This window comes from Serinus canaria, chromosome Z (assembly GCF_022539315.1).
Source record: "Serinus canaria isolate serCan28SL12 chromosome Z, serCan2020, whole genome shotgun sequence".
Classification (NCBI taxonomy): Eukaryota; Metazoa; Chordata; class Aves; order Passeriformes; family Fringillidae; genus Serinus; species Serinus canaria.
In genome coordinates this window covers 58,027,130-58,171,308 of record NC_066343.1, presented here as the reverse complement: position 1 = coordinate 58,171,308, position 144,179 = coordinate 58,027,130, and the positions used below count along the sequence as shown (strand labels likewise).

Here is a 144,179-nt window from a genome sequence, read left to right as displayed (position 1 = left end):
AGGGGGAGTACTTGATCTTGGATGGTCTCCTATTAACTTAAATTTTGGTTATATGGTAGGAAGTATAACATGAGGACAATATATATAATACAATATTGGAGACATTAAAATATCATTTAAATTAACATGTAATTCATCAGAAATATTGGTTAGCAAAAAGGAACACTATTGAAATGAAAAGAAATCTTCAAAGAGAAGTGGGAGTTTAAGTCATGTGAGACATGTCTGAAAGACTACAGAGAGTTAATTTAAAGGGAAGAATCTGTAAATATATATAAATAGCTGCCAGTTGACACTTTTTACAAGGGAAGTCAAACCTAAGAAATGGAAGGGCAACCAATTTTAAACATAGGAAATTGTCCTTTTCCTTAGTGTTATCCTGTGAAACACACAATATTATTGCACTCCAGAGCTAGCAGGAATTTAGTATTTCTTACTTATCTGGGAACAAATACCTGAAGAAGAGAGGCAAACTACTGAGCTTGGCACAAATCATCAGCTAAGAATACCAGTATAAGGGGTGGTGAATGCTCTTTATATTTGCAAGGTTTTTACATTTGCAAGGTTTCTTGCTTCCTGCTTTGCAGTACTTACCCCTAGCCTCTCTGAGAGGCAGGATGCTTGACATGAAAGGACATCCGACTGACTTCATGTCGGTTCCTATTGCCCTCCCCCTGGAAAGAACCAGTGGATACAGAGCACTTCTGAGCGTGAAAAAGAGCCAAGAAAGAAAATGTTGGTGTGCTGCTCATGTGAGATATAAATATTTCCTTGTCATGGTTGGAGGTTTGGGAGACTTCAGACTGACTGGAGACACCGTGCCGTCGCATGCCAGCCCCTTGTTCTTCACCACAGAATAAATTACTATTCATAAGGCAAAACCCTAAAACAAAGCCTGCCCTTCAGTTCTGGTGCCCAGCATGGTTTAGGATGCCGGGGTACCATCAGCACAGCCAGAGGACCTTGGAGGCGTATCACCAAGGGCCTGATGGCCATGTCCCGTTTGCATGAGCAGAGCTGAATTATCAGCAGAATTCAGTGGACACAGCTTGAGGACTGCCAGTAAACACACCACTTTTTCAACCCATAGAGAGAAAGGGTATGGATGTAGGTTTGAGAAACAGGGGGACAAGATGTACCAAACACACATCAGGCACAACACTATTTCTGACACAATGCATGGGAGCTTCAAACTCTTAGGTGGTTGTATTCCCTGAACTTGTTCAGACCTGTGATAGGAGACATCTGTTCACAAATATAGAATTATTTCCAAAGAGCATGGTACAAACAGCAGTCCATGCACACAGTGATTGCCAACCATGTAGCTGTATGAATTGATGATGGTATAAAGTCTGGGCTACAGAACTATTACGTAATCAATTTTTCTTCAGCTTTCACTTTAGCTTCTTCCAGAGTCTTTCCAAGATGTGGATCCCTGTTTTTTTCCCAGTGTAGGAATACTCTAATGGAGACATGCTCTGAGCTGTCCCATCCACAGCAGGGATCGGGCATGCTCAGACAGACACATCTGCTAAGCCAAGAAACCCTATGGCTCCAAATTGTTGATTTGGAGCCATGTGGGCTTTCCTTCTGCACCAGCTTCGCTGCTTTAGCATCACTTAGTCTGTATGGGCTACCCCAGCACTCCAAAAAGAGATGCACGTGTTCCAAACAAGTTCTGAGGCAGCCTGCCTAGTGATAGCAGAAGGCAGTGTGGCACCTCTTCCTGTGACAGTTTCAAGCCCTTGCAAGTGGCTGGAGACAGGGTCTTCCTCTCCACATGGCACAATGGTTACCATGTGCTGGGTGGGGACAGGGAGGCCTCACTCCCCAGGGAGGAGGCATTTTGCTGTAGCCCCAGGCCTTTAGCCTTTACTCAAGCAGTCACGTGTCCTCTTGTGTTGTACCTGATTATCTACCACATGTTTTAGCTCTTTTTTCCTAGTGTTTGCTTTCCTGTCCACAAGCCTAATTTGTGTTTGAGCCCAGAGCATAATCTTAGAGTTGGCATTTCTGCACCGCGCATTGCTTCTCCACTGCCAATGTCACAGAGACCTCCAGAGCACCGTGTTCTACAGCCCATCCCTCTTGCCCTTCTAAAATGTAAATTGCAAATTGTGTTTACAATAGTATTACATTTCTTTCAAGACACTGATTGAATCATAAAATGGCACAGGCTGAAGTGTGAGTATATTCAGCTGGTACACACTCAAGTGGAATTATATTTTTAGCATATTAAGTAGAGTATTTTAACTATTTAATGCATTAATGAGCTATCTAGCTCATAATATAGAACCAAATTAAGTGTCTTTTTATATCATATAATATAATCTAGAATGAAATTAAGTGTCTTTTTAAGTGCACATTTCTACTAAGAGCACTCATAGACTGGTAAAATAATTTGTGTTGGCAGAGATCTTAGATTCAGGCAGTCCAAACCATCTGTGATGAACAGGGACACCTTCCACTGGACTAGATGGCTCAGAATCGTGTCCAGCCTGACCCTGACACTGCCAGGGATGGAGCATCCACAATCTCTCTGGGCAACCTGCTCCAGGGTCTCAGCACCCACTTGGCCAGCAGCAATTCCTTCCCCAGCCCCACACCATCCCAGAGGCTCGGGGCCTGAACACCCCACACCAGTTTCATTCCTGCCCTGTGAAGACCGGGAGGGGACAGAGGAGTTCAGATACCATTGTCAAAGTACCCAATAAGAGAGAGGGAAAGTATGTGTACTGTTTTTTTTTTTTTTTTTGAGGTTTCTTTGAGCCAACCCTCTGATTTTTCGCTAATTGAGACCTATATCAACATTATTTTTCTGACATCAAGATCAGGATGAGTCCTAGACTTTTTAAATTGGTTTCTCCTTAGAAGTATTAGTTCTAATTAGTTCATTAGAAGTAGATGTCTCCCAGTTTTCTAGGGCTCTAGAGAATATTTCATACAAGCTGTGTAACCCACAAGCTTTTTTGAAATGTTCAGATACAAGTTATCTTGATTTACTGGTTTATTAATGACTTTGTAATAGCTTCAGCTTTCTATAATCCTTTAATATTTTTGCAATTAATAGTTTAATTGTTATGAATAATTTAAAAAGTTATGTGCACTGACCAGCTGAAATATTCCATCATTGCTCTCTGCTTCAGTTCACAATCTTATGAGTTAATTTGTCTCTCAAGGATCTGCTGTTATGTGCATTAGGTTATCTGTTGTATTCCTTTCTTTAATTCATTAATCTTTCACTTCATCTGACTTCCTCTTATATAAATGTTTATCAAGTTTCCATGTTTCTTTTAATTTTGCTTTATTTTTTTTAAATGTCTTGCACTTTACTTTGGTAAAGCTGGTTTTTAATCAGTGTAAACATTGGTTCTGATTATAGATTGCCATTTTTAAGCTACACTTATTTATAATGAATATCTGGTTTTAATCTCAGTTCCCCATTTATATTTTTTCTGTGACTGATTGACTTGCAATTATTTTCATGTCTGATAAATAGTTCCTTGAAAAGGTCCCATATCTATTTATATTTATTTTATACGCAAAACATACAAAATACATACATAGTTCTTTACACATAAAATGATAGAAGTGTTCTGATCACTTTTTTTCCTAAACAAACCTTAGATTATAATTTTACAGACTCTTTTTCTTTATCTGAAAATAGGAGAGCAGAACTCCATAGGCTGGATATAACTGTTTTGAGGCCTTCTTAAAATTCCAGGGACAATGAAACGCAGACAGCATCAGACCACTAAAAAGTCAATGGGAGTTCACCAGTCTCTGTGACATGGGGTGGCATTTTGCTTGTTTACAGAAACTTGTCAATTTTGGAAAATGTCCTCCCTGGAAAAACTGTTTGGCATGTATTTAGCCCATGCTGAAGAGCTCTACAAAATGAGGCTGAATTTAAGCACATTTTAAAATGATCTCCTGGTACCTCTAGTAGCTATAAAAAAATAAATCACAAAAACAAAGAAAGAGCAATTGCTCTTAGCAAATGTAACCCAACTGTTGTAAATTAGGCATATGCTTAACATGACCTGTTAGCAAATGTTATCCAAATGTTTAAAATTGAACAAATGCTTAATATCACTGCTGAATTGCTGTAGGTATATTCAGATTATAGCTTGTTATACAATGCAGTATAACATCCATGGATGATTAGGAGGACAGATATCTCTGTATCTTACAATATTCGCATTTGAGGGCCTGCAGATAAACTCTTCACTGCTTGTTCCCCACAGCCTTGATCTACTAAAGTGTTTGAAGATATTCCCAAATTAGCACCAGTAAATAATCCTACCCAATCATAGGCCATTGCTGTGTTTAAAGGCCTTTCTGGTTTAGGGCTACAAATAGCAGTAACAATGCAAGAACAAGCCATCCAGATTTCCACCTTTAAAACCTGCCATCACTCTTTTTGAAACAGTGCCTGTCAGAGCTCATCAGTGTCCTGGCTAGCACATCTCTAACTGCTTAGCAGCCTTCTCCTGGAAGAGTTACTTGCTGAAAACGTGCCTCTGCTGAAATCAAAAATAGCAGCAGATCTGATGCAGCATGAGCTGCTTCAATCAAGGCTCCCTGGCTCCTGGGATGAGTTTCTAGAGAAAAAGGGCAGAGAGAGCACAGATACAAGCCCTGCCACAGAACCATGGATAGACTGATGCTGAGATCTTCACTTCACCTGGAGCGGAAAAACCTCCTGCTTTGAGGGGTTTACTGCCCAGGGCAAAGTACATCTTTCTGGGCCAGTGAATATTTAATTACTTGTACAGTATGAATCAATGGGAGCAGGAGGAAGTGTCCCTTGAATGAATTCTCAGTGGCAATCCATTGGAGCAAGGATTCCAACCCCTCTACAATGCCTTGAAAGAATGCCTTGCTGAGTGAACTACCATACTGGTATAGGGATCATAGGGTCTGCCTCCCATTTTTGGCTAAGAAAGTAAAAATAATAAAAAGAGTGTTAAGATTAATACATGCAGCCCCTTTTTGGCAGAATGATAGGGCAGGAGTGTGAAAAAAAAAATAAAAAGATTTGTTTATCTGACCTCTTGAAGAATGTGTAAGTAAAGGGAAGAATGGAGAACTGCTTGCAAAGCAGAAGCAGATGTTCTCCTGGGCAGAGTAATGAAATGGTGAGTTTGCAATCACACCATGAGAAGTGACAGCACGTGCAGTGCTACCTGTGCTGAAGGAGCTGAAGGGCTGAAACAGCAGAGCTCCTTCTCCAGAAAAATTAGATGCTCACTCAAAATTAGTAGGAGAAGAAGTTTTAGGGGTATTTTCCCTTTTCTCTTCTATGAAGGAGTCACAACACAGTTCTGTTCCTGCTGGATCTGGCTGACCTAAGAAAGCACAATGAAAGCATGGACCATCCAATCCATGAGGTGTGGAGCTTGGTGGAATGGGAGGCCAGGGTCAGCCTCCCAGCTGTTTGCTGTGCAGCACCAGTGCCTCCCTTAGAGCCAGGTCTGCTATAATAAACCCTACAACCCCTGTCTCTTTGGAGGATGCTCTACCATTTCTAAATCACTCAAGACTTCAGCCTATCTTGAAAAATGTTCAGTGAAGGCAAATAATAAGCTCCAAAAACATGTGAATGCAAACATATGGTGAGACATGCTGCTTATGGAGAAAACAGCAAAACTTTAAACAAGAAAAATTTAAAAGGAAGCCTGAGTAGAACCTCATTGGCGTTTTTCTCTTTACAAAATGTAGACAGGGATGACCACTTAACCAAGAATGAACCAATTAACCGCTGATTAGGGAAGGATGGAAGAGCAAAGACTGACTTGCATGGTCTGTGGAGGTCCCTAGCTGTCCTGCAGCACACCCTGATGTGGCTGTGCTCACTGTAAGCTCTTCCGAACGGCGCGCTGGGGAGCATCCACAGGCAAGGCACCGCCAGCTCAGGAATGCCGCGCTCCCGACTCTCTGTTTTCCCAGTTGTCAGCTCTGTTTATAAATTGCCCACTTATAGCAAATCCAGCACCTGCCATGGACACCTCAAGCTGCCAAAGAAGCGATTTTGTGCTCTAGTGTGTTACACTCAATTCTTTGCTTTTTTTAAAGCAGCTTCCCAGAATTTCTGAGGGCATGTTGTTTTGAACAAACCTCTGGAACTGCTTTTGGCTAGACCTAAGATGTACAGTATTCCCTGTCAGAACAAAATAGCAGATCCACTGGGTCTTGAACATACTACCCTCTATAAGCACAATATGTTTATCCTTTACAACACTTTAAGATGAATTTAGACTGATAATTCAGAAAAATCCCCAAAATAATAGTAATCTAAAAATTGAATCTTTTACTGTTTTGTTCAGTAAAAGATTCAGTAAAAACATGAAAATAATTTTGATATTACTGGAATATGGTTCTTATTCATTAATAACTCCCAGGTGGAAAATATCAGATGCTTGGATTTGTTCAAACTTGATCACCACTTCCTGTAACCAGCCTCCCCCAGCCTAGAGGTGCTCAAACAGCAAAAAGTTAACACTTGATTACACACAACAGAAAATGCAAAAGTCCTGTGCCAGACTCATTTCTGGGCTGGCCCAAGCATAGCCCAAAAAAAACAGCTGGGTCTGAGAACAGCTCAACTGCTGCTGCAAAAGCAAAGCAACCCCAAGGAAAACCTCAGCTGCCAGTCTGTGGAGACAGAGATTATTCCAGAATTGCTAATAACCTGCTAAGAGAAAAGGGGAAGGACTGGAACTGACATATCTTCAGCTGAAGCAGAACTTTTGGAAGTCTGCACAATTCAAGGTGTTCCAGGTTTTGGAATTTTTTTCCTCCTCCCCTGCAGTCAGAAATAGCTCCAAATTTGTGACCTTCAGGAATGGTGCAATCAGCCCATTTACTGGGTTTTGGGGAGGCTTCAGATGTTCAAGGGGTGATTAGGCTCAGAGATTTTTGATTGTTGGGGAGTGGCTGTTTTCCACTGGTTTGTTTCTGCATTTCTTTCCTTTTATGGGGTATAAATGGTGTAACTTGAGATTGCCACTCTATGACATGGGCCTTCCTTATGTAAGCAAGTCAGAATTAATATAAAAGTGAGTGAAATATGGCCTTGAATGTCTTGAATGTGTATAGATTTCTGATTCTCTCTGGACTGTTCATTTCATTAGTTCCAGTACAAAATTGGCCCAAAATGCTATTAAATAAAAATTCTTGAACAACAGTAGTCTTTTACCCAGGCCAAGCTGATTCCACAACTCACAGTGACCTTGGCTTACAAGCCCTGTGGTGCTGCCTTGCAGCTGCACCACACTCACTCAGGAAGGGTCTTTGCACCATGAGCAAGGTGGTCCTGGTGATCTGTATTCAGGGAAGCCAACGCCCAGTGATGCTGAAGACCAGCAGTCTAGAAGCACTTCATTAATCTGTGAAGCTCACTGCCCCAAGATAAAAAGAGGTCAAGTGCTCAAGAGGACTCCAAATGGATTAGCTTTTGTACTGCTTCTGCAAGCTTCTAATTGTACTTGACATTCACAGATGACAGAAGAGAAACCTCCACATTACAAGGCATTATCCAGTCCTTCTTGTTGTTAAAGAAAGAAAGACCAAAAAAAAATTGTCCAAACAATTTCTCAGGGGCACCTGACAAGATCCAGTAAAAGAGGAACTGTTTACCAGAGATATACCACTGCTGTATGACCCCTCCCAGATGCCTCCTGACTTGCCAAGAGCTAAGCACCAGGCAGGGAACACCACTGCAGCCGGCAGTGAGTCCTCATCACTGCTTGGCTGGCCCAGGAGGTGATGACTGTGCAAACTATCAGCAAAGTGTGCAGGCAGAGGGTTGGTGGGACAAGGATTAGTGCGGTGTGGATGCCATAGGTTGGCATGCCCAGCCAGCAGCCATGAGCCCCTGCAGCTCCTGGGGGTGGTGGCAGTATCCTGGGCCCATGACAAGAGAAGGCAGGGTGCCAGGGGCTGCTCCCTGACTCAGGACACCCCTACCTTGCTGCAGCCCCAGGCTCAGGCACATACCTCAGAAGAAGCTCTGCATTTATTTCAAAGTACTGGTAAAATTATTTGAAATACATTGGAGAGGACTGTGTTATTGTTCTTTCCTTCTAAAATCAAATGGAGCTGTATACATCATGGACACAATATGCACAAAAACCAGTATTTACCAGATTTCCTGGCTTTTACTTAAAACAATGAAATAATATAGTTTTAAGCATATAATCCAGACATCAACACGCAGTTTGGAAGTATGTTTCTTTCCTCTATTTATTATGCAGAAGAAATCTAAAAATAAATCCAGATATTTGAAATACACTTTAGACATTTGATGCTCTAAATGGATGAATGTCTAATTTGATTTCACTAACTCTGAAAAGCTTTACACTGAGCACTTTGTATCCAGTTTTAATGTTACTCATCTTTGTGGTTATGATTTCAAGGTTTTAAAAATATCAGAAAAGTATGAACTTACTTTTTCCCACCACAAATCTGCTTTTCAGACTTCAAAAATATTTTTTAAGCACTTAAAGAAATCTGAAATCGCATTACTTTCTCTGAACATAGATTGGTAGTAAAAAGAGATTATACACATCTAAATTCACCTTTTGCCACCAAATATAGGAAAAGAAAATGCCCGAAGCCTAAGAACAGATAAGAATAATTGTCAGTAAATGGATGGGATCGCACAGATAGGAAGAAATTGCAGCTTAAGACAACTATCAGACTGAAATAGGAAGTCATATACTTCCTAGTGAACTTTCTACTCACCAGGAATGCTTAGATTCACTACTCTACTTATACTATTATGCCATTTCATATTATTTTTTTTTCCCCTTCCTTCCCTTCCCGTCCCGTCCCTGCCCTTCCCTTCCCTGCCCTTCCCTTCCCTTCCCTTCCTTCCCGTCCCTTCCCTTCCCTTCCCTTCCCTTCCCTTCCCTTCCCTTCCCTTCCCTTCCCTTCCCTTCCCTTCCCTTCCCTTCCCTTCCCTTCCCTTCCCTTCCCTTCCCTTCCTTCCCTTCCCTTCCCTTCCCTTCCCTTCCCTTCCCTTCCCTTCCCTTCCCTTCCCTCCCCTCCCCATTGATTAATGACTTTCTCCATGAAATCCTGAAATACTCAACATGAATACAGAATACTGTTAAATTCCAGGTGAATCCCACCAGTGAAATAATTTGGATAATGCTCAGTGGGGTGTACTGCTACAGGCAAAAATCTTTACAAGGGCTTAGAAACCTGGGTGTTGGTGAATTGTGTGCAGCAGGCATCCAGTGAAGGGACAAATAACTGTTGCAGACTTGCCCATTTCCAAGATCAAACTCTTACAGCGAGTTTAGATATTTGAGAGGACGCAGTGTTACTTTGTCACATTTTCCTGACACAAGAGATACCTGCACTCATGTCATATAGCTTGTACAGGCAAGCAGTCCTCCAAAGAAGCTGCAGCTTCTGGCTCCAATCAACAGTACGTGCATCTTGACACATTACTTTTGTTTAGGATGTTGGCTGAGAGCCCAGCCTTTGGGTCACTGAGTGGATATTGCACAGAGGATATTTTCCTGTATTTAGCAACACCAGTTTTTCTCATAAACATATCAGTATTGCTAAGTGCACATTTCATTTTTCATATTCCATATTTTCATATGTGCACCTCAGTGGATGGCATTATGCATGCAACAGCAGATCACCTATGAATGCTGACTTGCAATGGCTTCCCTGATCTCTACTGTTTCTTCAGTTCCATTTGCAAGGAATTTGCTGATCAATATGCCCCTAATAGGCACCTCCATTCAGCAAAGAAGCTCCTGTGCCATTTAATGACATTCTGTGTCATTAGGATGATGCTGTTTGAGCAGGGAGGTTGGAGCAGATGATCCACTGTAGTCCTTTCCAGTCTTACCCATTCTGTGATTCTCTGATTGGTCTCACTCTGCTGCTGAGTGAGTTTCAGCCTGTGCTTTGGAGCAGGTAGCCCTGCTCCTCAAAGCTCCGCTGGATTTTGTCTGACATTTTATCTGCAATAACTAATACATTTTGACATTCTTTTCCCTTCCTACAACCCAGTTCCATGCTGTGTGATATTTCCTCCAACAGTCAATACAGGAATACAGAATCTAATAACACGCTTGAATTCAACTTTCCTTGAAAGCAACAAGGAAAGAATTAGGCTTGTTTTGCTGATACAGAACAGATACTATGAGTGATACACAACACACCTTAAAGAGCTGCACAAATGGTTCCCATGCAACTAAATGCCTCTTTTTTAACAATTTAGGAGAATTAGCATTGTAACATATGTAAAGACACAAGTCTTCAGCAGCTTCCTTTTAGTGCAGTGGTTAGCTTGAAGACTGAAGGAAAAATCACAAGAAAATTACCAGACTCACCTGTATTCCTACTGCCTGAGATCAGGGCACAGTGTGTGAGATCAAGTGCTTTATTACAGGCTAGATCCTGCTGTTTTAATTAACTTTTTACAGAGTTTAGTCATGGGATACACCTCAAGAAACATAAGCTTTCCTCACAGCTAACTTGCCCAGAAGCTGTCAAGGTCACCTCAGACCATTTAGCTCCCCACACTTTAGTTTCACCATCACTGAAATGGGGCTAACAAGGTTGTGGTGCTTTAAGATCAGCTGCTGAGAAAAGGTATTTTGTTATTATTTACGTAAAGATATGTATGACTTTGTGAGAGCTACACAAAAATTAAGAGAAGATGAATGCTTTCCCTGAAGTGCCTAACAAAGGACATGAAACTCTCCCAGGCAGGGAAATACTATTGTCACCCTGAAGCAGGCAGGCAACCAACCACAGGCTACCGCTGCTGCTTTCTCTTCACAGCCACCTCACAGCCCCTTCACACTGACACACAAACCTAAAACTCTCTGGACAGCTGCCCTCCCACCAGCACCCTGCTGCAAAGTCACATTGCTTCACAGCTGACCCTGATCGAGATCCGGATCGTTATAGCCACAGAATAAGGTGACAAGCATGGGCATCAGGGTTCCACTCAGAGGAGAGTTTGGCACTCATTCAAAATGAAGAGTTCAGAGGGAATCATCAGCCATGGTAAGTGTGCCACAGAAACACGTGGAAAACGGGAGGCCAGGTAAACCGTCTGAATCAGCCAGTGAGAGGAGAAGTGAAATCCCCCACGTAAGCAGCCTACAGCTGGCTATTTCATCTTGGCAGCAGAGTGAAAATCTGAAAAACAGAGAGAGTGGAAGAAAGTGGCTAATTTAGATGCCTTCAGGTCAGAATTTCAGATGAAAGACATTGCTTCCCAGGAGACAACGTATTTTAGAAGCAATGCTCCTCAGCTCTTTCCCTTGCAGACTCACAAGCATGCAGCAGGCTGACCTCCACAGGTTTTGTTTTGGGTGACTGGCTGTCCCTTGGGAAGAGCCTGGGCCAGCCCTGGACTAGTAAGTGTGCTAAAACTACCCATACACGGAAAGTACTTCCTGCAATGCTCAAGAGCTTCTTGCAAATCTAGCTTCCTGTTAGCTTGGGTACACTTGACCACAATCTTGTGCAGTACTTACACAGATTTCCTGGTGCACCCAAGCACCAGCATTCACAGCTGGTCTGTGAATAGGGAAGAGTTAAATAGAACTTCCTGCCCCACCCCCAACTTTTTTTCCTCCCTCTTCAGCTTTCTGGCTACTCACAAATAATCAGAAGGTCATCTTCTAGAGCTTCATAGAGAAAATGCTGTCACTATAATATTGCTTTTTGTGAGTCCTAGCTACTGACTTGTGGGAAAAGGAAAATAGTGCTATGTCCCACAGCACAGTAAGCAAAACATATTTCATTTTGGAGCAGACTACTATAAAAGCAAATACTAAAACTTGCTATATGAAAACCTCAAGGTATTCACCAAACATTTTTTATCTTATTTTTTAAAATTAAAATGGTGGTGTTTTTCTTCCTTTTATATATATAGAGGACACTTTTTTCCCAGGATGCCTTCCCGGGAGTAAGTCTTTGGGATGTGGATGGAATTTAAAATTAGGTTTATTAATTTATTTAATCTAGCTAGATACATGACTGGCACTTGGTTGCATTGTTTCTTCTTACAGTAGGTAATCAACTATTTTCTTTCTCATACGGCATTTCATTTGGCAAGAGTTTAAACATGTCAGTATTAGCAATTGTAACCATATCCTGAAATAAACCCAGTGATGTGCAAGATACCTCCTAGCCTTCCTTTAATTTCAATTAAAAGTTTAGTAGAAACTCTTCCAGAAGGAAACCTAACCACAAGCAAACTATTTTAATGCTGTAAGGAGTAGCACTCAGGCAAAGCTAAACACAGCTCACTGTAAATTACAGGGCAGACTTTCCAAGAGTATGAAGGGATATAAGCAGACTAAATAGATTTTTTTCACTAGTAGAAATGACAAAAAATAAAAAAGGCAGAAAGAGAAGCCATTTTACTAATGGTGAAATGAAGACCCAAGGTAATGTTGCTATGACTACGGTTGTGAATATTCTCCATATTACCATTCGGATTTATGCCCATCCTTGCAGACAGATTTCCAATGTGCAAGCACAGAGGATAGCAATCTCTCTTACAAAATAAAAAAAAACAAAAAAAACCAAAAAACAAAAAACAACCCTGCTATAAAAGACCAGACAAAATGGAGGAGTGAAAAGACGCCCACTTGCAAATTATCTAAGAGTGAGCAGGGCTGTGACAGACCTGTAGGTTTACTGAGGACAAACAGGAGAGAAAGCAGAGCCTGTAGGGCCACCCCTCTGTGTTTTATATAAACAGATATTCCTGTGTCCTGACCTCTGGGGCCAAGAAGATATTCTTGTTCAAGGTCACAAGGAAAACAGAAGATGTAAATAGAGCCTGGCAGCTTGTGAAGGAGAAAGGCCCTAATTACACGGAGACAGACAGACAGCCTGCCTGTGGAAAGCTAGCTCTGCTAGCTAAGCATGGTGTAAACTGGGCACCTCCTGAAGAGCTTTCCCATTTAGTAATCACATACAAGATAGCCAACCAAAGTGAAATCCCCTTTATTTCATTAACAGATACTGTTACTAGAATTAAACTGATTTCCTGGATTCTTTTCAATCAAGCTACCAAAAATAGTCTCAGTCCACTGCCAAAAAATTGACTCAGTCCAAATTCCCATGGAGGGAATCAGTGTGTGCTTTTTGCTTTGTATAATTACTCACCAATTAATGCCATGTACCCCACTTGGAGTCCAGGAGCCACTACCATCATCCATAAAAAGAAGGCTGTGTTATGCACTATTTCTTTTTGTGTGTGTTGAAAAAAGACTGTTTACTATAATAAAGTATTTGAGAAAACATAGTAGTTAGGGTCATTAGATGGATCAGATAGAAAATACACTGCTCTAAAAAAGAGAGCAGTGTCATTATCTTTATATTAACACTAAATAAGGTTAACAGAAGTATGTATATAAGTCTGGGGAGTCTGAGGGCCAAATCTCATGAGATGTCTCACCTTGCTCAGAGAATTATGCATTTTCTAGTCTCTGTAACCAGCCTCGGTGACTCGAATAGAGTAATAATTGAATAACTCACAATATCAGATAAAAAAGAAGTATTAATTCTCTTTAACATTTCATCAGAAAGAAAAAAAACCCAAAATAAATCATCATTTCCTTGGTGCCCTTAACTGATCCAGGCCTTCAGTCTGCAGTTATGGGACACTACTCTTTAACTAAGAGCAGCTTTTTCCAGTTTAATTTCAGTAAAAGTAATCTTCGGGGTACTCTGGATGGACCCAGATGGCTCTTAAGAGCTGCTTTAAAATCGAGTAGTTATGGCTAAGCTTGTATGTTCATCTCTGTCAACTGCAGAGGATTGTTTGTACGATAGGCTGGGCTGTTAGCATTCAATTTCTGCATCTTTTATGAGCTTTGTGTGAGGTGTTGATCTGTGCCTGCCTTTGAAATAGGACAGAATCAATAATGTTTCAGTTGTTATTAGGTTCATTTTGTGTGCAAGATACACAAGAAACTCTCATCCTTAAAAGTATTTCTCTGCAACACAGAGCTGTCATTGTGAAAGGGAACCGGAAATGCTGTGAAAATTTGGGATGGTTAAAGACAGAAAAATGTTAATTGTGCAGTGGGAACTTTGCTGAAACAATGCTTTTCAACCTTGTTCTGTTTGGAAGGCCCCAGAGATCTGCAAGTGCATGTAAACCACTTATCAGAAAAAGAAATTTACTTGCTAATATATTTGTGTTTGGGTTTTCCTTCACACTTCAGAGTAGCTTCTGAGCTACAGCACTGGAGTAGAGATTCCTTCTTCAGAAACTGGGATGTGCCACAGGTTCTTCATGACATCCTGTCGTGACAACCTCAGTTGCTAGGATTTTAACCACAGAAAATGCATTTCATTCAGCAACAGCATCCTCAAGTAGCCTTTCTGTTTGAGCTGCTGCAAAGAAAAGTCAAACTAGTGTCTTCTGAAAGTTGTTTGGATTTTTCTTGACTATACAGCTTTAATAATACTTAATTTGATACTTCCTGTCATCGTGGATGACCTACTTCCAACACAATAATTCTTAATTCTCAGTATTACCTAGCATGGGATGTGATGTTCAATGGTTACAAAGCTATGACCTTGCTGAATAGTATTGTATAATTTGACCATACTTACTGATCAATTTAAATCTTAGAACACTTATATTTTTAAAATATAAGGGGAAATAATGTCAGCTTCTGTCTCCTTTCTTTACTCCAACTTTATCCAGTAAAGGTTATATTTACATTTCATCCCTCTGCATATCTGAAAACAAAGCTATAAATTCTCTCAGAAATATTCAACATATATGATAATCCAAGTATCACCTATGTATAACCATTCCATAAGCAAAGAGCCTTGATCTGTTCACATCTTCGCTTCTTTGTCTTTAGAGGAATAGAATTCCAGGATAATTTTCTCATATTTTGGAAGATTTTAGACCCCAATATTATTTCTTATTCGAGTACAGGAAGCATTTACATTGTAGGCATTCTTTCTTTCATAAATATTTAGTAAAGGTCTATTTCTTGCCTACAGATGCCCTGCTCCTCTGAACTTTGGGAAATTGTGATACCTTCCCAGGATGAATAACAAAAAAAGATTCTTGCTAGATTGAATTTCAATAGCCTTCAGCGCAAGTAATCAACAAAAATATTTGGTTATTTTTGGTTATTGAAAATTTTGAATTTACGTTTCAACACAATTTTTTCTCTTTTCCTGTATCTCCATGTTCATACCATATTTCATTACTGGTTGTATCAACAAGGCTTAGAGAAACTGAAAGGAAACAAGAAGAAAGGCTTATAGTTTACTTTGTTGTATAAAAATACACTGATAGTAAAAAAAGTAAAAATACCAGGTGTGTATGAGAGACAGCTGCATATTTTCTGATTGACAAAAATCTGCATCTGCTAGAGCAGTCATTAGACATGGTTTGGAAATAAAATTTGATTTTTTATTGACATTTTCAATAAAAAACAGTATTTCCTATTTAACTTTTTACTAACAGATTTAAACTTGTGATTTGATTATTTTTGTGTGCAAGATATAGGAAAAACTCTCATCCTTGGAAGTATCTCCCCAAAATGTGGGCAAACAACACCCTGAATTTTGTAAACAAGTGTTTGTAGTTATAGCGCGTGAGTTCAAACCATGTAGAAAATTATAATATGTGTACACTCATCAAAGATAAGGCTCAGACCTCTTGTCTGCCTGCCTTCTGTACCCAGTCGTGTATTTTTGCTTTTCTGACATGGCATTTTATTGCCTCAAAGTGACTTTTATCAGTGCTGCAATTCCTCCTTATTTTGTTTTTCCCTTAAGTATTGACAATATTCTGAGTGTCTGAGGGCATGGAAGGCCCTGAGGTGGCTGCTTGTCTAAGGACAGAATAAGATGAGCTGCAGAGCAGAGCCCAGGCACGCAATGCCACAGCTCAGAGCCAGCCCCTGGTTTGTAAGGCTGTCCCATTTTCTCTGTGGTCAGGGCACAGCATCCCAGTGAGTGTGCATTGTGCCCTGGCTGCAGTTCTGCTCTAGAGCAACACATGGACCTACAGTCATGCACATTTTGAATTAAATTTTCCAGTGGTCACATCCACAAGCCTGCAGGAATAGAATCTGAAGTGCAGCTCAGATTCTCTTCTAATATCTGTAATAAATATTTGAGATATAGTCAAATATATATTCTAGATTTTTTTTTCAATCTACATATTGAAATGCAAATGACAGGGTTTTACTTCTGCTGAAAGATTAATGATACTTAACCATACATGTACATCAGGTAACTTAAAATCCAGGAAAAAGTGCCTCTGTTCCTCTGAAAGTGTTTCTGTCCGTCCCCTGGCTCATGGCTGTGGAGTGTGCTCTGCGTGGGTGCATCTGAAGTCCTCAGCACTGCTTTCAGCAGAGTGGGTTCAACCTGATAAGAGTAGTGATTTTCCTGAAGGGTAAAATAGTCTCTTGCATTGAAGTTCCAGCTAACCAGGGAGCCTTCAAATGGCATGAAAGAAATACGTATACAATAAGTTCTTTAACCCCTCAGGACCTGATGTCCTCTAACAGATTCCTAGCAAATTGTTAAGAGTTGTCAGGGTCATGTTAAACTCTATATGCTTATGTAGTAAGCACTCAATAAATATCTGCAACATGACAAGTTTCATGGCCAGTTGAGTCACCTATCCAGTGTTCCCCAGACAATGGGTTATGAAGAGGCATTCCAGCACAGACATCACCATCATATCACCATGAGTGCCAGCAGATTTAGTTTATTTCATCAACATAAGACATTGATAAAATTTTTTATAAACTGTATTTTGGAAAATACATCTTGGCCAAAAAGAAAGATCTTTACCTTTTTATTCTCTTTTTGAGTCCAGAAAGTATGTTTAATCCTGAAATATCACTTTGCTCTAAAAAGCCTTGGATTTATGTTAGACACCTCTACCTCCTCCCATGTCTATATTCATGTGTTACTTTATATTTTCAAGAGGGAAATTAATCTTCCTTTGCCTTTGATATAAATGCCATAGGAATATGTTTTCCTATAAATTCCAATGCAAATTTTATTCCAAACTCCATAGTGAAGGCAGATATTCCCTAATCTGTCCCTCTGCTCCTGTTAAGCATCTGGTATATCATAGAGAAGCAGAGCCAAATCTCTAACAATAGAGTTCAGACAAGGCACCCCATGCTCTATAGCAGTAAACACAGTCTGATCTTGTATAAGCTGTAAATTACTTTTCCTGGACATAAGGCTTTCCTTTGTATCAAGCTAACAAAAAAAAAAAAAAAAAAAAAAAAAAAAAAAATTCATGAGATGTCTTGGAGGGAAGGAAAAGGGCAAACCTTTCTTTGATCACTTTGTTTTTTCTAGGCATGAAGATAATTATTCCCCCAATTTGTGCAATGAGAAATAAATTCAGAATATATGCATCAAGCCTGAAATTTTCCCTGTTGTGCCAAAAGGCTAGACATGGTTTTACAGAGAATAAACTTCTTAATTTAGGCTATAAATCACTTTTTGATAACGCCATTTCAAATTTCATGAAAGTACTATATTATTGTGATGGAAGCAACCATGAGGCTCCCTGATCCCAGCAGAGTACCACAGGTTATATATGACAGCAGTACACTAATTTCATACAGTGCTACTGCTGCAATCCCTCCCTGCCCTGGAAATCTTCATCTCCCATTTAGAAACATGAACTTTTCTCATGATCATTCCTTAGTCTCAGACAATCAGCTGTATGAGATGAGGATATGTAACCTTGAAGAAATGTAACAGTATTGGCATTTAGCAATCACTCTGTAGTCTTTTTTGATTACAACCAAGATCTACCCAAGAGCTGAACTACAAATTTTTCTTACTGATCTAATTATTCTGATCCAATCCAACCTGCAAAATGACCAATCCCTTTTCTTTTCAGACATTGGTCTCACTGACTTTAGTCTGTTTACTTATTTGACTAGCTCTGTAAGAAGAAAACAAATAATAAATAAAATTCTTCCATTAAATGCTTTTAATTCTTTTTTTCCCTTCTTCATATTACAAGTGTTAGAGGGTGTATTTCCATGGACTCAAAAAATTACAGAGCTTTAAATTATAAAAATAAGTGTAATCAAAACTAAACTTATGCTCTATTGTCAATAACCTTCCATTTTCTTTTAGAGCAATATTATGCTACATACCTATTTTGAACTAAGTTCTTCTAAGTAAGTAGTATTGAGTGATTCATATGAGCAAAGGATACAATATCAATACACCTGACCTCTTTACAGTGAAGAAAGTGTCATACATAGAAAACTTCATTCTTGGGTGCTGTTAAAAGCCTGGTTTCCCTCCATTTCAAACTCATCACCCAGCTGATGAGTCCTTGTACAGGTCACACAGATTTCAATAATCTTTGAAACTGTCCTTATTTTACACAGTGTAGACTGAGGGAATGCATCATTTTTAACAATTTTTTCTTTTTGAAATTAGTTCTGTGTGTCTAAATGCAAGATGCTTCTTTACATCACTTGCAAGATAAAGATTGCTCTAAGAGATGGTAAAATGCTTATTTCCTTTCAGATCTTGGAATTTTGATCTCCAAAATGGCTCTGGTAGAACTTCTCTTATGTTGCAGGTTGTTAAAATGTGCGAATGCATGGCATCTGAAAGAATACTGAAATTTTGCACGACTGTTCTACATATACAAAATCCAGCTTTCTGTGCTGTGTGCGTGCAGCACTGTATCCGTATGATCATGATTCATCTCCTCTGTCTTTCTCAGCTGCTAGTTCCTTGCCAAGTTTCACTGCTGGGTGCTTTGTAGTGCATAAAGATTTGAAATCAGTACGAAGTTGGCAACAATTTGAGAAATAAGTTAAAAGAGCCCAATGCATTATTTATTTTTAAAGTCCTGAACAGCTTTCTTTCTCAAGTTAGTAGCATAAATCACATCTTTTGGGTCTTGGGCTAGGCCTCTTTCAGTAGATGTTTCACAACATCTGTTTCACAATACTGAGGGAACAGACAAACTAGTCTGGCTCTGGCAACAGGCACTGCTATCCATTTATATTTCTTTTTAAATATCACTGTAAAATTAGGCAGGAGGGATTGCTGTGAAAAGAAATTTTAACATCATCGCCTTAAGTTAGAGATGAGATAAATGCTTATCTCTGCTTACAATTGCAAGAACTTTATATGAGGAATAATTGATACATCTTTGTGAACCTTCAAGTGTCTCAAGCTTCTTCTCAGCAAGTGCATGGGATTGCTTGTGGGAGGCAGATGGGAAGGCTGAGGTGATGAACCTGGGTGTAGATCCCTGGCACCATGTCATTAAGTCAAAGTCCCAGCAAAGGGGAGCACGTATTCCCTGGCTGCTTGCTGTTACTGGCTAGCCAAGTTGCTGCCTTTGTCTCTTGGCTTCCCAGTACAAATGAAAGCATGTCATGCTTTGCTGCTCTGTGGGTGTCATGGGCCTGCAGTGGGACACGTTTGTAACTTATCTTTACCTTTACAACAATGTAATATAACAAGGACCTGTCCATCCTCTGCAGTGAGCTGTTCTGGCCCTTAGAATCCTCCTGTTACTACAGGCAGACAATTTGCTTTTACTCCAAAGCACACAGATATGGTGATTTCTTTGTCTGAAGACAATCAACTGGATCATTTCCTCATTCTTCTTATTTACAGAAGGAAGTATTAGAAGTCACAAATATGAATGGGCTGACAGTCATCTGTATTGCCTTCTTCAGGGTCTTTGATGTTGCAGTCTCAGAAAACTTTGTTGTTTTGTGCATTGTGTCTTGAAATCAGGAACACTTTGATCTACCTTTAAATGCATGTACTCATGGCCTTTATTTACATGGTTCAGATATTGGGGAATGACACTTCTGATCATAAGAGGAGTACTGCTGGTGTTTTAAAACTCTGCACATATGGTTACAAAACTGCCTTATAAAATGCAAGCAGACCCTCTTAATACCTTTATTAACTGTTTTTTGTGGCTGGGTAGAAGGAGGCTGAGCAGTGGTTGGACAGAAATGATGGTCACGTCTGAGTGTCCCCCAGCTGCGCTGTAGGGCAGGCTGGGCTGTGTCCAGCCCTCTTGTCAGTCTGTGTTCAGAGGAAAGGGACCTGTTTTATTAACATGCTCCATGCCAGCAAATCTGGCTCTCTTCTGCCCATCAGAATTTCCCTGCTGTGGCAGCTACAACCAGCCATGGCAGACAGTCCCTCCCAAGAACACACATCACAGTTTGGTGGGTAAAAGTATGTAGAGCTGTAGGAAAATCTCAGGTCCTCCAAGACTCATCCCACCAGCTTTTGTCCTGAGATTTGATGGGACTTGGCCATGCCATGATCTCCCACAGTTGCCATTCTTTCTGTACATGAGCCAGGGGCACCAGTGAGGTTTGCACTGGGAAGAGTCACTGCAGAAGATGAAGGTGTCTGTAAGCCCTGACAGTGTCCTGACAGGAGGGGACATCACCAGGGCAGGGACAGCAGGGCATTCTGAGATCAAGCTACTGGGCTCAGAATTTGGTGCTGCCTTGAACAGATCTGCTTCCAATGGAGAGTCATGTTTAATAGTAATCCAGTACCGACCGGGAGACAGCCCAGATCAGTGTGCAGGGCTTGAGTGTGGCACCACTTGTGATCCAGAAGGCTGTAAACAGAGAATATATGTATTCTCCATCTCCAGTGTTTGTAGGTTATGCTCCCAAAATGTTCTAATTTTCAGGTGGTAAAAAAAAAAAAATCCCTGTTTATAAAAACCCACAAACTAATGTAAAAGAAATTGATAAGGAACACGTTTATTTAATTTAAAATGAGAAAAGGAAAGAGTTTTCTTCATACATCAACACTGTAGGAAATGTAAAAAGTGAACAGGTAGAAATCCATGGCTTATTTACTACACATTTTTATTTGCAGCATGTTTATCCACACGTGTATCTTAATTTCCTGTACTGTATTCTTCTTTAAACACACATTGGCACAAAGCCTGTATATAATTTTACCCTTCTGAAAGTATTTTAATATATATTTCAGAATTTTCAGCAAAAATAAGATTATTGAATTAGAATTTCATTTAATTTATTGCATATAATTTTCCTTCTTTATCAAGTCATGTCAGATGCATGAGCTGACAGTTTGACAGCTGTTCTTCATTTGGTGGCACTGTCAGCAGTTACAGAAAAGGATAACATATGATTTTTGGATAACAAAATTCAGCAGGAGTCCTGACTTAGAATATGCCTAATATGTATCTGTTGCTCTGTATATAATTTTATTTTTCAGCACAAGTGAAAAACTAGTGAACAATCCCCCAAGAACTTTAAATATGACTTCTTATAGTTTTGTTATTTTTCTATATCTGAAGTGATGATTTCTAGAATTGTAAAATGACCACAGTGAATTTGTGTTCAAGAACTCTTATGTACTTATGTTTATGTAGTCTACTTCTAATTTTGTCTTGATGTACACATATTTCTCATAGCAAGATACTGTTCTGTGAATGAGCTTAGCAGGAGGCCCTGAATAAATACCACTCACTTCCACTCCAAGCAAAATAACTTTGTTGGCTGCAATAAATGCCCACCCTAATTCTGCTTTAGTGTTACTTCAGCAACTAGTCATCATCAACTGCTCTGGGAAAACCCAGCAGTATAAAAGATTATTCATGGTTATACAGCAATGCAGGGAGATGAGTGAACCCAATATGTTTTAGATATCCCCAAAGAAAGGCCTTAAACATAAGCACTTCATTATTTTAGAAATGCAATACTTCTACCCAAAGTTTACCACTGTGGTCAGAATAAAAACTATATGCCAAATGCTGTTTGAGATGTGATTACATTTTTATGTATGAATTTTTCCCTTTACTTCTTCTGCCTTGTTCTAATTAGTAGCAATGCTAATTAAACTATTTAATATATGAAAATTATAGTTTCATATTGGCTATTCCCTACACAGCATATAACATGGATGTACTTCTTTGGCTTGCCTTTTTCCCTGAACAAAATACCTATCTGTCTTCTCAGTTCGAATTAGGAATTGATTATAAAATGAAACTGTGGTACCTTTCCTGTGATCACATCCTTATTGCAAGTTAGTAGCATTCAGAAGTCCAGGCTAAAACGTTTGGAAAGAAAAAGGCTACAGATTACAATGACCATGCTGATCTGCAATTTGAAGGAAAAATACCAAGATCTGAAAAAGGTCAAAGTATCATTTGTAACAGGAACTCAGTGTCTTGTTCATCTGGGTCAATGACAGAGACTAATTAATAAAATCCTTCTGCATACAAGACATAACTAATATAAAAACACAATTAATCCCTCATCTACCCTAACAGAGAGTCTGTACCATGGAAAATTGAGTGTTTCCATTTTTCTGAAATGAAGACCTTTCCCAACTCAGTAATTCTTCAAGACCTTATCCATTCTCATGATGGTGGGTTGGGGATTTTTTTTCAGGTACTACAGGCCTATTAAAATGCAAGATCTTTTGCATTCACATCAGGACTGTTGAAGTGTTGTTTGGAAGGACTCTCCTGAAAATATGCAGTTCAACCTCCTGCTAAACACAAGCCTTTTGCCAGCACTAAATCAGGTCAGTTGTGGGGCTGTTTAACTCTGCCTTGGAAACCTCCAAAGATAAAGGCACAACTACCTCTCTAAGGTCCAGTGGTAGAAGAAGAACATTTAATATAAAAATACCCACCAGCAGACCAGCACCTGACAGCCCAGTGTTAGGACAGCCTGACTGATAATGTAAGCTCCACTTACCTCCACATTCTGAAGAGAGATGGAAAGTGAGGTTTCAGTACAGACATGTTTATTCCTTCTTGCTCCTTGTTAAAGCAGTTGTATCTCCACACGTTGGCTGATTTATATTGTGCTATAGCCCTGTATTTTGACTCTTAGGTGGTTTACTTGTATCTGAATATAACTTTGGAATTAATTGTCTGTGGCCTGACTCTGATGGAGGAAGAGAGGCTCTAGACATTTTAGAGCTGCTCCCAATATTTTTCCCATGGCAAACCCTAAAAGATGAGCTGATATTGAATTTTAAGTATAAAACAATACCCCATCACTTTACAGTACACCCAATAAGACCTATTATTTCAGGGGTTTTTTTAAGTTTAATGTGACTACCATGAAATCACTGGTATATCATTAAAATGTTAGCAGAAATTGGATCCTCAAAGCACATTCATGTCAGAAAAACTTGGAAACCCCGTGTGGTTTTGTGGCTGAAACACTGAATTGGGCAGACAGAGGTTTTTATTCCCAGCTTTCTACTTGCACACAGTGAGCAAATAATTTCATATGTTCTTGATCTGCAAAACAGAGCAAATGGCAGAAACCTGCTTTACAAAGTGCTTTGAGATCTATTAATGAAAAAAACGAATTGAAAGATTTGCTGATACTAAATAAAAAGTCTTATCGCTGGAAATTACTCAAGAGGGCTTCAAATCTTCGTACAAGCAGATTACTCTGATTGAAATATGTTCCTTAAGAAACTGATTCCGTTAAATCATTGCAATTTCTTTGGTACAAACAAGACCAAAGAAAAAGCCCAAAGCAATAAGTACAGGGGAAAGGGAATGCCTTTGTAGGTCAAGCAGTAAAATTTTCTGAAGCTAGGGTAAAATTTTCTGAAGCAGGAACTTCAATCTCAATCAGTTCTCATTAGCTTTCACCTCTTCCTGTTTTAGCTTCCGATCACACTGTACAAATGAATGTGCAAATAACAGCAAACAAAGTCCAGCCTTTTCACCTGAAGCTGAACCATACATTCCTGTGTGTGCAATATAAACTGTATTTGAAACTTTCAGTAGATTGTGCAGGCATGGAAGACAATTAAAAAGAACTAAGGAACAACCTCTGCCAGATATTAACTTCTTAGTGTATTTTAAAGTAAAGATGATTTATTTTGGCAGCAGTTCAAAACCTGGCAGTGGGTAGAGGGGGAGACTTTGCCTGAAGGATAGATCGTGTTGTCACTGTCATCCTTCCTCATAGTTTTGTCTGGAACAGCTTAAGAGCCTTTTCAGCAAAGCATGCTGAATCAACTTATTCTTGGCCAGCTCAGTTTGCTTTTTGCTGACCCCAGTGCAGGCAAAGAGGAGGGTGTGACCAGTGCAGCCTCTTTATTCTGCAGACTTCCTAGCCCCTTGTCATATGTTTCTGCTACCCAGAACTAGTTAAAATTGAACAGGATTCATTGCCCAAGGTGTCTTGTGAAAGGAGTTGTAGCTTTTCGCATGTTCTTTAAGTGCAGAGGAGCTGTGTTATTAGTTATAATCCTACCACAACCCCCTACCTCTGACTCATATTATGTAAAAAATTATTAGAGCTTTAAAATATTCATGTGGGTTTTTTTCTGTAACTGGAAGACAGAATAAGTACCTTGGAATGTAATGATCTAGATGAATTAATTCAATCCTAGATTACTTTCTATTAATTTGTGGGGTAAGTACATGTGTTTGCAGTGAAGAGAATCAAACATTCTGCTTTACATGAGTTGATAGGCATTCCTGAAAGAGCACTTTGATGCTTCAATCTAAGAGAAACATCATCTTAAATGTAGTCAATGGCATTTGCACTAAGAAACACTGAACACAAGATCTCTCTCTCCAAAACATTACTTGCTGGGGCAAATAGAAAGGCTAAGATATGATATGGAAGCTCCTTTATAATTTCATAAGGAAATGGGCCTATGCCTAGTGTCCAGAGCAGATGGTCTCATCTGACATCATTTCCAGCTTAGGCCATGATTTTTCTGAGTGATAGCACTTTTCTGAGTGATTTCATTTGTTCATGCTTTAGGAGTTGTGGTTATACAAATACAGCATGGATATTCACAGAATTTCAATGTTAAAAGTGTAGAGCCACCTAAACAGTTCACCTAACAATAAATACTGCATTTAAGGAGATCTTCATATCACTATTAACATACCACACACCTTTCAGAGACAGTAACACACAGAATTTTGATTTATAAGAAGTACTTTTCATTATTTAAGAGGTTCTTCTGAAACTGAATTTCTCATAGGGATAACATAATTATCAGAATCATTAAAGCTTGGCTTTGGGAAAGAGAGGATACAGATGTTGCCTTCACTGGGCCTAGGGACCAGGAGTGCAGGGGGCATGAATGGCAGCAGAATCCTTCCCCTTTCCCTAGAGTTTAACCATTTTGCAGGGCACCATGACTGGTGCCCTGCAAAAGCTTAGCAAAGATTGCAGAGAGGAGGTAGACAGATTTTGCCTCTCTAATTCTTGAGCCTCAGTATATCCTCTTCTAGACCAATGAAAGCCAAAATACTCACAAAATCGTATGGTAAGCTTAGGCTTACTAGCAACATTTTCATTCATACTTTCCCATCTTCTGCAACAAGACTAGAATGCGAGACATCAGTGGAATTCAGACCTCTGACCTCCTGAATATTCACAACGAACATGCTTTGAAAGCATCATACACTTCAATCTCAGGACAGCTTTTGTTGTCTTTGGTGTGGTACAATTACTAAAATAAGATGGTTGGAATGCCTTTCCACGTACCAAAACAAACACCTTCACATGGTTCTGTAACATGCATCTGCACCAAATATACTATGGTTGTGTTTTTAAAACATTGTTTGACATGTTTACAAAGCTAGTCTAAGTTGCAGATATGAATCATTGTTATTCCAAAAAGTAACAGTTTATCTCATGCTTTGTTGAAAGCAGGAGAAATAGAAATATTTTCTCTTTATAGCTATGACTTTGCCTTTTTTGACATCATCAGAATGCATTCAAATTTAACTTATCTACTTCCAATACTTTAAAAAAGAGGGAAGGATGGAGAAGACAGGACTTTATCATACATACCTATTTAACATGCTGTCATTAGTGATAGTTTTAGAATGAAAAATAAGAAACAAAGACAATACCAAGAAAAAAAGATTACATATAAATAATTTTGTATTTATCAACTGATTAACATACATGTTCACATGAGTTAGAGAAATACTACTGTTTTATTTTATATGTAAAGAAGTTGTTTATACCATTTCTATTAGGGGAAATTCTGAATTTGAAAATTAGGATTTTTTTTAACTTTCTGCAGGCTTTTCCAATTGGCCATATTCTTCTTTCTTAACTTTCTCTGGTGATACTTTTCAGATGCTCTTCAGCTTTTTTGAAACACTAGACTACTTAATATGGTAAAAAGATGAGCTGTGTTGTTCTTTGAGACCTAGACACTCATGGAGTAGTGTATATACTACCCCAAATCCTTCAAAATCTGAAAGAGCAGCTTCTGGTGGACATGTATAGTGTTCCACAGAACTATATATCATATCAGACCATTGTGTTGAAACTGAAGATTCCCACAATGCAAATCTGAGTTTTAAGAATCTGGGGCGATTTTTAGAAATTTGGAAAAGAAAGGGACTCTAGCCAGGGGAAAAGATGCAGTAAATGACAATCTCCTCTACTAAAATTTAGTTGGCAGGATAAGAGAAAAAAGGATTGACCTGAACTAGAAGGGTGCTTTAATATACAGAGAGAAAAGTACCTTTTCTTAAGGTTTAATGAGTTTACATCTGCAGATTAATGGATATCGAAAGCTAGGCTTTCCTCATATTTAAAATACTATTTTGTTGCTGAAATAATGTGCAAGTGTTTCTACTGAAGTAAACCCACATAAATCTGAGTTCTTGGTGGAAAAGAAGGAATATATGTTGTCACAATTCATAGTAAACATGGGGAGTTAGAATATACAAAGAAATTTGAGAAAAACTCAGAAAGTTCTGGGTTTAGGAAGTCAAAAATAAGAGGGAGCATAATTTTCTTTATTTAGTGTCAACAATCTACATTTTATTTTATCACTCCATACTTCATATATACATAAGTATATTTCACTAGGGGCTGAAAGAAGTTATTAGAAAGTAGTAGTAGTTCTTACAGTAGTACTGTAAGTACAGTAGTATAGTAAGAACTACTGCAGTAGTTCTTACTATAGACTGAAAGGTATGTTGCCACCCTGTGAAGGATCCTTTGTTCTGGTTAACAGAGCAAACAATAGTTATAATCTCAAGACGTCCATGACTAATATGGAAATGTGTTAATACACATTCTTATCTTGGATAGAAATTAAAGGGGGAGACTGTTCATGCAGCTTATAATTAAGGTGTTAGAAACCACCTAAAGAAATGAATATAATGAAATTGGTGAATATTGTAAGCAAAATCACCTTCCAAATCTTGTGTGTAGAGGAACGAAACTAAATGCAGCATCTCAGTACTGTTCCTTTGTTAATGAAGTTCAAGAGAAAATTGCATTTTGTTTTTTAACTGATCTGACTTGCACTGTTAGTGTCATGCACAGAAAACTTGATTAGGGCACAGTCCTTTAAAAGTAGTCACACAACTAAATGGAAGTGGTTTGCATGGATAATACCTTCAACTGTAAGTTGTCAGTTATGCTCTAGAGACTAGCAAACCTTTATTCAAAATCTGAAAACTTTTGGCTTGAACCACAAAGAACAAGGAAGATAGGCAATCAGTCAAAATAAATAGTGTATCCTACCTTGGCAAGCATTAGAGTAATGTCCCCTCCCAAATCCACACAAAATATTCTGTCAAGGTCATTCCTTGCTTCTCAAAGCCTTTCATAGTGCAAACACATAGAGCATTTGAAGTCAGCTCAGCTTTGTACACTGATAATATTTTTAGGTTACATCAGTGAGATGAAATTATCAAAATGAAAATTGCAAAGCCACAAAATCAAATCTAAATCCACTAAAGAAGCAGCATATACATGTAACACATATATTTATATGTATTTGCATGTATTTATATTACATGAAAAATAACTTTACAAATGTCAAAGACCACCAACTAACGCAACAGCAATTCTCTGTGATTTTAGTACCTAACAAAAGGATGATAAACATGCAGAAAATAAAGGATTTTTCTATTAATGATTTATTCATAGGATTAGTATCCAGATATCATAAAAATTACAAATTAATTCGGTGTAGCAAATGAAGCTATGATGCAGAACAGCTAGAGCTCTATAAATGATGAACCTCAGGAACAGCAATCTAATTCAACAGGTGCGCCTACATTGTGGAATAGATAGAATACTTTTTTTAAATTGTCATATCAGTAAAGTAGAACTCAAGAAGGGTCAGAAATTTTTATGCAAAAATATATTTTATTTCTTTATCTTTCTTTTGGAGCCAGCTTTTAATGAATTACAAAATAAGATGATTGATTTTAATACCATCAGATACTAAAAGTGAAATGTTACTTTCCTCAGAAATCTCCAGTGCAATTTTCTCTTTCCAGAAGTCACATGGGAGACTTTTTTATGACTCCTGGACTCCTCCTTATTTATGCACAGAAGACGTTGAACGAACACCGTGTTCAAAACACTTTGTCACTAGGTAGGCAAATGCCAACTACTGATGTCCAGATCTTATGGTTTTTGAAGATGTTTGGTTTAGATGATAGCCTTGGACACCAGGATTAAATGGCTTTGGAAACACTGTTCTCAGGAACTGTGACTGGCACACAAGCAATAAAGTAGTGTTGTGCCAACTGCGTTGCTGGAGGGAATAACAGAGATTTAATAGCCTTAGTAAAAGGCCATGCAGCCTTTTCTAAAGAGGTGATGATGGTAAAGATCTGACTGTTTGGACATAAAGGATCCCAGAACTATTTTTAGGATCTGTGGATTCCCTGCGACTGTTACAGCTAATAGCTGTTTGATTCACTTCTACCATGGTGCCAGAAAATTGGCAGGCTTGGCATAAAGGGATCACATGATGAGCTAGGCATGGGTGTTGCTGCTGAGTTTTATTCCTCCAACAGCTGTGAGGTCCTTGGCAGGTCCACCTACTGGATTTAGGAAGAGGAACAGCACTGCCATCACTGCTAGCCATCATGAATGGAAGCATACAGACATTATGACTGGTGGGCCAGGGTGGAATGAACAGAAATGAAAAGGAGGGAGAGAATGTGTCAGGCTGGATGCCATTACTGCAACCAGAAATTATTATTCAGATATGCACTGAATGGCTTTGGAGAAAGCAAGCAGGGTTCTCTGTGGAGAGTGTTCCTGCCAGCTCCTTGTCCGTCTGGCAATTACTCAGGGAGGCAGTTGTCCAGAGGTCTCTGTGAAATTGTGTCACTCTTGTCTGCTCTTCTTTTACAGGATGGTCAGAAGGATTGTGTGGTATGGGCTGGATATATCAATGACACAAGACTGTTGCTTTACAGCCTGCAGCCATGCTGAAATATACCAACAAGGCTTTTAATGTTTGCTGGTGGTTGAATGTTTATGCTGTTTTCAAGTTACTGTCCTCTAGTAACTGCAGCTGGCACTGTGTGATTCTGCTGCTGGCAGAGCAAGGCTGATGAGCAGCAGGCAGAGGAAAAGAATAACTGCAGGGTCTTCTTCAGTGGGAGTGAGGAAGTGGTCCTTCTTCCAACCTGTTGGGACAAAAAAAACAAAGCTAAATTCTTGCATCTGTTTCTCAGTAATTTGGAAATCTGTAGCTTCCAGGAACAAAGCTGCCACAATTTATTAAAACCTGTGCTTCTGTTTGTGTCTTTGACTCATAGAACAGAAGGAATAACAGACACCTAGGCTGAAAGAGATTTAACAGTGGTAGCAGCAGGGTGAAGGAAAATTGAGCGGTCACTCTTTTTCTGAGCCTGAAATGGTAGAGTTGTTTTTCCACAGAGAGAGAAAAGATAGTGGTTCTTGCAAGAGATGGAATCCAGGTGAGAACTATGCTGTCAATTTACTAGTCTGGAAGAATATTAGAAAAAGAGCTTCTGGCTGCAATAATTTTGGTAGATCTTCGTAAGTCATGTATGAGAAGAGGTTTAACAGGTTTTGCTCAGTTCATTAATACATTGCTTTTGAGTAGGAATTATTCTTGAAACGCAATAATATTATATCCGTTAGCCTTGTGTCATGCCTTAGGTAGGTAAATATATTTGTTACACAGTTGCAGCTGGGAAAAATTGAACTATGAAAGGATCATGACTTATTCAAGGCCAGAAAAATCCTCTGTAGTACAGCCAAGAAGAACATCCAACTTAGACATCAAGCTATCAATATTCTCAAGACTATCTGAGGTCAAAAATTGAACTGATTTCAGTAGTTAGTGCAAGATGTACAAACTAATGATTAAAAAAAAATCAAGGTAGCAGATATACTGTACAAGGACTACACTCTAGCTTGCTGATGCTCTGTTCCCTGTTTGTCTTTCATTCTTAAGTTGCAAACTCTTTGGAAAGAGATCACCTTTTTGCTTTGGATCATATGGTACATATGACTGGTCCACCAAAAGGTCCACCAGTTCATGAGTAGATGCTACACCAAAAAAAAAACTGCTAAGTGTAAGGAATGTGATTAGACAATGCAGGAGCGTTGTAAGTAGGAATATCACCATTATTTCTTAAAAAGAATCAGGGAAGTGTTACTAAATGCTTTGGCAGAACAAGGGGATTCAAGTACAGCCCTTTCCTTATACAGACACTTATACTAGTGTCTGAAACCTAGGTCAAAACATCACCCTCAGTCTCACAGATCCAAAAAACATTTTCAACAAAAGTTCAGTACCATGTGGACTGAAATGTGAGGGGAAAAAAATCTTTAAACGTGTTTTCCATTAAAAAATAATGAAACGCATAAGTAAAACATTAAGAAAAGAAATTTATAAATAGCAGTAGACTAGACATTCCCAGTGTGTGAGCAAAACCTCCATAATTTTCTGTAACAGATTCGTTTTACCTGAAATTCTTTCTCACTCTCTGAAGTGGTACAGGATTCTGATTTTCTGAAGGAATATTCTTCTGAAAGGTATACCTGTTATGCTAGGAAGTAAGAATGGTGCATCAGCAAGATGTCAAAGCATTTCTACAGAAAACAGTGCTTGACTTTTCCATTACATTTCAGAGGAGTAAACAGGAAAGGATTTTGGCTTAGGAGCAGGTTTGTTTTCCCTTTTTCACAATGGAAAGAATGAATAGAAGATCAAGGTGGGGATAAGTCTTTCTACACAGACTAACAAGACACGGAGAATCCAGTTTGTATACAGTATTAAAGCAGTTTTTGCATGTTTAGTCAAGACCAGAAACTATGGACTGTGTTATCTCTCATATTTATTCTGTTTGTGCATGATGATGCCTAGGTTATGTATGCAGGGGCACAGCAGATTCCTATCTCTAGCATGTTGAAAATTGTTGATTATTCATTACACTGTTACAAGTTTTGTGCAACAAGGAAACTCCTTGGCTTGCAAAATCTTAGTGTGTTCCCAAACAGAAGTTTCTTTGTGTACAATGGTAGAAGTTCCAAATATTACACGGTGCTAATTTGAGGCCAAAGGCCTCTGTTTCATAACAAACCCTGGGTGCCGTTACTTGTGGCTAAAAACTGCTAAAAGTCTCAGGTTACCTTCTAGAGCTGTGTTTTAGACAGACTGGGAAATAATCTGTGCAAGAGGTAACTGAGAACTTTCAGAGCTCTTCAGTAAGTTTTGTACTTTTTTTCAATCAGGTCAACTCATTTATTTAAGTGCAAAAAAAATTTTAAGAGCAAATGAGAAAACACAGGTGTCCATCAGCATGTTCAATTCCTGATTTCAAAGTGGTAGAGCCTTTATATTGTGTATAAATCTGTGTTGCATGCCAGCAGCGTGCTATGCAATGTTTCATTTTTATTATCCACTGTGCTTCCTTCTCTGGTCAAGGCACTGTGGAGAAACACACATTTGAAAAAAATAAGGTGAATATAAGGAGTATAGGCAGAATGTAATTTATTAGAATTGAAATTCAGCCAGTAATGAAAGGATAAAGAACCATTATAAGGCATGCCATGCATTTTTAAATGACAGAGTAGTAAGGGTTTTCCACTTTGCATCTTATACAAAAGTAATGCAAAACCTTCACAGCACTAGCCTTACTCAAAAGGCAAAGTAATGCCTTAACAGGACCTGTCTCCTTTTAGTGATTTCTTACAGTGGTGCCTCCCACTGTCCCTGTGTTTTATATTCTGCCCCATTCTTAGCTGCTTTCCAGAAATTATTTCACTTCAGTGTACATGCACATTCCTCAGTACTCCACTGCCACACATTTTCCTTGAATTTCCTGGTCCTTCTCCTTTGTTGGAGCCTTCACACCCTGAGAGAGCTGTCCCCTAGAACTGTCATACACATTGTATACACCCTTACCTCCTAGATTTGCTTTTATTGAAGATATGCTTCTTCTTCGCTGTATTCTACTCCAGCCAACCACTATTCAAAGGGATATTCCTCTTCCATTTGATGAGCATTTATAAAATATCTAAAGTCATCTTCTTGTTCTGTTTAGATGTCTTTAAAAGCATAGGGGTTTGTGTGGTTATTTTCTTTCTTTTTTCTGTAAATGTGATTTTATGGCAGAGAGGAATATTTGAAAAGATATAATAGCACACTGATTTGCATGGAACTAAGTTCATGCTGTGTCTACAAAGTGGACACTTTGTTATTTTATTCCCTTTAGTAACATTCTCACTTTGTCAATGCCTCTTGGTCTAGGAATCTTCCAGAAAACTCTCTCTAATTTACAGCAGAGGCTTTAAGTGTCAAATGCTACCCTTATGAAATTCAGAATCAATTTATATCTCTGGGTTGTACATTACAAGAGAATATCAGATGAACTGCTTATTCCAAAGAAATCACACTTACAAGATGACAATGAATGCAACTGACCTTCTCACAGCATCCTTCACTGAAAAACTAGCACTAGGACAGTTGTAGTGTGGCATCTTGGCAGACCACCTAAATAATTCACTCAGTGTGACCTCAAGGCCTTACCTACTGATATTATTCCATATGCAAGTATATAGAGTACAAAAAGTGACCTCAGGCTTTTGTCTAGAGGGCAAAACCTCTTCCTATCTCCTCATCATATTCTCCAGCAATGATCCTACATTCAGGTCAGCCTCTGATCATATTTGTAAGGCAAGAAAGAATCCGCTTGTGTTAGAAGGTAATTCTCACTCAACTAGAGCTTCAGATCAAATTACTGATCCCAGCAAAATTACCATACTAATAACCATTACTTAGTTAATGTTACACTTGGATGTTACACCAAATTCTGAGAAATAAGCCTGAAATATTCAGCTTAAGTGCTTTGAACTGTTTGACTTCTACTTTATCTAGAAACCACAGCACCCTGAAAACAACCTTGTATGCATAGCAATATTCAGTTCTCCTTTTCTCATCTCCGATCAAAAAGCAAAACCACCCCAATGTGGTCGAGAGAAAATCCCAAGTAGAAAATTTACTTGAACCTCCCAAGGTTCGGTCATGTGATGTCTCCTGCCTTTCTTCTCTCTCGCAGTCTCTCAGGAAACAGCCGCAGCGGTAGGTGTGCGTGGCAGGGTATAACTTCATCTACATGTGCATTCCTGCGCACACATGGAGACGGGCGTGCTCCGGGACATTAACGCTTCTCCGTCGTTTGCAGACACGGAGGAGTACCCGAGGATGGGGGGAGCGGCGCCGGCCAACTGAGGGCAGCCCGGAGAAGGACGCGCGGAGGCTACGAGCGAGGATGTGCATTTAATTTCCTACGAGCGAGGATGTGCATTTAATTTCCTACGAGCGAGGATGTGCATTTAATTCCTCTCTTTCCAGAGAGGGACGACCAGGTGAGCTGGGGCATATTGGAGAGGCTATTCCTCGGCAGCACGCAGCGAGGCACCGCGGACGCTCCGCTCCTCCCGGCCCCTCGCCGGCTGCCAGGGAAATGCTGGGGAGAGGAGAGGCTCAGACTATGGGGGTGCGAGCGGGAATGCTCCGAGATCCGGGAAACGTTTCTCCGCGCCTCGCTCGGGGGAGCCCAGCCCGCCAGGCCGTACCCCGCCCGGGCCACCGGAGCCTCCGCCACCCTCCCGCACGTGGGGAGGGCCGCGTGGGGGCGGGGCCGCGCTCCCCGCTTGGCGCCTCCACCGCCTGCCGGGCTCGGCTCGGACGCACAGACGGACCCCGTCCGGCTCGTGCCCCGGCCGCAGCCCAAACCCCGGGGAGCAGCAGCGGAGGCGGTGGCAGGCTCGGCTCCCGCCCGGCTCCCGCCCCGCCCCGACACCTGCGCGGGGGCGGGCGGGGCGCGGCCCCGCGGCACCTACGGGCGTGGCCCCGCCCCCGGCGCCCGCCATCGCCAATCCGCGCCCGCCGTCCGCCCCCGCCCTACGCCGTTTGCGCAGGCGGCGCCGTTTGCGCAGCGTGCTGTCCGCCGGCGGCCCCCGGTGCTCGGGAGCCCGATGTGACCCGACAGAGAAAATGGCGGCGGCGGCGGGGGATCGCGCCTCGTCATCGGGATTATCCTCGGGCGGCGGCGCGGAGGCGGCCGCCGCCGCCGCCTGCGGGAGCCTGAAAGGCGGCGCGGTGGCGGGGAGCGTCGCCGGGAGCGGCGGGGGGCTCTTGCGGGAGGCGGGCAGCGGCAGCCGAGAACAGCGCTCTGACTGGAGACGGAAGCAGCTGCGCAAAGTGCGGAGCGTGGAGCTGGACCGGCTGCCGGAGGCGCCCCTCTTCCTCGCCGCCGCCCCGGCCGCCTCCTCCTCTTCCTCCTCCTCCTCGCCGGAGCCCCCCGAGACGCTGCTGCTCCACTACCTGCCCGGGCCGCCGCGCTCCAGCCCCGCCAGCCCGGCTGCCTCCCCCAGCCGCTGCGCCGACCTCCTGGAGCCGCTGCCGGCGGGGAGCCCGGTGGGGACGGACCCCGCCGCGGAGCGGAGGATGGAGCCGTCCCCCGCCGCGAGGTGAGAGGCGCCTACGGCTGGAGGGGCGGGCAAGGGTCGGTCCCGGCGGGCGCTGCGTGACAGTGGCGGAGTCGGGGCTGTTCCCGCGGACGGGGTTCGGGGCGGCGGAGCCCGCCCCGTTCCCCCCTGGCCGCAGGCCGGTAGCGGATGCGGGGGCGGCGGGAGCAGCCGCGGAGCGCAGCGCTGGGGCGCGGCGAGCAGAGCTTGCCCGCCGCCCGCCTTCCCCCGGGGCACCTGGTACGGGTCTGAGGGAGGGGCACGGCCGGGCCGGGCCGGGCTGCCCCGCCGGCCGCAGCTGTCAGGCGTGCGGGGCTGCGCGGGAGCCGAGCCGCGGAGCGGAGCCGCGGGGGGCGGCCCGCCTGGCTGCGGGGTGCGTTTGTGCTTGACTTCTGCCGGAGTCCCGAAAGGCTTTGAAGTGTGAGCTCGGGGCGGTGGCGGGGCCGGATGTGTCAGCAGCCATTGGGGCTCGGGGCGAGCGAGCGCGGTGCTGCCCGCGGGGCCGGGGCCGGGCGGCGGCTGAGCGCCTGCCTTGCGGACTCCCCAGGCACTGCCCGTGCTGCCCGAGCACTTTGCTGCAAAACTGAGTAATCGACTTTATTATATTTTTATTTTCCCCTTCCTCCCTCCCCCCGACTTCTCCGAAGTCAGATTCTAGTTTGCAGCTTCGCGATTATGAAGAACTGATTTCTTTTAGTAAGAAGAGGAAAGACTTTGAAATGTAAATATCCTTATTGGTTTTTTAGGAGAAAGTAATTTTGTCGTGGCTTAGTCTAGGTGATAAGTTTCAGTGGTTGTATTCAGCGCCTGGTGTTTGCAGCCTATGTTTGCCTTCTGTACGTATTAATTGATAAGTCCATTTTCTTGTGATCTGCCACTGTTTTGCCATGTGTACAAGTATTCAGGTTGAAAGTGAACTTGCGACCGCGGTGAAACAGTTGAAGTACTTTAGAACACATTTCAGCTTTACCGTGTACTCGGTGGGTTTTACTAGTGTATGTGTGTGTAGGCACTGCAGTATGACCAGGTAACTTTGATGTGAAGATGACAATTTCAACTGGATCTCTTGTAAGGTTTTATCTGGTGTGGACTCTGTAGTTTAAGAACTTTGTATTAACACCCAGGGACCTATTTTAATGATGCCTTATAGTTTGGCTAATCATTTAAACCTCATAAAAATATAATTCCTGTTTGGACATATGACTGGTGTGTTCTTTCTAGTTATGTCATATGTCAGTCAAACCTCAGGAGTATTTTTTAAAGGTTGAATTACTGCAGGAGTACTGTAATAAGAACTGTTTTCTAGACCAATGTCCTGTTTATATGTATTCTCAGCAATTCAGATGGATTTTGGCCTGTTCTTAGGGCAGTGTAAAAATACTTGTTATTGTGCAGATAAGAAATGGCTCTGTACTTATAGAAGGATTAGTTAGTGTAAATGTTTTGGGGAAGGGTAATGATGTACAAATTTTAGTGAGCGCCTTGTCTTTTTATAAACTCTTAGCACCATCTTTGTGTAAAGTCATGATATTATAATGTGCTGTATATTGTAATACAGTTGTGTCAAGCTTCATGGCTTTCAAGAAAAAAAAGAATATCAGATTATGTTTGAAGAGGTTGAATCTCATGGTGATAGCAAGTGTGAGTCAGGCTTGATGTTAGAGGTGCAGGAAGGTCAGTGTATGTCGCATCAGTGGTGAAATGCTGCATCCATCCTTGCTAGTTGGTCCCGCAGCAGCAATGACAAAGCAGCTGTGGAATTTTTTTCCTTTTCACATGGACAATTTCGCTTGCTTTTAGGTACCTGCATTTGGCCAAATCAGTGTAGTGTGTATGTAAGTCAAAATACTTGTAAGCGCTTTGTGCTATTTGACTAGGAACGTTAACAAATCTTAGGAAATACTGAATGCCAAAAGCTTTTCTCTTCAGTGTTTCAGTGGGTCTGTTTTGAGTTTAGTATCAAGGTAGTTGGAAGAACATGACAACTTTAACAATGATTGTCCTTCAAAAATACCCATAAATGTTCGTTTATGGATAGAGTATCTCAGTAATTCTGTGTGCTGTATTACCAAGAAACAGATATTAGACCAAGTAGTACTTTATCAAGCTGTTTAAAAAATTAAACATCTATCTGCCCTCATTTTAATATTGTTTCAGCTGGAGGAGAGAGGCTAATATATATGTGAAAAATAGTAATACACATTAAATGTGCCTGGGCAGCTGTTGCCCAGATAGTTATTAAGAGACAAACTTAAAGACATAATTTAAGGAGTGCTTTATAGGGAGGCTTTGAATGCAGTTAGTTGTACTTTCCTATATTTGTTAGAAGATATTATGCTTGCTCCAAAGTCCCCCTATCAGGCTCTTTGGTATTACAGTTACTTCCTTTTAAATAGATCCTCTGTTTCTGTTTATGCTGGAAGACCTTCTTGGGCCTCAAAATGAACCTGAGAAGGGAAACTGACTGCTGTTGAATTATAGATGTAAATATTACCTTTTCCCTTCAAGCTCTCAAGCATTCTGCACGTCGGCAGTAGAGTGAATATTTTCACTAAAAGCAGTGAAGGGTGTAAGCTATCTTATATCACTGTAAGAGAAGAAGGGAATGTTTTTCTAGGAATTGCAACTTCAACATGATAAAGCACTTCAGATCTCTTATCCCATAAATATTTTTTACTGTCAGTGTATTGTTTTTGTTTATAACAAGATCCAAACAGTGAATTCATTGATAACTGTAATGTGATTTCTTGTCGCGTGAGGGAAATCCATGGAGGTAAAGTGCACTTCCTTCTCTGTGAGCTTAACAATATGCTTTTAAAACATACAGACGTTAAGTGATATTTGTATCTGAAATTGATGTAGATGCCTTATTACTTCTTTGAGTACAGCATTAGTTTATATTGCTGTAATCATGTTTTTATAAAAATAAAAAGAAAGAAATGGTGCAGTTCATCTGTGTGCTGTAACCACATACTTTGTGACTTCCATGAAAATTAGGTGCTTGAAAAGGTATGTGCTAGATCATTCAGCTGCAAGGCAACCCTTGTAGATGTTTATACTGTATTTTTCTGCAGTTGCCGTCTGACACATGCTAGAGACACCAAAGTCACACAGTAAAACTGAAGTTTTGTCTGTGTGTGCAAGTCTGCTAGTAAAAGCTCATCAGTTTCAGCCCTGTTTATCAATTTGTAGCACCTTTGATGACTTTCAAAGCAGGACTTGAATGCTTTTAACAGAGCACTGGGAGTTGTAGTGAGAACAGGAGAGCATCTACAGTGACGGCACAGCATGGCCAAGGATTTTTTGTCACTGAAATGCGAACTTTCTCTGTTCCTGTCAGAATGTAGCTAAGGTAAAAAAAATATAGCTTATTATTGATCTTGGCTATTCCCAGATAAGGTGAAATATAATTCTGTATTTTATCCAAGTCTCTAATGCTTGATGTTTATAGCTATCTGTGTAAATAAGCTACCAAATTTTCTGCTTCCAGTTTGAGTGGATACTGTGGTGAGAGAAGATTGCCTTTCTACCTCTTCTGTGCTCTGTGGCTTGGGAGTCACTTTTGGAAGAGGGTCACCCTCTACCATGTCTGATTTTTATCACTCTTAGTTATTGCAAGTGGTAGGGTTCTGCTTAAATGGTCTGATCTGGTATGGCAGTTTCTTTGTTCCTGTGCAAAGTAAATAGATTGTAACTAACTAATCTGGAGCTTTCTGTCTCATTGGATTTAGTGATACTAAAGGTTCGGTCTCTAGTGTCACTCAGTGGAGTCTAAGTACTGCTCAGTGCAATACCTGTGTCTAGATATGTGCAGTCGTGTCTTACCAAAAGGCTGAATGTGAAGAGCACAAGATTTGAAGACCGGTTTTTCCTTCTGTATGATGGATTTGAACTTCACAGGCCCTTTTAGTGTACTAATGCTTTCAGAAGTAATGGTGCAGCTGTGCAGAGATTTATGCTGCTGCAGGGAGGCATGAGACAGGAGTAGAAGCAAGCATCTGTGGGTGGAATGACTATGGGAATGCTTCTGTTGGTTTTCACTGGCTTCCAGTATTAGTGAAACTTGGCTTAAGCTTGTTTAAAATACAAATTATATGTTGCCATGTAGCTGTTTCTTAAACAAACTTGTAAAGCTAGTTTTCAGCAAAAGTGGTGATAAAAGGACGGATCTGGTTTGAGTTCTGAGTTTCTAAGGCTAATCTGAGTGTTCTCAGAGTATTCTCTGCAGAGACCCGAGGGTCATCTTAATTTACTTTTTTATCTGCTGTGTGCTCACTTAAAGCTCTAGAATTACAGTTCATTCTTTTTCTTAAGGTACAGTGGACAGAAAGCCTTTTAAAGAGCTTCATTACTTGTCTCTGTAGGAGTAGGAGAACGTGGTTAAGTGGAGAGTTGCTTTCTGTTGCTACCCTCCCTTTTTATCCTTACCCGGAGGCTGAGTGTATTGCCTGCAGGGTTGCTTCCGCTTTCCAGTCTCACACTGCACAAGTAGAACTGGAGTGTTCTGGCTGGTGCTGAAGTGTCTTGACTATTTTTTTCCTGTATGTTCGGAGTTTTGAGGTGGTTTTGATTTGGTTTGGTTTTGGTGGGGGGAGGTGTTGTGGGTTTTTTGTTTGTTTTTTTTTTGCTTTGGTTTTTTTTTTTTTTTTTGGTCTGTTTCTTGGATTGTTGGTTTTGGGTTTTTTGTTTTTCTTGAGCTTTATGGGTTTGTCTGCTTTATTTTTTGGTAGTTGTTTGTTGTGCTTTTCAAAGATCAGTTTTGTTGAATCTTGGCTGTAAAATGTCCTGAAAACACAGAAGGTCTATTTACTTGCTACCTAAGAGCAATTTGAAATTGGAAATTTTTTTACCTTCTGTCTGGAAATGGATAAAATAGTTTTCAGATTTTTTTAATAAAAGGTGATAGAGACATCATTCCCTCTCTTTTGGCTTAATAATGTCCAGTTGTTTTGATAGTGTTCAGCATGTGATGATTAAAGATTTTAAGATGTTTGCAGAAAGTGGGGGGTTTTTTTCTATAAACTTAAAATGTCATGGAGTATTCCTATTTGTGAGATTAAACTATAATTCAAGACAGTCTACCTTTGTTTCACACTGTCTCATTTGTGTCCCTGAAGTGTAAACTATTCAAATCATTCATGGAAATATAGCATAATACTGTCTATTCCCACCTCTCTTGTCCTAGTGTTCTAATTGGTAGTTAAATGACTGCTAATGTGATTACTATGCTGCCCAACTTCAGTTCTTTCCTAATATTTCCCATCCTGCTCTTGGTACTGCAGCCCCTTGTAACTTACCCAGGGTCATTGTGGAAGGTAGAAATAGAGTGCTGGGAAGTGAGTTGCATCTGCTTGACCTCACTGACATCTGGCCAACTCTGACATCTTGTTTTCTGAGCTCTTCCCCATCCTCTTCTTGAGCATCCAGTCTTTTTGCTTTTGAGCAAACTGAAATGAATTCTTACTCAGCTGTCAGCAGTGATGATCAGGTACTTTTGGGAGCTGGCAGTTCACCCTCAAAGGGGTGCTTATATGTGTTTCATTTCAGTAGTTATTCTCTGAAATACCATCTTACAGCCTGATGATTTTTGAATATATAATCATCATGTTTCTATCTCCAGGACTGTTCCTTTTGGATGCAGAAAGAGCTTGGTCTAAATATTTGAAATGCTGAAGGAAAAAAAAAAACCCCTAACCCTAATTTGTCATAACAAATTGAAAACACAAATTAACAAATTTGGGGGGGGGGGTTATACAAATTGTTTGTATTACTTCCCATTCTACTGCAAATAAAATGTCTGCACAATATCATTTTAGTAATTCTTAGTATTCTCTAAAATGGAGGCTTCTAAGCTTAGTGGATGATATTTTGCTTTCAGATTATATATAAGTGCTCTGCATTTGGAGATGTATAGAAAAATGTATCTGTCAAAGGTGTGGTGAAGCTTGCAGTGACATCCACTTTGCAGTTCATGTACAGTTTATTGAGCTTGTCAGATTAAGGCACTCTAGCAGGCTAGTGTTTGTTTACTACCGTGCCTAGACAATATTGTTATTGCTTTGAATTATGGCTTTACTTTTAATTTCTGGTTGCTGCATATACAGTTTGAAAATTCTTGTGTAGTTAGTGACAGTTTCTCTGTTTTTTTGGTTTTTTTTTTTTTTTGGTTTCTTCTCTCACAGGTTTAGACAGTGGTGTTGCAAGGTCTGATATTAATAGTCTTTTCAATCTTTTTTTCTCTGATAGTGGGTTTTAACTTTAGCACTAGATCTATAATTAGGGTCTTAAATCTTTCCATAAGTAAAGATCTGAGATGTTTGTTATTTCACTAAAGGAAATGCCTCTACAGAACCCTAGGCCACAGGATTACTGATGTCTTTGCTTAATGTAAGAAATTATTGCAGTTTTGATTAGCATGGAAACTTGTTGAGACAGTGTTAATGTGATCTTAAAAACTTGGGAAGGATCTTTCATATTAAGGACCTGTATTATTTTGTTAGATTATTCATATAAATAAAACATAGGGAGTGGCTTCTGTAGTTGGGTAAAGTCCTTTCACAGTTCATACTTGAAAGAGAAAAGTAAAAAATTAGTTTTTAATTGTGTGGAGCTGGATGGAGTTATTCTTAAAACTGTACTAATAAGTTTCTTTTTAAAAAGATAATTCAGTAATGCCTCCATATAGATCCACAAAATGGCTTCTCTTGTAAGGATAGAATTAACATTGATTTTGGGGGTTTTTAACTGTACGTTCTGCATTGATTCGTAACAACAGCTTATTACAGTAGGTCTCCTGATCTCTGCAGGCAAATCAAATGTCCCAGCCTGTAGAAAGTGCGAGGGCGTTAGGTTTTCCATGGTGTGGAAACTATTTCTATAATGCCCACTTAATGCAGCCAAGCTTTTCAGTATCTGCCTGCCGGGGATGGATCCTGGTTTCTGGCAGGGTCACAGTAACCAGGATCACTTGCTTTCTCTTTGAACCTCCAAGGTTAGGGCTAGGACTGGTGGCCTCATACGTTCTGCTCCACACAGCCTTGTTTACACACTTCCTTAAACACCTTCCTAAAATTAACTAAGAGTTTGTTCCCTGGAGAAGAATTGACTCTGAGTTGCAACTGCATGTTTCTTACCCTTCCCAGAGGCTCTTGGGAGGAAGAGCAGAGGTATGTGGAAAAGAGATCTTAAGGCCACGCAGATTGTTCTGCATTTGCTTTAAGCCAGTAGTACAAGAAGAGGGAGAAGAAGCTTCCCACTTCACCTCCCCTCCAGCCTTGTGTACAAGAAAGTATCAAATGAGACACCTGAAGCCGTGCAGAGCTCTGGCAGAGAGCAATGTAGGTGACCTTCAGCATTGTTATTTTAGAAATGACTTATGCCAAACCGATATGGAAAAGTTGGATCTGCTTGGCTTCTCTCGCTGTGAAGACTCCCATGCAGACTGAGTGCCCTTTTTTGTGGTGAGAGGGCACATAATAAAATAATAAATATTTGCGATTAAACTAAGATATCTTTCGTCTTTTCAAAGTTGTGAGGTGTTTTCATGTAAGGATGTGTTCAGCATTGTAAACCAGCATATACTGATACAGTCGGCAAGGTGAGTGAGGAAAGGTGTGGACTGGCAAAGTGTTCAACCTGGGAGATTTGTGCCTGCCCATTGCATTTGGCTTATGCTGCATGACAGCATCCTCTGTTAAATGTGGTTTCTGTTGTTGCTCATTTCTGCTATATTGCTGGTAGCAAAGGATTCAATTCTAAAAAAGAACACCTTTTTTCTTGTAAAGGTACCTCAAAGCCCAGTGGGGTCCAAGTTGACTCTCTTAGGAATGGAAAATATAGGAAAAGGGCTTAGAAAGTCCCAGAGTATAATATAAATGTCAAGTGTGCCCGGTACCTGAGAAATGCTCATTATTTTTGCCAAAAATAATTTCTTAGTCTGAGGGGTTTTTTTATTCCACAAAAGGAGAGTAGTCAGAATTTTCAGATTCCTAGACTGTCCTGCAAATCCTGTCTCTTTTCTGCAGTAGAAGGTGGACTTCCCTTTCTGAAGAAAAAAAAAATTGTTGGAAAGGTTTGATCTGAACATTGCTGTTGACATGTCCTTGAAAAAGGTCTTGATGACATCTCATTCAAATGTTTACTGTCTGTTCCAAGTAAAACAGTGACAGTATGTTGCTCTTTGGGATACAGTTTACTAATAACGTCACAAACCTTTGTGAAAAGTGTCATTTCTCAGAAAAACAGTGTCTTTAACCAAGCTGAGTAAGGTGGTAAACTAATGAAACTATGAACTATGGTAAACTGTGGTAGCAAACTAATGAAACTGCTTGCTGTTCGTCTTTCTAAACTCACTTGAAGTACAGTTACACTTGATCTTGAAATTCTTCTTTATATTGAAAACTCTGAAGTATAGATTAGCTCTTCTATGAAAAGTTAAGTGTATGTATGGTAAGCAGAACAGTGTTACTGTATTGTAAGATTTCTCTTTTAAGCATATGGTTAAGTTCCAGCAGGTTCAGGTACAACAGTAAACCGTCTTGTCCTGGTAAATGTGCTGAAGTATTTAATTCTTCCTGGTGTCTCAGCAGTAAATTAGTATGCTCTACTGTTAGCTTGTTCTGACCTGCCCTGAGTTGCATGTTTGTGGCAGTGTTTTACAGTTCTGCTACTGCTAGCGATGATGGCCAGCAAAGCCAAGTGGAGAAGGAGAATTGCTTTGACACTTTGAAATCAGCTACATATGAACTGCATTCCTTTATTTTAAAATTGACTGCAAATGAGAATAGAGGTCCAGTGCCAGGGCAAGCCACTTGTAGACCCTGGGAATCAAGACTGCAGGGGAGAGCACAGCCAGAACTTTTAGATTTTTGGCTTCCTTTCAGCCTACTGAGTAGACTGTTGAGGAACTAGCAAGGGGAACTAGTAGGAAATCTGCCAGTTTCTGTCATGGTGACAGTGTTCCATAGGAGCTTCATTAAAATATGTCTTTCACTTTTTCTTATTTGACAAATAATTTTTGAAAGTATTTCTTCCCAGGAAGCAGCTTAGCTGTATGCTTTAGTATTTCAATTGTATTTAACGTATTTGCATGCACATAAATAGTTGAGACCTAAATAGCTAGGACTTTGACAAAAACTCAGATTTTAATCTTGTGAATGAGCCTCTAGGAAAACCCTTAAACAGTGGTGGAGCCTTATAAGGCTTTATTGGTATTCTTTGTGTGCAGCTGTTCACTTCATGTGTATCTACCATAGTTACAATATTGGTCCCTTAGCCTGAAATAAAGCAGTTTATCAGTAAGTATATGACTAACTAGTGTGGGTTTTGTTCAAAACATAAATTCCTCTTCAAAGGAAAATCAGCACCTGAATTTGCCATTATGCCCACCTTGGAGTTACACGTGACTCTGTCAGGGTTCTGAGTGAGCTTTCTCTGCTTATCAGCTTTGTGTAGCAGCCAGCAGCAGGATGAAACTACCATATCTGTTGTATTCTAAGTTCTCTGCACCTTGTGGCACATAGGTACATAAAGCTTTTTCTAGGACTTGTAATGTTGGCAAGCTGGAATGCCTCTGATGCTTCAGGCATTACATACCTCTGTAGAACTTTGGGGGAGAAAAGAAGGATGCAGCATCTGGTTATGTAGTTGTAGTATGTGCTACAGACTGCAAGACCTCCTGGCTGCAACAGAACCTCTGCATAGAAGTGTGTGTTTTAATTACCACACTGAAGTTGCTTTTGCCTAGGCTATGCTGATAGGTTTTGGTGCATACTGATTTGTTTAGTATCTAAAACTCATGGGTTTGTCATGATTAAAACCTGGGCTGAAAGGATACAATGGTTCAAATGGTCAAAAGTAAGATGGTTACTGTTTCTTTAATGTACCTAGGACCTGTAGCTATGAATAGTTATGCTTACAGAGCTATAAGATTTTGAAAAAATACTCAGTTTGTATCATCCAGCTTATTGGGAAATAGTTCAGGTCTGTTCCATTAATGTTTGTGAAGGGAAACACTACTGAACAAATTTACCTTCTCTGGTTAACATTGGTACAAAAGCTGTATTAAGTTTTTCTGATCATAGAGCCAAAAGTGCTAAAGCTCTCGTTTGCACAACTAGTAAGCAGGCAAACTGGATTAGAACAAGGCCAAAACCAGATGCAGGACTGATTTGTACTACAGCAGCATTTTCAGAAATCTGACGTGTCATCTGTGAAAAAGAGCTCAACTGATTATACTACTTAGGACCAACTGTGTTCTGTCTCCCCTCTGTGGGAAGAATACAGCTTGTGATGAGAGCTGATGCCTTAGGAAGAACAGGCTCTTTTTTTTGTTAAGTATTGTCAGTTAATCTCTGGTTGAGAAGACACCATTGCCTCCAGATCTCAAAATATTTGTGCATTAGGATGGTGACAAATAAGTTTCTGATTTGGCGGAGGTGCAGAAGAGGCATATGGATTTTGTGCTATTAACATTTTTTAAACTACTGGATTTTGCTTGAAACCATGAATAATTATGCAGTCAAAGTTTTTTGATGTAGTTATTATCGGGCAAGGTTTTGGCATTTTTTTTTACAGTCAGTCTGTCCAATCTTTCCTCATGTTTCTTTATAACCACTTTAGGGGAGGAGAAAAACACTCTTGTTCTTTTTCTCCCATTAAGTTCATTTTAAAGAACCAACATTTCTCTTTATCTCCTGAAGGCTCAATGTATGCTTCACTGCATTTCTGAATCTCATTGTGAAAAGACCTGCATTTTGATACTTAAAAGGAAATAGGAAATGAGACAATATGGGTCTAGCACTGTTACTTACTCCCTTTCCATGTTCAAATAAATGGTATGTTTTTATAACTGGGAGGGGATGAAGCTGGCTCTCACAAGGGAAGTGGTTAGTTCTTACCATGGTGACTTTTGATAAGGATTTGTTGGGCTACTGTATGCTTATTTGCACTTGCTAAAATAATTTATGACAGGATTTAAAATTCTTAACCCTTGCTGTGTAACTTGCATTGGTCTTTCAGTCATTGTGAGTGGGCAGCCAAGGAGTAAGAATTGAGAAATCTGCTCTTCCATATTCATACAGCAGCTTGTTTATACTTTTGTGTAGGTGCATGACTAGCTAGCTAATGCTTAACCCAGACATTCTAAGCAAGTATGGGAAGTCTGTCTTCTGAAAATGGTGACCTTCCCTGTGGAGAGTGTTCAGAGTGATAGCTTGTGTTGCATATCTGAGTGTTCCTGAGGCTGACTGTGCAAATGCCTTTTGGTTTTCCAGGACAGAATTCTGTGACAGTGTGTTCTCCACTGGTTCTGGGCTGCAGTCAGCCTTGTTCAAAACATTTCAAAGGCATGTTTTCTTTCTGATGTCTGCATGGGCTTGGGGCTCTGTCACCCTTTGCTTTTCTCAGGTTGCCTGACATTTTAATGTAGCAATTAATTCAATGGGTGACATGAGTCTTCAGCTTCTAGTTCACAGTCAGGTCACTCCAGTACCTAGTAAAAGATTAACTTGTTGAGAAAAGTATTTCCATAAACAGTCCATTAGTAAGTCACAAGGTCACGACTCGTTTCACATGCAGACTTTCCCCCAGCTATAGTTACACCAGTGTGTCCTGGAAATTAGTTTTTATTTCTGGACTTTTATATAATATTGTAGTTTCATAATGATTTGAAAAGCATTTGCATACCTCCTTAAAGAAGTGAGATTGGGAAGGCCAGTTACTGTCCCATATTTGAGACACTGCTGCTGACATACAAGTTTTCATGGTAAGAAATAAAATTAGTGTGACATCTTTAGTGATATGTTTGCCTAATCTTTGAATATTTTAAATTAAAATTTAGTAAGTTATCTGCGTGTTATAGTAAATGCTTTTTTGTTCTCTTTTTCTTAGGCATTTGACTTGTAAAGGTCTTTTAGAATAGTATTCTTTTGGCTGTAAAATAAGCATATTGCAAATGTGTTAATGTGTTTCAGTGGTGGTGGTTAAACTTTTAAGATGTCTCATCATGTGTTGATTTTATGTGAGTCGTTTTAAACTCTGAATATGTGAATATGCCATTAAACTGGAGCACCTTCTAGTTGCAAGAGGTACAAACATCTTTCCCCCACTTTTTTTTCCTTTAAAGGAAAAAAAAACTTACATGGTGTAGAAAAGTAAATAAAATTAAATGGGATTATGAAACTGGAACAATCAGACAAATTTTGGGATAGAATTATTACTGTGTCATGTTGTTTCAACTGAAGCTGAAAGTCCTTTTAGAGAAGTCATAGCACAGCGCGGGAATCACAAGAGGAACTCTTAACTCATAAAGCTGCCATGATGCTCAGACTTCTTGGTAATCTTTTTTAGTTTGTTACTGCTTTACTATTTCATGTGCTGAATCTGTGCTGATGAGTTTCTTGGTAGCACCTCAGGGAATTGAGGTTTAGTTGTTGTTACTGATTTCCTTTGAGTGAAAGGTACTTCCTCTACAAGTGCCATAATTTACCCTTTCTTAAGTTGGTTCAGTGAAATCTTGGACTTTTATTTCCCATATTTTTATGATTTTCATTACTATCACTTCAAGTCCTAGTTTGTGTTTCCAATGTATAAAAACGTTGCTTTAAAAAACAACACTGTGGCTTAGGCTATACTGATTTTTTGGTATGGATTCTGATATTAAATCCTCCAACAGATAGGGAAATAGGGACAACACAAAACTGAGATTTCACCTATGATTGAGCAAAAAACACACATGAAACTTGAAGGAAAACTTTATTAAGGCAGATGGGACAATCTCATCTTTTCAAATAAGAATTAATGTTCCTGATATAATAAGCTCTCAATTTTCCTTTCACCTAATTTTGAATACAGCCAGTTATGGCTGCTGGCAAATGTATGAAGTCACTTTAAAATCTGTAGATTGGTCAAATGAGTCTAATACTAAGAGTGAGGAATTTGCTTCAGAAGGAATTAAATAATAAAGCACAAGGATAAATACTCTTTTGAACTGTGCAATTTAGATTTTTACTTTCTGAAGATACTTTAACATAATTGTGGTTATAAAGAATTACAGAAATCAGTTCTGGATGAGTTTGGCTTCATCAAATCAAAAATGGATTAAATTAGCTGGGCCTCACCTGTTTTTTAAGTACTTGCTGGTACTTGAAAAAGGCTCAGAAACCTTACCAAAACTTCAAACTAGCACATTCTTCTTGTTTTTTTTGGGGTTTGTTTTTGTTTTTGTTTTGTTTGGTTTTTTTTTTTGTTTTTTTTTTTTTTTTTTTTTTTTTTTGGTTTGGTTTTTTTTTTTTTTTTTTACATCCAGTTGGATTCTCGTTCATTGTAGTCTCATTTTTACTGTGAACTTTTTTCCAAAGTAACTGTCATATCCCTTTTTCAGTGATTTGGTTTTATTTTGTGGGGTTTTTTTAATACTGTCGTTTGAAAACACTATTGTCTTGTATTGCTGTTTCCTAGGTTGATACACTTTTGTCTAAATGTTCATACAGAAGAGAAACCTCATTTTAGTTACTCATTTTTTTTAAAGATAATTATTATTTTTTAGTTACATTTTTAATAGTTCTGAATTTCTCATGTAAATCAAATATGTTCACATATTTGAGTTATGTGTTTTCTAGAAAGAAATATCTTTTCTGTTCTTTTTTCTTTACTCTGCCATCTTTAACTAGAAATGCTTATGCTAAAAGTAAAGGTTGGTTTTGAATACAGCTGAAATACAGATTTAGTTACTTAAATGTGAAGCCTAAATTTGGGAATGGCCTTGGGACCTTGACATTTTTTATAAAATGAAACTGCTCCTTGGATGCTTTGATATGAATTGGAAAGCTATTTTAATGTGGAGGCAAGGAAGGGACGGGAACAATACAGGAAAATAGTCACTAATAGTCTTAGACCTTTTTCAGAAATGTAGTGCCCTTTTTTTTCAAAGCTGACAGTGGGAACAAAGCACCAGAAGAGTGCAGCCAGTTTCTCCAAGTGATGTGGTTTATTCTGACTTGTTAAGGAATGAGTACACATTATTAAATGGTATTTACATAATTACTTTGAAGTTGGAAGTAGTTAAGAATCTTCTAAGAATAATGCAGAAAATTTCCTTTTCTCAGAATACATACCTTGCTTGAGGTGCTTTTCGTTAAAAGTCTGTGATGAAAACTGGCTTTTATCCACCAATTTGAGCCAATAAGTTTCAGTGTTTTGCTTTTTTCTTTTTTTTAATGGACCAGGATCTGTTGTTGTGTGAAGAATTTATGACATGGTTTTTAAACAGAAATAGAAAATTCAGTCAATGTTAGTTTAACCTTCCCTTAGAACCCTGAAATAAAATGAAGTGCAAAAGCTCTGGAAACCAGATTAAAACACCCTTGAAAGCATAGAATTCACTTACTGCCTTTCTAATTTTAGAGCATTATGGTGGTCAAATCTTTACAAGATTTCATGAGAAATGGGTAATAAATTGAAGTAAAAACTCTCTGATATGTATTAGTTTCAGAAATTCCTGTTAAAACTAAAATGCAGGAAGGGTATCTCAGTGAATTAAGTGCTGTGAAGTTGCTAGGCTTGAAACTTTTAGGGTCTGAAGTGAAATGATAACATTTGCAAACCATCAATCTGCTGGACTTTTTGTAAGACAAGATGGTTTCTCAGATGGCCTTGAGACTTGTAGTCTGTGCTGGTAAAGATTTGTGTCTGCCACCTGGATGTGGAAAGGAAAAGAGTCAGGGCTTGGCTTTACTGAAATTCTGGACCTCTTCAGCATTATCATTTATGGCCTCTTCTTCTGTGTTTGCCTTTGTTGGTGTTTCAGGTGTTTTCCATTTGTTTTTCTGCACTGCATTAAACAGTAGGAGAAAAGGAGGGGCAAAATATTTCTGTAGTTAGTTTCTGTAGATTTTGGGAGGTGGGCTTGCGATTCTGGCTTCTTACGTGAAAGTTCAGACACTTGTCCTATGCTAGTTTAAATAAATTTTTTCTTGTAGGTGCAAAATTGTATAGATAACTTTTGAACATCAAATTTAAAATTAAGTGCATATTCTTTCCTAATTACACCTGTGTTTCAGTTTAAAACTTAATTAAATTTATTGAATGCTCTTTAATAGTGTCTATATCCAAGGAGGTCCTGGGAAGTACACTTAAATCCCAACATTAATACCAGAATAGCTCTAATATATTTTGATCTTATGATAACTTAACAATGTTTCAGACTAGAAATTGTGCTTCTAATGATCAATGAAGCAGTGAGAGGGTATACATTAGAATATCACAATTTACTTAAAATTGTAATAAATAATTGGTGAATATATGGAATGAGAAAAAAATTCAGACAAAGATAATATTTTCTTCTCCACCCCCCTCCCTCACCTCCCAGACATTAGTTACACTTGTGCATTTCTTTAAATTAGATATAGACATTTTTGCTTATTTTTCTCATACATGTGTATTTTGCTGCCCTTCATCAGGGAGAAAAATTATGGGTATGTTGATTGAATAAAATTACTTTAAAAAGTTCTGATAATTTGTTTCCCACATTGATCATAATTTTTTTGATAGCACTTCCATTCACGGGCTAGATTTCATAATCTTTTTTCTTCTTAGTAAGAACATTGCTTTTAAATTAATGCTGTTACATAAATGCAAACCTCTCTCTTTGCTTATTGTGTCCTGGATTGAGAAGAGAGCATGATATGCTGTGCTATGGATGGAAGATATCTATCGGATATGGATAAGTAGCTTACTTTCTAATGCACCATGAAACTAGAAATAAGTTGTAAATCGAACATCCAGCTGCTAGTTACATAGTAACATCTCCTGTATTAGACCATGTTTTCTTTTCTGTACCTCTTTCAACTAAATGTATTATTACATGTGAATGACACAAGTTTTCCTTTGCTGTAGAGATATTAACTGTATAGGATCAGTATTTGCATTTTGTGAACTGAAAAACAACTTTCCCTAAAAAAAGAAGGCAGATCTAAGGGGTGCTTTTTCTCCTAGATGAATCTTTAAAATTACTGGTATAAAAGTTTTCTGAGATGAATTACAGGTAACAAATACCTTGCTATTTTTAGCTTACCTCATGCAGCTGAATGTTTAGCAGGTGGTGAGTTTGCTTTCGACTTGATGCAAAGTCAAGAGGTAATACAGAGAACAGTCCCAGTGAGTGTGTTTTGCAGTGCAAGAAAACAAAGACCTCATCTCCAGCAGAACACTTCCTGTTGTGTTCTTAACAGCTCTGTTATAGTAAATTGTTTATTACTTCAACAAGCCATCTAAGGGGAAGCTGAACTGTGACATCGGATAGTAAAATTCAGTTCTGTGCTGATCATACCTTTTAAATTTATTTAATTATGATGTACTTCAACTGGCACACTGTGTTTTTTGGAACAATTCAGCACACAAGTCATGTAAGACGAAGTCACACACACATTTCCCTCTTCTAGTTTTTGAAACAAACTGCTCTAGTTTTACTTTGTCTGACCATTTTAGTTTTTTTAATGTAATAATCAAATTGCTTTGTAAAACATGCTCAGATATTTTAACAGTGCTTGAAATTAACTTCTGTTTTTCAGGTATCTGCCTGTCAATTACAGTTTTTCATAGAATTTTTTGCAAGCTGCAATGCAAGAAGAGAGAAGGGCTTTTTTTTTTTTTTTTTTTAGTCAGATAAGAGAAACCGAAAGCATGCAGCTGCCTTTGGCAAAATACTTTTTTGTTTCCTTGCTTTGCAAGAGAAGGAGTCCTTATGAAGCTTTCTTAAACTTTATTAGTAATTTTCTTTGTCTTAATGCTGTCTCTGTTATGACAAATACCACTTTAATGTGTGTATTGAATCTTCTGTTTGAGCGATTGAGAGTGCATCTTTCTTGATGAGTGTCTGGTCATGGTCCCGCTAGGCTTTGGGAAGAGACTGCCTTTTTATTGTAGATTCCTCAGAAATCCGAGGTGGTTTTTTTCGGTTTGTTTATCTTAAATTCTGCTGCCAGCTTCCCTTCATAGCTGAGGTTCCATTTCCAGTGTGATAATAAAACACTAACACCATCTGAGTACAGTAATCTGTTCCTGTCTGCTTGTTAAAATGCTGAAAAAGTGACAGTTGTTTTGATAGTTTTGTGAAGCAGGAAATTACAGACTTCTTACTCTTTGTCAGAGACTTCGATGCCTACAGCAGGAAGAGCTACTGAGATTCCAAGGAACATGTTCCAGGACACAAAATGTTTCTGTTTTAACTTTACTGTTTGGGAGGAAGCTAACTGGACACTTGTTTTGGTTTTTTGGTGGGGTTTTCATTTGGGTTTTGTTTTTGTTTTTTGTTGTTGGTGGTGGCTTTCTTGGTTTTTGTTTTGTTTTGGGTTTTTGTTGTTGTTTTTATAGTTTTTATAATCATCTTCTGACTTTTTTCTTGTATAATTTAGAAATAAATTTTTAACATGCCATGGTGCATATGGACCTTATTTTGAAGATTTTTTTGCTTTTATAGTTGCCTAAGGGAAAACCTTCATAAAGTGGAACTTGCCTTTCTTCTCCTCTTCTGAGTTGTATATACAGGATAACACTGACAGATGTGTGTGTTGAATGTCTGATGGCACAGACAGCTTTCTTTAGAATTTTAACATAAACTGTAGTTCTACAGTTTCTCGTTTTTTTGTCCCCAAAAGGTCAAGTAGGTCACTGGGGTTTTTCTCTCTGCCAGTTTAATTTGAGTGGGACTTACTTATTGAATAATTCATTGGATAATTCTTAGTGTAGTGTAAATTCAGTAGCATATAATGGCATTTCTGGTTTAACATTTTCTGAACATTGAAACAGTGGAATTTCTTGCATGCTTCTTGTGTAATAATGCTGATAGTGTGGCATGAAGTCAAAGACATGGAATATCTTCTGCCTAGAGAAGTCAAAGACCTTTTCAAGATCAACTTAGTGAAAAATAAGGAAAGCAAAGCCTGTACCTGTGGATAAGTGCAGTTTCTCAATACCTCAGGAGGATACCTGCGCTCTTTCCTGTTTTGACTTGCCTGCAGGAGCAGTTTTGATGGTTACAACTCTTATAATACTTGCGTGAGGGTTTTAGAAGAAGCAGGAAGCTCAAGGCCTGTGTGTGTTTTTATTGTAATTTTCTTAAGTTACTGTATTCCCCAGCATACAGTCTTTCTGGCTTATAACGGTGGGGGTTTGTTCCCTGACCTACATTTGTACAGAGGTGGCACATATATTCAAATAAACAATGGGCATTTACCTCTAGCATGTATCTTAGCGATTTTCTGTACTGCAGTTATTTTCAACATAAGACCCTTTATTTAGTTTTGTGGTGTAGTGAGTGAACCCTATTTTAATTTTTTCTCTGAGGTCATCTCAACTTCTTTTAAACCCCTAGGGTCATTTCACATGGCATGCCTTCAGTTTCTAGAGTGCAGTCTACATATAAACCAACAGATGAAAGGTAGAGCAGATAAAAAATACATCAGACAAATTCATGTGGAGCTATCCACTTCTCATTCGTCGCTGAAGCCACGTATTGGCTGGTGAAAGTGGGGAAGAACCTAGTAGGAGGAGTTGCACAGAATTTGTAGTGTGGTTTTATCACAGCACGCACAGATAGTTGCAGTTTGACAGAGGATGCTGGGCTGGATGAACTTGCAGCTTGGCCTCACAAAGATGCTTCTGTGGGGAGATCCCGTGGAGCGACAGACGGTGCAGCTGGGAGCCTTGTGAATGCACAAGGTCTGCAGTTCCCTGTAAGCTCTATTCTGATGCTTAGTCATACTGACATGTTTCCTTTCTGTCCTGGAAATGTACTGTTTTCTTCCTACAATAAATAAGAAACAAAGGAAGTTGTTACTTTTGGGGGTAACTTCTTGAATAGAAAAAGGAAAAAAGGGTGGTATGACTTGCTTTCAGTGTTAAGCTTTGTAATACATTTAGTCTTATGGCTGAAGGTCATAAATCATGCTATCTTGCTGGGTTGAGGAGAACAAATTTCAGCTTTTGAGGGCTATTGTTTCTGCTCTGGCAGCTTTATTTTAGTAATAATACTTTTCTTCATCCTACAGAACTGTAGTCTTTAGTATGGTAAATCTTATTTCTGCATGTGAGGGATCTTCTCCACAGGAATGAATTTGTCTTACAATGCATGTGTACTGTAAAAGAAGCTTGTTTGTCGCAAGTGTCATCTGTTTTGTTTTCCTGGGAAATTGTTGGATACCACATGAATTAGGTTGGAGATCAAATCCAGACCAACAGTTTTCATTTTCTTGTCTCCATCTTAAGGATTTAAAATGTGTGGTGGTATTTTGGGGTTTGGTTCTGAAGTCAGATCAATATCAGTAGGGATTAATAGAAATGAATAAATTAGGTAGGGAATAGGAAATCCTTAAACTGGCCTTGTGTCTGCAGAGATGGTACATGGAACTGTTTCAACAGGTTACTTGCCCAAGTTAGGATAGCTTCTGGCCCCTTCTTTGGATTGGTGTAAATAGCTGTTTTTCAGTGCCTGGGTATTACATAAAGTGTTTCTAGGCTTGTTACCACTCTAGTTCTAATGTTAGTGCTTGATCTAAGAGTACTCTAGCAGCAAATTCAGGATTCTACTTGCATATAAATATTTTAGGTACTCCATTTGATTATTATTTTTTTAAAACTTGGTATGTTTTTTACTGCTTTAAATCACCTTAATCTATAAATCTTAGATGTTTATGTCTGAGTTTGAGGTCCATGACCAAATTCACAAAGTGCAGTACACCCAGCACCTTGGTTTTTCGTTAATTGATACAGTGGCAGAGAGTGATGTAAGAAGAAATGAAATTTAGGTATGCTCCTTAAGTAGGTTTGCTTTAAGATGAATACTCTGGAAAACCAATTTAACTTTTTTGCTTTTCATTCCTCAAAGTTTTGAAAGCTGCTTGGTAAAGAAATAAAAAACTTGCAATTTTTACTTTTTCTGTGTTGTCATCTAGAATAAACTCTCAGTAGCCTCTTAGAACCTTCAATTTACACATGTTCTATGCGACATTGTTTGATAACATCCCATGCGACTCATTTCAGCTTTTTTTTAAATACTTAATTATAATGCTAAAAATACCTTAATAGCTCTGTCACATTCTGCTTGTAAGTAGGAAAGTCTTAGAGCTTTGTTGCAGCTTGCTGGAAGCTGCTTTATCTGGCAGAAAAATGTAGTACTTGTGATTTTTCTCTTTTGTGGTCTAGTTAAATTCTGGCCTGTAGGGTAGATTTTGTGTCGAATTTTGCCTTTATTGTATGAGTACATGATTGAGTTGAAATATTCAGAAGAAAACTGTCAGCTGTACTAGTTTTTGAGACAACGTTTGGCATTCCTACTTAGTTGATTTTGTGTTTTCAAATGAGCTAACTAGGGAAAATGTTGTATTTTTTTAATGCATGACAGATTTGAAAATATTAATTACACAGGTTTTTTTCTTAATAGCCTTTCAATATTTCATATTATATATAATTTTAGGCAAATTAATTTTAAAAACTGACCTCAGGAAGTAGTTGTTTTGAAGTGAACTGCATAGAAAACAAAGTTTTTAATTGCAGCTTCAGTTTGAAATCTTACTCTAGCTTTATATGTCAAGTCTAAGTGTGCCCTGCCCTGAGAAGGGGAGCACAGCAGTCTTCATGAGTCTAGATTCTCATCACACTGCTGTAAGAGCATTTTCTCACAAGCACCTGCACTGCATTTCAGTGTGACACTCGGCAGTGGCATAGCCTCCAGTCTGTGGTTTGTGTGTTCCACCCAGTGCTGAATTTTGTGTCACACTGGTTGCAGTGACAGTGTTAGGTGGTAAATTAAAAACCAGAAGGTGCTCTAGGAGATGAGGGCTGCAACTGTGCTGTATCCCTCTAGAGCAGATAGATGTGTCCATAAACAAGACCACATTTTCTGACCTTTTGTCCTTAAAGTGTTAATTGTGAATTAATTCTAAGGAAACTATCTGAAATCCAGCTTTGCTGGGGCCAGCATTAAAGCTTGGTACATAGTAAGATCCAGGTAATGGGTAAAAAATATCTGTGCGTTAAAGAAGTACCCATGTTGAAGTTTCCTTGTAGGCAGGAATATATATTATATGCTTGCAGCAGCGTACAAAGGTCTTTCATCTTGCTTTACAACTTAAAAGAATGATGAAAACACTGTCTTGTGCGTAAAGCTTTGTGTAGCAGGCTTTCTGCTTAACATGTTGATTTTTAAAATGCTTTATATGTTGGTGGCAACAAAACAGAATACGAAATACTTTTGTTCATGATCCTTTCATAAATGAGGGATATTTATACCAGGGATTGACAAAGCACACATGCTTTTCCCATACAGCTTTAACTTGCCTTAACAACCACCACCACCGCCCTCCCCCATAAAGAACAAACCACAAAATCCCCAAAATATTCCAAGTACAGTACATGTGAAACTGAAAATCAAAGTTCTGATACTTTTTTACAAAAACCAAAGCATGCTGGAACAATTTGAATAAAGCATGTGCTATTCACTACTGAAGTTTCTTTTGAAATATTTTAAGTAAATTACAGCAATGTTTTCATTTCCACTGCTGCCTGAATCATACTTACTAATTCCTAATGATTGCTGTTAATCAGTTGGTGGAATAAACCCAAAGATTTGTAATTTGACTTTTTCTTCTTTTAGATTGCTTATTTCAAATGGATGGTAGACTGGCCATATTGTTTTTTTAGGGAAACATGCTGAGAACTGTGGAAAAATTGTAGTTGGGATAATTAAGTACTTTCAGTTGAGGGTGTTTTTGGGAGTTGACTTCTGAGCTAAAGGTATGGAGGGCCAAATATAAATGAATAAAATGCAGCCACATCAATTATAGTAGTAGTCTCCAAATCTGCACAGTCAGGGAAGACATCTTTAAAAAAAAAAAGGAAAAAAGGTGAAAGTCGACATATGACTTGATTAGTTTCTGTTGTAGATCAGGTACTTCTGTACCATGAACCTGTATATTTTTCCAGGATTAACAGCTTAGTTAACAAAGCTAAAATAAGAAAGGCAGGGTTTCTCTGTACAAAGGTACAGTTTTGAAATAAAGTCTGCAAATCAAGACATTTGAAAATCATGCTGTAAAATTACTTTAGCAGGCTTTCTTAACAAGCCCAAATTTACTTACTTGAAATTTTAATTTCAGTATGACCTTACTTCTTATGTGTAATAGTGAAATATCATCTTCCAGACAGATGTTTGTTTTTAAAGTTTCTCAGATATGTTTCATGAGAAGTTTGAGAAAACTCTGGAGCTTTTTTGTTTGTATGTGAGGTTAAGTGATGTTTCAACCAGTCAAAAATGTTTGTAATTATAATAATTTTGGCATATTGGAGAAAGTTTGCTTTTATGCATACCTTAATTTTTATGACCAGAGTTAATGTTATAAAAGCTTTAGTACATTTAGCTTTTCTGGTTTCACAGAAGCACTACTTTTGTGTCACTGTAAAGTTCAGCCTTAGTGTATCATGAGAGCCTAAACACATGTTTTATAAAGTTAATTCCTTTGGGTGTGGAGGCAGTAATGAAGCGAGGGAATGTTGTCATTACATGGCATGAATGTTTAGACATTGTGAACCTAATGTGGGAGCATCCCAGAATTTTTCACAGATTCAGAATATTCATGAAAGGATTTTGTATTTATTATTTGAGTATTCAAAAAGGAAGTTTAATAATAACTTATAAATTTCAGAGAACTGCTCCTTCAGGTCAATTCATTTAGATGGGGTAGAGGTCAAACTCAACTGTGGACAGGAGATGGATGTTGAGGGTTGCATTGATGAGCTTACATGAGTAGTCCACAAAAGCCTGTATAGTGTTGCAGAACAAGCACTATGTTTGTCTTTTGGGCAATGTGGGAGAGCAGTTTAAAAATCTGAAAATATACTTGCATGTTAATGGTTTTTTTTTCCCCCTTTAAAGCCATGGACTTCACAGAGTGCTGCTGTCTCAACTGAAGCAGTGCTTGAGGGTACTGCACAAATGGTTGCTAACTGCTTCTTGTCTATAAACTTTCAGGATCCTTTACTAGGGATGAATTTCATGGCAATTCTTAATCAAATTTTACTTGGTTTCTGGCTCATGGCTTGAAGTCTTTCTTGCAGTGCTACTTTGACTTAATTGTTGAAAAGTTTGGACAGGCACAGACTTGCTGCCAGCTACCTGAAAGATGATCTGAGTAGCTGTTGGTTTTAGGTGACTAAAGAAAAATAAGTCGTAAATGGTAACTGATATCTTAACTGGTCAATAATGTAAAGAAAATCATAACTTTTGTCTTGAATGCTTGCAGCCAATTTCTGATGAAGCAAGAAGTTTAATGGACAGATAGTTATAAAGAAGGATTGGCCATCATCCATGTTTTGAAGTACTAATTAGTGTATTTATGATGACTGACAGTGTTAAATATTTAGATCAAATCCCAGGTAAAGCTAATTCTGCTTCTTAAGTTCTTTTTTTAAGGGTAAATAGGTAAGAGAAAGATATTTATAATTGAAAACATGTTTCTTCTGCCTGAAGTATACATATGTATATTCCTGTGCTCCAAGTAATTATATATTATTTCCACTGAAAATAACTTTGGTGCTTGTCTTATAAACCGGTGCAGTAGTTTTCTCAATGTGAAAGTAAATGAGCTCTTTTGTAATCATACTTTTTTGTAGCTTCAGCAATGTGAGGCTTCTCCATCAAAGGCAAAGATAATTTCTTCTTATGTGCCTGTGGGTTAGGATAAATGAATAAGCTTTTTTAAAGTAACTTTTATGTAACACCTATCCGTGGTAATAAAGCAAGCAGTGAGTGCTACTAGTACTTTTTAGGATTTTTGAAATAAGTATTTTAGAGATTTTTTCAGTTCAGTTGTTTAACTTTTTATAGTGTTTTGAACTCCTTTGTATGCCCAACATTTTATAGTTGTTTGAACTCCTTTGTATGCCCATGAGACTCGTGTTCCATGATTGCCTGTGTTTATTCCTGTTTATATGTTTCACATTTTTCACAACTTTTTTTTGTCCTTCTCTGATTCTTCTGGATGAATAAAAAGAAAAGGTAAATTTATCTACTCTTGATTCATCAATAATGTATGAAAGTTTAAGTTATTATTGTAACTCCTTCCCAGCCAAACCCCATGATCCCAAGTTACCTTTGGGAGGAGATCTCAGAATGTAGTAATGAGCAGTACTCACTCTTACTCAGTTGTGGGGCTGATTATAGAGGACAGTAAAATGTTAACTATCCAGTTCTGGAAAGCCTTCCTTCATTCCTCTTCAAAAGTGTTTTTAACAGCAGTGAGAGATTGTTCAGCATTCTGCCAACTGTACATGCAGGTGACATGATCGTTACTCATGTTATTACTTAGTGTTCGTTACTTGTTTTAAAAATATTACTATTTATGTTCAATATATTTTGCAGTCTCAAAGTCCTGTATGAGGTTAGAGACAGATTTGTTCCAACCACGTTGTAACTACATTGTAGTTCCAGCTACACCCATACCGTAGTTCCAACTACACTGTAAGTACAAACCAGAATGTTTGAATAAAGCAGCAGTGGGAGATGAGTAAAAATATCAGTGTAGATTTGGGTTGTTCCACAGTGTGGTTTATTTTTTATAGTAGGTGATTTATTTTAATCTTTTTGTACTGCCTTATGCATAGAGTGGCTTTCAGTGTGCAAACTTGTGGTGTAATCAGAAAAGTGATGGAATTTTAAGAATTTTTGCTAAAAAATCACTCCACACAATCCTGGAGGAAAGATAATATTTCTTAAAGCTGGAAAGCATGGGAATACTAAAAAATGCTTGAGTCAAAAATTGCCAAAATACATGCAAGAAATTATGAGTAGCCAAAGCATTTTCTGGTGGACAGCTGAAAGGCAAAAGTGAAGATGCCATCTGCAGCTTCCTCCACAATATTTTGAATTCACATTAAGTGAAGGTCATCTGATGACATTCTGCATAAGTGCAATTTGCCTCCCCTCCCTCCCCCCCCCCCCATCTCCACTTATTACTTTTTCCGTAATTAATGATAGGTTTAGAGAACTCAGGATGGTGGTCAGAGTGGATGCAGAAAGTCAGTGTGTAGAGCTGTATGTTCTGAGCACTGGTTTTTGTAAGCAGAGGGATGACAGTTCTTGGTAGCCCACAAAACCTTCAGGTTGGGAATAGTCTGCTGGCAGTCAGTGTGCTAACTGAAATCTGAACATGATTAAGGCATCTTTATTCACCACTAGGGTCTCTTTAAGACTTTGTACTTCATGTCAAATACTTCATGAACCTGGTCTTAGAAGGATCACATATATGTCACTAGATTAAAATTAGTTTTGCTGGTTTCATTTTTTAAGAATATTTCACTCATAGGAAAACTGATACCAGCTGACCTAATAGCTCTTACTCTTACATCATCCCTCAGATACTGTATAAAGCTTCATACTGCTTCTGATTCCTCTTGAATGGCTTTCTTGATAAAATCAGAGTATTCCTTTTCATGTTTTGCATAAGTACAGTATCTATAATTAGATTCTGATGCATCTTTCTAGATCAATATAATGTTATTTTTCTCTTTTTATGGAGGGGTGCCCATGTTTTTTGATGCTGTCATTAGCAGCCGCTTGTGCATGCTAGAATGTATGGTGCCTAGGAGCCTGGTATGAAAAGGTTAATGTGAAAACTTTAATGCAAAGGCTTTCTGATCAAATGTGATTTGCATGGAACAGTGTCTTTCCTCAAGTCACTGCTGACAAGCTGGAATTCTCATAAAGTAATGCTTCTCTTGTGTTAAGCTTTCGCACTGCTATGTGAATGAGTCTGCAGTTTGTAAGTCAGTTTTTAAGCAAATACTGAAGATACCCATTTTCTTTACCCAGACCTGTATCACATACACAGAAATGAGCTCATTACAGTTTGACAGTATGTAATTTCTAGTTAGTATCAAGATTTAGATTTTGTAAGGTGCTCCTCAGGAATTGTTATAAATTAAAACTTAAATACATTGTTATAAGTAAGATGGGAAAGCAGCAGAGTTCTAAAATAAATCTCAGGAACTCACTGAAGATGATAAGAAACAATGATATATTTTTAAGGCGTGTACTTGCTGTCCTGTATTGACTTTCATATTTTGTTATAGAGCCCTGATTTGTTATTATGAAAAAATATTTTTACTGCTTGCTAACTTCACCAATTTTTTTTTAATTTTTAAAAATTGATTCACTAAACACTCTTTTCCTTATCTGGTAAGATTCCTGTGCTTATTTTCTTTTTCTTTTGTAGATTTTAAAGAAGACAAAACAGGAGTTTCTGAGGCTGTATCATTTTTAGCCATATGCTCACAGAAGTTTTGAATGCCTTTTCCTCTTTGTTTTTTGTCATGGTAGCTTGTTGTTTTAAAAAAATAAACATTTGCAATAGTAGCTGCCGTCGTTAAAGTGGGTGTAGTTACTGTATGGTTGGCCTGTGGTTAGGTTAGCTGACAGATACTACCAAAAGGTCTCCTTGTTCCAAAGGAGACAATCCTGTTCAGCGCAGAGCACTCTATACCTTCAAAGCCACTGCGTGTGTGAGCATTAAGGATCGGCAGAACCTAAATCTGGATCCTCATGGTGAAAGCCAGTTCCCTTGTGGCTCCCTGCTGATAGAAGATAACGCTCTTCAATACGTATCTACCATAAGTGGTTCGGGGTTTTATATTTTTTTCACTCAGCAGTTACTCAGAATAGGCTTGCAAGGAGTTTTTTATGTTATTTCTGCATTATGGGAAAGCTTCTTGTGACAGTCAAATCTCTTTGGAAACATTTAGCCCACTTTGGCCTTTGAGCAAAATTCAGTGTATACGTGAATCTTGAGAGAACAAGGCCTTTTTGAATGTGTCTGACTGTCAGTGAGCAAGACATATCTCTCTTTAGCAAGTTCAGTGCCTGTTTAGTATAGCTTACTCTTTTTATATCTTGATATCATACTAATGATATAAATTCCCAGTGTGGCTTGGGTTGATAAATATATAGACAAGAAATAGGAAAAGAGGGGGAAAAAATAAAGCTTAAACTTTAAAAATGAGTACCAAATAACAGAACATAAATTTTAAAAAAACTGATTGGGATGCTTAGAATACTAGGGGCCTGCTTCATGACTTCTGATTGCCACTTCAGTATAACTTATTGATAACAATGATAACTGGTTGTAATTGTTAGCAGTGTATGCTAAGAAACAAAATTGTGAGAAATAATGATTATCATGAAAGCATGTCAGTCAGATCATTCTTCAGAAAAGAGCAGGAGGAGTCCTGTTAAATTTCTTTCTGCATCCCTGGTCCCCTTCTGTGAGAGCAGACTAACCAGTCATTAAGACCTAAAATTTGTAGAGGATGTTATGTTTGTTTTCTATAAATTTTATATATATGCCTTCAAGTTTTTTTATTTGCTTCTTTCATTTTTAATTTTTATGATCATATTTTGCTGAGAGAACTTTCCAGCAGTAATCTCTGAACATTTGGTATCTGCTGATAATTCTGCCATTTGAACAGTGCCAAGACATTTTAAATTTTTTCTTATTTATAACTATTACAGAAATAATTTAATAGGTTGTAGCTTTTAAATTCTACGTAGCTTATCCTGTCAAGTTACTTGTCTGTATCTTATTTCCACCATTCTCATTGAAGGTGGAGAAAGTAGTGTGCAGGTTTATCTGCTTAACCCTAGTATCTTAAGCTGATTCAAAGCATAATTTTTTTGTATGAAATATCTGATGTTTTCTTCTGATGACAGGGGAGTAAAATTTGGCTAAGAAACTCTTAATCCCATGCATAATGTGTGGAGATGCTTTAGTCTTCTCTGACAGTCACCTAATAAACAATAAGAAATTTTGTCTTTAAAAAATAGGACAGACACTTGAAGCAGTAGAAGATGTACTTGACATATTGACATATAAAAATGATTTCCAGTGAAAACTTTGTTTAAGGACTTGTATTTTGGGTTTTACCCTACCTTTAATTGTCATCTTTCCATTAATGGCTTCTGACTTCTGCATCAGGGAGAGCCATATCTGCTCTGACCTGATCCTTTCTGTGTGTTGGCCAATCACATTTCAACTAGTACTCCTAATTTGAGCTAGGACAGCCTTGATGGATCTGCGACGAAAGATCAGTTTGGTGCCTAAGAGATCAAACTTCATTCTAGAAGTGAAGAATTTGATTCTGTTAAAAAGTGAGTTGACTTACATGGTATGTAACAAGTAAAAACTTGTTCTTATGCATAAGTAAGAGCTAGAGGACAGCTCTGGTGGGCTAACCTGGGGCAAAGAATCTCTAACACCTATGCCTGAGATCCTACAGCCTGGTGCTGATGAACTAGTCATATAGCTGTCAGTGAGCACTCCTATTCAGTCTTTTAATGGCATTACTGCTGTTTTTGAAGTAAGACCCAGTGCTAAGTTGTACCACAGTGGGGACAGGACTTGCATATTCTCTTCAGCTGGCATAACATGAACTGGGCATACTGGGTTCTGCTCTCTGCTGGGATGCTGAAGTTTGTTGTACAGTAATAAGTATATGAACCTTAATAGTCTCATTTTTGTATATTAAGGAAAATTCATAATTCATAATTAATTCATAATTAATTAAAATAATTAAACTACACAATTATTGTTACCTTTGGGTCTCTTGTATCAATATAAATTATCTACCTCCTGGAAGTCCTAGAAATTCTGTTCAATAATGGCATAAACTTTAAGGGTTTTAGAGATAAAGTACCAACTTCTCTCTCTAAAGCATTTGGTATGGAAGTGTAGAGTCTGAGAGATCATGTAATGTTACTGCTGTTTTGAAAACAGCTGTGTGAACATCCTGATCAATCTGGACTGTGACTGGCTGACTAAATAATGACAGAATTCGAGAGCCCTATGAACTTTTCTGTAATACTGGTGTGAGATGTCTCATAGCTTTTTTAAGAAATACACAGGAGGGAAGACCATTTCATCAGCTTCATAGCAAGTATCTGTTGCAAACAGAGGCTGTTGTTTATTGTTTTGTAGGAGGATTCATTTTCTGTGTCTACTGAGTAATGTATCACAGAGGATTAGCTAGGTGATTTCAGAGCAAGTAATAAAACAAATGTTTTGCATATGTGAATTTTACTTCATAGGAGCTAGAAAACCTGTGCAGGAAGTCTACTTCTGTATGTTTTGACGTCCATCTTTGGAGTTTTGAGCATTCATCACTGAGGCTCAGAGGAAGGATGATCTTTCCTGGCCAGGGCCTATGAGGTTCCCCTGAAGGGGATGGCTCAGTCTGTGTAGTTAGAGCTTTAATTGTGAATATTGTCCTGTTAGCAGTGAAATACTCTTTGACAATTGCATCTTTTGACATACCAGCCTTCGAGGGAGTACTCTGAACAGAATAGTGCAACTGAATTTCACACTTCTATAACATTCAGCTAAAGTCTCTGTAACTATTTTAGGAAGCCAAGTACCTTTTCTCTGGAAGTAGCACATTCAGTTCTATTGTTAAATGGCAGTCGCTGCCATTTATTACCAGGTTGAGAAGGTTCCCTGTGAAGTTTTGAAGTTTTTCATAGTATGTGCCATACCTTTTGTATTGTTTAAATGGACACATATGGTTAGATGTTGTCAGCAGTAGCGAATCATCAGAAGGAAAAGGAGACTTGTCAGGAGGTCAGACCTTGGCTTGTCCATCTTACTCTGTTTTTTATTTACTAATCTTGATTTCATTAGAAGTACTTAATGGCAAAAGAAAAACTGTGAGCAGTGCTGGAACTGTGGCAAGAAGTTACCTAGCACACTAGTAGCTAACCTCCTCATCTTGTCCCTGTTCTTCACATTGAGCACTGCTCCTATGTGCCATGCCTCCTGGAAGCCTGGCCGCCTAGCCTGGTGTTCTTGGGACCTGTTGAGGCTTGGATGGCATTTAGCTGGGTTACCATATTCTTACTTCTTGCTTAAAATCCTCAAACTGAGATCTTTATATCCCATCTAAGGTTGTTTCCAGTTGTGATTGTTATAATAGGTAGCATTTTATTGGACAGATTATAAAATGTCTGCTGTATTTGTTCTTTCTCATCTGGTGCTCTTTCATCAAGCCTGTTACTAACTCCTTTGATTGTTCTAACATAGCTGTTTTGTGACCACTTTTGTTCATAATGTTTCTTCTGGTTCCCCATGGTTTGACCACTGCTCATATGCAAATTACTTTTGCTACGTTGCTTCAGACATATGTTTAAAAGAAAAAAAAAAACCAAACAAATCAGCAGCTAATAATTTTTCTCCTTGCTATGACTGGATACTTGTGGATATAGCAAATAGAACTTCCTTTCCCTTTCTTGGTGAATTGACTCCTATTTCAGAGCTTGTGTTTTTCCTGTCTTCCTGCTGCTAATGAAATGTGGTCCAGTCTTGCCATTTGATAAAGCTTTTTTACCCATATAAGATAGCAGAGAAGCCAAGACATCTAATTGTTAAGAAGTAGAATGAAATGTACAATTGGCAAATGAACTGGAGCTACAGTTGAGCTTTCATATGCCATTTTATACTTTTGTAAGAAAAATACTTCCAGAGGATTAGTACTGAATTCACTAAGCTCTTAGAAGTAAAGTTTGCTTATGTACTTCACTTCATAGTTCACTAAAATAGTGTATGTAATCCATACCTCAGTATAAAATACTGAGTCATTGATCCATAGAAAACAAGTTATTAATGATCTAGCTACTCAATTGCTGTTTGCAGGTCTTCAAAATTAAGACACAAAAATGAAGGACATTTTACTTTCTCTGGTGCATAAGATGTTGCAGTGATTATTTCCATGCAGTGTGTTAATCTTACCGTATTGAGTCTTGTAGTTCATAAAACAAATAATCCAAAGTTAATAATGGAATTATTCAAGTATAGATCAGTGATCTTATTTTAACTGTTCATCACACTGTTGCTCAGTTCTCTAGAACTCAGTTTAGACCCATTTCTTTGAAACTTCTTGACTGTTACTACTGGAGCTGGTGTCTGTTAGTTTGAACATACCAATACAAAGAATTCAGAAGATACTTGGAGTTAGGGGAGGGAGGCAAAGTTAAAAAGTTAAAATTTATCAGGAAAAAAGTGCCTTTTTTCTTCTTTGACTTATGAGAAGCTGAAACATTTAAGAGCAAAATCCTTGCTTCCTAATAAAGCACAGGGGTGGGCTGTTGAGAAATGGAAAGCTCTCCTGTTTCAAGCATGTTCTCTTGTTTTTAGCTTGCTCTTTGGCTTTGTAGTGTGATTCAAATAAAAAACCACCTGAGAGTCACTTAAGTAGGTGGCTATCACGAATAGGTGCTCCTCTGTGAAGATGAAGATACTCTGTACACTGCAGGATGAAGTCCTTGGTGGAATATGCTCTGGATTTCTTGTTTTTACTTTGTGCTGAGGTACAGTGATCTGATACTGGCAATCTAGACATGGCTGTGTAGAAAAACGTCAGGTTGTCTGGAATAGATGAAGGAGTTTGCTTAAGATGGAAAAAGCAAAACAAACAAAAAACCAAACCCTGAACCGTGCAGGTGTATGTAGGAGTTTGATGCAGTCACAGGAAAAATATTTTTCCCCCAGATCTAGCAGGTATGAATATTCTAACGAATATTTTAGCCAAGGCTTGATTTAAATTATAAAATATGAAGTTGTTTCCATCACTTAAGAAGTTGTGCTCTATAAGTAAAAAGAAATATATATGGATATACATAAAACTTAAATTCTGCATGAGATAACTGATCTACTAAGCAAAAGCTTTCAGACACAGTTGGTCTTTCCCACCTGCATGGAGAGAAAGCACAAGAGTTCTTTGTGCAGAAAAGAGTAGATCAGTTTAGCTGTCACATGAGAGGAAGATAGCTGCTTCTGCTTTTTAGAGAACAAGCAGAGATTGTAAAGCCTCTACTGTTGTATTACATTGTTCATGAATTCAAGTCCAAGGGCCTCTAAAAGACTTTTTTTGTATCAGTTGGGAGAAGTTAATCATGGTTATATGAACAAATGAAATACTGTGTCGTTCTTTCACTGCTGGTATGGTGTTTTCTGTCTAGTATATTAAGTATTCATGCAACTGAAATGGTTCATGCCATGAAGTAACTAATATAAAAAATAATGATTTTTTTTAATTTGTGCCTTTATTACTTCAGAGCTGTGGTCTTATCAAATACTTTTTGTCCGTGAACAGATTTTTTTGACTGAGAAAAAAATTCTCGGTTGACTCTTTTTACACAGTGGTTTCTTCTGCATTTGAAATTTTCAGGCACATTTTTCACTTGGACTCTGCCTACTGCTATAATAACTTTGGTTTTTTTTAGTTATCACTGCTTTCATCTCTGTATCTAAAAGGCAGTGTTATGGAATTCACTTGCATTACTTTTTAAATTAAATAAGCATGAATGCTTAACTTCTGAAAAAACATTCATTCTTAGGTGGATTGTGTTTCTACATATAAACATTTTTAAGTCCTTTATCACTAGAATCACATGGTTCCGCATATCTAAAATCAGTTATTAACATTCTATTATTTAGAAGTTAGCTCAAAAGAAAATATATTTTCTATACAGTGTCCATCTGCTTATTACGTTTCAGCACTGAACAGGAAGTATTATTTCCTGCCTCAGAATCCTTTATTTCCTTTGTCTCTACAATGAGAGAAGAAAAAAAATAACAGTATTCTCCTTCTGACCTGCAAAAAATTCTCATTTTCTTTTAAGCACAATTATTTGGGATAAATGACCTCAGAAATACAATGCTGCTGAAGATAGGAATTGTAATTTTAATGTCATTTTATTGCAATGAATATTGCAGGAAATATATTTTTAGGTCATCATACAATACATAAATGCAGTTGTGACTGCATGGTTAAATGTTTTAGAAGCTGAGATTGCATGGAAGAAAGCAGTCCTTGTAGCTAAATTATTATATACTTTCCCTTTTAAAGTTTTGATTTTATTTTTGGAATAAAATCTCATTCTGACAGTTGGCTTAATCAAGCTTGCTTATTTTGAAAGAGCACTGGCTTCAAGAAGATGGGTGGGGATCATGTGCTGCTGCTTAAGAATGTGGTTTGCTTGGTGATTTAGCTGATAGCTCAACAGAATCAGGAAATCTTCCAGACTGTTCATATTTGTTTTTCAGTGTCTGACAGTATTTCTTGCCTTTTTGTTGTTGTCAGCAATCACAAGGAGCTACTTTGCTGTAGGTGAAAAGTACAAGCCCAGATGGATTAAATTTTCATTTTACAGATATGAACTTGCTGTGAATTTTTGCTCTTACTGTAGCTGATTTAAGAGCTCTTGAGTCACCTGGAAAGAACTCACAAGGCCACTAGCCTTAATTTTGTGACTTCTGAGTCTAGTTTAAATACAGTTTAGGCCAAGTTGGATGGGGCAGCCTGGTCTAGTGGGAGGTCTACTGTCACTGTCCCTGCCCACAGTGAGAGTTCTTCCAACCCAGGCCATTTTATTATTCTCTGATACTTACTGTGTATTAGTTTATGAGTTCTCTGTTTTTGAGCAGAGTTAATATAGGAAGAGGCACTATGTACATAGTTTCATGCTTGTGCATCCTATGATTACGGAAAATTTTCATCTTTTTATTAATTTTGTAAATTATTTTAAAATGGAGAAAGGAATGCCTGAACCATTGCAACATTTGTGAAACCTTTAATGAATGGCATGACATTACATAGAGGGTAATTTTTGTATTGCTTTTGTATTTGCCAAGATCTTTGTTTTTAATGGGCATTCAGTGCTACAAGCAGTGCACACATTTTAAAGAAATATCACTCTAAACAGGTATTCTGCTTCAAATGTCAGAATATGAGATTAGGTGTAACTCTTAAAAGGCTTCTTATAGTCTGGTGGAATTAATGTTTTAGCAGATGCATTGTAAGGAGAGGGAGCATAGGGTGGCAGAAAGTTTAAGAATGCTGTGACATTATACTTCAACTGAAATTAATTGTGTTTATGACTTTTTTTTCTTTGCTGTAGTCGTGACATGGAGAATAAAGAAACCCTTAGGGGGTTGCAGAAGATGGATGACCGCCCAGAAGAGCGCATGATCAGGGAGAAACTCAAGGCAACATGTATGCCAGCCTGGAAGCATGAATGGCTGGAAAGAAGAAGCAGAAGAGGCCCTGTGGTAGGTGGCACTGATGGAAGGACAGTATCTGTAACAGCTATTACAAATAAAAATCACTTAAATTTCTTTCTACTAGAAACCTCTTTTTCTTAAGAACTTCTCTACTCTTAGTTATGGTGCCCCTGTCGGTTTCCTACGCGGTGATTAACAGGGCAGTGTGGCTGGCTGAGTGCGATGTCCCGCGGTTGTTGCTGTTTGTTTTTAAGCCAAGGCGCTATCGCAGTGCTTCTCTGTGAGCGTCTGTGAGCACGGCTGCGGCACTGCTGCCCTCCAGCGACCGAGGGAGCCCCGCTCGCCAGCTGAAAACCTGCTAAAACCAGCAGCAAACCCAAACTCGACCACTCCTTCAGCCAGCTCTCCGCTCTGATGAAGTTTACATGACAGTGTTTTGTTAGCCTTGTGGATACTGCTTTGGCATAAATGGCTTGGAAGTGCTTTTAGGAAACGTAGGTAGATCAAACCTGAAATACTTTAGGAGTAGTTCCAATTCTATTCAGTATAATGCTGGTTAATTAACAGCCATTGCTTACCTATGAACATAGTTGCAATTGGTTTATATGACTCCCATGTACCACTAATGTAAAGTTAAGATCATCTTAAGATGCAGTAGGCAAGTGTTTGGGGACAGGTTTTCTGGAACAGAAATGTGAAGGTTCTGTTGGTTCTATTGTGAGAAATCATGTTGAAAATACTTAAAAGTGCACCAAACCCCATTACCTCAAAGGGTCCAATAACACAATTTTACCTTGAAAACTTTAAATCTTTTTGGGTTACTGAATAGCTTGAAATTATTTCCATGCTCAGCCCACTTCCCTTGAGGTTTGTGGATGTGTTAATACAATATTTGGTGCTCTAGATTCTCAGTTACTATAATTTGACACTTTTAATGTTTTCAAGCAGAGGAAGTTTGTCCAGAGGTACATGAATTTGCATTTTGATCTTCCAGGCAAAGAGAGGCATTACTGCTTTAATATTACTGCATTAATTGATAGGAAGGGAAAAAGGGTTTTCACTGCTCTTCATATTTCTCTTTTATCCTGTTCACTTTCGTAACTGGGCACTGAATGTGGATATCTCTTACTATCCTGACAAGGGAAAGCCCCTTTCAGTTTTTGTCTTAAAAAGATCTCTGGAACTTTCTAGGAGAGATCTGCTCTGTTTATCCGAGTTGTTGCTTGGAACTTCCTTTCAGTGTTGAGTCAAGCCTCTGAGACTCTGAAAAATGAAGAACTAAAACTGAATCTTCCCAATGAGACTGTTTTTAATTCAGTTCCCAGGGACGTTACTCTTATGGGTTGTGTAGATCTGTCTGGCAGAAAGCTGAAAGTTGTCTTGAAATACTCCAATTCTCAATGTCAAAATTTAGTGTTGATGCAACAAAGCACTATTGAGTATGTGCTCCCTTTGCTTGAGCACCCCCTCTATCCACATTGTGCAGCAGCATTTATAGTGGGTAGCTCTGATACCAGATGTGGTGCAGCTGTTTTGCTTGTATGGCAGACAAAAAACCTGGGTGTGGTTTTTACAAAGAAGAGGACACCTTATTTTGCTGGATTACCTCCATGTTTGAAGTATTTGTTTTGCAAAAGCGTTGTGTTAAAGAAATAGTAGCCCTAGTATTTTTCAGCTGGTAGCATGTGGAATGCATGGATCCAGTGTTATAGCTCTTAATAAGCACAGTACCTGTAGAGAAGAAAATTATTTTGGCTTCTGCTATCCAGATGGAGGAACAGCTGCTTTTTGAGGTATCATGAGTGATAGTTACAGGAGTACTTTGAGAATCGAATCAGTTGCTGCCACAACTAACATAAGCTGTACAAACAGACAGGAAGAAAGATTCTTGCTTTTGTGTTGCATATAGATCATTAAGCTATTCCTCTCAAATGTTAGTAGTAGTATAGCCTAAGAAGTATTTGGATATCTATATAAAAGCTTAATTACAACAAAAGAATTACTGATTAATTTGCTTTGCTTTAATATGTAATCACCAATTAATAATTTAACATGTGTTTTAATTCCTGCAAGGTGGTGAAACCTATCCCTGGAAAAGTAGATGGATCAGAAATGAACAAACTCTGTCTAGATCCTCAAGCTGAAGGACATACCACTGCTTCTTCATCTACGCAAAAAGGAAGACGTAGTCCTTCTCCTAGCAGTTCCTCTTCATCATCTGCCAGGACAGTTAAATCTGAGTCACCAGGTGTTAGAAGAAAAAGGGTATCTCCAGTGCCTGTAAGTTGCAAGCTATGATGTAATTTTCAATTTGGCTATATTCTACAATTTTTTGCTTATAGGGGTAGTTGGTCCTCCCTCTGTCGAGCAAGATGCTGATATAAAGAGGTTATTACACGTGAGAAATACCATATAAGATATATATATCACTTGAGTGACATATATATCTTATATGGTATTTCTCACGTGTTTTCTTTTTCCTTGAGTCCTGCTTTCATTTGTTACTGCTAGGAAGTAAACAAAGAAATATAGGTACTCAATCATGAATACATGCATGTTTTCTTAGCTTGATTAGCATGAAGAAGTGCTGGTAGTTTTTTTGTTGGTGGGGTTTTTTTTGTGGTTGTTGTTTTGTTTGGTTTGGTGGTGGGGTTTTTTTCCTTGTCTTTTTCTTTTTCTTTTGTAATAACTGTAGTCAGTTTCTCCTGCCTGTCAGTTCTCTGGGCAGGTATATTCCATTAAGGATGGGACTGTGGATGAGATGGAAATTCCTGTAGAAAAGTCTTACTGGTATGTTTTAGTGATCCTCTATTTCAGAACTTACCTTTATCTAGGATTAGGGAAGATTTATGTATGTACTTTTTTAGAAGTCTACAGTTGCCATCACTGCATTCTAGAGAACATCTAGAATAGAATGTTTTGAGCAAGAGTTACTGGCTTAATTTAAAAAAATCAAGAGTATATTTTGAGCAATAATATCTAACCCTCCAGCTTGTTGTAAAAAACCTCATCAACAGTTAAATTCACAGTGCAATAGAGGATAAGTAAGATCTAATCATTGTTCTAAATAAGTGTTTCCAGTGTCAGTTAAAATATGTACTGCCATTCTTCTGAACTAGAGATAGGTATCAGAAGTTACAGGGCAGCAGCACTGGTCCTTTGCTCTTGACAAGAGAAATTGAAAGATTAAAAAAAAGAAAACAACCATTTTTACTTGGTTGGGGTTTTTGTTTTATATTAACTTTTCACATTAAAAACATTAAAAGTCCAGTTTATATTTTACTTATATGATGGACAGTTAATTCATTGTTATTTTCATCCTAACATGAAATTCAATGCATCCAAATAAAAGAAGATGATCTGAAATGGCATGGAACCATTGCTGCATCTCATAATGTTAGAAATGTGAAGAACTTAAATGAAGACAATCTTCCCAAAATGTTTGGGCTGTTGACTTTTTGATTATGGGGAAACAATATTAAAAAAACCCCAAAGCATCCTCATCCAAAAGTTGCTTACATGGTGGAAAAGGGAGCAAGCTGTATCATTTTTTTTATTTTCTTTGGAATTTTCTTAAACTTTTGATCTTTGTTGATCTTATATTCCCCTTTTAAGATGTAGTTATAGCATTTTTTCATTCATGAAATATATTAGTGTTACAGCTATATAGAATAATCTCCTTTATTGAGTAATAAGTCCCTGATTATCTTCGGATTGCATTACAATTGATAATTCAGTAGTAATATGGTAAGGCAACCTATGACAACATGAAAATAAGAAGCAATTTGAATGACTCCTTTTGTGTCCCAATGTCAGACAAGTTTCAGCTGCAGAATTTCAGTTTTCTTCTGCCCTTGGCTACTGGGTATGGGAGAAAAGTAATCCTCTAAACTCATAAAGTCAAAGAGATTGTAGTAGTTCCAGGTTTTGGAGACTCTTATTCTTTAAATAAATAAATAAACCATACCTATTTAAACATTTTTCTGTCCTTTGAATGCTCATGACGGAGGCACTTGTGTAGTTTCAGAGCGGACGGATAACACCGCCTCGACGAGCCCCATCTCCAGATGGCTTCTCTCCATACAGCCCTGAGGAGACAAATCGCCGTGTCAACAAAGTGATGCGAGCCAGGCTGTACTTGCTGCAGCAGATAGGACCCAACTCTTTCTTAATTGGAGGCGACAGCCCTGATAATAAATACAGAGTGTTTATTGGGCCTCAGGTAGGGAACATTTTTGTCTTGTCTATAGCTTTTATCAATTCATAGTTAACCACAGAAAACTGTTCATAGCCAGATGAGTTCAAGTGATAATCACTGTTCTATAAAGTAATGTTTAAAAGTTGTAATCTGTACTCATGTAATACCAAAATCAGTTTGTAATTTATAAATTACATTTGTCTACAGTTTCTCTTTTTTAAAAGAAAAAAAGACTGATTCCTAGAAGTGGCTCTGAATTATATGTCTTACGTATCCTTGGCTAAAATTTGGTCAGTTAATTCCTCTGTTCATGGAATGTGTATAAATGACAAACACATAATTCCCTTAATAGTGTGATAATTTCATTCATACCTGTAATGAGATCTTTTTCATAGGCTTTCTTGGTACAGGTTGGGTGAACAGAAGCATGTAAGTTTGATTCATGTCATCTTGTGACATCATACTTCCAGTAGGAAGCATAAAAATAGCTTCAGTTGATTGAAAAAAAAGGGAGCGAGGAGAGAAAATAAATTGAAAACTGGTGTCTTAATTTTATGCATTCATGTATGGATTTTTTATTAATATTTTAGGAATTCTCTATTTTTGTTAGGCTATGCAAGAGAACATTTATGCCTCTATATGAAATACTTATTTTTGTTGAGGGGTGGGTATGTTCTATGATACACTTAAATGTGGAAAAATTATCAAGTCAGTAGAACCTTAGGATACACTTTTCCTTGCAGACTTGTAGCTGTGGCCGTGGGACGTTTTGTATTCATCTGCTGTTTGTTATGCTGAGGGTCTTTCAGCTTGAACCCTCAGACCCAATGCTCTGGAGAAAGACGCTGAAGAACTTTGAGGTAATCAATTTCTGATCGATGCTATGATGATCTAGAATACACTCCATAATGTCTTTAGGACACTATCTGAAACATGCTGAAAACTGTTAGATTTCAAAGCAACAAGAATATATGTTTATAATTTTATCTTTAATTCGGTCTCAGGAGTACTGTAAGTGGAAAAAATTACCTGCAAATATAAGACATAACTGCATAAATAGTTAAGAGCTGTAGTTTGAGTAGTTCAACTCATGGGATTTTCTATTAAGATTTATACATCTGTCTCACTGATTTGCTAAAAGGAAGAAAAAATGCAGGTATTTTGAAGTAATTTTGTGTATACTTTAAGCTGTTATTTATTTTCAATAAGCAGATAAGTTTTTGGTGTAAAATGTTTCTTGTGATCTTTTTAGTAGTAAGACTTCTGAAATTGTTGCTGCTACTGCTAATGCATTATTGTGAAGGTGAACAGATTTTTCCTGTTAGCAGTAGTTTACACTTCGGTAATATGACTTTTAATTACAAGATATTCATAGCATAAATAAGACTGTTGCTATCTTTTTCTGATGTTAGGTTGAGAGTTTGTTCCAGAAATATCACAGTAGGCGTAGCTCGAGGATCAAAGCTCCATCTCGTAACACCATCCAGAAGTTTGTCTCACGCATGTCAAATTCTCATACATTGTCATCATCTAGTACTTCTACATCTAGTTCAGAAAACAGGTTAGTATTTTTTAAAGGAATTACAAGCTATATTCTGTAGTTTCAGAATCACCTACATTCTTTTTGTTCAAAGCTGCTTTCATTTCAAGCCACGTTAAGTCTCTGCATTTGCAAGCAATCAAGTCAAGCATACATTAGTCACTGTGGTACCAAGTGGGCATATTTGTTCTGTAACTTCTCTTTGGAAAATGTTAAGTAGAGTTGGGAAAAGAATTTTTTTTTACCCTATCTGAATTTTGTGAAACAAACTTTGGAAATCTTGAGTGCAGACTAAAGCATATATCAACTTTGGAAGCCTATTGTTTGCATCTTTTTTTTAATACAGCGCTTGTGCAAATGTTAACAAAAGAATAAATGTGCTTTTTTTTTTTTTTTTGTCTCCTGTCCTGCTTTGACAAAAAGCTTGTGCCTCTGGCAATATACTGAAAATATTTAGGTAAATGCACTTTATATAAACACATACATAAATATAAAAACAGAAGCAAGCATATTTTTTTAAAACTACTTAATTAAAAATGGTTGATTAAATTATTTTAAGAGAGCTATTAATATATTAGTTATGCCTTGTCTGTGAATCGATGCCTTGTCTATGAATTTCCAGTGATGTGTTATTCTTTCATATTTTTTCCCTGACTACTTCTACTTGAATTCTTTTGTACATACTTCTCCATAGTTATGAAAATACACTGATTAATTTTTTTAAACAAATAATTTGTGCTTGTATTATTTAGTGGGTAAACTACTTCATTTAGAGAGGTCAGACCAAAGACAGCAAGCCTAATTGAGGCTTTGTTTCGTGTGAAGTGGAATCTAACTTAAGGAGTACCTTGATATGTTACTTTGTGATAATGAGCATATAGTAAGATGAATATATTCAGACAGGTTTATAATTCTGATAATACAGACTGTGACCCTAATCTCATTTCATCTTTTACTTATTTTTCCACACTCTTGTCTCTGTAAATAAGTTGCATAAACAAAGTCGTTAAATACATGATTACTCTGGAACTGCTTACCTGGCAAGCCAGTTCCTTTTATGTTGATACTTTGTGTAGGAATTTTTTTTTTTTCTGCGGGATTGTGAACTTTGCTGCATTAGCTATCACTTTTTACAGGATGAAAGATTTTCAGTTGTTTGCCAGTAACCTGTTGGTACTGATTCACCGCGCAATACTGATTCAATGAGAGAAGATACTGTTCTGTTCAAGTCTAAATTTGTATGGTATAGGTATTGAAGAACACTGAGTATCAGATTCATTTGAGATAGAAGTTTGCTCAGTTTTGATAGTTTTCTTGTGACTTGCAATTATGTTTTGCTTATTGCTAATTTGTCAAAAATAAGTTTCTAATTTATATATATGTCCACATGTGGAGAATTATTTTTCATTGTAAGCTTACTTTTGTGGAGCTTTTCAAGGAATAAATAGCTTTGCAAGCATTTGCAGAGAAATAGAAAGGTATACATGTGTATAGAAATAATGCATGTACAAGTTAATTTTATTTTAAAAATATATTGTTGGAGAACAAATGCAGGATGCCTGCAAAGTTTTAGATGCAGACCAACTATAATTTAATTTTTTTACCATGAGTAATTAGAGTTTTGCGCATTTAAACAATGTTGCAGTAGATTAAAAATCTGCTTTTCATAGCATGTTGTTTAAGTTTAGAAGAATTTTTTTTTGGCAAATGTCTGGTTATCCATTTAAAAATTTAAGTGGATAAAAATAAAATAGAAACAGCAAAAAAGGGAAAATAGGAGTTTTTTAAAATATGTGTGTGACATGTATGTTAGTGTTTATGTGAATCTATACTGTCATTTTCTGTTAGTGGCAGAAAATTCTTGAGTAATTGTTCATTTTTTGAGTTTTACTATGTTCATCAAAGAATATTTACAGTTTCTTGTAAAGGGCTAAAGACTGCCTTGTGACTCCATACTTTGAAAGGAATGGGATGAAAAAGAACATGGGTAGTTTTCAAAGTATAAGAATTCCTTAGTTTTTCAAATAGAATTCCTTAGTTTTCATGATAAATTAAAAAGTGAAGGTTGATTTGTTTAAAGAAGCCTTAGGGAAAAAAATGTTAAGTGCCCAAAGCTGGGCCTTTCAATCTCTAATTGGTATCTGACCTAGTTTGAAAAGATGTCATGTGTTTTGTGACTTTCCCTTTCATTTTAACAAAGTGTTGTCTGTACTCAGTGCTTCTAAAAATCTGGTTGCTTGCTTATCCAGACCAAGGTTTAGGAGAATGATTCATTAATAGCCTAAAGTTATCCAGAAGTGACTGTTCCAAACTGGAAGTTAATCTTTTTTCACTGTTAAAGCCTGTTCTGAATTCTGATATGCCTCTTCTACAATCACAAATGTCTCTTTTTATAGTATGAAGGATGAAGAAGAACAGATGTGCCCCATTTGCTTGTTAGGCATGCTGGATGAAGAGAGTCTAACTGTGTGTGAAGATGGCTGCAGAAACAAATTACACCACCATTGCATGTCAATATGTATGTTATCTTTGTTTTGTCAGGTTCTGGTGACTCTAAACCTGCAAAAGTATTATAGTTTAGTATGGTTTTGAGTTGTTTGTTTTATGTTCAATAACAAAAACCAGAAATCTGCTCGTAAATGATGACTGGTAACTCTGAAAATTTGGTATCATTCATTTGGTACTATTGATAGACCTTATTTCATCAATTATTCACAAATTGAGTTTGCAATTTGGTGCTCTGATAGAGAAGTTGCCTGCAGGTTTAGAGGTTTAAGCCTGTCTTACCTGAGTGAAAACACTATGTCTAATCAGAACAAGGTTAGGAATGGACTTTCAGCTCCCTGTGAGTTGTCATTAGAATGTGTAAATGTCACGTAAAGCTAGCTAGGGTTATATAACGAATTATGAAGTATGTTTCTATAATATATACAATAAAATATATAAATATTTGCAATTTATATTAACAAATAAAATTTTTCTATATTTGAGGTACAAAGTTGAGGTACAACTGAATTTCAGTTCATAAATTAAAATATTAATTGTAGTACTAAAGTGAAGCATTTCTTCATGCAGAAGAAAAATGTTTAAGCACCCATATTTTAATGCTCAGGCTGTTGAAAGTGGGTCAGTTCAAAAGTACTAATTATGAAACTAATGTTCTTCAGTAAAACTTAGAAGTAGTTATTCCATCTTCTGTTTTTGTACACTATAAAACTTCAGTGCGTATGATCCTGTTGCTATATTCCAGGGGCAGAAGAATGCAGAAGAAACAGAGAGCCACTCATCTGTCCACTCTGTAGATCTAAATGGAGATCTCATGATTTCTATAGGTGAGGATTCAGTTGGTGTACAATAAATTATCTGTTTCTGGATCTTTAATTGATATTTCTGAATATGCTGCATTATTTACCTCAGATGTTTAATTTCTTAATCTGTGTTGTCCCTGATCTGTAGTCATGAATTGCCAAGCCCTGTGGATTCTTCTGTTCTCCGTATGGTTCAGCAACAATCTCAGCAGCAATCTGCAGTTGGATCACAGAGAAGAACTCAAGATAGCAATTTTAACCTTACTCATTATGGAGTCCAGCAGATCCCTTCTACATATAAAGATTCAGCTGAGCCATGGATTCAGGTAATTCTCTTCTGTGAAAGACCTGATAGCCTCTAGAGTGTAAAGGTGGGTTCAGCTGAACATGGGGTCACACGCTTAAAAATGAGATAACTTGTATTTCCTTTATTTCTGCCTTGATTTTTGTCTGGTATAACCAGACCTTGATTTCAGGACTGTTAATATCAATGTCTGGAAACCAGCTTCATACTTAATAGTTAAAATTCTCTTAACAGAGTTTTTACAGAATCAAGTAGCATATAATTGATGATGTTTTATTTCTATCACAGAATCTTTAATAAGACACTTTGGAAATATTTTTGCTGTCTTGATGATTTTAACTAGAAATATCTTTCCTCTTTTTGATTGCTCTTGTCAGGTACTTAAGTTGCAGCATTATTCATTTTGACTTCTGTAATGTTGCTTTCTTCCTTGGCAGGTATTTGGGATGGAGCTAGTTGGCTGCTTGTTTTCTCGAAACTGGAATATACGAGAGATGGCACTTAGACGTCTTTCCCATGATGTTAGTGGTGCTCTGTTACTGGCTAATGGTGAAAGCACTGGAAACACTGGAAGCAGCAATGGAAACAACACAAGTGCTGGAGTTCTCGGAGCAGCTAGTGGGTCATCTCAGACCAGTATCTCAGGAGATGTGGTGGTAGAATCCTGCTGCAGTGTGCTGTCCATGGTCTGTGCTGACCCTGTCTACAAAGTGTATGTTGCTGCTTTAGTAAGTAGTTGTTTACTTGTTGTATTCTACTAATTTCACAGTTACTTCATTTGGGAAGGAGGAGGAAATGGGACAAGATAGGTGAAATCAGGAATCCTAGTACTTGTTGAGCACCACTGGTGACTTTTAAGTATGCTTTGAAAGTGGGGTAATCAAGATACTCATCATAAGTGAAAGGACATGATTTCTCTGTCACTTGCCACAGTGCTAAGTGTTGACAGTATTTGTATGTCTTTTCATTCTCAAAGAGGAGTTGACCAGTTTTAGCAGCGAATATGTAGTAAGCTATTTATCCTTTAAACATTTCACTACATTTTGAGCACAATTTATGTAGAACTGAATTTACAACTTTTTAATGTTCATTTACATCTCTTTAAAAAATAAAAATTGTGTAGCTAATTGGATTTCATATGTATTGTTTTTTCCTTTCTCTTAGAAAACTTTAAGAGCCATGCTAGTGTACACTCCCTGTCATACTTTGGCAGAGAGGACTAAACTACAGCGACTTCTCAAGCCAGTTGTAGAGACGATATTAGTTAAATGTGCAGATGCTAACAGGTATGATGTCTCATGAACTTCATTTTGGATTATTACTGAAATATCTTAAAGCTTCATTTGTTGCTATTCATGTGTAACCAGTTTGTGTTAAAATAAAATGTGTGGATTGTAAATATGTATCCTTGTGTTGCTAGCCTAACTGCTGCTGGCAAAATTATAGCTTGAAATATGTAGGCTTTGAAGGCAAGAAATTGTATAGTTTGTTTTCGTAAGGGCTTTTTTCCCCCCACTTAAAGTAAAGGAAGATCTTAGGTGTAGTCATGAACCCATCCCTTCCATCTCCGTTTTTATTGTTTTGGCCTATTTCTCATTACTCTCGAAGGAATAGCAGTAACATAACAGTTCTGATTTGTAGTTCATAGTGTAATGGTAGGAGATAGCTATTTAGGGTGAATTGCCCTTGGCTTGAGTCTTCCTGTCTGTCCTAGGCTACCCTGTTTCTTCTTCCAGGCCAAGCATTTCTTTTCCTGTACTTTAAACTACATGCAGAACTGCACCAGCTTGAATTTTGTCTCTCAAGTTTTTGTTTCTAAGCAGCATTTTTTTCTGAAACTGCAGAGTTTCAGAAAAAACAGTCTAGCAAGAGAATATCTGAAGTTAAAGTAGTAAGTGAAATAGAACTGGTTTTATGCATTTGGCTGTATTTTGCAAGAGAACAAGGCAATTTGGGGTTTTCTTTGTATATTAGTGATAGACATTACATTTCTGGAAGTATCTTTGTAAAAATGTCACAACCACAGATAAGCTTACAGAGAGTGGGTTATAGAAATTTACTGGAATAAGATGGTGTGAAATCATTTTACACATAATTCCTAGGTGATGATTTTTTAAGTATAACGAATAGGATGTTTTTCCTTGAAGGCATTTGCTAAAGGAGTTCTTTTTTTGGTTTTACTTTCTTACAGTCGAACAAGTCAACTTTCTGTCTCAACACTATTGGAGATGTGTAAAGGTCAAGCAGGCGAGCTTGCAGTTGGGAGAGAAATACTTAAATCTGGTAATAACTCTTAATATACAACTAAATTATACAAGCAAATAATACTGGAATTTATCAAGTACAAGCACAGCAAAGAGACCGGTATTCCTGTCAACAGTTTGGAAGGGGGCTAATTTGGGCAAACAATGAGTAATTCTGTATGGTACAGTTCTGATCTTTGTGTAGACTCTGAACATAATACCTAATGTTCATTTTATCAACTCTTTTATAGGATCCATTGGTATTGGAGGTGTTGATTATGTCTTAAACTGTATTCTTGGAAATGAAATTGAATCTACCAACTGGCAAGCACTGCTGGGGCGACTTTGTCTAATAGACAGACTTCTGTTGGAATTTCCTAGTGAATTTTATCCTCACATTGTCTGTGGGGATGTCTTGCAGGCTGATACCGCAGTTGACAGGTACTTTCTTGTACTCTATGCAAATGTTACTCTTTGTGGTTGAATTTGTTGCTGGTGATTTCATAAAAGAAGTAGTTGTTCTAATTTCTGTAAACAAAAACATATATTTATATGCAAAGTGTGCTTGCTTTACAGAGTAAGTAGTTGTCTTTTTAAAAACTTCTGACCTGTGAAGCATTTTTGAAGCACCAGTGCAATAATAAATCTCCTTCGTACTTCAGAACTGACAACTAAATACCTAGCTTTGAAACAGCATTTTTGATACTAGTTAACTAGAGTATGTCAGTTTATAAAAGACCGCTTTTCTTTTTTAGGTATAAGAAACTTCTCTCCCTCTTAACTTTCGCCTTGCAGTCAATTGACAATTCCCACTCAATGGTTGGCAAACTGTCACGGAGAATATTTTTGAGTGCAGCAAGAATGGTAGCAAGAGTGCCCGATATTTTTGTAAAGCTGTTAGATATGTTGAGTGTGACAAGCTCAACTCATTATGCAAGGATGCGTCGACGTCTGATGGCAATAGCAGATGAAATGGAAATTGCAGAAGCCATTCAGCTAGGCATGGAAGAAATGCACTCTGGGGAATGCCGACATGAAGACTTTTTACACCTACCTGTGCCAGATAACTCTCCAGAAACTACAGAAAGTAATACTCCTAATAATACTGTCCAGTTATCAGGGAAAAGTGGGAAAGGTTTAAGTGACAGAAAACTGAGTGCCAGTCCAGATGACATTTCTGAGATGCTAGCTGGCCTTGCTATGGGACTTCCTGTTTCATCAGTAACCACTGAGCAACCAAAACCAGCCATTCAAACAAAAGGAAAACACCACAGTCAGTGTGTGAACTCTTCTCCCTCATCCAGTCATTCTCAGTCACTATTCCCAACACTTCTGTCTCCATCAAACCCATCTGTACCAGCTGACACTGTAACAGATGTCTCTAAACTCAGACCTCAGGGATTTGTTCCCTGCAAAATCCCCTCACCTTCTCCTCAAACACAGCGGAAACTTTCTCTCCAGTTTCAGCGAAACTGTTCTGAAAATAAAGAATCTGAGAAACTCTCTCCAGTTTTTACCCAAGCCAGGCCATTGCCATCCAGTCATGTACATAGGCCAAAGCCATCACGACCCACCCCAAGTGATGTGAACAAGCAAGGAGAAACCTTAAAAAGCAGTATGACACTTGACCTGAATGATATTTCACAGTGTGATGGCAATAGCAGTGCAGTTATACCAAGTGAAGAGACAGTATTCACACCAGTAGATGAGAAATGCCGGCTGGATGTTAATGCAGAGCTCAATTCCAGTATTGAGGACCTGCTTGAAGCCTCCATGCCAACGAGTGATGGCACAGTTACATTCAAGTCTGAAGTTGCAGTTCTTTCTCCTGAGCGGGCAGAAAATGATGATACTTACAAAGATGATGTAAATCATAATCAAAAATGTAAGGAAAAGATGGAAGCTGAAGAGGAGGAAGCTTTAGCTATTGCTATGGCAATGTCAGCATCCCAAGATGCCTTGCCAGTAATTCCCCAACTACAGGTTGAAAATGGTGAAGATATCATAATCATTCAGCAGGATGTAAGTATACGTGTGAGATTTTAAGTTAAGTCTCAACTGAGGATCACTGAAATTGTAAAGCAGTGCTGTTATATTTCAAAAGTGACAGAAAACCTGAAGGTGCTCAGTACTCTTTTTCATAGGAAATCAAATATAAATTTGAGGATGCTAATGGAATCCTTCCATGTTATTAACAAATCTAGAGAAGGTGTCTGAAGAAAAACCCAGTGTCATGTATCAACATTTAAAGTGACAAAAAAGAAAGTGTAAAATTGGGGAAACCAGGAAATAAAACCAGCAATTTTAAGCAGGAGTAGAACTGTACTGAGTCCTGATGTTGATTTACTTTGAAGGCAATTGTACATAAACAAAATAATTTTTGAAAGAAAGAATGGGAAAAGATGTTTTCATCCTGTCTTGAGAGAAGATGAGAGATACTTTATTAATCAGACAAAAATACATATATATTTGCAAATAGACAAAAAGTGTAAGAAATAATAACAGAGAAAAGGGTATTGCATTTGTGATCCTTTGAGGTAACAACATGTAAAGCATAAAATTTGAGGGATAAATTAAATAGAAAACAATCTGATTTTGGTTCTGTTTACTGTAGGTGCAAGCTAAAGCCTTAACTAAATGTGAGACAAAGAATACAAAAAAAAGTTGTGCTCCTACTTGTGTCCTCTAATCTTGCCTTTCACCTTCATGTAGTAACACAGAGGAAGCTCTGTTTCATGTAGTAGAGTGTGTGTGTTACAGAGTAGTCTGGTACTCTCATCTCAGCTGAGACCTATATAACAAGCAGTTCAATGAAGTGTAAGGGAGAGGAGAGGCATGTAAGCTTGGATATTTTCAAACACTTTAGAATGTCTGTATTTTAGATGCATATTAGTAAACTTGGAACTGATTTTGAATTTAATTTGCAGACACCAGAAACCCTGCCTGGACATACCAAAGCAAAACACCATTACAGAGAAGATGCAGAATGGCTTAAAGGTCAGCAAATTGGTCTTGGAGCTTTCTCTTCCTGTTACCAAGCTCAAGATGTGGGAACAGGGACGTTAATGGCTGTAAAACAGGTAAATACTTCAAGAAAGTACTTTACTTTCTTATGTTTTCTCTTTCAGACCTCCTGTGTTCCTGCTTCTACTCCCTGTCATGTGTTCTGACCTAATACATAATTTAAAAAATTACATATTAACATAATATGTGCATGTATTAACATAATATATACAAGCTTTTTCAATTCTTCTTAGAGTGAAAAGTCCTTTGTTCTGTGCCCATTTTCTTCCATAGTTCTTCTATCAAGTTCATAAAATGGTGTCTGAGTTAAGAATGGAGCCCAGATAACTTGCTTCTGAATTAATGACCTATTTACAAGATAGCTATTTAAAATAGTTTCTCCTCACTTGTCAAGAATATTTTTCCTTTAACTTCAAATGGAGGAAATATAGTTTAGTATTTGTTTCTTCTGATTCAACTGTGCTAACTAACTAAATGCAGCTTGGAGGCAAGTATTCTTACTATTTAAATTAATAGATACAAAAGTTGTGGCTGAGAAGAGGCACATGCTTCAGTCAAGATTTTTGAAGGTTTCAGGTGTGAGTAAATCGTTCACAGTAGAGCTGCCCTAGGGCTGAATCAGTAGTAACAAAAAAGACGGAATTTTAGTGCCAACTCTCTTATCAGTTCTATAATGAATTTACATCTGTGAAATAGATAAAATGCTTCAAAGTTGCTCAAGGTAAGTTATGTGCCACCAGTTATTCCTCCTTTGAAACTCTTTTGCATGTGAAAAACTGGAACTCTCCATGTGGTCCTATAGAGATGATGATGGTGTTGCCTGGGGAAATTCCCTGCAGCATACCGTTATGTCATATTTAGTAGGGATCACAGCTGCAATTGGCTCCAATTCCATTACTTCTGATCTGTCAAGCTGAATTTCTGTAAGAGCTTTAGTTTTGAAACATTTATCATTTAACTGGCAAAATGTTATAAGTGACACTCAGGATCCCATTTCAGGCCTTTTCTTTCTTCCTTTTCCACAATATCTGAAAACCAAGGGTTTTTCCTAGTTTAAATAGAGGTGAAGAGAGAGATGTTTTTTCACTCTGTACTTGGAGAAGATTTTGTTTGTAAACAAAGAAGATTGCTCTTAATTTTCTCTGACTGTCTCATGTGGAGATACGTTCTCAGCTGATGGGGTTAGAGGTAAAAAAGTAGTTTCAGATGGTGAAAATTATCTATTCTTGCTGCTTTGATTGCAGGACTAGTACTTAAATTAGTAAATCTGAATACCATATTTCAAAACAGGTGACATATGTCAGAAACACATCATCTGAGCAAGAAGAGGTGGTTGAAGCACTGAGGGAAGAAATAAGGATGATGAGTCATCTGAACCATCCTAACATTATTCGAATGTTGGGTGCTACATGCGAGAAGAGCAACTATAACCTCTTTATTGAATGGATGGCAGGTAAACAGCTGGTGAAAATACCATTTGAGTCTTGAAATATGTAGTGTTGCATTGCTTGAAGCTGTGAATTTATATTTTCATTGCTGTGTTCGCAATCAGTGTAAAGGTCTACTTACAGAACAGCTGAAGTGGTCGTAGCAATATTCTTAATGGTGCATCCTTTTGTGATTTGAAATTTTCCATACCTAATCTGTTAAAGCAGTTGAAAACCCTGACTTTTCTTTCCATTTCTGACTCCAAGTGAGAAGTTTTAAATTTTGATTTATTTCCAGCTGAAGTGACTGTATCTCCAACTGTTGCATTTTTCGTGTATCTGTGTAGCTATGGGTTATTATTAAAAACAGCTTTGCTAGAAAGTTTGGAATACCTGTCATTTATTTTTGTCCCTAGATTTTTCATAAAAATTGTGTCAGGCACTGTGCAGAGGCATTTAAGAACACTTAAAGTAAGTTTCAAATAATAATTTGTATGTAGTGCTTTTGGAAAAAATAATTCAAACTTTCAATCTCTTAACTGGTAATTCAAAAAAAATGAAATATTTTCATAATTGTGTAGAGCAGGGACAAGAAAATCTGTCTTTATTTTGAGAAGTAGTTTTATTAATTTTATGAATGTTTGCTGCTGTCCAGTTACCAAGTGGTGTTTCATACATCCTTATTTGTTGCAAATGAAAGCATTGCACCCTAAATTATGGTCAGAGTGCTAACATGCAAAGCCCACAAGTATGTGTCATATTTTCTCAAAATTTAGAGTGCTAAACCTTTTAAGTGTAATTTTTTTTCTGAAATATTATTATTTAGATAGTTAAATGTCAGGAATTGTCTTTACCTTATTCAAGCCCAGGGAATATTACAATACTTTGAGAAAAAAATTTGAAGTCCAAAATCTTGAGAATCCATTACCAGTTTTCAAAAACAGAGGAAGATACTGCTTTTTCTTGCTTGTCTGTGTACTTCTGTGTATTGGATGATAGCAAACATAAATTAAATATTAAGAGGGAATACTTGTTGGAGCTTGCACCTACCTATTGCCTCAAAAAATTAGTTAATGTTCTGCTGTTTACATATTAGTGTGAAGTGTGGATAAAGTGTTGTTTCTAAGGAAGTATAAAATCATTAGGAAGCACGAAGACTTTTGTCTTTATTGTGTACAATTCAATTTAGAAAGTAATTGAGGAATGAACTACATCACTTTTTGCCTATGAAATTATATTAATTTTTGGGGGTAGGGGTAGGAGAGATATAAATTAGAAATACTAATATCAAGTTCCAGTTTTAGGATGCAGTGTTGCACTCTGTTAACAGAATGTGTAAGTGTTGATGGAATGTACTGTTTTGTCTTTTAGGAGGTTCAGTTGCTCATTTGTTAAGTAAATATGGAGCCTTCAAAGAATCGGTTATTATTAATTACACAGAACAACTTTTACGTGGCCTTTCTTACCTCCATGAGAACCAGATAATCCATAGAGATGTTAAAGGTGAGAATAACTGATGAATTCTTTTAGAAGGAGTACTCAGGAAGCAGCATATGTTTTGGCCTGAGACCTGTTTGTTCTCTCAGATACCATATCAGGAGTGGTATTTCTGCTGGGATTGTCTGATCATTTATAAGAAACTCTGTTGCTGAAATTAATCAAATTGCTACTGAAATTGATCAAAATGTTTGTGGCAAGTTTGTGGGTATTTGCTACCTGTACTAATAGTTTAAAAAAATTGTCTTTCTGAGTTGGTTAAAATAAGATAGAAAGTTGCCATACAGTTTTAAAACTACTGCTACTTAAATTAATGTAAATGTTTACACTGAAATGATAGTAAAATCTGTGAACAAACCTAGATAAAGAGGCCAGATTTCTAATGTGTGAAGACACTGTGATGAGTTTTCTTCCTTCTTCCTAATTGAACATAAATACAGTTGTACCCTGAGTTACATATGTGAACTTAACTGGGAAATACCAGTCTTACTGAACTTTTCCCTTTAATGTCAGTATAGCTGTCCATGAACTAGAGGTATATTTATATAAGTAGAACATATTGATGGCAAATGTGTCTTTACTAATTCTTTTTGAAACAGTAAAACTTAAAATTGCTTGTAATTCTCTTCAAAGCAACTCAGGGTTGCTTGATAATGAAATAACTTCAAATTTCATGAGGAGCTGCAGACAATGAAAGCCTCCAGGACTTTGGGTCACCATTTTCTTCCATTATACCACCTCCTGGCGTTGTTCCAGAATCCTGTATGTTTGCCCTGCTTTGAAAATTTGATTGCCTCTTGAAATCTCTTGAACAGCCTCAAGCTGTGTGCAGTGTCATTCAGGCATAACAGAAAAGTGAGGTTATTAGACCGTATCCTTGATTTTTAGATTTCCTTGATACTGAGGTGGGGAATGTCAAACTTTTATAATTTTGAGGTGCAGGGAGCAAAAATGTCAAGTGTCTGTTCATCCTTTTCCCTTTAACAGAAAGCCAACTAGTAGTATTTTTATTGTACTGTTGACAGGTGCCAATTTGCTAATTGACAGCACAGGTCATAGATTAAGAATTGCTGATTTTGGAGCTGCAGCCAGGTTGGCATCAAAAGGAACTGGTGCTGGGGAGTTTCAGGGACAGTTGTTGGGAACTATTGCATTTATGGCACCAGAGGTAAGAAACCAATTTTTAAAGTTATTTCAAAAAATTTGTTTGAACTCTTTAAGCTAATTCATGTAGCCAAATAACAGAAAATTGCTGTATATGCTTCAAATGTGTTTTTAATACCTTTGTTTAGAAGATTAGGAATGATTCCAACATAGCAATGATAACGTTTCTTTCTTGCTGTCATTGTTTCAAGTAGTTTGCTACAAGATACAGTTATCACAAGTGTTGTTGCTAATGCCCAAATGACCATTTGCTCAAAAACTAGCCATTGCCAGTTACTTTGCTTGCCACTTGGTCAAGTATTTTATTTACCAGATCTCTAGACCTGTGTAAATCTTGTGGCATTTACATCACTGGTCACTCTCTTAGCCTCTCTTAGAAATGTTAATCAGAATACAATTGTTTGATGATGTGTTAAGGTTTACTTCTAAATTACTTAGAGCTAAGAGACTTTGAATTATATAATCTCATTTTTGGTGTCTGTCTGTTCAGGTCCTGAGAGGTCAGCAATATGGAAGGAGCTGTGATGTGTGGAGCGTTGGCTGTGTTGTCATAGAAATGGCGTGTGCTAAACCTCCTTGGAACGCAGAGAAACACTCCAATCATCTTGCTCTGATATTTAAGGTAAGGTATTTAGTTATTACCAATATACTACAAAAGATGACAAGTAATCTTGTATACAGCAATGTGAATTTTAGAAAAGTGTATAGCAGGGGTTGTTTCAATAGGGTTATTTTTTTTAATGTTGGAGCTGTTAGTACAGAAGCAATACTGGTACCAATATAATCATACTTGCTTCATTAAAAAAAACCCCAAAAAAACTGATAAAAAAAAAACCAACCTAATACATGATATTCAAAGTCATTATAGAACAGTTTGTGTTGGAAAGGACCTTAAAGATAATCTAGTTCTACCTTCCCCACCATGTGCTGGGGCACCTTCTACTAGACTATTTGGCTCAGAAATGTATGATCTAATATAGTGTAACAGACTAAAAAAAAAAAATTAGGAATAGAGTTGATCTTAAATTAGGCAGAAGATTGGGATGTTAACTTTTCTTACAATCCTGTAAAATACAGAAGCTCTTTTTTCCATAAACCATTTGTGTAAGTATTCATATTTCACAGTGGGGAAAGTCCTTTTATAAAAGCCTTATGTTCCACAATCAGATTTTGCTGAAAGATATTTTCCATTATGCCATGCTTTATATGATTTTTGCCCCTTCCTTTGCTTGCTAGATCATTCATCTTGGCATTCATGTTTCATACTAAAATAGTTAGTTATATTTAATTCTAAAGGTCCAGTTGAACTGTAGTCATGAATGAAGAAAATACTGCTGCAAGTAAAGGAAGTGTTTGCAGAAAACAGACATTGCACAGCAGTATTCAGATATGTTCTAAGTAAAATCACTTTTTCTAAGTAAAATCACTTGTGCTAAGAGATGAAATTGTCTTCTGCATCGCTGTGAATCTGGTGGTGCCACTCTCCTGTTCCCAGTCATCCTTCTTTAATCCAGCTAGAAAAAATTAAAATTAATTTGGTTGGTAGGGATCTGTGTCTTACTGAGAAATATTTGCCTTTGGGGTAGTAGCAGAAATACAGTAAAGGTAGTGCAAGAAAGCACACCCAGTTTAACTTCTTGTGTAACATCGCTCAGCTTAATCTCCCTCCTTGGTGACTCCTACCAGTTAACAGTGAAGGTGGCTAGTAGACTAAAAAATGTGGGCTGTAGGAGCTTTTCCTGTGGCCTGCTCTGAGATGATCACTGCAAGGTCTTGCTGTGAGGAGAGCTTTTAGACAAAAGTATCAGGAGGGAGTCAAACTAAAAAACAATAGGCATAAGGACAATGATCTGAAAGTAGTAATGTAATCTTCAAACTGCAGTAGGAAACATGCTGAATGGTGAAAAGTTCATCAATCTAATTCATCAGCTGAAATTATCAGTTTGTAGAATGTTTTTGGGCTAGGAGAGGGGGCATAATCACTGACTTCTAAAAAGTTATTTCCCCTTGTTCAGATTGCTAGTGCAACTACTGCTCCATCAATCCCTACACATCTGTCTCCAGGCTTAAAAGATGTGACTCTTCGATGTTTAGAACTTCAACCTCAGGACAGACCACCTTCAAGGGAGCTGCTGAAACACCCAGTCTTCCGTACTACATGGTAGCTACTTATTTGTAAAGCTGAAATACTGAAGACAATGCTACTGAATATACAGTAACTGTCTTGCAGTGCAGTTACGTAAAGCAAATTATAGTATTCTGCTGGCCTTAATGATAGATACATCAAGAACATAAGGCCAGTGGAGGACCCTACCTAAGTATGTGATTGACAAATCAAGATCTTTACCTAAGCTCAGTATGCAACATTTGACAATTCATGCAGAGATATGTAAACTGTGCCTTTTCAAACATCTGGCTCTATGTTAACATAAAAATATTTTTCCTTAAATCTGCATGATTATTTAGCAGGTAAGTGATTTTTATTTTATTCAGAGCACTTTTTCAGCACTACTAGAAGCTGAGAGGCTCAAGATCTATTTTAATATTGCAATCACTGTTCAATTTCACATGTAGATGCTCTGTAATTAGCAAATTTTCAATACTGGTTAAAAGGACATTCTGTATCTGTCCCTTTTAATTACCTGATGCTCTCTGAGTAACAATTCCAAATATTGATGGAAACTTTAAGAAAAGCATTTGCCTTCCTATAAAGTAAGAGCAGGCACTCATGGTTCACTGTGCATTTACTGCCGGCCATGTAATTTCTTTTGAAATCAAAGTTTATTTTCTTTGTATTTTTAACTTTCATGAAAAGGGGATATTTTAAAATAGTCTTTAGAAAAAAAAGATGCAAGCTGTGTCATGGAATATTTTCCTGACACAAGAGTTTTAAAACCAGATTTGCTGGAAATCTGGGATAAAATGCCACCTTCAACAAGGTTATGTTGAAGGCTCTGATAGTATAGGTTATTTAATGAACAAGATTGTTCTGTATAAAGCAACTTAGTCTGAACAATGCTAGAAGTCGTTGAGCCTTTTTTTTCATATAGCAGTTTCTTCTGGCAAATCACGTAGAGAAGTTTCATGTCAAGGGCCCCCCAAACCCAGCTTCCATTAAAGTTTTTATGGGAGACTTTGGCATGTACTTCAGTGTGAGCAGGTGCCAAATGAGCAAATCTCATTCTTTGTGTAAAGAAACTGAGGTTACATTCTCTACTGTTAACAAGTTTTACCTGCTGTTTTCCTTCTGCCGTACATCATCTATTTACTGTAGCCATTAGTGGTAATTTAATTTGAAAATGTTAAAAATATTACCATAAGAAAGGTATTATTTTAACAAGAAACAAACTTGGACTTGAAGATCAAGATAAAATGTGAAGTAAAGCTTCACCTGTAGTGCAAAACTTGTTGGTTTTTAGGAGATGTGGGGTTTTTTTTAAAACAGGTTTTTAAAATTATTTTAAAGGCAGGTTTTTAGATTCTGATGCATGTAATTCTGAAGGAAAATGGCAGCTTTTTCTTTTGCTTTTTTAAAAATGGGGATCTTTTTTAATCTAATAATGATTGTGTTTAATCCATTTTGAAAAAAATACTGTTCATGTTATAACTCTTCAGAAGCCAGTTGGATTGTTGGACTCAAATAGAATTGGTTATTTTCAAAGACTCAGGACAAACTAAATAAGCTATAGTACCTTAAAAGTGTATAATACAAATTGGAAGCAAGACATCTTAAAGATAAGTTTACATGAATGATAGTGCTCATACTAATAAAAAAAAAAAAAAACAAACCATGTCATTAGTTGTGAATGTGTTTCTTTTGGAAATTTTACATTCCTTTGTTTTTGAAGATTGGCAAACTTTGAAGAGTTAAAAAGATAATACCGAAATGTGAAGTTTGGTAGCTCTGTTTTGTACTTGACTTTTTTTTTTTTTTTGACCACTCTAGAATTTCTCATTCTAATAAGATTGTTTCCAAGTCTTTCCTATGTGCAAGCTTTAAAGGATGCACTCTTGCCAATTCATGTACTGGAAGATCAGTTTTCAGATTAATACTGTTTCTGGCAGAAATGTAAACTGTATAAACTGATGAACCTCAGCTAATCAGTATTACTGTGTAGATCACCATGCCTACCACATTTCAAACTCAAACTGCCTCTTAGGTGTCCAAATGCATTTGTTTGAGTTTGCATTTCCCTCGGCTTGCTGGTAATTTTGGTGTTTTTAAAATGGAGATGTGATGTAATATTCTTATTTTCTTTGGATCAAAGCTGGACTGAAAATTGTATTGTGTAATTATTTTTTGTGTTCTTAATGTTATTTGGTACTTAAGTTGTAAATAACGTCTACTGCTGTTTATTCCAGTTTCTACTACCTCAGGTGTCCTATAGAGTTTCTTCTACCAAAGTTCACTTTCACAATGAAATTATATTTGCTATATGACTGATTCCTAAGACTTCCAGGGCTTAAGGGCTAACTTCTATTAGCACCTTACTGTGCAAGCAAATTTTACAGAAATCTCTGGGTTAAGAAATTTGGCTTCATTGTATCCTTTGTTATTTTAAATATATCAAGATATTTTAATTAAAAGTTTTTACCCCATTGAACCAATTTTATATAGTATAATTTGTACGTATTTTGGTGTTTTGTCTTTATAGTAAATAAAAGTTTTTGAACAAACTTTGTCCTTTGCTTACTGTAAGACAAGCACATTCCTTTAACTGATGGAAATATTTCTGGTACATTTCATTGTTTATACACAATTTCATACACTTGATATATCAAGACCTATTTTCTAATAAAGGGCAGCAACAAAGACTAATTTTTTTTAAATTCATGATAAAGAAAGGAACTTCTCCTTTACAGCATTGTTGTTATCTACAAATCTCACTTGATTATGCCTGGTGAAATGATTCTGTTGCTTGAGATTTTAATACCAAACATAAGCCTTTTATTATTCAGGAAATCCATCTATTGTAAAGCTAGGGCTTGTTTCAGTTCTTGTCTTTCTCTAGATATTTTTGAAATTTTAAAAATTAATCACTTTTTTATGGAAACAGATTTCAACTATAGATTTCAGATTTCACTATTTCTTTGTGACTGTAAATTCTGTACTTTGAAGAACTGCACTTTTTATTATTTTTATTATTATATGGTATGATAGGTATGATACTTTTTGCAGATAGATACAAGTACATCATTTCAGAAAAAACTGGCAGCAGAAATCTTCAAATGAATTCCAATACCTGATTTCTCAAATCAGAAAAATGTACTACCTGAAACGTCAGAAAGGAAAGCACATCGCAAGGATTAAGTAGGAGATAAACTTACCATAATGTATCTTTATCTGATTTCCTATAAAAGTTCTGAATCCTGCAGTACCGTGTCCTACTTGTGATGTTGCAGCCTCCTTTTCAGGAGCGAGGGATGGCAGAGGTCACTGGTGCCCAGCAGATGGCAGTGGATTTCAAAGACACCTACTTAGGGAACCAAGCATGTGCACAGGCGCGTTCAGTTCTTTCACAGGCAAAAGGGTTGTAAGCTCTGTGCCTGGTGTGACTTCTCTGATGGGAACAAAATCACGTTTCTGTGTGTTGGTCATAGGTCGAAGGTCTGATGGTGTTTCCTCTTTGCAAGTTCTCACTCGAGGCTAAGGACTGTCTCCAGAACATGTTGGAATGTCACATATCATGTGATGAAAGCAGGCAACTTATGTATGTGGCTGTTGTGACCTGACAGCCTACCTCCCAAAGCTGTCTATTTCCCTTACTAACTTTTCACTCATTGCTTCGTCTTCCTTAGTGACCTGAATCACGCTGTGACTGCCTTACTTTTAAGAGCCACAATATGCACGTGATGTGGTGAACATGTGTCTTGTTTTGTGGTTATAGTACACAGCTGCTGAAATCAGAGTTGTAAGTCTTGAAGTGAGACCTTTCTTCCCTGTAATTACCGAGGAAGGCCAGGAGATGGCAGGGAAGCACTTTGCATCAGCCACCGCGCCTTTTCCTGCATTTTCCCTCAATTTCTTCCGTTCTCAATAGCTCTTCACTCAGCTCCTGTTCTTGGAAAAGATGAGGCAGACCAACCGTGGAATTGAAGTGATTGTGAATAAATCAAGGCACAACTTTAAATATTTGTAAAGCTCTGAGAGGGTAAATTAATTCTGATAGTTACATTGCTTTGATGGGCCTGTCTCTAATTTCCCAAACCCTTGCCAAAATTTCAGGTTGAGAGGAAGGAGTGTAACCTCTTAGAATGTTTTGAGGTCTGATTTCTCCGTTTACTCCAAAACCAATTCTCAGATGCTCCATATTTTTTAAACTGCTTTCTGAATAAAGTAAAATACATGCATGTGTGTTCTTTTTTTCCCAGTTCATTGGCAGTGTTAAACTAAAACTATAAGGAGCAGCATCCAAAGAAAAAAGTTTTATGAAACCTAGGTATCCAAGCAACCAAAGGAGACAACAGTGGCCATAAATGATAAAAGTACCCTATATCTTTACACTTGTGGTGGTTTGTAGAGAATGACTGGGGGGGGGCATTGCTAATTTCTGAAGACCAATTGCTGAGTGATTGTTTTCCTCACTATTTTTTTAATTACCTTAGAGATAAGTGATGGTTGAATGTGGCATCAAAAGGGCGTATGCCCCTGTTGGTAAATGCTTGTGATTTGTAGTATATCCCTTCAATCTGTGTACTTTGATGCTGCTGCTTGCTGTACATCAGTCAGTGGGTAGCACCTTTAAATCTACAGCAGCTTATGATGCTACAAAGTACAACTCATGTCTTGTTACCACAGCCACATACTAGCTAAAAGTGTGGACCGAAGTGAAACAAAACTCATGTCTATAACTGAGCCACTCTTTATGACATGGATCACAGCTCTGGAGGACAAGTCTTAGGAGGAGCAGCTGGGGGAGCTCGGGTGGGGATGGAGATGGGCTCAGCCAGAAGAAAAAGAAGTTCAGGTGTGACTTGCCTGGAAGGGGGTAGGAGCCAGGTGCGGGTGGGCCTGTTCTCCCAGGAAACAGGATATGAGGATGTGGCCTTAAGGTGCTTTGAGGCAGGGTCAGGTTGGATATGAGGAGGAATTTCATGACAGGAAGGATGATTAGACATTGGAATGGGCTGCCCGGGGAGGTGGTAGAGTCACCCTCCCTGGAGATGTTTAAGGGAAGATTGAACAATGATACAGAGGTGTTTGGACTCGATCTGAGAGGTCTTTTCCAACCTCATAAATTCTGTGACTATCTGAGGCACTAACAGCCCTTAGCATCGCTAGAAGCAGGCGCTGGATGATTTTGGAGCGGTGATCTGACAGTGTAAGGAGTTGTCTTTAACGGTGGCTTCTAGATAATTTTTAAACCACCACTTCCTCTGATCTTTTTGGATTGTTCAGTACAACACAGAAGGTGCAACGTAACATTGTTCCGAGACAACTGCGTGTATTTTCGTCTGTAAGTGTGCACCCAGGAGCTATGCGTTTTCATTCCCGATGCCTGCAGCTCTCCCCGTTCTGGATATTGCGTCTCGTTACCTGCGGATCGAGAGTCGGGACCTCAGCTCGGCCCGGGGGGCTGCCCTCTCACGGCCCGGCCGCCGCTCGGTGCCCCGCCGGCCGCTCGCAGCCAATGGCAGCTCAGGACCCAAACGCGCCGGCGTGTGTCCGGAGCGCGGATTGGTTGTTCCAGTTTGCGCGGCGCGGCGCGGCAGGGGGGCGGTGCCGGGGCCGTGAGGGCGAGGCCGCCATGCTGCGGGAGCTGCGGCAGCGCTGGCGCTCCTACAAGTACCGCTTCGTGCCCTGGCTCGCCCTCAACCTCCGCCGCCAGCGCAGGTGAGGCGCCGGAAAAGGCCCCGGGCGCCAGCCCAGACCCCGCTGCCCCTCTTCGGGTTGGTCTGGGGCGCCGCAGGAGCTCACTCGGGTTTGTCACTCAGAAGTGCTTCAGCATTGGTCGCCCCTCGGCTGTCATGGAATTCTTAGACACCTTAAAATGGTGTTTAGCGCTGAAAATGATAGAATAGAATAGAATAGAATAGAATAGAATAGAATAGAATAGAATAGAATAGAATAGAATAGAATAGAATAGAATAGAATAGAATAGAATAGAATGATAGAAAGAATAAGATAAATAATTTCTTTTTGCATGCCCTACTTAAATCGTAAAAGCAGTGTTTACATTTAAGTTATTATGACATGGTTATAAGTAACAAAATTAAAATAAGTAACTAAATTAAAACCTTTCTTGCCCATGCAATATTTGTCTTGCCTTATTTAAAGTGTAATTAACTCTTTGTATTTTTTTAAAATAAACATTATGATAATTATGGTTTATTTTCGGTGCTTTTTTCACTGAGAGCTCTGTAGGGTTTAACTTACTTGTGGTAAATACTCAGAGGTAATGGTTTATAGTAGAACAGGTAGTAGTTTTTACTAAACAATCTTTTTAGTGTTTTAGGAACAGTGGCTTTAGCTTGAACAAGCATGAACAAAGCTTGGGGTTTTCTAAAACAACAGTGTATCGAAGTTACTGGTGCTGCAAAATGGCTCCTCTCTATTTAGAAAAAAAAAAAGTAATATGTGTTTCTAATTTTAAAATATTTTCTTTACAGGACTCTTCGATATGTTCCTGAAAGCTCTCAAGACAAAATTATTGCTGATGAAGATGTCTTTGAAACACTACTGAAAACATTTAAAGCTCTGTTCATAAATGACTTCAGTAGACAAGCAGATATTCTGGCCTTACTTCCAGAAGCCAAGTGTCAATATCTGGAGTTACTTACTGTGGAGCAGAAGTGGTCAGAAGGAAATTCTTATAGCCATCGGGGTCAGCAAGTGTTTAGTCCTGAGGAGGTTTTGTTTAACACACTTGGGTTCACTGTTAGCAGAGACCGGAGTTCGCTGGTGTCTGCTGGAACTGGAGTCTTTGTTACCAGAGGTTTTGTTCCAAAAGGGACAGTTGTGTCTATGTATCCTGGTAATGGAATGTTATTATTTTTGATTAAGTTAGATGGCACTTCTAACCACCTGATCATGGAATGCCAAAGATCTACACTAATTTTTATTTTATGGGTTTTCTTTCTGTCATTCCTTAACAAAATCACCAGCTATGCTGCATGAGAAAATTTATAAACCATCTAGAGTTATTTTGGAAATACAAAAAACAATATTGGGAAGGAAAATTTTGTTTATAAAAAATTTTTAGTACTTAAAGCCTGATTTTCCTGCAGCTGCAAAACTTGTTCCAGATTCTTTAAATGTAAATGTACAGGAGAAATTTAAAGTAGATGAATTGAACAGTTTAATTCCTTGGGCTTTCCATTTTGGTTCAGGATTTGAAAAATGACGTTTGAGATCTCCACACAGGTCAGTAGACAATTGCATGAGCTTCTTCAAAGTACAGAAGTACAAAACGGAGAATGAAAATAAAACCTTCATTTAGCTGAACCTTATTTCATGAAATGTGTTTGGAAAAAACAGTACTTCTCTCTCCTTAATTTCTCGGAACTGTATTTGCATCCATTGCTTAAGAACGTTTTTAATTCTGTCAGTATGGCCAAGCTACCAGCTCTGCTGAGTTCTTTTGGGTTTGTTAATGTTTCATCTGCCAGCAGAATCATCCCCTGTGGTCTCTGGTTTGTGCCAGCAATGCAGCATTGGGAGCAGCCCCAGCATTCCCTGGGCAGTGCATTTTTTGGAGTGCCTGGCCATTGCCATTGATTACTCATGAATTGACTAGTTGCTGAGTGACAGTGAGAGAGCCTGCCACTTTTGCAGCTCACATCAAATTTCAGGCACATACTAGATGTGAGCGTAGGCTCATTCAGAGTCTCCTGTGACAGCTCTTGTACCAAAACCAGAGGATGGGCTGTTAAAATGCCTTTTTAGGGTATTGACCTGCCTGGCTGGGCATGGGACCTGTGTACAGGCACTGCAGCCTGCCTATGGCCTTTGCCTGGCTTCTTGTGAGATTGCAGTGCAGGATTTCTGCAGAGGTGCTGAAGATACAGTGGGTGTGAGGGATGCAGGACAACGATTTAATGAAAAGTGGCAAGCCAGTCAGCTTGCCACTTGCTTTTCTCTGCTTGGAAGTCATGGCAGGTTAAATCCTCTCCTGAGATTTGGGAAACAGTCTGCTGAAATATTTTATTCTTGGTTTGTCATTTTTCATCTTCTGGACCAAATAAAATCCCTGCGGTAGTGGAGGGAGGTGTTTCAAATTCTTTGCTGAATCTGTGTGTGTTTTTCAGAGTCCTGATGCAGTAGTAATAAAACAGCTTAGTATCTTAGGCTTTGTTTTCCTGAACAAGTGTCACCTGATCTTTTAATCTCTGAAGCACACTAGCTGTCTGTAAAACTTTATCTGCCACTCCCAAAGATATTCAGCTCAGGTCTTCTGTGATTTCCTGTGAGGTTTCACTCTTTATAATATATCAGCTCAATTAGTTGAGAAGGGAATTTTTACATCCCAAAAAGTTGTGTCTGAAAGTCTGTAGGTTTACAGGTGTCACTGTCACTAAGTGAGAGAGGACTTCTGTTCCACCCACTGTCTCTCTTTGAGTTTCTGTGTGGAGGGGACTGAAAGCCCATTCTGCCAGTTAACTTATTTTCTTCTGAAATAATATCTGTCTTGCAACAGGTACAGTATACAGAAAGCATGAGCCCATCTTTTTCCAGTCCCTTGGCAATCCCTTTATTTTTAGGTGCATTGATGGTGTCCTTATTGATGGGAACGATAAGGGACTGTCAAGATCAGTGTACAGGTAAGCAGAAGAAATAGAGGATTGTCACTCCTCTGATTTAAAACAGGGGTACTCCTCATCTTTATTCCCTGTTTCTTATCCTGAGTTGTACATGATAGTCATCCACCTGTGCATTGCTCATAATGCAAACTGCACAAGAGTGAGAGATGTTGGATGTGATCCATTAGGTACTTGAGTCTTCATCTGTAACACCAGTGAGATGCATTTTGATGTAGCAACCTTCCTGTACAGAAAATAGTTGTACTACAGCAGGATGTAGTGTGAAAAAATTGAAATGTTCCTGAGTTGTTACTCGACCTGCTTACTTCATTAAGTCCAAGTCCCTGCTCCTTGTGGGACTACCTAAAACTGAACCATGTTACTAACAGTGTCATGCACACGTTCCTTGAACTGTGACAGACTTACTGCTGTGACCACTCCCCAGAGGAGCACTGTGCCCAGCCATCCTTTCAGTGAAGAATCTTTTCATAATGTCCAGTCTTCACTTCCCCTGACACAGCTAACTAGTTGATTTACCTTTAGAATTAATTTGTTGCAATTTGTGTTTAAATATGATGTGTAAAGAACTGGGAGTTTGATAGAAATTAAAACCTAGTTTGAATAGTACTTCCCCTGAATACCAGATTTTAATTTCTGGAATGAGTTGAAAGCTAATCTTGTAATGAGTCTTTGGATTTTAAGAGATGAATGAAAGGTGTTGACACTTCTGTAATGGTAATGTTAGATGTTGATTTGTGGAAGAGTGTGTAGTAGTTTTGTGCAGGTTCTTCCACCAGAGTCTGAAGGACATCACAGAGTAGTAGGATCTGTTGGTCTATGCACATGCCCACCACCCCAGGTAGGTTGGGCAGCTGTAAGTTTATGCAGTGACTGTGGCCATTCCTGCAGAGGAAGTAAGATAACCTTTTAGATGAAGGAGCCATGATCCACGCTAATGCTGTTGGGCATTTCAGGTCTTGCAGCAGAAGAGATCAGCTTGGCCCTTTTCAAATGAGTGATGAGAGCTGGCTTACAGCCACCCTGCAAAACCCACTGGCAGTGGGACAGTACGTCAACAACTGCTCACATGGTAAGTTGTCAGGTACATTTCCCAAGTATGAGTTTGGCTTTATGGATATAAATTATTTTGAAGGTGACACAAAAAAATTGATCTTGGGGGGGGGCCATAGTACTGTTTAAAACAAGCACTTAGGGAGTAAAACTTTTCTGAGGTTTTTTGTCACAGCTGAGTGTTAAAATCCTTTCATGCAGCAACACTTAAAATATACTTTTTCTTTTCTCACTGATGCCCCAGTTTCTCTCCTGATATGTAGAATGAAAGGCGCGCACCCCAAAAGTGAGATGGTGGGAAAGGATATCTGGCAGAGTACCACTGGACTAAGACAGTTTAGAGTTGCAGATCAAGTTTCCCAGTATTGTTCTAGGAGGCTTAGTAAGATGACTACACACAGTGACACGTACAGTAAGATTCTATCACCGCTCACTTTGAACTGTAAGACCTTTTTTAGATTTCCTTATATTCATGCACAAAATCTAGGAAATTGTTGTTAGTAATCCGACTTGTTAGACCTGAAGAAGGGAACTACTTATTTTGTGTCACTGTTGGTCTTAAGTAACTCAGGGAAACAGTTGTACCGTACAGAGAGTTGAATTGATACCATACTCAGCTTCTAAGTGGCTTTCATAGCTTGCATTACGCTAAAGATTCTCTGTCTCCAAGTAGCATTCAGAAAGGCTGCTGGAGGAGCAAAGCTTGCTGGGGATTGGCACAGAGATACAGGGGTGTCCCACAAAACTGTTTCTTCCAGGTTGTGTCTATGCGATTTTCTCCATGCCTGTATTTCTGGCATGTTTTGCCACGAGGCAAAATTATTTTCCAATATTTTTTTTTAAATTGTAAAAGCAAATACTATGTATTTGGAACTATTAGCAGTGTTGTAAGCTACCCCTGGCACTAAACAAGATGTGCCTCTTCACTGACATGTTGATAGCAGGGCAAAGCTCCTATAGTTGATTGCTTACCTCTTGTGTAATTCAGAATAGGCCTTCAGAGGAGTGCAGTACCTCTCAACAGAGGAGTGGTTTTCAGGCTTGGTGAAGCATCTGGTTCTTCTGTAGCAGCACATTTGATGTTTTTACACATTTCTAAGCCCTGTCTAATAACTTTTTTTTTTAATTCCTAGAAAAAGCAGCAAACGTGTGTTATCAAGAGTTTGATGTGCCGGGACATTTTCCAGTAGAACTGAAACAATATCTTCCAAACATCGTCTACAGCCATGACATAGAGAGGTTGGCAGCAAATGAAAGAGCTCATAGATTTGTGTGATACAAACCATACTGCATGTGTAAAGAAAAGACAGACATGATTGAAAAATAACAAACCATATGATGCATTACACAAAAATGTGCAACTGTATAGAAGAATTACTCCTCTGAATAGATTAATTTTAATTACAAAACTCCTCATTCTTTTTTCCACGTTTTCACACATGAAATCAGCATATCTCTGAAGACACAGCTTTGCAAGCAGTGTTGCACTTAGTGCAATTCTTCTGAATCCCATAAAGCAGTAGTTGTACTTTGTATTACAGTACTGAGGCTTTTCAGTACATATCTCAAATCTGTTTCAGCCTTGACCAAAGCCCTACTGAGATAATTCAGATTTAGGCTTCTTACTCTCTGCTCTCCATGTCTTCTACTTATGTGACAAATAAGCAGATGAATTTCCAAGAAGAAACCTAAAATTCTATTGAGACAAGTGAAATACTGTGCCATATAAGGGCATATAGTTACAATACAATTAGTAAAATTACAACATCCTGTTCATGACTTGAAAGTCCACCTTTTTTCAGAAATTAGAGCACTTGGAAATATTTCTTAGATAATCCTCTGAATTTCAAGGATGTATAAGAATTTTAGAGCAGATCATCTGAACTTTCACTGTAATTCTGGAGTTATTTAAGTACTCTGAAATTTCATTGAAGAAAATTGGGGTGCATATTGGAAAAATGGCTTTTCTCATTAAAGTTAGAGTTTGAAGTGTTCAGCCTCACTTGAGTGAAGGTTAAAGATGCACTTGCAATCTGCAGATAATTAAATAAGTGCTAATAAAATAAGCAGTAGGACTAAATTCTTAGGAAGCCTGGATACTGTTACTTGAAGTGTGAAAACGCATAAACTATAGGACTGCTTCAGGAAGGGGGAATTTTGCTCTTGGATGGAATCTGTCCAGTAAAATACAGTTTTCTGGTCATCATTTCTACCAGTGTGCTGCCACCAGACAAAAGATCCTATCTGCTTCTAGGTGCTTGTTTTGATACTGATGTATACCGTGCTGACAGCATAGATTATCTGGTTTCTAGATCTTTTTATGTCTTAGGAAGCAGTTCTCAGTACTTATTTACCTTGTTGTTTCATATGTTTCAAAATGGCCTTACACTAAATTTTGAATTGTGTAAACTTGAATTTATGCTGTTTTCCACTTCCTGGTTCGTCAGTATGCAAAGCACGTGCTCTTCTTCTCAGAACACGTACTTCAGTTTTAGGGCATGGTTGTTCACTAAAAGAAAGTTTAGAGGGGTGGGTTTCTACATTCCTCTGTGAGAAACTGCCTGCAGCTCCTGATTTCAGCTGACTGAGGGAGCTGGGGGTGTTTAGCCTGGAGAAAAGGAGACTCAGGGGTGACCTTATCACTCTCCACACGTTCCTGAAAGGTGGCTATAGTCAGGTAGGGGTTGGTCTCTTTTTCCAGGCAGCAGCTGATAGAACCAGAGGACACAGTCTTAAGCTGCACCAAGGGAAATATAGGTTGGATGTTAGGAAAAAGTTTTTATGGAAAGTGTGATAAAGTACTGGAATGGTCTGCCCGGGGAGGTGGTGGAGAAAGCATCCCTGGAGGTGTTTAAAAAAAGATTGGATGTGGCACTTGGTGCCATGGTTTAGTTGAGGTAGTAGGGCAGTGGGTTAGACTCAGTGGTCTTAAAGGTCTTTTCCAACCTAGTGATTCTGTGATAATTGACCCAACTGTGCAGATGGCAGCAGATCTCTGGTGCAGTTAGGAGCTGTCTTCTGGGTGGTGGTGGGCCTTAGGAGAGACACTTTAGCCAGCTGGCACCTGTGGACAGGTGTGTCCACAGGAGTGGCTTCGGCTGCATGAACTTTGCTGTAGCTTCTGTTCCTGTTTAAGTGTGTCTCTTGCAGTCTTGACTAATTATTTTCATCTCTGAATGATTGTGTGGAACAATTGAGTGGAAACACTTTTTTCATACCCACATAAGCTGTTGGTTTTTAAATTATATTGGTTTTACTTATATTGCTGGCTGTATTCCAATGTTGTTTTCCCATGTTCCCTGCCCTGCGTTACACATATTGCTCAAAACTAATCTGGACAAGGCCACTGGTTTAGCTTGAAATGAAGAATTGAAAACAATTCAAAGGAAAATATAACTGTTCACTTTCACATGTTTTGCTTCTTCTTTTACAGCCACTTGAGGTGTGTAGTTCTTGTCACTCTCAGAGACATCAAGCAAGGAGAAGAACTTTTTTCAAATTACTACACTGTTGTCAGCTGAATTAATAGAATCAAAACTGAAGAAATCTGTGTCAATAAAATATGTATGGTGCCTGTACTTCAAGCTTCATCATAATTTTTGTGTAAGGGAAACCTGTAGTTTTACCATCCAGAGAGCAAAACTAGAAATTCAGCAAAACTGATTTCTCTGAAAATAGTCTGCATTTGATGCACAGGTGAAGATTTAACTATTTACATCATTAGGCTCTCAGATGTCTGCTATTGTTGATATTTCTGTGTATTGGTGTTCAGCTGTCCATAAGGTAGTTCATAAAATTAAACCCTGAGTTCTGGACATGTAATTTAATCTACTAGATTACACAGTTGTCTGTAACTGGGACTCTAGTAGTATTTTTCCATTTAATTTCCTGTGCTTAAAATGGACACAGCTCGTAAGAATGACTATTCTCTTGAATTGTATAATATATAATGCTATTCCTCATAGTTCACAGTAGTTACTAGGTCTTTTTTTTGTTTTCTTGAAGTTGACCACTTTGGTATCAGATTGCTTTTAAACAGCAAGCAATACAGGCAGTTGTCCTAATCTTGTATGAAGCCCATTTTGGAACCATGGTGATGGGCCCCTCAGCTGTACCTGCATGTTGCGCTGTCATCTTGATGCCATCTTGAGCCACTGGCTTTAGCTGTGCCAGTCCTGTGTGCCTTTAAGCCTCTCCCAGTCCTGATTCCAGTGATTCATGACAAGCTTCCATTGCTTTTATTCTGCAAGAGGACTTAATTGATCAGTTGCTGGTATAAACAGGCCTAGCTATTCCCATGTTAATTTTTGCTGCTGTCTGCAAACTGCTTTCAGAAAGATGAAACCTGTATTTAACCGCAGAAATCCAAGCAAACCTCCCAATGAATTTGTGGTTGACAGAAGCTCATGAGAGAGGAGGAGGTGGGAAACGCTATGCTGTTAAAAATTGGGTAGTGGATGGGGCAGCCAGGGTGCCCTGCTTAGCTGCTGAGGCATCATCTCCTTTTCAGAATCCAAAACTTTGTGGTGTTTGCATTACATGGTCTGCTTCCAAGCTTGACCCTTGCCTGTCACCTTCATTTGGAAGTCCTTCACTGCCAGAGGAGGCTGGCTATTTCAGCAGTTAACCAGCTGAATTAACCAGCAGAGCTCTGAGATAGTGGAGTCAGGCTCAGCACGGGGTGTGTAAGTTTCATGTGGTGCTCAGTCTGACTTCTAGTGACATTCTTCACTGCTTGGTAAGGCATCAGAGCACTGATCACTGCTGCTGAAGAGGGAATTCATCCTCCATGACTCTGAGGATCCCTTCTCTCCTGAGCTGACTCTTCTCAGCTCTCTCAGAGGTTATTGGGCCTCAATCTGTGGAGGAAGCTGGATGTCAAGGGCGCTTACAGTATTCCTGGTGTAGGGGGTGTGATTCCCCAGGCAGCTCCCATGGCACTCTAGAGGGAGGAGAGCAGTAAAGGGGTGGGTGGGTGTGTGTCTGTGTGTGTGTGTCTGTATGGGTGGGTGTGGGTGGTGTCTGTGTATGTGTGGGTGTGTGTGTGTGCTGCTTATCTGTCCCTTTTCCCTTGCTATTAAAGCTGCTGTTCTTTCCTGGCCACTATTCATCAGACCTTCCCCTGAGCTGATCTGACTTGCTAAGCACCGTAACACCACCAGCAGCAGCCCATGCTTTCTTTCTCTGCTGTTTTGTTCTCTTTTGCAGTGCCCTGAAGCAACTCAAAGAAATCAGCTTATAGAAGCGACAGAGCAAGCCAGAGAGCAGGAAGCCCATAGGTGGTGTCAGAGGTGCTGATTTGATTCCCTGGGTTTTACAAAGACAATTCTATTTTGCACATAAAGATGATGCTGTACTTGCTTGATGTCTCATTGCCTGCCAGGCTGCTTTGCTCCCCACTGCCAGTTGCTACTCGCCCTGCTGGTTCTGGAGCTCACCTGGCAACAGGAAACCATGTCAGGAACTGCAGCAAGAGGGAGGGGTGATGTTCTGCCACCTTAAGAACTGTGCATTGTCAGGCCTGTTGGCCCAGCAGGCAGGTGCATGCCAGCCGCAGCAAAAGAGCGGGTGGGGGTAAGAAGTCACGCTGCAGGGCAGGCGTGGTCCCATGGCTCAGCATGGTGATGGGACCAGGAAAGCACATTTCTGCTGGGGCATCCTGGCCTTCTCCCCTATCGGAGGAACAAGACTTACTGCGAGCTTAAAATTACTTTCCCTTACAGAGAGAGAAGAGAAATCCAAGAAGTAGTAGAGGAAGTGTTTTATCAAACTGATAGCCAGGATTTATGCTTATAGAGTTTGCTGCCTTGCAACTTGTGGACAAAACAAGTCAGTCAGTGAGGCAGCAGCCGTGACTGGTTGGGTAGATTTGGAGGTGAGAGTTAGGTCATGCTGTTCATGGGATCCCCGAGCTCAGCAACACTTGAACAGCAGCCCCAAGCCCTGTCTGGACCTGAGAGCCCTCGCCAGCCAGTCAGCCACTTTGCCAGGAGCAGTGCAGCAGATTTAATCATCTCTGAGGGGCTTCAGCAGCTCAGAGTGCGGTGAACAGGAACATGGTACAGCAGGATGACCAGGAAGAGATCCTTTGACCATCTGGAAGAAGCCAATAGAGACCGATAAACAGACTTAGTATCTGGTGGGGAAGAGCCACAAAAAGATCCTTTCAGCTGCAGTCTTATTAACATGGGCTAATATTAGCATAAGCTTCAGTTATGGTGTTGCTGCACCCCAGAGCTCACTCCCCTGCAGGTGCTGGAGTCACTGACCCAGCCATGTCAAGGCCTCCAGCCAGACAGCAGACCTGCTGATGACAGATCTCTCTCCAGAAGTGTCTGATGCCTCTCAGGCTGGGCCAACAAACTGCTTTTGCAGAAGGTGTTCTGTGGTTGAAGAGATGTGTAACTGGGTGAAGGAGCAGAGGAAGAAGTGAACAAGTTAAGTAGTACTTGAGTAAATGAGTAAGAGATTGACCAGTTATTTACAGAGACGTTACACTCTCAAGACTCTCAGGAGTCTCAAACCTCCATGGTAGTGGAGAAGTTGATGGACTCAGAATCCTGCAAAGTAATTAGCCAAGGGTTTGTTGAAGATGAAGGCTGAAAGCAGATCACTGCATGTACCAAGAGAAAGGCTCCTCCTCCTGAAAACAATTAGGACTATCACCTGTTACAGCAGGTATGAGGCCTTGGAGCTAGAAGTCTAAACAACAGATGAGGTAGGTGAAGATCCTTCTGAAATAATGAGGCCTTGTAAAACAACACCGCCTGTACTCCCCATCACAACCATGTCTTTTAAGACAAAAAGGGGTGGTTTTAATAGGAGACTCCCTTCTGTGGAGAACAGAGGGCCAATATGCAATCAGACCCAATGCACAGGGAAGTCTGCTGGCTCCCCAGCAGACTTTGTCTGGGGCTCAGACAAAGGATGTTATTGGCAAGCTCTTCTCTAGTAAGGCTATTTGATCACTGTCTGAACAGGTTGTTCAAACTGGCAGAGACAAAAAACCAAAGAGAATTCTGAGGGCCATCAAAAGAGCCTTCAGGTCCTAGGGGCAATTGGAAGTCTGAAGGATCAGGAATACAGACAGTGATTTCCTTGATTCTTACAGTAACAAAGAATAATATTGATAGGATGATGGGCCAAGGGAGTCTCAGTGCCCTGAGCTGGAGGACCATGACTGTGAGAATGATCAGGTCCCAGCTGACTCTGAGCTTGTGTGAGACCAGCTGCTCCAGCTGGATCACTACAAATTTATGGAGTCTGATAGGACTCATGCTATCAGGATGGATAGGATTCATTAATCAGAGAATCCTAAAAGAGCTGAGTGATGTTTTTTGCAAAACTTTTCGCAATAATTTTTGAGCAGTCTTGGGAATCTGGAGAGGTTCCCAGATTATCTGACTGTAAGCTGGCAAATGACCTGATTTTCAAGAAGGGAAAGAAGGAGGACCCTGGAAAACACAGGCCTGTCAGTCTTATTTCAGTGCCCAGTAAAATCATAGAAAAGATTATTCTGGGAAGTATTGAAAAACAGGTGGAGGACTGGTCACAGCCTTCGGTCACTGGTCACAGCCAGCACTGCTTCATGAGAGGGAAAGTACTGCTTGAACCTGATTTCCTTTATGACAAGGTAGCACATGTAGGGAAGCCAGTTGGTGTGATCGTTTTGGATTTCACTAAAGCTTCCATTGCTCTCTCTCTCACTGTATCCTTCTGGACAAAATGTCCATCTCACAGCTGGACAAACACTTCATGGATAGGGTGAGAACTGGCTCATGCGTTGGGCACAAAGGTTACTGTGAATGGGGTGGTATCAGACTGGGGACCTGTCCCTAGGGGAGCTCCACAGGCCTGTGCTCTTTGACATCTTCATACAGGACTTGGACAAAGGATGAAAAGGAATACTGAAGTTTGCTGATTACCCTAAACTTGGAGGAGCTGTTGACTCCCTTGAGGGCAAAGAGATCTTAAAAAATTAAGAGATGGGTAATCACCAACCATATGAAGTTTAACAAAGGGAAATGCCAAATTCTGCACCTGGGATGGGCCAGCCCTGCATGTACAGACAGACTGGGGAATGAGAGGCTGGACAGCAGTGCCATCGAAAGGGCCCTGGGGCTCTGGTCCATGGCAAGTTGAACATGAGCCAGCAGTGCCCTGGCAGCCAGGAGGGCCAAGCGTGTCCTGGGGGCATCAGGGACAGCATCACCAGCCAGGTAAGGGAGGGGATTGTCCTGCTCTGCTCTGCTCTGGGGCAGCCTCACCTCGAGTGCTGGGGGCACTTTTGGGTGCCACAGTATCAGACATTAAACTACTAGAGAACATCCAGAGGAGGGCCATGAGGATGTTGAAGGTTCTGGAGGGGAAGCCCGATGAGGAACAGCTGAGGTCTCTTGGTCTGTTCAGCCTGAAGGAGACTGAGGGGAGACCTCACTGTAGTCTCCAGCATCCCCAGGAGAGGAAGCAAAGGGGCAGGCACTGATCTCTTCATTCTCATGGCCAGTGGAAGGACCCAAGGGAATGGCCTGGAGGTGTGTCCAAGGAGGTTTAGGCTGGATACCAGGAAAGGGTTCTTCATGCAGAGCGTGTTTGGGCACTGGAACAGGCTCCCCAGGAAAGTGGTCACAGCACCAGCCTGGCAGAGTTCAAGAAGTGTTCAGACAATGCTCTCAGGCACATGGTGTGACTCCTGGAGTATTGTGTGCAGGGCCAGAGCTGCACTTGGATGATCCTAATGGATCCCTTCCAACTTAGCATATTCTATGATTCTATGACTTGGCTGTTTATTGCCTAAGCACTGTAAGGACTTAATCTTCTTAATGACACAAACTATGTTTCCTACCTAAATGGAAGTAAGTTAAGTAACTGAGTTGAGGGGAGTTTTGATTAAATACACATATACTAAAATACAACCATTTTTAAGACTTCATTACTGCAAGGCTAACAATTAGTTGCATCAAAACAAGAACTAGATGGGATCAGTCATTACAATTTATTCTAACATCAATCCTTATACTAAATAACTAGAAAAAGGGAGGTGCAGCTTGTAATTGAAGTGTTTTGGATAGGTAATTTGTTTTGCACATTGTATTGACCATCATTAGAAAGACATCCTTGTATCTCTCCATCAGGGGAAGCAAAGCTCATTACCTGGCAAATTACAACTTTTGCTGTTTAGAATTACACCAGCTTGTACTCCTGTCTAATTAAAAAAATAATAATTTCTTCACTTGAAGGTTTACTGTGTTACTGTGTCAGCCACTATAAAAACTAGCATGCTGGGTCTAGGAAAGAACTCCACTAACTCCATCTGGCATTTGATAGAAATGGTACATAACATCTTACAGCTTTTCAGGGTCCAAGATTAGTGCTTGTTGTCTTGAGGGACTGGAGAATCAACGTAAAAAACATTTTAAATCATTTCAGTTCAACGCTAAGCCAAGTAAAACTTTTGTATTCACAGCTGTAATCTAGCTTTACATGGATTTACAAATTTGGGTGAGTTTTCTTTCCCCAGAAAAAAGGTATGTGTTCCATACAGCTTAGGTATAGTCTGAGCTCTGGGTGACACTGCTGCAATGTGTTACCTTGCAGCTACAATTAAGTCCCGTTTGAGATTTGCTATACTTCAGCCATAATGTTTCATATGTCTGAGGGAAGCCATTAATCCTTAGCTACCTGCCTCACTGCATGCTGCATTTTTCACTCCTCGGTGTACCTCTACGTAGATGATAGCATGTGCAGAGTTCTTGAGAGTGCATTCAGAGTTACTGCTAAATATCTCTGGAAATGAAGTAGCAAACACAGTGCAGATGCATGAAGAGCTTTACAAATAAAAAAAGGTTTCCAGACATTTATTTCTGGAACTGTACACCAGGTATTAAAGTACAACAAATACAAAATAATGCTCAAAAAAATCAGTGTTTATGTACAAATATTAAAACCAATGCAACAACAGCGACTTCCTCTTGAACATCTGATACTAAAACATGTTCCGATTGTCACTTGATTTGTTGTTATGCACAGGGTAGTTATTTTGAACTGAGAATAACTGGAATCTCTGTTTTATTAGGAAGACTATAACCATTCCTACTTTATTGTACAATTGATAGCATCTTCCTCCCTCTTTCAATGAAAAATAGGAATAATAAAAATAGTAACCTTGTCATTATCTTACAAATTACTGTATTTAATTTCCCTGTCTGCAGACGATGTGCTTGTAATGCTGGGCAAATAGCGTCCCTGTTGGTCAGTTTATCCATTAGTTTACATTCAAAGTTGAAATACTCATTAGAGACTTTGGTTAAATTAAGTAGTATCACTGTATCCTACGTGAACTGAAGTTTTCCTGTATTTTTGACTCTCAGTTTTCAATTGCACAATTCACTGACCTAATTGTACACAATTTCATATTCTTCAAAACAGTATTGTACATCCTTCAAGTAAATTCAGCAGTTTGACCATTACAAGAGGAAGACTAAACACTTAAAAACCTAGCATGGGAAGATGACAAGTGACCAACTGTGGTATTGCTATAATCACAGCACCAGTTACACTTCTACATTAATCTGCTACCCTCTTCATATTCCCTGTACATAAAAAGGATACATTTACCAACACTGCAATTGCCCATTATGGATTTTTTGGTTTGTCTGTATGAAGAAAACACGTGGCAATGGACAAAGAATTCATCACAGTTTGTTACAAGAATTGTGCTTCACTGTGTAATAGCCAAGGCATTGTGATTTCTTCACATGATTGCAATTCAGTTATCTCCATGCTGACTTTCAAAACACAATTCTTTTAATAAACAGTAACAAGTTCTCCATTAAATGTTTAAACTGAGAGAAAAAAAGTAAGTCCAGCTTTTAAAAGTAAAGTTCAATAAATAGCTATTTTACATGGATAAAGTCATAGTGGTACAAATTTATGGATGTCACATCAAGCATGCACAAAAATGTTACTATACACAGAAGTAGTCAGAAAATATTGAAAGAGATATCTAAAAAGATATGAAGAATTTACATATTTACGAAATCTTGCAAATTATTGCCTCATTTTAACAAGGAATTAAAAGTAAACGATACCAGCTAGCTCGCCAACAGGCTAAATAAGATCAGCATTTATTAGACTACCCGGAAATCATTTTTCTCTCATATCATTTTCTGAATTTTGGTCAAAGTCTTTATTAAATAACTAAAGTGTCCATTCAACTTGCTGACAACCCAAACCTTAGACAAGTCTCTGCCTACTTTAAGAGCCCAGCAATGCATAGATAAACTGAGTAAATTACTGCATCAACTAATGAAAATGGGTGTGTTCATTTAAGTGCAACTGGTATAAGCATTCAGTCATCTTTGTATGATTTTTATACAAGACCAGCCACTCACTGTAAACCCACAGATAAACTTGAATGTATAACAATGGAAGATTATGGCCAGAATTCTAAAAAATTACTTAAAATGGGCTGATTCATAAACAAAGGAAACAAGGTACAAAGTTCAGCACAAAACACAGCAGTAAGAAGCTGAGAACTTGGCTAAAAATGTCAAGAGTACAACACAGGGCCAAGGCTACCCGTTATTTACTGTGTACTTACTAACGTTAAATATTTCAGATGTTTAAGTTAAGAACTAATTACAAAATCATATCTACTTTTGTCCACTGTGCTAAACTAATTTGTTTTTAATATGATAAATGTGCTAATGCATAAACACTTCAAAGCAATCTTCATTACAATGCTGTAAAGAAAACTCCATATGCTGCATCTGAAACTTGGGATATCAATGCAGTTCACAGTATGCATAATAAATACCCTCTTCCCTTTCAAATATTAAAGTCACTACCTTCTAATTGCTCAGCACAACCTTGAAGCAACTATTGAAAAGATCAACAATGCAAACTTAATTGCTTGAATAATGAAAACAAATTAGTGGCAATTAAACTTGTAATACAAACAGTGCAAAGAAAAAGTATGGAGGGACAGGAGTAATCCTATTGAAGGGAAGTTCAGGCTTTCATTAGAACACCCTGCAAGTTGTATGCTACAACATGTTACAAGCCAATACTTGACAAACATCCTGGATGGCTAAATTGCACTCAAGGTTCAAAATAAAAAATGTAATGAAGTTAAATAGTTGCTTTTTACTCATCCTTTCCTATTTGACCAAAGAAGTGAAGTGCCATTTTGAAGCCAATGACTTGCCAAAACAAATAAATGCAATCCACACTAAATAAAAACTTTCAAGCATGTACTTCAAGGTTCTACTACACTATATAAACTAGATAGTCCCTCAAAACTGTAATACTTAGAACTGCAGTGCTCCAAACAACTTAAGATGTCTTCCAAATGTAGACTGTTTAGTGGTAAATCCTAAGCTGTGCAGACTGTAGCTTTATACATCAGCTGCCTTAGGAAAGTTAAGGTACACGATTGCATTGCTCTTCAAAGTTGTGGACAAACCCCTACCAAATACAATATAGCCTAAAACTCATCTGTCTGAGCCAGTAAGTTTAAAGTACACAGACATCTATGGCAGCATGATTACTTCTCTGTAAGGTAGCCATGACCTTTAATTTTTCAACAGCATTCAAGTGCAGATCTTCACTTTACTCATCTTAAGTCCCTTGTGCTAGCTTCCACCAACATGAATTTGCTGCTTTGTAAACTGAAGTGCTCTAGTTTAGTATCACATGAGAGAAGGTTCTATTTAAAAAACATCCTTGTATGTTTGTGCAGTTTAAAATAAACAAACCCATCCCTGCCTTTAGAAGGGGGAAAAAAAATGCTACATTGAGCAGGGATCAGGATCCGTACCTGTAAACATTGTTATTCCACTGCATCCATTACGGCAAAAGTAACTTACTAAAAAAGCCACTCCAATCCGTTCAGAACTTCTGTGCTGGTTTTGAAATGGTGGCCTCCGTCTACAGGCTTTAGGAAAAAAAACTGAAGCAGAGCTTAAAGCTGCATCACAGAGTTCTCTTAGTCCCAAACTCTGCCACACATCCTATGACATTTCCACATTTATGGACTGAAAAAAGAAATTACTCTTGATAAATCAAGATATAGTTCTATACATACAAAGACATCACTGATGTCATAAAGTTCAAACTTCCAGTGAAAGACTAAGCAAACCTGATAGCTCCCATCAAGTTTACTACTACTGCATAAAGTACCCACTGTTTGTTTAGTTTTCCACAGTCATTCTGAATGAAGGGCAGCATGGTGGAGAGCGTGGGTATTGATAAAACCATTTGTCTCATTTGCAGATAGACTGCTGAAGTCAGCCACTGAAACAGCCATTTTGGCACTAGTAATGTGGTGTGTGTGGTTCTCGAAGTCCACACCAAGGTTATTTACAGAGACATCATTCATGAAAGATTCTGGGACAGCAATCCCCATTTTCAATCTCTTCGCAGGTCTTTCTGCCTCCTCACTGCACATGTTCATTTGGTTTAGCTCTGAATGATAAAAGCCAGTCTCAAATAAATTAAAACAATCACTTTCACCATTGCTAGGCAAGTTAAGCAATTCTTCTGTTCCAACAGGCACATGATTAACTGGTGCTCGGGGTAAACTGTCCATGGGAGGAAAAGCATCATCCAGGCAGTTCACATCTGAAGTGTGGCAGACTGTAGCTACACTGTTTGTCAGTGCTGGAAAACAGATGAACACAAATGCAAATTAAATAGTTGTTTGTGTAATTTCAACAAAGATATTTTTTTTTCTTGATTTACCTGTCAAGTCATTGGCAGTGATAGAGTTCAGAATGCTTAGCTGTTGGTCAGGAATGTTTTCTGTTCGACTATTAGATGTTAAGGCTGAAGAATGCACAGCTCCTCCAAGGGATTCTGCTTCATCTACCAAACGATCCATGTAGTCCCTAAAACGATATTGCATCCATGAAGTATTATGTAACTAGAAAACAAGACCTATAAATGATGATAGATTTAATTTCAGTTGCCATAGCCACTGAAGGTTTACAGTGCAATGACAGAAGTGGGTTGGGGGGAAGTCTTCCACATTTACAATTTGTAACAGAAACACATTCCAAGAACATTTTACTTACGTAACTCCTGGATGATGGTTATATTTCTTCTTTCCAAATCGTGTTTGCTGAGCAAAGTAATCATAACGTTCCGACTTTTTCCACATGTAGTAGAAAGCCACACACTCAGCAACTGTTCTAGTTCTTACCTAAATGGCAACAAGAAGAATTGACAGGATTCATGCAAACATTTGGGGTTTGTCATCTTTCCAATTCCCACTCCTGCAATATTATTAGTTTTTATTGCTCTGGAACAAATCTTTGCAGACTTCAAACAGACCTATAGTTTCAAGTATTACATTTGTTCTACTCAATGCATAATTGGATTTTTTTTTAACTGGGCTGAAGCTCTATCTACATCTGAAGTACTTAGACATATATATAAACATTTTTTAAACTGTAAGATATACCCTTTCTTATGATGGAAAAAACTGAGCAAATCAATGATCTAAGACGATTGAAGTACCAAAAACTCTGGATATGTGTTTCTTTGGGAAAGTCCAGAACTGTGGAGGCTTTGACAACAGAGTCGCCAAACGAGAGCAGTAAATGCTGAAACAAAAAAAACCTAGTCTTGTTGAGAAGGTAGTAAGGACTGAAAAGACTCGTTTTGATCTATGTTGTTTCTCTCTTTTGAAAAAATGGAGGTGCTATGTGAAGTCAGTTTCTTGGAGAAAAACTCATTACTTCCACTTTTATGTACTTTTTTTATGCAGAAACATTTCACATCACCATCACATTACCCACAGTTCCAGTTTTACAACTCTATCCAATATACAGTACTATCCAATACAGTCTGGCAGTAAAATTTATTTGAGTGCTTTCAAACATACAGAAGTATCAGCAGCAAACCCAAAATACCTTGGGGGCAGTAATAAACCTTGCTATTTAGGCCCAGATGTACCAGGAAGGGGAAGAAATTAACAGATACTAATGCATGAAGTCTAAGTTGACAAAGCTTTGCACTGCAGGGATAATGAAACACATCTTGTTAAGCTCCTCCACACACTAAAACTTGTCTAGCTGATACTTCTGTATACAAGTGACATCACCTTATGCTGGATCCCAGAACTTTCCCTAAACTTTCTTGCCTTTTGCCTGGGAAAAAAATACAGATTTCTTAGGAAATTCTGGTCCATAGTGACAGACACATCAACACATGTGTTTTGCTCTGCATTGGAAAATATATTTTTAATCTCTGATGCATTAATGCTTATTGTTAAAGTCCATTTAAAATCTGAACTATCCAAATTGTTTAGGATGGGTCAAACGAGGTACTGGGCAAGACCAGCAGACAGCTGTTGAACAGCAACCCCAACCCTACAAAGTTCACCTGAAATACAATAAAGACTCCTTTAATATAGTATCAAACGCATAAAAGAGAGATACAAGACATTTGGCAACACTGACATTGTCAACTATTGCTTTTTGATAAAAATAACAAAACGTCCTATTCTTCAGGCACAGAGAAGTCAATCAGAAGCAATCCATACCAAGCTTAGAACTCATTTTTGTCTCAGGAGAGAGAGTATTAGGGATGACTATACCTTATGAAAACACAGAACTCAGCCTGATTCTGTAAACTTGCACCTTCCTGGTGACAGAATAAATTAGGCAAAGATGCATTTTGCCCTCCTATAGCAATGGTATAGAAATACTGTTCACTTCTAGGAAAGGCATGAATTTAAACTGAATTGTAATGCACATGCATGCATAGAAGTAAAGTCAACTTAAGTTGATTTCAGAGACAATATATTAACTCATCTCACAATGCCTAGTATTTCCAATGACATTTGGAAACATTAGTGCAAAGAAAAGAAAAATTAGTTCAAAAATGCCAAAGTTATTTTAATTTTATTCTTATTTCCCTCTTCTGTATGGCTTTTGACAGACTGCCTTCACATACTATTATACAATTTACCAACTCTTCCATTTAACTGTAAAATACTAACCTTGTTTTTCTGTATGAGATGGAAGTCTTTTCCATACATCAGAAGTGCACTTTCAAAGCTTCTGCATTCTTCTTCTGTCCATGCTGTCATCTCTTCTAGATAATTATAAAAGTAGCATGAGAAACTTGATTTCACTCATTAACCTTTTACAAAGAATAAAAATTTTGTTCCTAATGGATGAATATCCAAATGCATTCTAAAAACAAAAAACCAATTCAGTTATTCAGATCCATTTATTTTCCCTACTGAGAAACTATCCTATCTGAAATTTAACGTTCTTCTTTGCAAAGAATGATCTAGAAGAGTTTGATTTCAGAAATCTTTCATACTTGAAGGCAAAGGATATTTCAAAGGTTTATTGCTCTTAATATGTTTGTCATCAAAAAATAGTGTTTGATAAACATCACTGAGTGTGGTGATTTTTCTCAATACTTCTTGTTACACAGGACACAAGGAACAGTGGTTATTGGAAAAAAGAGCAAAGGAAAATCCTGTTTTGATGGATGGCCCCGTGAGTCTGAGTGAGCATCACAGACAAGAAGGCCTGACAGAGCTTCCAGGAGTACAAGCTGGTGCTAGGCCCACACCCTCCCAGGCACTCGGCAGTCCAGGTCATGTCTTACCCAGGAGCCAACTACCAGCCTGGATGTCAGCCTTGGTGCATGGCACTGTAAATCACAGCTGAGACACAGGGATGAACTGTCATCAGGAGGGCAATTCCAACCTGACATTAACAGCCAAATGGATCCAGCTCGAGACAGACTGCCCAGAACATACACCACCTTGCCTGATATCATAAACCCCCTGGTGAGGTAGTTTTTCCTCTCCTGGAAAAGGCATAATGCACCATGGAGAAGTGCCTCAGCACGAAGCCTAGGTCAGGAAGACATACAGGACAAACTGACTGGGAATATAGTTAACATGATCCAGGGCTTTTGAAAAATACGGGATATCAGGGAATCCAGAAAAAAAACCCCAAATAACCACTTGGCTCTATAGAGCCACCGATCTCTTCTAACCCCTTCAGATCTTTTAAAGAGAAACTGCAAATTTCTTTTCTCCTCTTTTCTTTTTTTTAAATAATTAAGCCTACATTTTCTAAAATGGATTTTGGTTTGACCAATAACAACAATCATCACTCAAGAAGACTCTTGTTAATTTCCTATCTTGATTGTAGCTTTGGGTATATATATATAAGTAAGGAGGGATTTCTCAGATATCTTACATTGATAATGGTGATTCAAAAAGTTTCCACTCAACTAGAATTTAAAGCCAGTGGGGGAAAATGAATTCACATGTTTCAAAGTATCTCCAGAAGCAGACACTGAAAACTAGACCTTTCTGCTCCCAGGTGAAAAGTGATAATCAGTCCACTGCACAACTGTTTTCTTCTTTCTCAAGCCCATAAATTTTGCATTCCCTACTACTGAGTTCTCAGCCTTTGAAGAGGAGAAAACACCCCCATGGAAAGTCTCACTGCTAAGAAAGTTGCCTTGGAGTGGTGCATTTTTGATTTCCATAATGAGAACAGTAGTGAGCTTCAGTGGGTAGAGTAGATCATAGTATAATGGCTACTTGAAGAGACAGACTGACAGCATTACAGAATCATAGAATCATTAAGGTTGGAAAAGACCTCCAAGATCATGAAGCTCAATCTTTGATCAAACATCACTGTATCAACTAGACCACAGCACTAAATGCCTTATATCCAGTTGTTTCTTGAACACCCCCAGGGATGGTGATTCCACCACTTTCCCAAAAAATCCATTTCAATGTTTAACAACCCTGTCCATGATGTTCTTTGCAATATCTAATATAAACTTCCCCTGGTGCAGCTTGAGGCCACTGCCTCTCATCCTGTCACTGGTTTCCTGGGAGAAGAAGCCAACCCCCACCCTGCCACAATCGCTTTTCAGGCAGTTGTTGAGAGTGATAAGGTCTCCCCCGAGCCTCCTTTTCTCCAGGATAAACACCCCCAGCTCCCTCAGCTGCTCCTCACAGGACTGGTGCTCCAGACCCTGCCCCAGCTCCACTGCCCTTCTCTGGACTCTCTCCAGCTCCTCAGTGCCTTTCTTGCAGGGAGGGCTCAGAGCTGGACACAGCACTCCAGGTGTGCCCTCACCAGTACTGGGGATAATCCCTGCCCTGGCCCTGCTGGCCACACTATGGCTGATCCAGGCCAGGATGCCATTGGCGTTCTTGGCCACCCGGGCACACCCTGGCTCATGTTCAGCTGCTGTCACCAGCACCCCCAGCTCCTTTCCAGCCACTCTGCCCCAGCCTGTGGCACTGCCTGGGGTTGTTGTGACCCAAGGACAGGACCTGGCACTGGGCCTTGTTGAACCTCTCACCATCAGCCTCAGCCCATGGACGCAGCCTGCCCAGATCCCTCTGCAGAGCCTTCCTGCCCTCCAGCAGTTCAACACTCCCACCCCAAATTGGTTTTGCCTGCAAATGGACTGAGAGTGAATTTGAACCAGATCATTGATAAAAATATTAAACAGAACTCCCCCCAATACTGAGCCCTGGGGAACACACCAGGTGGGTGTAATTCCATTTGCCACCATTCTCTAGGCTCAGCCATCCAGACAGCTTTACCCCAGCAAAGAGAGCCCCTGTCCAAGCCATGGGCTGTCAGCTTCTGCAGGAAAATGCTGAGGAAAATGGTGTCAAAGGCTCAACTGAAGTCTAGGCAGGCAATATCCACAGCCTCTCCCTCATCTACTAGACCTCACTCCTCCATCTATCCCTTACTATTTTAATGAAGGTATAACAATTCCATCTGAACTGGGGATAGGGTATGGGTAAGGACTACTAGTCTTTAGGATGGAATCTTGGCCTCTGAGCTGATGCCCCAGGTTTTATCTTGTATATGTTTCAGATTCTGTGCTGCTTTAGTGTGTGGTTCTGAGCTTCATACTAAGTGTTGGTAAGCTCTCTTCACAGAGTAGGGAGACAAAACAATCCCTTTCCTACCTTGGGACCAAGGACAACCAATCCAGATCAGGCCCAAGAGCATAAACAATGCCAGAATGAAGAGAGAAAAACAAGAAGGATGGGACTTCAGAACCTAAAGCTATAACTGGACAATTAACTCCAATATGCAAATGAACCAGAACTTGTAAAATTGAGAGACCTTGTGACTGGTCCTGCATTTTGTGACCCTTTTGGGCTCATCTTTGGTGTAGCCCTGGCTGGGCTCTTGTGCTGCCCAAGGAGTATCCATTGAGGGCTTTTAATAAATTCCTACTTTATTCTTTAACTCTGTCTAACCTCCGTTCTAGGTCAGCCTTCAGAAGGCATCAAAGCCACAAAAGAACAGAGGTATTTTTCAATCCTGAAATAGAAACCTAAATTCCAAAGAGGTACTGGACTTAGGATACAGCCCCGCAGCTGATATTTTAAGGTTTACACAATCTCTTCTTGTACATGAGGCTTTTAAAGCACTCTTCTTATAGTCCTTATTGCCCCCTCCAGCTTGACCTTAGTGTCCTGATTTTGGCTGAGATAATTTTCTTTCTAGTAGTGATCCCATATAAAAATAATATTGATAACACCCTGATGTTTTAGTTGTTGTAATTAAGGACATTTCAGTGCTCTGCATTGCTCAGGTGTCCCAGAGGCTGGGGGAGCATGGCCAGGAGAGCTAAGCTGACCTAGCCAAAGGGATGTTCCATACACAGACCAACATGGCCGGGATGTGAACTGGGGGGAGCTGGCTGGGAGGGCCAGGAGCTGCTGGGGGATGGGCTGGGATTGGCCAGCAGGTGCTGAGCACCCGTGTCACTGTGCATCACTTGCCTCTCAGGGGTTTTATTCCTCTCTCTTTCCTCTTCGTTGCAATTATTATTGTCATCAGTATCACTATTCTTACTATATTCTTTTTGTGTTTCGATTATTAAACTATTCTTAGGTAAACCCCAAAGTTTTACTTTTTTCCTCTAATTCTCATGTCTACAAGGAAAGGAAGTGGTAGGGCAGAAGTGAGCAAGCAGCTGTGTGGTACTTCAGTTGCCAGCCGGCATTCAACCACTTAGACACCTCCCCTCTCACAGCACCTAAATTGCATACACTAAACTTCACTCTGGATCTGAGCAGAGGGATATCTGCCATAATATCAACTTACAGCAGAGCTCATAACCCATTCTGCTTCACACAATACATATACAAAAATAGAGGACAAAACCCCATCTTTGTTAAATAACAGACTGGTTTTCATTTAAGCGATTAATAAATAAGGATAAACAAGATGGAAGCCCACTTTCCAATGCAGACTCAAGGAAAGCTCCCCATGCCGTATGGAACTATACAACAGAGCCCATGCAGGACTGGCATAGTGTGGGGGCATAAATAAGCCCCCCACAGTGTGGGGGCATAAATAAGCCCCCCCATAAATATTTATGCCCCCCACAGTGTGGGGGCATAAATAAGCCCCCACACTGTGCTAGCACAAATGCTAGCACAGTGTGGGGGCTTATTTATGTACCAACCCACATTCATCAGACTGTAATCAATCACAATCTCAAAGAGATGCTAAATAAATAGTGGGTGAGCAGAATCGCATCTCTCCCCACCCTTCTCCTCAATTTGTTTCACTGTTACAACAGCTTCGGAGGAAAGAAGGGAAGAACAAACGCAAATCCTCAGCTGTTCTACAACCTCAAACTTCTGTAGCAGAACTTACAAACTCTCAGATTACACCTAATTTGTGCTAAAATCATGACAGGGATGTGCTTGATAATGTGATTCCTACTCAAGGATTTTCCACATGACTTTTTTTTTTTTTAAACCACACTTTTCTGAAAAAACAGGTACTCCCTTACCCTGAGATGCCTTTCCATTTGAGCAGTATCTCTCAATTGCTTCTTTAACATTATGGCTGCTTTTAAGAAGTTCATACAGTGCCTATAAAATAAAAAAAGTCTTTAGAAAAAGTCAAAATTTTCTAATATCCAGTCTAGACCTCCAAACTATTCTTCCAGTGAACATATCTAGGGTAAAAAAAATATAGGACTTATTATGTATGATGAAAATTTAAAAATAAGAGCCAAAACCAAAACCACCCAAAAGCTGAGGCAAGATTTAACTAAAAAAATATTAAACACTATATGCAATTATTAAAAAGGCTCAATCTGTCAACAGCATGTCAATCAGAAACATCACAGATCACAAGGCTGCCAGCATTCTACTCGAGATTTTTAAGCATGTGCTTAAAAAGTTTAAGTAAGATCTTGACTTCATAATATCCAACACTGAGTACTAGTGCCTTTATAGTACAAAGCAGAGAAGGAGGCCACATGTTTATTACAGACTTCTGTGTCACAAATGGAACAGGATATAAAACCTACTTGTTCATTGTCCCGTGTATGTAGTCCTTCAGGAATTCTGCCAATCATTTTTTCATTTCCTGTTCTTAAGGAGGTTTCAAAAAGGTATTCTTTAACTTTATTTTCTGAGATGACATCAGGTTTCCAAAGTAGATGGTCTTCATTTTCATAAGCTGACAAAACAGAAATCCATTCATGCCATGTATAACATTTTTTAAGGCTGTAACATTTAAAGTCATTTCACAAAGAGGAACACAGAAGCAATCAAATCAAGCATGACCATGCCACTTTTAAACTGCAGATCACTTTTGCTATTTAGTAATTTTCAACTAAAATTTGCCAAAAATTATGTAACAAAATAGCAATCTATATGGCAATGTAGTGATTTGTTTTTTTGTTCAGTAGCAACTGAATGCTGTTAAGAACTTGGTATGTTGGATGCTCTAAGTGATTAGGGTCTACAGTCCTCCACAGTACATTGAAATGACATCTGCAACTCTCATATAGCTTATTTCAAGGATGATACAAAACACAAGAGCTGACCTGAACCTTTGTTATTCTGTGCATATGTTTCAAGACTAGATTAAACTATAAATCTTTTATTCTGATCAATAGATGTGATTACCATTGCACATCATGTATTATGTACTCTCCGGGTAATGCAGAATTTGAGTTATTTAATTCATACCTAGATTCCTAATGGCTATTACACCAGAAAAGATGGAGATGCTCAAAGCTCTCCTAAAACTGCAGGAAACAACATTAGGCTAAGGTGAAGAATAAAATGACACCTTTCAAAGTTCTTTTACAGTTAGACAACACAGAAAGCTTTCAGTCAGACATGTTCCAAGTGAAAAGTTTATAGGAGTGCAGAACTGCTTTCTAGCTCAATTCTGGTAGCTGGACTACACAGCACAAATGCAAGCCCTTATGTGCCATCCCTAGTTCTTCCACACATACAGAAAAGGCTTTCATTTAACCCTCAGCCCTACTACCAAGCCCAGCCTTCCAGAGTGCTGGTGATAATCCTCTTCAGTTTTCTCTATCAACCAAGACAATGCAGTGCTTTTTGCAGGAGTCCACTACCAATAACCTCAAAAGATGCTCCTTGAGCTCTCTGATCTGGCAGCTATCCCTTTGCTCTTGGTCATGCTATCAGACAACACTTTCACTAGTTATCTCTAGTACCAGCTCATTACAGAGTAAATCATCAGATTAACCCCTCCTTGGTCATCCTCTGGTTATAAGAACTTCCTTAGTTCTTGGCTTCTTAGTTCTTGATAAGGATAAGTCAAGATGTGGAAGTAAAAGAACTACCCACATAAATCCAGTTCTTACTCCTCTATTTCTTGCAACCCACTAGCACCATGCTTGAATTTCAAAAAATTGGAGGCTTTCCTAGATCTTAATCAACACAAAGATATTCACTTCCTAACACTTCCAACTCCATCACTACCAAACATTCTTCTTCTCTATTGCAAAGGATTATTCCTCAAAAGAGCAGGTGGCACTATTGAAAAGATTCAATACAATTCAATCAAATAACATCTCCTTAAATGTTAAAGAACCTTACAGAATATCAAAAATTTACAGAAAAGAAACACAGAATGCCCTTCATTTATTATTACATTACCCTACCTGTTTCTTAATTTCACAGTTGCTCCACCCATGAGCATATATTTTTTTCTTTATTTGCCTTTTTAATTTCACAGCTATATGTGCTATGATTCTAACTAAATTAAAAAAAGCTCTTTAATCCCCCCTCTAGCACAACTGCAGTTTTTAACCTAAATTTGGACTGGAGTAACATCATATTTAGAACACCTAATTTTAAGACACAGCATAACAGGACATATACAAGGAAATTTAAAATAGGTTATTGCTTTGTTTTCCATACCAACTCTGTAACTCGCATGGTTTTACCTGCCAAAAAAAAAAAAAAGCAAGGAAAGAGACTGTTTTGAACAACTTCAGTGTAAACAAAGTTACATGCTCATAGACCAGCTATGATTCTCCAACAAAGGTAACTCCTAACTCCTACAGTTAGCTGACACCTGATATCACCAGACACTTCAGAATTAAGCCTCTAATTTTGTCCTAAGAATGTCCTCTCTAAATTGGAGAGTCACACTTCTGTAAGTATAGTTGTGCTACTTCAATTTTCTAGTACCTTTTTTAATGGCCTCTGAGACTTTACCTAGGTAATTGAATTGACCTTGCAAATTTAAATAATATTTTTCCATCAAGAGCTGTGTATAAACATAAAATAAGAAGTAAAACAATTAGAAGAACATACCCTTTTCGTCATCATTGCATCTGCCAAGGTAAGCTGGAATTTCAGCCTGGTACTGTGAACCAACCATTATTTCCTGAAAATGTAATAAAAGTGAAGAGAAAAAGTGATCAACAATATTTTGTGTATACAAGTATACACAAAAATCATACTGTTTTTTTTTTTTAATCAGCAAAGTTCTAACTTTAAAAAAATATAATTATTACCTTTCTCAAATCTTCAGATGAATTACCATTGTCTGCCTCTACATCTTCACCATCAGATTCCTTATCTCCATCACATGTGGTGTTTGCTTCAGAAACAAAGAAGTTTGCTTTTAGCTATGAAGAATTTTCTGTTCAAGCATAGAACTACAAGATATCATTTACTTTTGAAATGAGCACCTGCTTTTATTCAGGAAGACACTTCTTGTGTGTCTGTTGATCCAGATTTCTACCAAAACCAAACTAGAATGAAGTCAGAACACACTGGTATTTGTATACTGCAGAACTGAAACATTTATCATCACTGCAAACGACACTATATGTACTATATAATGAACACTATATAATGACACTGAATCTAGTATATTTCCTACTGTCAAAAGGAAACAAGATTTTTTTAAAAAAAGCTTATACAAAGAGAAAAAGCAGAAAACTTCCAGGGCTATGACATAGCCTCAAGTTAATCACAAAGAGAGTAAAGCTAAGGGCACACATTTATTACCTACTAAAACCTTTCAACAGAAGTTTAATGGGCATTCACAACATTCCTTTAAACCAGGCTGTCTTAGCACAGAATGAAGATACAGGAGAGACATACAAAATGGAGTAAGTAAAAGAGAGCAAAAGACTCCTTAGTCCTCTTACACCCTGGTTTTTTCCTTTCCTTTAGGAAGAAATACAGCAGAGCCCTCTAAACAACTGAAATACATTACTCCATAGAGTAACTTGTATTTTAAAATCTGGAATGCTGTAGCACTAGGTTCTGAAGCAGTTCTATAGTTGTACAATCCCCAGCACAAGGTAATCGGTAATCTATAGTCGTGACAAAATTAGACCTATTTTGTATTCTCCAACTTCAGAAAAAACATGCTCATAAATTGGGCTGAAATTTTAACTTCATCACAACTAAAACATGATGAACATCAGAGACAATATCCAAGACTGTATGGACTGATGGTCTTGTTCCATAGTAATTAGTAAAATCACCAGCCTATCACTTTTTGGTTTTACAAGTAGAAAGCGAGGGGCTAACCTCAATGAATGGAACAATATGCTTGGGCAATCAGGCAATTATTTTGCCCAATAAATTTAAACTTAAGGAAACAGTCTGTGTAATGTATTAGATAACATGTATCTCAAAACTTAATGTTATCTTAGAATCTGGGAAATGGACAGAGACCAGAAAAAATATGGAACAGCCAACAGCACAGAGAACTGACATCTCCTTCCCTGAAATGGTGGATATTTGATCTTAAAACGTCCAGCTTAATGTTCTAATAAAGTAATATTTTGAAAGAAAACCATGACAGCAGAGAACAAAGATGACTGTTTCTTAATCCTCAGTACAGATGAGGGGCTAAACACATTTCTCAATGAAGCAGCCACACTTAAAATGACATATTCATTAACAGTTCCCAAGTGCCAGCATGTTTTGGAGTTTGTTTAACTGAAAAAGGGGAAAAATTACAATTTTAAAGGTTTTGTATCTCTCTTTCAATACAAATGTCCTGCATTTATCAGACAGCAGCCTGCAAAGGGCTATGATTGCTGGTGACTGAGGCAGCACAATCCATTTATTCCCTCCTCCTCTACAAAAATGAAATCCCCCATGGAATACCTTAACATATTGGCCAAATTAGAACTGTGATATAAGTCCTTCACACTGCTCTAACTCTAGGACACCAGTGAACAAATGAGAGGCAACAGGCAATGAGGAATATCTCATCCAGGATGGATAACTGAACCACAGGTTCTTTCCCATCATAGCTCCATGGATAGTGAAATTTTGGTGGTCATGGGTTTACCGGCCCCATCCCTTATAAAACTACTTTAGCTCACCCCATGAAGTCCTATAGAAAAGTGCTGAATGTGTGAAGGGAAATAATCACAAAGACACTGCATCCCAGTTCACATCCACAGGCTGCACTGAGGAGTCACTGGCTTAAAAGCAGCAGCAAAAATTTTAGTACAGAAACACTAATTTAAAAGAATGGGTTACATGTTCATATAATTCACTAACATATCAAAAACCATGAAGGGTGTTCCTCAATCTGTATTAACTATTGACTATGAAGTCATCGTATTTATAGAGAAATGAATTTTACTTGTGCTCTGAGCAGAGAACCAATTTGTTTTAGGTACTCAGTAAGACCAACCAAAGGCAACATTCATGTACAGCATCCTGCAAAGCACTGGTTTTTAACTCCTGGTACAGAGAGTAGTACTCCTCAATTTTGGTATTTTAAGGTACAAAACTATATATAATGCTGCAACTTTTTGAGTACTGCTATAAAATTAGGTTTCCTACATCTTAGTGGCCGAGGAAAGAAGTCAGTAGCCTCATGTGAAGTAACTGATGGTGTCAAGTCATCAGCAGAGGACTGTGTTTCTTCATCATCACCCGACAAGAGGTCTTTAGCGATTTCCTCCTGTATCATTAAAACAAAAAAATGAAACCTCAGAGTGACTATAAAATACAGACTGGTAAGCACTTAGATTCAGCCAATTGTAAGCCCCATTAATTAAAATGCGTTACCTTCCCATTAGAAAATGTAGCAGACCATACTCCTTTAAAGACAAAGCTGGTTTGCTCCTACTAACTCTAAGAATATAACCTTTCATTTCAGAGTCAAACATAGTGGTTCCCCTCTGTCTTCTATTAAAACAAATGCACAAGAATTAATTTCAAGTATCAATCCCAAATGTTCCTCCAACTGCTTCCAGTAAGAAACACCAATGTAAACTGCCTCACGTTCATTCTGTCATTCTTTGCATCACAGATATACTGAAGCTTTATAAGCCTACTACTGCCTCCTAAACTCTGGGAAAAAGCCAACCAACCAAAAAAAAACCCCAGCCCAATTTTTTTAGACTTTTGCCAAGAGGACAGTTCTAGGTAACAAAACACCAAAAGAATCTGATGTTTTTGTATGTTAAAGAAACAATATTAAGAAAGAAAAGGCACACTTCCTCTACTTGCAGTCATGTTTGAACTCCTCTAACAGAGATTTGGAAGGGAAAGAACTGTATTAGACAACTAGCCGACTACATTTTTGTAGCCTCAACAAGATTGTGAATCGTAATGAGAATCAGATGTGCAGAGCCATCATTATATCCTTATTTCTGTGGAGTTTACCATTACATCATACTCAAAGGAAAAAAAAAAGACATATACTTACTACTTGCATACTTTTTAAGCTCAACTACAAGCTGCTCATGCTTTGTGGCCAAAAATCAGAATAAAATATCAGAATTTAAATTTAACTTGCAAACCACAAAAGCTGAAGTTTCAGGGTTTTGTATCAGCAATGCACCACATGTAGTCACTACATATAAAACAATCTCTCATCCCCCACGGCTGAGAGCTTTCTAAAAGATATGCATTTGAAAATAAAATTCCAAAGCATTCAAGAGTACATTTTCAAGTTATTCTCATACTGTTTTTTGGTACTTGATGTGTGGTGGAAGTCAAGAGTTATTTCTGGACATCGCATATATTATCCAAAAATCCTACTTCTTAACTAAAAAAACACAAAACAAATAACAAACCTCCTACTTAAAAGCTCTTTGCATGTGTTTTAGAAGAACTGTTGACACATTCAGTTTTGTTTTGTACTAATATAGTGACACTAAAGTTGCTGTGCACCATTATCAGAACTACATGCCCAATATCTTTGAAAAGGTAAGATCCCAGAGTGACAATATATATCGAAATTAACAAAGATATGTATTTTGTAACTACAAGAGATTATGACATGTAATTTAAAACCACACAGATTTCTGCTTTTAAACAACAACTCAAGTGAAAATGATTCTGACTTACTTTATCTAGAGTCATATCTGGAAGTTCATCTGCAAGTTCACTCGGAGAGCTATTTGCACTGGAACCTGGCATAACTGGAATCGTGGGCTCATAGCCATAGAATGCTAATAAATCTTCCAATGGCATGTTTCCTTCCTAATACAAGAGGATTTAAAACAGTTCAACATATTGCCAATTACTTGTAAACAGTTCAGGCCTAAGAGAATAAGACATATTTTGAAGAACAGAAACAAAAAACAAAGAAAAACTAAGCTGAAAGCACAAATGATTAAAGGTTTAAAATATTGTGATTCTATGATAACAATAATTCATAAACATGTCTCTTGGCACATACTGAAGCTCGGTCAAGCTGTTGGGGAAGACATTTTACTGGATGCAACTAAAGAGTAAGTATTAAAAATTTCCTCCTTATCTGATGATACTGTGGAACATGATTTGTCAGTATTTCTTCAAGAGAAATACAGAAAACCTTGAAGACTTCATTCTTACATAGCTACAGCTACACATGTGAAAACCCCCACAGAAATAAACCAATACAGCAACTTCTAAGCCCTTCCTTTCATCTCCTGCACAATGATACTTTATTTTAACCACTGATAACGTAACAAGAGAAAGATGGCCAAGAAAAGGCAAAAATCAAGAGAAAGGATTGATTTTTAACTTCTCTTTTCCAATAGCTTTTGATCAAGTGATTCTAATAACTATCATCATACTTGCATCCTAATATAATTAATAAAACAATAAACAGTGAAGATTATTTTTTCACTACCTGGTTCAAGACATTAGAGTACGGAAAATATTTTCAAATATTTACACCTTTGGAAGTTATACCTCTAAAAATGTATTGCTGAACTCACACACTGATCAAATTCCTATTTTTCTTTAGCCAGACAAGGTTTTAGTGCTGCAAAGACTTTTCACAATGGGTAAATAGAAACTCATGTCCAAGTCTTCCCAGGATAAAGACTTAAAGTAATAACGTGTTTAAGATGAGTGTCTTTCAGTTCTTCTTTCTTCTATTACAGAAGCAGTAAGAATTTGGTGGAGAAAAAACTCCATTTTAACCATCAGACCCAGCAAACTGCTTCACTACTATAACAGCAAGCTCATAATCAGCAAAAATATAATTTTAAGGGCAGTAAGGCAAGAAAAAAACATCAGGAGTACAAACACTGTGAGCTCCACATGTAGAAAATTTCTTTTTACATGGACTACACAAACACAGCCTTGTATTTGATGTCAAAAAATACACTTTTTCGGAAGTACGTTGACCAAGACCTGCAGTTATGCTGAGTGGTGTAAGTGGGTTACCAACAGTAATGCAAATAGCATCAATTTCTGGGTGTTCAGTGTTCAGCAGGCATTCAGAATGCATGCTACACTGCCATGGATGAACAAGAGGTGTAAATATGAAAAACTTCTTATTAAGAAGTGAAAAATGGAAGAGAAAAAGCCAAAGAGCACACTGATCATTTTGTACATCCACTGAATGCTAAACTGATGAAACTAAGACACAGAAATACCATTTATATAGCCAATTAATGTGATCCATTATGCATAAACCAGAGTTGTTTGTTTGCATATTGTAAAAGCAAAACCTGACCGACATAATGAAACACAGCTAGATGTCATTTTAACAGTATGCAAAATGTACAGTTTCAACATACAAGTGATCTTAGATAACAGGCCTCTAAAACCTATGTCAGTGATTTCTCTACCAAAGCAAACGTGCTACTAAATCAAAGAAAATATGAGCACCAATACCTTTAAAGAAGCTAAGTTCAGTCTTTTCTGTGATGATGCACTGCTACATCCCAACCTGACTTCTTTTATACAAGCTGCAAATGCATTTTTGCAGAAAACTGCACTATACAATAGAAATTGAAGGGCAGGTTGAATGTTCCTTTCACTAGAAAAGTTACAATAAGTATGAAAAGTAAAATATGTATAGAAAAATACATATGAAATATGTATAGAAAACTACAATATGTACATTCTCAAGGGAGAAAGTCTTTCTTACCTTTTCTAAATCTTCAATTTCAGAGCTGAAATTTTTGCTTTCTTCCATCATTTCCTCTTCTTCGAGAGTTCGCTCATCATCATAATCGTGTACCAGCATTTCAGCAGACGGGTCAAAGTCATGATCCTCAGATGATAAAGAGCCAACTATCAAAAAAAAAACTTAATTTGAGAGATTTTTTTCCCTATACCATCATAAGATATTAAATCCCAGCAAAAAAATTTGCATTTATTCTCTTACAAACAGGATCAGAACTCTCATTTATTCTCTTACAAACAGGATCAGAACTCTCAGTGGAGTAACAAATTTGTAACTACTTGACAAATTCAGCTGCTTTAGACGACCTTTCCTTTTTGTATTAAGTAATAAGGACAGCTTTCTCTCTTGCTACAAACAGAACAGCAGGGAGAAGTACCTAAATGAGCAAAACTAAGTTTCAGGAAATACAATCCCAAATGAATATTTTACTGAATAAAGATTGTTCAAAATACTCTTGAAATCAACATTAAGATACAAAGCACAGACATCAAAAGATAACAGAAGCTGCAAGACTGTCATCTATAAACTCTGATTTTATTGATCTGATTTATATGGTAACAAGTGTATTTTTTTTACTGGCAAACAGGCAATTTAGGTTACGAATTCACATCCTAGTAACAGCAAAATAAGTGAGACTGTCTTCCAATTGATTTAGCCTCACAAATGGATCTTCTAATAAAATTAATTTGTAGCACTAGATCTAGAAAAATAAACACAGCAGAATTTCAAGAAATGCCATGGAAAATACACTAAAAATACCAAAACGGTTCTAATGGAACACATTAATTAACAACCCTGTGTGATACCTCTGTAGTCCAACAGACACTTTTTAATTACTGAAGACAACACTCAGAAGTAATCAAAAAAGTAGTATTATTTTAAATGCACTTTATCATTTCAAAGATTATCATCAGAGTCAACCAATTTTCAAGACGAAAATATTCTTCGTCAGTAGTCAGTATTCTACAGTCAAGAATCACTAAATTACAGGGTTGCTTTGCTCTTTAGTGTTCACTTCTTTATGGCTTTCAGGTTGGAGGAAAAAGACATATTAGTGTATTTCTCTTCCACTTCTGGTTTCCCCTTATATACTAGTGGTCTGTTGCAACCCTTAGCTTTCAAGCATCAAAGAAAAGGTTTACCAAGAATTATTTCTATCAAGGAACTTCTTAAAAAGTTTTGAAAGAAGTAACTACAAATTTTCAACCTTCTTCAAAAAATAATACAATATTCCTCTTTGCACTGCTTTCAGCCTTGAGGCAGCTGTATTTACCAATACTTCTGAGCCTTAAAGAATGCAACTTTTCATAATTTATGCTAAGTATTCATTTTGTACAAGCAGGTAATTGAACTTTGTTCAGCTTTTCTAAGACAAAGCTGTCAAAGTTTGTAAAATCACACTGTAGAGAAACATTCAGGCCAAAAATGCTTTTTATTCACATGTTACTCATATTATGGTCTCACGGAACTTTAAACATAGCTGATGCTACTACAGTTCCAAAGCCAACATTATGTGTTTAATCCTCCTGCTCTTGGTCATCACATTGTGCTCAAGTTTTAAGAAAGTATCAACTGCCCTAATCTAACACACACTTACAAGGGTGTGATTAAGATTATCGCTTCTAATTGTTTTCTAACTCATTTTCCATTTCACTCAAGGGGAAGTTCTCTTCCACAAACTTTACATTAAAAAGTCCCACTTCTCCTGTAGTTCTGAATGTTCAATACCCCATCTGAAATATTCAAAACTATATTGAAAAATACAAACTCAACAAACATCATAATAGTTAAAGATGATGACAAACACTACAGAATGCATTTACATAGAAGCAATATGTTCCCCAAATATTTGAAAACAGCCCCGTTGACGTTAATGATGCTTGGCTGTATAACGTAGTCCAAAGAACCTTAACAGCATTTAGGTACAGCCTTAAAAATTACTTGCTATGATTTGAAACATTTTCTGTTATTACCAAGAAGTAAAAAATTTAGACAAGCCTGTAGTTATCAGCAACAAGAGAAGCTGTCTCTCTCCAGGCTATCTGGCTTTACTGACATGCTGACTCAAAAGTGCTACACAACTCAAATTTCATTTTTGGTTCCTAGGAGCCAATTTTTAACTGCAACTGGACTTAAGTGAAGGATTACATAGCGCACATCTCCTCTGAAAAACCTGGCAGACGGTTAACAGCGTGCACACGAAGCCTTAGGAAAACTACGAGGGGATAAATTTGGGAAGGAGCAGCAAGGAGAGAACGGCGTGCGGGCGACAGGCCGGGTGCCGATGCAGAAGGTGGGCGAGGACGAACCTGGGCTCGAACTCCCAAAGGAAGCCTGCAGGGAAAAGAGAGAGCGAGATAAGAGCGGGCTCCCTGCGGCCCGGCAGCAGGCAGGGCCCTTCACTCCACGCAGCCGTCGGAGCTGCCCCGTTTCCCCGCCACCCCGCTTTTCCCTGCTCCCCTCCAGCCTCAGCCCCAGCGTCCCGCCCTGCTGACCGCTCCATCCCGCTCACCCTCGTCCATCCCTCCTTCCCTCGCTCCCGCCTGCCGCTCTTCGTCCCTCCTCCTCCTCTGGCACAAGCCTCCCCCCCCCCCCCCCCCCCCCCCGGGGCCGCGCCAGGCCCGGCCGGCGATCCCGCTCCCTCCGGCCCCGGCCAGGCGGGACGTGTCACGGACCGGACCGGCCGCCGCCTCGTCCCCGCTCCCAGCCCGGGGCTCGCTCCTCCTCCCTCCCTCCGGGCGGTTCTCCATGGCCCGCGCCACAGCGGCGACACCGCCGGCCCGTCCCGCGGCCCCTCCGCCGCCCGCGGGCCGCGCACCGGCACCGCGCCCGTCCCGCGGCCTGGTCGCGCAGGCTCCGCCGCCCCGGCCCCGTCGCCCCCGTCGGTCCCTCCGAGCAGCCGCGGGGGCGCCTCCCAGGGGTGCCGGAGCGGCGCGAGGGCGCTGCGGGAGGGGGGCCCCGCGGGGCGCCGGGCGAGCCCCGCGCCCGGCCCGCTCTGCCCGCTCACCTCCGCCATATTGGGACGATGGGGCCGAGCGGCGGCGCCGCGCCGAGTGCCCGGATGGCGCCGTGAGCCAATGGCGGCCGCGGGCCCGCCGGACCGTCCGTGCGGGCGCGGGGGGACCGGGACGGGCCGGGCCGGGACGGGCCGGGCGGGGCGGCGGAGGCGGGGCAGCGAGCGCCGGGGACCCGCCGGGACCCTCCTCTAGCGACGCCGCCCCGGCCGGCGACGGCGCTCGTCCCGCCCCAGCCCGGCCCCGCCCGGAGAGGGTGCCCGCCCCGCCGGCGGGGCGGCTGCTGGGGCAGCCAGCGGAGGGCTCGGGGCCGGCCAGAGCCGGGTGACTCCGAGACCCCGGGCCGGGAGCGTCGAGCGGGAGCGGACCTGACCGTGTCACCTCGGTACCGGCTGCTGATGTGCAGGAGAGCTGCCGTCACGCTGACCCCCACGCCATAAGTGTCAGGAACATGAACCAGATCTCCAAAGCTCTCAGCCTTTCTCGTGTGCGTTGTTTGCTCTGGCAAACAAAGAAAGTAAAATTTACTTTGCAGTGCTTTTTATCTAAAACGTGCCGTGTCTGTTACGTGCAAGTTGTATCTACTCCTTTTTACACAATCACGGCATTGTCAGACCGGGAAGGGACCTCAGGAGATTCCCTGGTCCAAACCCCTGCCACAGGGTAGGTGTTCAATGCCGCAAGAGAGGGAGACTCCAGGACTTCCCTGGGCTGCCTGTTCCAGTGCGCTGCCATCCTCAATGTAAAGTTCTTCCTCCTGTTTAGGCGGAACTTTCTTATTTTAATATATGGTCATTACGTCTTGTCCTGTTGCTGGGCACCACTCGAAAGAGTCTGGCACCATCCTGTTGGTACCTGCCTTTGAGATATTTATACACATCAATGAGATCTCCTCTCAGTCTTCTCTAGACTAAACATGCCCAGGTCCTGTAGTCTCTCCTCATTAGAGATGTTATGAATGAGGTCCCTATATGTCTAGAATTTAGCAGCAATTTTAACAGAGCAGCAATTTTATAAAAAATAATAGAATCAAATATAATCAAGCAGGTACAAAATAATTTGGCAGTGGTTTGGATACAGCATAAGTAAAACTGATTGATCCCACCCTGCCTCATGTACAAAAGGCAAAAGGATCCAAACACAACTTATATACTGTGTGCTAATACATATTCATCAATATTTTCCTGTAAATCTCCTCCTATTTTTGATTCTTGAAATCTATGTCACTATACTGCATAGCGCATGGTCCACTTGTTTCTAAGGGGTCTTCTCTGGCTTTTGGTGGTCACTTCCGATGAAGGCTGCTCATCATCATCGCTGTCCTTTGAACAACCCCAGAGGTTCCGCATGCGCCCCAAGTCATGTGTTATAGAAGCCAGCATTATATTCCAAAAATAAGCCTTATTGTTTCAAAGATACCTGGAATCCTTTCAATTTTGTCCATTTCAAGGCCGACTCTCTAATTACCCCAAGACCTATTCCGTTTTGGGATGTTACTTGTTTCAAACTACATCTTGCATCCTGTTTTCTCATGAACATCTGAAAACATCTGTTTTGTGACACTAATTACATATCCTTTTCCTCTATTACTTTTTAACAAATATTTTCTAAAATATCGATGTAGTTACAATTGTTAGCACAAATCACATTCATTTATCACAGAGAGATGCTCCAGTCCCATCATCTTTGTTGCCCTGAACTGGACATTCTCTGCTATTCCTTGTCTTTTTTTTTACTGAGGAGCCCAGAACTGGACACTGTACTCCAGATGTGGCCTCACAAGGGTCAAGTGAGGTAGGAGGATCAGCCTTCCTGTTCTCTTAGAAGCATTTTTTGTCCCTCTACACATAAAGTTGGGTTGGGCTGTCTTTAGTTTGATTCTTTCATCCCAGGTTATAAAGACTGATGCTTTTAATTTTGGATTCACAAGTTCGTGCTTCTGGCCAAATTTCAATGGCCCTACTTGCTATATAGAATATTGCTCTGTTGGAGGGGTGGTGTGGGTCACAGCAACACTCACAGGCAGTAGTGCCCAGGTTGTGTCCCACATGGAGCATTGGGGAGGCTCAAGGCTGTACACTATGAATGGCTGCTTTGGATGCATCCTAAGTTCGGTTTGGAGACAGTGTAGAGATCTCAGGCTGGTTTAGGTACCTGAATAGGAGAATTCTACAATGCTCAACTCATTCTTCTGGGACCTGTTGCTCTGAGAAACTGACTAAATGAAATTATGTCATGCTGCACTGCTGAGTCTAATGCAATTCCAGGACTCAAGCTGTTTGTATACCTTCAAACTACACAGCAGCTACAATGTAGTCATACTGCTCCCAATGTACCTGGGGTAGAATGCTGACAGCTTTAAAATCACACAAGTATTTGCAGAAATATGTATTTTATGACAGTTATCACAGTCACTGGCTGCTTCATCGGTATCTCAATCTCTATTCCGGATCAGCCTTCGTGTCTTTTGAAGTTACTTGTTAAAAATGGTCAGCAACAGACAGATGAGCTATGTCAGGACACACTGCACATACTCAAACATTAAGAAGAAAGAGTCAGCCCTTTCCACTCAAAAATTAAGAAAGCAGATTTAATCTTTTCTACCTCTGACTGATCCAGAATACCATTATAAACCACTAATGCTACTTAGCCTTTCTAAGTTTCGTTCCCTCTAAATACAACAAATCCAGTTCCCTATTCTCTTCAGCCTCAGGTTGGGTAAGGCAAATATCTTCTCATGAACTCAGAATGTGTAACATAACATATACACAGGCCTGTTCATCTTATCACTAAAATTGCACAGAAATTGCAACAGGAAAAAAAAAATCTCAATTCAGGAAAGTACATATTTGCTACTATATACATTTCATTAATAGGAATACTTTCCAATTTGGATGCAAGTACCTATTTCCTAACTCCTGAGGTAGATTACTTCAGTCATGTGACTGTTTAATATGATTAAGCTTTTCAATTGTGTGCAATTTTACGGAAAAATCTATTGTTAATTTGCTACTTAAAATATTTTATCAGATTTAGAACTGAGTTTTTAAATTCAGTACTCTTTGATAAAATAGTATGAGGTCACAGCTCTATCACAGCAGGTCATGATGTGTATTCCAGAGCTGCCATATAAGGTGCAGCAAGTATTGTGAAGAAGCTAGTGCTCAGAGCTGTGGACAGGGGACTTCAAGGAAAATAAAAATTACTGGATTCTAAAGCATAACAGTGAAAAAAATTTTCACTGAGATTTAGTTTTGCACTTGGAAATTGCAGCTATACAGAAAAACATACAAATATCTGCACATTCTAATACTTAAGATAAAGAAAAGGAAAAAATCTGGATCTTGAAGGTTTGAAAAGAGCTGTGATCCTGAGTCACAGTGGGGTTTGAATTGTAATATCTATAATGCACTTGAATTCTGTGCTGCTACAAGATGCTTTACCTCCCAGTGGTTTTTACTGAGTGCCGATTAAGATAAAGAGTGAGGATGGTGAATTATTGGGCTAGAATTGTTTTTATTGGAAATTGAAAGGAACAGGGATGTGATTGCACCACTGCTTTCTCAGTTTTTTCTCCAGGAACAGGAGTGAGAACCTGAAATGCTTATAAAAAGTAGCTTGGAAACAAAATCTTGTACTTTGGTGGAGTCTGGTGTGACATTGGTGTGGAGCTTCTTCTGGAGCCCAGTACTTTCTCGAGTGTTTTTCTGCCCTCTGCCCCACCTCACTGAATAGAAAGGAAAGGTGAGATTGCTCTTTCCATTTTACAAAGACTCAGAATGAGATATTGCAGAAGAAAATATACCTATGCATATACAGAGCAAATCAAATAATCACATCAATGCAGACAGTTTTCCATGGCCACCATGCATTTTAAAATCCATGGAGTTCTGTATTTCAAGGTGTCTTTTCTCTTGAATTGGAATCAAGAAGATGGGACAAAAATCTGCGGTACTTTAAACTGTACTTTATGAAGTAATGGAGGATGATACATTATATATATGTTTTGTTTATATTTTATCCTGTGATTTAAATTGTTTCAATTAATTGAAACAGTAAAGAAAGTGAAAAAAACTAAAATTAATTATTTTTAAAATTAAAAAAAAAATCCCCGAAACTAAAAAACCCCAACAATGCAATAAAACTGAGCAGTTGTAGATGGGGAATTTTAAGACAGAGGGCAGAAGGTCTAGAAAAAAAAATCTCTTGATCTGTAGCAATTTTTTTCCTTCACTCCTAAATAAGGATAAAATTTAGTCTTTTGCTTCCTGCACTCTTAGTGTGTGCTGTCATGAACATATCCAAGAGACACATGATGTTTGCAGATTACCATAAGCATGTTTGAAGTCTTAGTTTGTGTCTAGGTGGTGTGAATACAATGCTACTTTTTTACTTCAGTCCACACTCTCCCAGCAAACCATTGCCGAAAGCCCTAGAGTAATGGCCTCAAATAGCTTGTTCTCTAGGCATAAGGGGAAAAAAAGCAAAGCCTGCTTGTTCAGGAAATGGAGCTGGTCTTGGACCTTTGGCTGTATCTGTGCTAGTAAATTAAATATGCTCAGGGATGTTTGCCTGACATTAAAACTACAAAGAAGCACAGAACTTCTGTCCAGAACACAGAACTTATGTCCAGACCTGTGCATATCTCTGCGGTCAAAACCTCTACTTCTGTCAGAGACCACCTGTTGTAAGTGGACAGTTGAACTCAGTAACCTGAAGGGTAAGGAAAAGGAAGGCTGCTGGTCATGAAACACATGGGAACAATCCTAATAGTTTGATGTCAAGGATGGCCATGTCACAGCAGTGTTCAACTTACTGGAAAAGAAATATTATAAAAATACAAGGCACTATCTCCTGCCAATCTATATTCTTTGAGCTTTCGGAGGGGAGGATGAAAGGAACCCCCTCTGTGCATTAGGCATATTGCTTACTACTCCTAATCATATTTCTTGCTGTGCAGATGCCATCAATTTGAAGATTTTATTTCAACAGAGAATGGATGTGCAGAGAAAGTTTAAAATCTCCTAGTTGTTTGTCATGGTTTAATTCAGTTGGCATCTAAATGCTGTGCAACTGCCTGCTCATTTTCCCTCAGCAGTGAGAAAAGTGAAGTAAAAAAATAAACTTGTAGCTGGAGATAAGCACAGTTTAATAACTGAAACAAAATAAAATATAATAATACAAATGATAACAATAGCAATAATATCTTCATCATCAACAACAACATAATAATGAAACAGAGAGAGGACTAAAACCCCAGAAAAGCAAAAGATGCTCAAATGGAGTTGCTCACCACCCAATGACAAATGTCCAGTCTGTCATCCTGCAGCAACAATCAGTACCTCCCAGCTAGCTCCCCCCAGGTCACATCCTGGCCATGTTGGTCTGTGTATGGAACATCCCTTTGGCCAGGTTGTGTCATCTCTCTTGACTATGCTCCCCCAGCCTCTGGGCGCCTGAGCAATGCAGAACACAGGACACTGAAATGTCCTTGGTATGGAAAATATTTAATAATAATTAAAAAATAATACAAATAGCAAAAAACAACAATAAACAACAATTTCATTTTAGTAGTGAGCAAAGCACCTTACTTTTGGTGAAGCTTACAAAAACTGAAAATTTATAGCAAGATGTTTTATCTAGAGTTACAGACATATGACTTACACATGTAAATAATTACATCACGTAATTAATTGTTAATTGCACAAGTGATGTGCACAAGAGGTGGTATAATATGAATACTTTAATTTAGGAGATTTTTACAGACGTCATCTAAGGAAGGCTTCCTAACAAGGATCTGCCTTAGGCTGTAACCTTCAGCCCTCCTTAGATTTTAATACCTCTGGGATGGATAACTCTGGTGTGAAGGAAACGAGCCCTTTGCTCCATTAAAGCCATGGCTTTCTCAGGCAGGTCTTCTTGCTTAGAGAAAGCATCTTTCTGATCGCTTTCCTGCTGAAATGGGACTGCCCTTGCAATATATCTAAAAACAACTGTTACTCAGCTATGCAAAGAAAAACAAACAATCAAGTACCTCCTCTGTATGCCCGACTGTTGGTGAAGGAGGAAGTTTTTAATGAAAAGGTAGGTATGTCATTCAATTATAAACAATTGACAGCCTAACAAGAAACAGTTTCTCCTCAGTATTGCACATTGCTAGTTTTCATTTTATAACATTGGCTGGTGTATCCCACATTATGAAGGAAAAACACCATTGCGAATTTCGGTGTCTCTCAAAGTATTTTAAATGCATACACAGTAGCCATCATAATTAAAACAAATATTTTCAAGAAACTTGTCTTTACTTACTAAAGATACACTATTAACCTTTCTGGCAACATTGCTATAGTGTAGTAAGATATCTTTGTTTCGGGAGAAGTAGGGGGAGTATTTTCTAAACAGGAAGCCTGGTACTTGCGTTTTGAGGTTGTTTTGCCTATTTCTTTTGAGCCAATTTGTAATCATTACAGAATCACAGAATCCTTTGTACTGGGAGAAAGCTCTGAGATCATAGGATACAACCTTTGAGCACCACCTTGACAATTAGAGCAAAGTTCCATGTCCAGTAATTTCTTGAACACCCCCCAGCTTGGTGTTGCTTAGGCAGGACCTGCCTTCCCTAGACCCATGCCTTGGCTGTCCCGTGCATGCTGTATGATTATATTTTAGGTGATCTCCTCTATGACCTTGCTGGACACCAAGGTCAGGCTGAGAGGCCTTTAACTCCCTAGATCCTCCTTCTGGCTCTTCTTATGGATGAGCCTTACGTTTGGCAACCTACAGTCAACTGGAACCTCCCCAGTTAGCCAGGACTGATGATAAGTGATAGAGAATGGCTTAGCAATCTCTTCTGCCAGCTCACTCAGTACCCTAAATGACCCAGTTCAAAGCAAGTATCATCACTGTCTTTCAAAGAGTTGACAAAGATTCACCTACTTTCAAAAACTTTGTACTGTACACATTGATGGGCAAAACTTGCAGAAAATCCTTACAAAACCAGTTTTCATCACTTCACTTGGATATGCAAAGTTGCTAAGTTAATCTAGTAATTAAAAAAAAAAATGGCACAAGTTGATGCCAATATAGATTTTGTAAAGAAAAAAGGGCTAAAGTAAATAAAATTTGCTATGAAACAAAACAGCATTAAACTGAGATCTTCTTATATTTAGGAATGTGCAAGAACCTGATATCATGCCAGTTATCTAGTCTCTGTTTCAAATTTAATATGCTCTATGTTCACAAGTTAGCAAGGCTAATTTTAGGAAAAACACAGAAATTTCACTTTAAAGAGAAAAGAGTAGGGTAGAGAGAAGCATCCAATTAGTTACTTGATATTGAATGTTTAGTTCTTAATTCCTTCAACATAATTCCTTTTTTTTTTATTGAAACAGTTTCTTGTCATTACAGTTACTATTTTAAGGGTTTTTTAAAAATTTTGAACAGTGAATATTCACTTGATGTTACTTCATGGGTGGCAGAAGTTGAGTACATTTAGAATTTAGATGTGTAATATTTTGGAGAAGATGTATACCCTGACTTTGTCCTTCAACAGAAGAAATATAATGTAGGCAGTGTTCATCTGGGACATATTTGAAGAACAGTTGCACCCTTTTAACCTCTATTTATTATCTCTCATAACAAGGAAGAAATACTACTTAATGGAGATAAACTATTCCATTGGCTTCAAATAGCCCTTAGCTTCATATTGCAAGGTGTTTATGGAATGTGTTATTGGAGATGGATGCTTTTATCGTTGAAAGGGGGAAAAAACTACTAGTCAAGCTATTTTCAATTACAATATATGTGAAAACTTGAAACTGCTAAGAGAGAAGCTGCTCTTTTAAAAGCTTGGTTCTGAAAGAGTTTCTATCTCTAATTAGCATCAAGAACAGCATGGCCTCCTCGTTTTTGTCCTGGCTTTTCACTAGTGTCACCAAGGTACTGATTATTTGAGATAGGAACAGGTATTATCTTGAGAGAGGTAAAATGATCAATTTATTTCAATAATATAGGTCATATTTATATCATTCAAAATTAATAATGAGGTATTACTTCAAAATATGGACTGTTAACTGCAGCTTTATTGAAGTCTTTGCCCAAAATTCTGCTCCTATCAAAGTCAGTGGTAATTTTAATATAAACATTCTTCAGAAATTAAGGACTCAATAAGCACTTATGTTTTAATTTCCAGACCTGTCTGGTACTAGCTTATTATATTAAATGCATGCAGAGATGCTCAGAACTCTTCCAAAATTAAATAACTAGAGTTTTACATAATATAATGCAAATAATAACAGCAATACAGTCAAATCCCATTGTCTTATTTATGTAGACAGACCTACTGTAATCTGGAATAAATTGGTAAAGTCACCTTACCTTTCTTACCTGGAAGGTATAATACATAATAACAGACAAGCCTAGATACTTTACACTAGTTCATCATGGTTTTGCAAATGATAATGACTAGATGTTGCTGTACATTTTTTTATACTGCTTCCATTCTTTTAATTTTGTTACTTAAAATATAAGTGAACATGCATCTGAAAGATATTTAAAACTTTGAAGTAAGGATGGTTCATTAGAACTGTTAGTATTGAGGAACTCTCACTGTGTTTAGGAGCTAATTATACAAATAATTATTTGCTGAGAAGAACATACATTAGAATTGGGGTTTTTATTATTAGCATTAGGTAAACATTTCCTTTCTAATTTTTAAATATTGGGCTCCCTGCATCAGAAGCTTTCTGGATCAAATCAGTATTAATCAGATTTAAACCTCTTACATGGAAAATTTTATTTTGGCTTTCTACCTGATCCTTTGGTTCAGCTTGGTTGTATATTGGGCACAGTGGATGTTCAAGAAAAGGTGAAGTGTTTTGTACATCTTCTGGAGTGACAAAAGAATGTGTAATAGTAAGAAATAAATTATGTTTCTATATTTTTCTATAGTATTTCCTTAATTAACAATCTGATTGTGTACTCTACTCATATATGTATCTTGTATTCCACTACTAGAAATGAAAGCACATTTCAAGTGCCTGCCAAGATACATTTTTGGTCTTGTACTTCATTTCATTAGGTGAGGAAGGAGAGGTGGTGGAGTGTCTGTGTACAGTAGGGAGTGTTTCAGCTGGATAGAGTTCAAGGATAGTGATGTCATAAGTTTGAGTCCTGATGAATAGAAATCAAGGGGATGGCCAACAAGGCAGGTATTTTGGTGGTAGCCTGTTCCAGACCACCTAACCAGGATGAAGAAGTAGACAAAGCATTCTATAGGCAACTGGAGGATATCTCATGATCACTGGCTCTTATTATTGTGAGAGACTTTGCTTTAAATTGCCAGAGAAGAGGCATTCTAGGAGGTTCCTGAACCATATGGAAGACAATTTCCTCACACAGATGGTATGTGAGAGCCAGTGAGGGAAGACTTCACTTGACCTGCTGTTTGTGAATAGAGAAGGACTGGGAGTGATGTGGTGGTCAGAGGCTGTCTTGGGCATAGTGACCACAAAATGATAGCTTTCAATTCTTAGTGAAGGAAGAGAGGGCATCACCTAAACTTCTGCCTTGGCCTACCAGAGGGCAGACTTTGGCCACTTCAGGACAGTGGTTCAGAGAGTCCCTTGGGAAACAATCCTCAACAACAAAGAGATCCAATAAGGCTAAACATACTTTAAGAAGGAAATCTTGAAGGCACAAGGGCAGCTCATCCCTATTTGCCTAAAGACAAGCTGGAGAGGGCAGGGAGAAAGAAGACTGGCCTGACTGTATAGTGGGCTTTTCCTGGAACTCAAGCTAAAAAGGATATTTTATGACCTTTGGAAGAAGGCAACTTGGGAAGTGTACAAGGATGTTATTACATCATGTAGACTAAGAGTTAAAAAGGCAAAAGCTGAGCTAGAACTCAATGTGGCCACTCCTGTGAAAGATTAAAAGGGTGGCAAAAGCTGAGCTAGAACACAATCTCCTGTTAAAGATTAAAAGTGTTCTTATTAAAAAAATTCTTATTAAAAATTTCTTATGAAAAGGTTTCTTATAAAAATTAAAAGTGTTCTTATAAAAAAAAAAAAACCAGCAAAAGGAGGACCAAGGAAAATCTCCATACCTTATTGGATGCAGAAGGAAACATTGTACCTAAAGATGAGAAAAAGGCTGAGGTAGTTAATGCCGGCTTTGGGTCAACCTCTAACTAGAAGCCAGTTATTATCAAGGCAGCCAGCCCTCTGAGCTGGTAGACAAGGACATGGAACAGAATTGAGCCCCTCTCTGGGACAAGTCAGTTAGTGACCTACTGAGCTGCTTAGACATCAAACATGTAGAGGGCCAGATGGAATCCACACAAGGATACTGAGGGAGCTGGTGGAAGAGCTCACCGAGCCACTCTCCCTCATTTACCAATGGACCTGGCTAACCTGGGAGGTCCCAGGTGACTTGAGAGGAGATTGGCCAATGTGACACCTATCTACAAGAAGGGTTGGAAGGAGGTCACTTGATCTCCTCCTATGACCAGATGACTTGCTTAGTGGATGAAGGAAAGGCTGTGGGTGTTGTCTACCTAGACTTTAGTAAAGCCTTTGATACTGTCTCCAACGCCACCGTTCTCCTGGAAAAGCTGGCAGCCCATGGGTTGGACAAGTGCTCAGTTCACTGGATAAAATCTGCCTGGATGGCTGAGCCCAGAGAGTGGTGGTGAGTGGAGTTACATCCAGGTGGTGGTCGGTCATGAGTGGGGCTCCCCAGGGCTCAGTACTGCGGGCATTTCTGTTTACTATCCTTATCAATGACCTGGATGAAGGGACTGAGTGTGTATCCTCAGTGTTGCAGACCACACCAAGTTGGGTGTGAGTGTTGGTCTGTTGGAGGGCAGGAAGGGAGGGATCTGGACAAGCTGTGCCGATGGACTGAGGCCAGTGGTGTGAGGTTCAACAAGACCTGGGTTGTTGGTTCATAGCTGGGCCAGATGGCAGAGCACTGCCCTGCCTTTCCTCCTCACGGCTTCAGGTTTGGCATTAGGCTGCGCAAATAACTAAGGAACACAGGGAATGCTCCCACACCCTTCCTGGGAATCCTTGCTTTTGCAGCACAGGCAAATAGAAGGACAAACAATTTCAAGGATGAGGAGAAAGGAGGTTTCACTGCAGTCAAGACTGAGATGAATCTTGAATTCCTGAACCTAGAAAAACGCTGCTGATGTTGGAAATCGAAACTGGGGTTTAACTACTCAGAGTTGAGTTGAAGATTAATGTTTCAGAGCTTCTGTCAGTTTGAAGATGAAATTATCATGTGCTTTTTCTACTTTATTTTCTCAGTTGCTTTTTAGTCAAGTTTCTATTAATTGTTTCTTTTTAGTGATTTCTCTCAAGTTATGAAAAGTAATTTACTTTGGCCATGTATACATGCCTGTAAAATACATTTTAAAATAGAATCCTGCAGTTTGAGACAATTTTTATCAAAATTCAGTGCATAATCTCAGTTTCTACAATAACTTAAAACTTGTGAAGGAAACTTCTAAAGGAAATCCAGAATCAAATGCAGGTGCTACAAACACTTGACAGCGTTCTTTCTAACTATATCTAAATATAATTTTATAAATTTACTTATTTACCTAATTAATCAAAGGAACAATTTTGCTTGTGTTGCTAAAAGGATTTCAAAATTGCAAAACGCTGATTTAGGCAGTAAGATTTTTTAGATCCCAGACAGTAAGAATCTACCCATCACTTTTCTCTCAAAACAGCACACGCGGAATAACTGTGCGGACCTCCCGTATATTTCCTCTCATGCACTTGTACACAGAAGTAGCCTTCGATTTAGCGAAGATTCTGATATTTTGTTTTATTAATCGGTGGTTATTGGTTTTTACTGGCCTCGGGCCCCGCCGACGCTGCGATTAACCCGCGCTGTTGGTGCGAGCGGCGGTCGGCGCTGCGGAGCGCCCGCTCCGTCGGCGGCAGGGGGCATAGTGAAGGGACTGCGCTTCCCGGTGCCCGCTGAGCCCCGCTACACCCCAGGCTGATCTAGGGCCGCGCCGGGCGGGCGCTCTCGCCCACACATGCG

The 144,179-nt window shown here is 38.8% G+C and overlaps 3 protein-coding genes and 1 long non-coding RNA gene across 9 annotated transcripts; 2 read left to right on the top strand and 2 right to left on the bottom strand.

Annotated features, from left to right (window-relative positions):
- Positions 1 to 31,789: 31,789 nt before the first annotated feature.
- On the bottom strand, positions 31,790 to 33,452 carry LOC127061014 (uncharacterized). The gene is made up of 2 exons (XR_007780389.1): positions 33,318 to 33,452; positions 31,790 to 32,363 (listed from the first exon to the last, which is right to left on the bottom strand). It is a non-coding gene; the product is annotated as an uncharacterized LOC127061014 (long non-coding RNA).
- On the top strand, positions 32,363 to 92,185 carry MAP3K1 (mitogen-activated protein kinase kinase kinase 1). 2 transcript variants are annotated; one of them, XM_030236779.2, is made up of 21 exons: positions 32,363 to 33,396; positions 33,500 to 33,683; positions 68,779 to 68,929; positions 70,955 to 71,161; positions 72,903 to 73,103; positions 73,823 to 73,939; positions 74,492 to 74,640; positions 77,016 to 77,137; positions 77,870 to 77,951; positions 78,076 to 78,253; positions 78,669 to 78,959; positions 79,396 to 79,517; positions 80,423 to 80,514; positions 80,726 to 80,915; positions 81,230 to 82,496; positions 83,402 to 83,554; positions 84,789 to 84,951; positions 86,297 to 86,428; positions 87,448 to 87,590; positions 88,077 to 88,208; positions 89,602 to 92,185. In XM_030236779.2, exons 3-21 carry the CDS (start codon positions 68,786 to 68,788, stop codon positions 89,749 to 89,751), a joined length of 4,035 nt encoding a protein of 1,344 aa, XP_030092639.1. In that variant the 5' UTR covers positions 32,363 to 33,396; positions 33,500 to 33,683; positions 68,779 to 68,785; the 3' UTR covers positions 89,752 to 92,185. The 2 variants fall into 2 exon arrangements, with proteins under 2 accessions (XP_030092639.1, XP_030092644.2); XM_030236784.2 differs by lacking the exons at positions 32,363 to 33,396; positions 33,500 to 33,683 and adding an exon at positions 34,281 to 34,790.
- Positions 92,186 to 95,205: 3,020 nt separating this feature from the next.
- On the top strand, positions 95,206 to 102,975 carry SETD9 (SET domain containing 9). Of its 2 annotated transcripts, none has more exons than XM_030237324.2 (6): positions 95,206 to 95,420; positions 96,197 to 96,411; positions 98,224 to 98,347; positions 99,301 to 99,416; positions 100,531 to 100,636; positions 102,831 to 102,975. In XM_030237324.2, exons 1-6 carry the CDS (start codon positions 95,218 to 95,220, stop codon positions 102,916 to 102,918), a joined length of 852 nt encoding a protein of 283 aa, XP_030093184.2. In that variant the 5' UTR covers positions 95,206 to 95,217; the 3' UTR covers positions 102,919 to 102,975. The 2 variants fall into 2 exon arrangements, with proteins under 2 accessions (XP_030093184.2, XP_030093183.2); XM_030237323.2 differs by having other exon boundaries at positions 96,197 to 96,561.
- Positions 102,976 to 109,238: 6,263 nt separating this feature from the next.
- MIER3 (MIER family member 3) lies at positions 109,239 to 132,354 on the bottom strand. Of its 4 annotated transcripts, none has more exons than XM_050986849.1 (13): positions 132,116 to 132,354; positions 131,257 to 131,442; positions 129,070 to 129,215; positions 127,050 to 127,184; positions 125,535 to 125,655; positions 123,230 to 123,315; positions 123,027 to 123,099; positions 120,752 to 120,903; positions 120,227 to 120,308; positions 115,404 to 115,498; positions 113,473 to 113,600; positions 113,141 to 113,286; positions 109,239 to 113,059 (listed from the first exon to the last, which is right to left on the bottom strand). In XM_050986849.1, exons 3-13 carry the CDS (start codon positions 129,166 to 129,168, stop codon positions 112,605 to 112,607), a joined length of 1,572 nt encoding a protein of 523 aa, XP_050842806.1. In that variant the 5' UTR covers positions 129,169 to 129,215; positions 131,257 to 131,442; positions 132,116 to 132,354; the 3' UTR covers positions 109,239 to 112,604. The 4 variants fall into 4 exon arrangements, with proteins under 4 accessions (XP_050842806.1, XP_050842805.1, XP_050842803.1 ...); XM_050986848.1 differs by having other exon boundaries at positions 131,418 to 131,442; XM_050986846.1 differs by lacking the exon at positions 132,116 to 132,354 and adding an exon at positions 131,784 to 131,873 and having other exon boundaries at positions 131,418 to 131,442.
- Between the last annotated feature and the right edge of the window lie 11,825 nt (positions 132,355 to 144,179).

Bases quoted from the DNA above. Each gene is read 5' to 3' on its own strand.
- SETD9 (XM_030237323.2), top strand. From the start codon at position 95,218: ATGGCAGCTCAGGACCCAAACGCGCCGGCGTGTGTCCGGAGCGCGGAT. The intron at 99,417-100,530 runs GTAAGTTGTCAG...TTTAATTCCTAG, and splicing joins CGTCAACAACTGCTCACATG to AAAAAGCAGCAAACGTGTGT. The intron at 100,637-102,830 runs GTTGGCAGCAAA...CTTCTTTTACAG, and splicing joins TACAGCCATGACATAGAGAG to CCACTTGAGGTGTGTAGTTC.
- MIER3 (XM_050986846.1), bottom strand. From the start codon at position 131,858: ATGGAGAACCGCCCGGAGGGAGGGAGGAGGAGCGAGCCCCGGGCTGGG. The intron at 125,656-127,049 runs GTAAGTCAGAAT...TTAATGATACAG, and splicing joins CAGATATGACTCTAGATAAA to GAGGAAATCGCTAAAGACCT. The intron at 113,060-113,140 runs GTAAATCAAGAA...TCTGTTTTCCAG, and splicing joins CACTGCCAATGACTTGACAG to CACTGACAAACAGTGTAGCT.
- MAP3K1 (XM_030236784.2), top strand. From the start codon at position 34,315: ATGGCGGCGGCGGCGGGGGATCGCGCCTCGTCATCGGGATTATCCTCG. The intron at 77,138-77,869 runs GTATGTTATCTT...GCTATATTCCAG, and splicing joins CCACCATTGCATGTCAATAT to GGGCAGAAGAATGCAGAAGA. The intron at 78,960-79,395 runs GTAAGTAGTTGT...CCTTTCTCTTAG, and splicing joins AAGTGTATGTTGCTGCTTTA to AAAACTTTAAGAGCCATGCT.